Source organism: Dromiciops gliroides, chromosome 4 (genome assembly GCF_019393635.1).
Source record: "Dromiciops gliroides isolate mDroGli1 chromosome 4, mDroGli1.pri, whole genome shotgun sequence".
NCBI classification, from domain to species: domain Eukaryota; kingdom Metazoa; phylum Chordata; class Mammalia; order Microbiotheria; family Microbiotheriidae; genus Dromiciops; species Dromiciops gliroides.
In genome coordinates, this window is record NC_057864.1 from 106463509 (window position 1) to 106569866 (window position 106358).

The window sequence follows — 106358 nt, forward strand, 5'->3', positions numbered from 1 at the left end:
AGAAGCCCAAATCTGGCTCTACAACTTCATCTGTTGTACCTAGTTCTCCCCTCGAGGCCAAGCAGAATCAGGCTAATCCCTCCTCCAAATGCCAGTCTTTCAAATACATGAAGACAGCTATCAGGGTCAAACCCCACCCAGAATCTTCCTTCTCTAGGCTTTAAAAAAAAAAATCATTCCTTTCTTTACATTTCCCATGTTTCGTGTTTCATTCCTTTCCATCAGAAAACTTGCCCTAAATTCCTTTTGTTAAAAATCAAAAGTCCCAGACAAAAAGTATATGGAACAAGTTTGACTGAGAATGTAATTCTAAGCCTAAGCAACAGGAACAAGGGAATAGGAAAGAAATACCCTGGTAAATAAGAGGCCAATAACTTTAGAGAAAGTATACAAGACCGACCACATTTCCTTGCACTGTCCTAGCCTTTGAAACATCAGTAGGTAACAAAGCAAACCCTTTGCCTGTTTCACCCCATTCCTTATTTTCACTTTGCCTAGCAGACACTAATTATGTGACTCTATGTGGTTTTCCTCATCAGTGGAGCAGAAAAAATAAAAACATCTATCTCATAAGGCTGCTATCAGTACCAAAGAGAGTTAACATGCATAGAAAGCCTTTTTCAAACCTCAATAAATGTGCACTATCATCATCATTACTGTTATATAAGAGCTAATATGGCACCTTCCTGCTCAAAGGATTTCCTTTCACATAGGCAAACATTCAAGGGAACTTTGGGAGGATTAAGGTGACCTTCCCATAATATCAAGAGCTGAGAACTATAAGAGGTTAAGAGATCTGTTCAAGGGCACACAGCAACATTGGGGACAGAGGCAGGATGAGGACCCAAGAGATCTATCTAACTCCCAATTCAGTGCTTTAACTCCTGACTATAATGGGCTGGGGGACATAAAATCCCATTCCTATCATTTCTCTCTTCCTGCCACCCACCTAAATTTCCCAGAAAAATAGGCTCTCCTTGAAAGCGCAGGCCTTGGGGACTGCAGGGGATGTCTGCCAAGTTCAGTTGCCAGTGCCAAAGTCAAGTTTGGGCTAAGCGAAGTGAGTCAGCCTACAAGGCACACAGTGCAGGTAAGCACAAGGCCCCATCCCACCTGGGAGGAGGTATTCAACATTAGGTGGGGCAGGGTGGGGTGAAGAGCATTAGGCCAGACATCTCTTCTCACATGAGGTTCCTGGACCTGTCAGGGTGGGGGTATAGGGGCCCCGGGCGGGCCTCAGGTATCAACGAGAAAGTCCAAGGCCAATACTGCACTGAGGAGGAGTTGAAACTGGAGTCGGAGGTGTCAACATGGATCAAGAAAACAGTTGCTCACCACCTAGAGAATTTATCAAGTAGAAGCTGTCAGCCATGTGGTTTAGAGAAATATGAATGTGAAAGCAGCAGCAGGAGGGGATGGACTCCAGCAGGTGAGGCTGGCAACACCTTTTAGACATGAAGCTAAATAGCCCCCAACTTTTCTCCCCACACCAAGTCAGCCTTCCCCATGGAAATGATTTCAAACCCATTGCCAAAGCTGTCTGTATTCTTCTCCCTCCTCCAATGACCTTGGATGTACTTATCGGTTCACAGGGTATATACCCCCTGTAGAATATAAGCACTTTGAGGGAAAGAATTGCTTCATTTTTGTCTTTGTATCACTAGCACCGTGCTTTTCATATACATTTGTTATTGTTCAGTTGTTTCAATCATGTCCAATTTTTCATGACCCCAATTTGGGGTTCCCTTGGCAGAAATAGTGGAGTGGTTTGCCATTTCATCTCCCACTCATTTGACAGATGAAGAAGTTGAGGCAAATAGGCTTAAGTTACTTGCCCAGGGTCACACAGTTAGTGTTTGAGGCCAGATTTGAATTCCAAGTCCAGTACTCTATTATCCACTGTGCCACCTAGCTGCCCCTTCATATATATAGTAGTAGATACTTAATAACTGCAAGTTGAATTAATTTGAACAAAATCCATAATTAAATATCATGGTATTTGGAATGGACCTTAAGAGATGATCTACTTCAATCTCTTTACTCTACAAATATGGAAACTAACGTGTACTTGGAGGGGTGAATGAACTGCTCTATTCAAGATACTATAGGTAGTAAGGAGATCTGGGGTTTGAATGCCAGTCTTCTGACCCCAAATCCAGGACTCTCTTCACTACAGTATACTGTCTCTAGGACAGCACTTAGTGTGGTTAAGCACTCAGTAAATGCCTGCAGAGACAATCCCCACTGATAACCATTCTAGTGTGTCCTGGCCTGAACTGTCAAGAGATTCTTACTAGACAGAAACCTTGATCCGTTCTGCTGGCAAGCTTATTTTTCATCTTTCTTAAGTTGTTAGAATATACTATAAATAAAGGTGACTCAATAGATAGAGTGTCAAGCCTGGGGTCAGCAAGACTTTTCTCCCTGAGGTCAAATCTGGCCTCAGATACTTATAGCTGTGTGACCCTGGACAAGTCACTTAACCCAGTTTGCCTCAGTTTCCTCACCTTTCAAATGAACTGGAGAAAGAAATGGCAAACCACTCCATTTTGTTTGCCAAGAAAACCCCAAATGGGGTCATGAAGAGTCAGACATCATGGTAAACAACTGAACAACAAAACAAATAAATAAAAGAGAACTACTTTGGCTCCGTAAACTAGGTAATGAACTAGACTTGGCCTTAAATCCTCCTCTGTAAAATGATGGCAGTATAGGACACTGGAGAGAAGGCAGGGGCTAGAAGTTAAGAGAGCAGTGGTATTTCACTAACCAGCTGTGTGACCTTAGGTGAGTCTTATTTCTTCATTTTATAGATATGAAAACTGAGGCACAAAGAACTGGCCAGGCTAGATGACCTCCTAGGTCTCTTCTATTTTGACATTTAATAATTTAAGGATAGTTATTAGTGTTACACTGCATTCTTTGAATCAAGATTGAGGGTAAATCTATGATAGACCAAAAGGCCCTTTGGGGGGGGGGAGGGGCGGCATGGCACAAACCCAAACAAAGAGCCTCAGAGTGATTTGGCCTTCTCTCATCACATACAAAAAGCCCTGTCACTAGGGTTATTCAATCAATCAGTGTGCATTTATTAAGTGCTTACTATGTACTAGGAGAAGTGCTAAGTGCTGAGGTTACAAATAAAAATAATAAGGATAAAAGGCAGTCCATGCTTCAAGCATCTCAGTTTAGTGGGCAAAACAAAACGTAGACAATTATGTACAAATTGGAAATAACCATCAGAGGAAAGGGAATAGAATTATGAGGGATAGGAAAGGCTTCCTATAGAAGGTAAGATTTTAGATAAAACTTGAAGGAATGAAGGGAAGTCAGGAGACAAGAAATGAGGAGGGCATTCCAGACATTCACATTCTAGTGAAGATGCCTGGAGTGGGAGATGCAGTGTCTTATTCTGAGGAGCGGGAAGGAGGCCGGTGTCAATGGAGCTCAGAGGATGGAAGAGGATTCAGTGTTTCTCCCATTCAGTCCCCTAAAATTGAGTCAGATGGGACCTGACTTGCTACTTCCAGAGATACCTTTCTCAAAGTTGACATTTTCTCATTGCCTATTTCCTCGGTCATGCCACATCAGTGGATGTCAAAGACCCAAAGACAAAAGTTCCCCTCTGCTTTTAGTATCCCAGACATGGGAGGGACCCAGAATGCAGCCTGGTCTGGGTCCTTGCCTCAAGTCAGATTTATGCCCAAACCACAAATGGGGGTCTCAAGAAGCAAACCAGATACCAAGTAACCACCATCACTGAGGTCATATTCTTTCCCTCACTCCTCAGGTCTACACATGCCAAAGGCATGAACCTAAACCTGAATGAACTCTAAGGTATTTCTAGTCAACCTTCCCCCATCCCTCTGACTTTTAGAATGTTTTCATGAAACAGTCCCCTCTCCCTCCTCCTCCTCTGACCCACCTTGGCTCAGGTGCCACACTTCCACTGGATGGATTTACAGCCCTGAAACTAGGGTGCTGGTTCAGAGGAATTATCGAAACTGGAGGCATTCTTGCTTGATAAGGGGCCCAAGAGTCAGTCTAAACCCTTCCAGTGGAAAAAAGTTCAAGGTGAGGAAGCAAGCAGGTGGCATTTTTTAACCCCTGGCTGCCCTGGTAGACTTAGAGGGGAGAAGATCTGACTTTTTGTTTTTGTTTTTTACTTTTTGTTGTTTTGTTCTTTGCTAGTTGGGGTGGGAGACTGGGGCTGTACTGGACCTGTGATTTCATCAGTAATATGGAGGACCTAGTGAGGAACTTCCTCTACCAAAGACGGCTGGAGGATCTGTGCTTTTTCTGCAGCTTAGGACCTGACAGAGCATTGAGAGGCTGTGATTTGTGATGTGAGAGGCCTAGGGTCTTGGTCTTGAATCCTGGGACTCCTGACTCTGAGACTAGCTCTCTATTATTCCCTATGTCATGTTACTTATAGGGTTAAAAGCTCTATAGACACCCCATAGGAACATTAAATATTAACCACTGTACTTGTACCAGCCAAGGCTTAGGGGAGAGTAAATAAATATTCGGCATGTGGAGCACAGGCATCTCAAGAGGGGGAAGGGGAAATGGTGCCATCCAGTCCTGGGACTTTAGAGGGCAGAATGCTCTTGGCCCCTCTCCATCCCTTGTCTCTTGGCTTCCTTCAAGTTCCATCTAAAAGCCCACCTTCTACAGGAAACCTTTCCCAATACCTTTGCTTCCAGAAAAATCCTTTGATTCTGACTCTTCTATAATATACTATATGCCCATGGTTTTCCCTTCTTCTTCATCATCGTCATCACCACCACCACCCTATTCTAATATACTTCAAGAGACAACCGCCTTCCCCATTCACCAAGAACAGGTGCTCACCAACCAGATGCCTCTATTCCTCCATTTTCTGTTGCCCAGGAATGGGCTCCAGGCAAGAGAATTTGGGAGCAACAACCAGGGAGAGGGTGAATATGTATGTGTCTGTTTATGCATTTGAGTGTGGAGGCTTATGTGTTTAGGCAAAGTTATAACCTACTTTTTAAATCCTTGAGGTGGAGAAGAGAGGGGGAGGAAGAGTGTGGGCAGAGAGAGTAGGAGGGATCTCTTGCTAGATAGAGAGACCTTTGTCAGACACTACACATTGTTATTGTTTGTGATCAGACTCCTGCCAAGTATGAAGGGGAACTCAAGGGTGGAGCATTAGCCGGTCGGTGAATGGGGCTACCAGCCCATCGTGGTGAAAGCCACAGTCCACAAAGGAGCTGAAAGGAGGAGATGTGGTAGGACCACCTTAAGCCTGAGGCTAGTGTCCTCTACCCCTACCCCCTGGTGACAGACACATAGAGTAGCAAAGAAACTTTGGTAATGTGTGCATGCTACATAACTGGAGATGGCATCGAACCTTTAAATCCAGTTTCCTTGTCCACTAAAATCTGCTTTGCACACAGTCTCCAGCTAGACAACTAAAGATAGATAAATAGACAGGGAGACCGGCAAAAACAAAAACCAAACCTTCCTGAGCCTTTGGGGGGCGGGGTGGCTTCTACCACATACACTGCCTACTTCAGGAATCAGAGCCTGTTGTCTAAGGAGAGGAAGAGGAATGCAGCCCCTATTCAGACCAGACTTGGGTAGATTTCTCCAACGGCTGCCAGAGTGACACTTTTGTCTCCTCCCTCCATTCAAAAGAGTTGGGCCAAAGCTCTGAGTTGCACTTGAACAAGCCCCAGCAGGGGCTTTATCAAAGGTCATTATCAAAGGAGTTTTCAGAGGACCTTCTCAGGCTCCCGTTAAGCCAGCACGTGTTCACCACCCCCAGATGAAATACATACCCTCACTTCATGCCACTCACAGCACCCAGAGAGCTCCGGATTCAGAACCACACCCACTTACATGCAGACACTCATGCGCCCCTAGTTTAAATAAACAGGACCCCATTAAGTGATAAAGAGGGAAATGAGCTCAGAGTTAAATATCTACCAAGGTGTGCCCTGGTTGGGGGATGTTGTGGGGGGTACTTTTGTCTGCTAGGAGCACTCTCCAACTACCTTCTTCACTCTTAAAGATCCTGTTTTATGAGCATTGACCTATTTTAACTGCATAGAATGAACTTTCAATACCTGCTCATTGCTCCCTAACTTTTACAAAATGTTTGCTTGTTTCACCCAAGCCCTGGCAAAGGAACAATAGAAGACGTATATCCTGGCCCAGATCCCTAGAGCAAATCCTAACATCTAGAAATAATCATCCAACCCCAATTCCAGGCACCAAATTCAGAAAAATGAGGCAAAGAAATCCTTGGACTTCCCATTCTGAGTCCGGCTGTAAGAAGAGAAACACCAGGCACTTAAGAATCCAGATTTCCCACATGTGGAGCCCCTCTTCTTGCAACTGAATAAACAAGTATTCATTAGTGATAAACTCACCTTTACTGGACGGAGGAGCTGAAGCTTAGAAAAGAAGAGAAGAGCCCTTTTATCCCAAAGGGCAAAGACGGAGACAGAGAAAAACTCCCCTGCCTCCTACAGTTTCCTTCTCCTTTTGACCTCTTCCTGACTTACCTGGACAGGTAAATGCTTCATCTGTCCTGCCTCACCCCACCCTGCCTCTGACTTTCAGCCAATCCCAACCTTCCCTTCCAATTTCTCATTCCAGCTGTTTCTCTGGGGAGGGCAAGAGAAGGGTGGGGGCAGGGCGGGCCTTCATGGGATTGACCAATCATCTCATTACCAAACTCTCTTCAAAACCAATTAGGGAACTCTTTGAAGAGGAAAGGCTAGGAGGAGGAGCACCATTAGATTGATAGTTCTAGCACTGAACTGAATGGAAAGGAAATTGCCTTTATTTAAAAGGGAGCTTACTTGTTGTAATAGGTTGTTTTTTTCACCTCTTCATATGATGTAATTCACCCTATTCCACCTCCCCTTTCCTCTTCTCCCCATAAACTCCCTTTTTAACCACTTAATTTTCTTTGTATCATCACATCAAAGACAATTTATATTTATATCCTCTGTGTATAGTTCTTCTGTCTGCCCAAATACATTTACAATTCTCAAGAGTTATAAGTATTATCTTCCCGTGTAGGGATGTAAACAGTTTAACCTAATTGAGTAACTTTTTCCCCTCTGTTTACCTTTTTAAACTTCTCTCGAGTCTTGTATATTAAAATCAAATTTTCTATTCAGTTCTGGTCTTTTCATCAGGAAACCTTGAAAGTCCCCAATGTCATTGAATGTCCATCTTTTCCCCTGAAAGAAAATGAAAATTTTTGCTGGGTAACAGATTCTTGGCTGCAATCCAAGCTCCTTTGCCTTCTGGAATATCATATTCCAAGCCTTGCGATCCTTTAATGTTGAAGCTGCCAGGTCCTGAGCAATCCTGACTGTGGCTCTATGATATTTAAATTGCTTCTTTCTGGATGCTTGGAGTATATTCTCCTTCACCTGATAATTCTGGAATTTGGCTACAATATTCCTTTTCCTTTTGGGGTCTCTTTCAGGAGGTGATGATTGGTAGATTCTTTCAATGACGATTTTATCCTCTGATTCTATAATATCAGGGCAGTTCTCCTTAATAATTTACTGGAATATGGTATCTAGATTCTTTTTCTGATCATGGCTTTCAGGCAGTCCAATGATTCTCAAATTGTCTCTCCTGGATCTGTTTTCCAGATTAGGTGTCTTTCTAATGAGGTATTTCACATTTTCTTCTATTTTTTCATTCTTTTGATTCTGCTTGACTGATTCCTGGTGTCTCATGGATTCCTTATCTTCCAACTGTCCAATTTTAATTTTTAAGGCATTGTTTTCTTCAATGAGATTATGCACCTTTTTTTTCCATTTGGCCAAATGAATTTTTTAAGGCATTGTTTTCCTCAGTGAGATTATGCACCTTTTTTTTCCATTTGGCCAGATGAATGTTTTAAGGAATTGTTTTCTTTAGTCAATCTTTGTGTTTCCTTTTCCAAGCTGCTGATTATTTTTTCATAATTTTCTTGTTTGACTTTCATTTCTCTCCCCATTTTTTCTCCTACCTCTCTCAATTGACTTTGGAAATCCTTTTTGAGCTCTCTTCCCATTTTTCCTTCTACCTCTCTCAACTGATTTTTAAAATCCTTTTTGAGCTCTTCCAGGAAGGCTTTTTGTTCTTGAGACCAATTCAACTTCCCTCTTGAGGCTTCACATGTAGCAATTTGAGAGTATTGTCCTCGTCTGAGTTTGTGTTTGTCTCTTCCCTTTTGATACAGAAGCTCTTAGTGGTGAGAGCTCTTTTTTGTTTCTTACTCATACTGAAGCTTATTAATTAATTAATTAATTAGTTTTTTTAAGTTGAGGTCTGCTCTGGGGGCACCAGGGTCCCTGTTTTGAGCTTCTTGTGCTGGGGTATAGGGGCTATGTCACCAGCTTTTTACACTGAGGGTTCTATGGTATGTGGATTTCCCCCACCCTGGACTTACTGTTTCAGAGTGCTGGGATCAGTGGGCCTAGTTGCGCCTGTCCTGTGCGTGGCCCTCCAGCTGGCAACCTGCCCTCTTGGTTGGTGCAGGTGGGTTTTGCCACTGTCTTGCTGCACCACCAGATTTTTGAGTTAGGATCCAGGGGCCTCAGTTGCTCGGCTGTGGCCCACAGCTTCTTGCTGACTTGCCCTGACTCCCTCGGTGCTGCACTGCTGCCCTGCACTGTGCCTCCCTTTTGCCCGAGTCAGACCGACCCTTCCTGAAGTCTTCTAAATTATCTCTGGTTGGAAGACTGTGTCTCTCTGTCTCTTTGTAGGTTCTGTAGTTTCAGAATCCATCCAGAGGCTTGATTTAATGTTCTTTTTGAGGGAACAGAAGGAGAGCTCAGGCAGCTTGCTGATTCCTCTCCACCATCTTGGCTCCCGGGAGCTTTCTTGTTGATGTGTTATCTGTTAACTCCATACATAAAACCTCCCCATCTGGAATGGAGGAAAGGTGAAAGAGAGATTGGAAACCTCTCCTCCTACACTAAAGACTAAAATTTCATCTGCCAGAGTGGGTAAAATAGTAGCACTAATTTTCCCTAACATGTGTTTCCCCCACACCTCCAATCTCTCAGAGAAGATGCCCTGAATTCTCTTTCCATGCCCAGAACCCCAGCATCCTAATTTAATATCAAGGCTTATCTCCTTCTCTTCATTTCAAAATCCCTGCACATCAATTCCCAGGCTCTCCTCCTTTACTCCAATTTGCAATGAAGCAGCCTTTCTCACCAAGGCCAACTCCGATACTTGTGCCCTTGATGCCATTCCCTCTCCTCTCTCCAGCAGACTGTCCTCTCCCCAATTTTAAAGTTTTCCCTACTTTTCTCTGCTGCTCACAAACATGCCCAAGTCTCACCCCCATTCTTAAAATAAATAAATAAAAACAACCTCCTGTTATCTTTCTGTTTCTCCCCTCCTAGTAAAAGCTATGTAAATTCATTGCCTTTACCTTCTCTCCCTCTGCTCACTTTCCAACCCTTTACAATTTGGCTTCTGACATCATCACTCAATTGAAACAGGTGTGTTCAAAGTTATTTGCCATATTGTTATGGGATTGCCAAATTGATGGTCTTTTCTTGGCTTTCATCCTTCTTGACCTCTCTGCAGTATTTGACACTGTCGAGCATCCTTTCTCTTCCCTGGGATAGATAGATAGATAATCTCCTTCTGTTTTTTTTTAAACTTATCTGACTACTTCTCAGCCTACTTCGCTGGCTCATGATACATTTTATGCCCATCTAAAAGTGCATGTACCCCAATGCTCTGTACACAGCCTTCTTTTTTTATAGACTCTCTTAATTACCTCATCAGTTTCCATGGGTCTGATGACCACATTTGTGCAGATGACTCCCAGATCTGTAAATCCAGCCCCAGTCTCTCCCCTTAGCTCTGATCCCACAAAACCAACTGCCTATTAGACGTTTCAAGCTTAATGTCCCATAGATATGTCAAGCTTTTTATGTCTAGAACAGAACTAGTTACCTTTGCCCTACAATTCAACCTCTTTCCTGCATTTTCTTATTTCGGTTAAGGGGTCCACCATCAGTCCACTGTTCCTGGTTTGCAACCTCATTGTTATCCTTAACTCTTCACTCTCTCTTACCCCACTTGGCCAAACAGTTACCAAGTCTTTGAACTTTTTACTTCCACACCTCCTCTGGCACCTATTCCCTTCTCACTATTCACATGACCATCATAAGACCCTTATCACTTCTTGCCTGAACTATGGCAATGGCTTCTTAACTGGTTACCCAGCATCAAAGGTCTCCTACTTCATCTTCCACACAGCTACCAAAATGATTTTTCTGAAGCATAGATCTGACCAGTCTCTTCTACTTAATAAACTCCAGTTCCTTCCTCTTGCCTCTGTGGTCAATTATAAACATCTCTGTTTAGCTTTTAAAGCCCCTCAACATCTGACTCCAATGTATTTTTTTCAGCTTTGTTACACATTACCAGCCAGCCTGGCCTTGCTACTGTTCCTCACAATGCAACCTCCCATTTCTATGACTTTGTATCTCTGTCCCATTTGCAGAAGGAAGGGAGAACAAAACATGAATTTCCTCCTCATTTCGACAGCATAAAATCCTTACTTCCTTCAAGATACATCTCAAATATAGTCTTCTACATGAAGTTATTTTTGATCTACCCTCCCCCTCAACCGTTAGTGCCCTTCCTCCCCAAACTTCTTTATATTTAATTTTTTATTCTACATATATGTATGTATGTATGTATGTGTATATATATATATATATGCACATGCTGACTCCTTGGGGGAAGGTGCTATTTCATTTTGGCTTCATATCCTCATCACTTAGCACAGTTTCTAGCACATAATACAGTAGGTGACATATATACACACATATAAATCATATATATTAGATATATATATATAATGTATATGTGTGTGTGTATATATGTATATATGTATATATGTATATATGTGTATATATATATATATATATATATATATATATGCTTATTAATTGATTGAGCCCAAGGTTGGGGAGACCTTTGGATTAGACTCTCTGTCTAGCTGACAGTCATCCCTATCCTCATTTTTGTTCCTGAGAAACATGAGAGCTAAATATTCCTCCAAGAGATTCAAAGGATCATAAGATTAGAGCTACAAGAGGATCCAAAAGTGATCTAATCCAACCTGTTATTTTTCAGGCCAGTAAACCATGGTCTGTAGAAGTTAAAAATAATTTGTCCCAGGGGCAGCTAGGTGGTGCAGTGGATAAAGCACCGGCCCTGGATTCAGGAGGACCTGAGTTCAAATCCAACCTCAGACACTTGATACTTACTAGCTGTGTGATCTTTGGCAAGTCACAACCCCCACTGCCCCGCAAAAAAAAAAGAGAGAAAAGAAAAAGAAAAAAAGTGACTTGTCTAAGATTATACCTGCAGTGTCAGAAGTAAGATTTGAACCCAGCTCCTCTGATTACAGAGTGTCTGCCCTGATGGATGGGGAACCTTTATGAGACAGTGTCCAAGGCTTTGAAGCACACTGTTTATCTTCACAGCTCTCCAGACATGGGTGGCTCCAAAGGGAGAGAGCACTCCAGCACCCTATTATTTGGATCTCCTTTTGGCCTTTGTGGTATGTAGCAATGAATAGGATGGATAAAATCAAAATGGGTTGGCAACCAGTTTGACAACTCACCTGTCTCCTATTGTGGATTGATTCTTGGCATCAGAAATAAATCAACCTAGAGGGGGCCAGAGAACTTACTCATCCAGCTCTGAGTCCTGAAGTCGACTGTTCCCAGGAATGTGGGAGCCATAAAATGCTCCTTCAAGCTTGGGTCACGCTTACCAGATTATCCAAGGGATGATTCAGCCTGGCTGTGGACTAGCAGATTTAAAGCTGGTAAAGACCTTAGAGTCTTTACCCTCTATAGACAAGCTCCCTCTTTAGACAAGAAAACTAAGGTTTTTATAGATGAGGAAACTCCTAGAGAGGTGAAATGGTTTGCCCAAAGGTTACACATGTCATAAATGGCAAAGTTGCCCAAATGTTACAGATGTCATAAGTGGCAAAGCTGGGTTTCTGACTCCAAAACCATTCCTTTTCCCACTCTAACACTAAATCTCTTGCTTTTCTTCCTCCTCCTTATTTTTGTTTGTTTAGGTATTTTTTTTTTTTTGCCATTTACTCCTTGTTCCTTCATGAAAGTCCTCCTCTGCTATCTCATCATGGCATGGAGGAGACCTTTGTCTCTTGCAAAGCTTGTCTATGAACCATGAGCTCTGGCTTTGTTGATGGCCCATGGATGCTAAATGGACCTGTCTGAGTACTAGTCAAGTGAAGTTCAGAGAACCTCATTCATCACCAGGTTGGCCTAAAGGTGATTAATTTCTCAAACCCAGAAACTTTTAATACAACCTACATGGAGGGATTTCAGGTTTTGTTAGCAGAGAGAATACACATATTAATCAAATCACTGATCATTAAGAGGAAATATGATGTGCTGAGGTATCAAACTTGAAGCCACTCAGTCTCATACAGACTACAAAAACTTCCAAGTATGGCCCAAATCAAATTTAATTACAATTGGCAAACATTTAATAAAACAAATACGAATACAGTATAACATAGGTAATGTTAATTTGTGATTTTCTAAGCCAATATGTGACATGATTGAAGACTCTGGTATCATGTGCTGGACTTGGAACAAAAAAACCCCAGGTTTGAATTCTGCCTCAGATATTAAGTGTGTGACCATGAAAAAATCACTTAATTTCTCAGATTCTCAATTTTCATATCTATAAAATGAGGACAGTAATAATACTTTCACTACCTACCAGGCAAGGTTGTTGTGAGGAAAGTGCTTTGCAAACCTTAAAGGACTATATAAATGTGAATTATCAGTATACTTCACATATAGAAGTATCTCCTAGGTGTTAGCACTGGGAAGTCAGTGGAAAGGGAAAGAGAAACTCAGGCCAATATATTTTAGAGATTGTAGGTAAATAGAAACCAACAGGATCCAGAAACAACTACTAGGCTTTATTGTAGAGTCATGTTTATCTCACATCCAGTTCTTGACAAATGAGTTTCATCTCTTTTCTATGTGGTGAAGGGTCAGTGATGTGGCCAAAGCAGTTGGGGTGGATGACTACAGGGAGGAACCCTGGGTGATGCATGTACGTGCTTTCAAAAGTATCCGGATAATAAAGCTGACTGAGCATTTGAGATCTTCCTTCCTGATGAGTGTTCTTAAGACATAGTAACTGTGATGTCATAATACCAACGAAACAGGAAGGGCATCTCCTACCCAGCCACTCATTGAAACTCATGAAAGACTGTAACACCCTCAGTGCTGAAGTGGACCTAGCTTCGTTGGTGTGTGTGTGTGTGTGTGTGTGTGTGTGTGTGTGTGTGTGTGTGTGTGTGCGCGCGCGCGCGCGCATGCATGCGTGCACATGCAATAAGCAACACTTGCTAAATAATGAATTTAGTTAAGCATTAACTGAGAAGGTGATAGGAAGTCTAGTCCTTATGTATGAAGAAGACAAGTAGTCTCAAAGAGCAGATGAGGCCTTTTGGTCCCTGATAGCTGGTAACATCTTAGAAATAGCATTATGGCTCCATCTAGTGACCTAGATTTTCCATTCCTTCCCCCCATTTTGTCAACTAGATAGACTTGCTAATTTTTCTTATAATGAGTAGAACAATGAAATATTCCATTATAATATTATCTATTAAAAATAAGAAGTATGGTAGCAATGTTGCAAGAGCCCATCTACTAAACAGCAATATTCTTTCAGCAATCCTTTATGACAATTAATGACAGAAAAGCAAGGCCTTAGGAGAATTAAAATTAGAGATATCCCTAATGAATAGAGATATCCCTGGGGGCAGCCAGGTGGTCCAGGGAATAGAGCCTGGCCTGGAGTCAGGAAGACCTGAGTTCAAAGCCAACCTCAGATACTTAATAGTTGTGTAACCCTGGGCAAGTCACTTAATCTCTCTTTGCCTTAATCTACTGGAGAAGGAAATGGCAAACTACTCTACCATCTTTGCCAAGAAACTCCCAAATGAGTTTGTAAAGAATCAGACATGACTAAAAAAATAACTGAACAACAACAACAAAACGCAATGGAAAAAGGAAAGTTGATATAAGTAGGCTGCTATATGTTAAAACATTGCTAAATATGTGAAAAATGCCATAGAAACACATTAGCTATAATTTATAACCCAAAAAAGGATGATCATGGTTTGAGAATTAAAGACAATTAAAGACAAAGATAGGAAGTTTGAACACTATGCTGTTGACCCTTGAGATAATGTTCCTCAAGGGTAGGAACTATTTTTCCTTCCAAACACAGGAGGGAAGGAAGGAAGGAAGGAAGGAAGGAAGGAAGGAAGGAAGGAAGGAAGGAAGGAAGGAAGGAAGGAAGGAAGGAAGGAAGGAAGGAAGGAAGGAAGGAAGGAAGGAAGGAAGGAAGGAAGGAAGGAAGGAAGGAAAGAAGGAAGGAAGGAAGGAAGGAAAGAAGGGAGAGAGAGGGAGGGAGAGAAGGAGAGAGTGAACAATAATGTACCATAGCTGATATTTTTGTAGAAAGATAAAATTTGGGGGGGGGGCAGACATTGTTGTATTTTAACTCCTGGATGATGACTCCTTAATGTGAAATATATTTTCAGTTTGTGCTCATCTGCTGGACCTTACACCTTATCTCCACTCTTACATATTGATACTGATATCTACTCCATGATGGTCAAAACCTCCCTAATGTCATTCTCTCCCCCTTCTTTTGGTGAGGCAATTGGGGTTAAGTGACTTGTGCAAGGTCACACAGCTAGTAAATGTCAAGTGTCTGAGGCCAGATTTGAACTCAGGCCCTCCTGACTCCAGGGCCAGTACTCTAACCACTGTACCACCTAGCTGCCCCCCTAATGTCATTCTCTAAATACACACTCACAAACTACTTCATAAAATATAGTCCATATTTGAGGGTTGCCATCCCATTCTGTTTGAAGCACTTAAAAAGCTAGCTATATCTTCTTCCTGTCTTTTTCATTGCTATGACCCCCATCCACCTTCTGCTGACTCATCATTGGTAGTCACAATTCACAGTTTTAATTTCTCTTGGAGTTCAATCAAAACTTTATCTCCCAGTTCAGAGCTTCTTACTGGTTAACCCCATGACTGAAACTCTCTTCCTTATCTCTACCTCCTAAATTCCCTGGCTTTTTTCAAGTCTCAGCTACAATCCTTCAATCCACAAGAAGCCTCTCCAAGTCCTTATTTCTAATGCTTTCCCTTTGAGATTAGCTTCATTTATTCTGTATACAGCTTGTTTAGACATAGTCATTTGCATGTAGTCTCTTCTACTAGATTGAGCTCCCTGAGAGCAGGGACAGGTTTTGTTTCTGTTTTTGCCTTTCCTTATATATCAGGCACTTAGTACAGTGTCTGGATATAGTAAGTGCTTAATTAATGTTGACTTGAGGCTAATGCTCAGAAGTTCCTCCCTCTCCTCCATAAGTGTTAAACTGCTAAACTCTTATCATACCCAATATTTGGACTAACGTGTCATATACCCCCTCAAAAACACCACAAAGATATCCCTCCCTTACTCACTCAATTAACACCCCATACATCCCTGTAGTTCATCAGAGAATCCAACTATCTGTGATGAGTAAAACCTAATGTGTGGTCTCCTTATTCCTGTAACCAGTGTAGGGAAAACTAGCTAGGGTTTACTTATCAATTAGAAGCTTTAGCACCAAGATTTGGCATTAAGCATTTATTAATGAGTAAAGAGAGAACATATGGAGTTCAGAGAGATAGGAAAGCCTATCTACCCTAGAGGAAAGGTAAGAGTTCAACCTGGCCTGGTTCTTCTTCCAAATCTCCTGCCACCACCTTGGAGTCCCAGCCCCCAAAGAAGAAGTTCCTATGCCTGTGAGAACCGAAGCTCTCTGATGGTCTGGAAGAGAGGTGGTCCCCACACACCACTCCAAGCTAATTGGCTGGTAGCATTCAAGTCCATTGATTGATATAACTTGAAGGCGGTCTTGTGTTAAGTTCAAATTCCTCAGTTTCTGAGAACAATACCCTCTTGAGGCCCAACCAGGTGTGGTTTCAATTTAATTAACTTTAAGTGGGTTAATCAGTGAAGTCAATCACTCTCACTCAATTCAATCAATCTCCTCCACGTGGGGCCTTTGGGAGCTGGCAAATCCCATTATTTTCTCATATATCTCCTACGTGACAGTTCAAGAAACACTGAGAAAGGAGACACTTTGATAGTCTCAAATTATGTTGACACTTCTAAATTTATAGGCGAGGCATTTCCTTTTTTTTTTTTAAATTTATCTTCATCATTGCATAAACTTAGACTCCATATTTTACCTGGACAGTGCTACAGTATCCTTGGAACAAGACGTTACAGTCACATCTTTGTTTAGCAATTCATCTGGGCCATAAGCATATATTTGGGCCTTTAAGCACACTTGAACCCGGGCCAGAACTTCTCTTACCCCCCGTAATAGTAAGGAAGCATGGTGTGGTAGAAACAGCACTAGATTTGGACTCAGTTTCCTCATCTGTAAAATGAAGGCATTGGACTTTAAAGTCCTTTAAAATTACTCCTAGTTCTACATCAGTAATAGTAATATTTTTATATGGCTTGTAAGTCCAGTGTAGTTGAGGCTACATTAGTATAAAATTTCTGAACACAGACAAAAGCTCATGTTATAGGTGAGGCACGTAGTTGTCTGACAACTATAGGAACATGTGCAACTAGTCAGAACATGAGTAAATCATACTTGTTCAATGTTAAATAATAAAATCACATTGGGGAAGATCTTAGAGAACGTGCATCCCTTGTCACTAAGGCAGGAATTTGTTCCAGAATATTCATAACATGTTGTTATTGAGCCTGTGCTTGAATCCTTACTGTGATGGGTAACTCCCTATCTCACAAGAGAGATTGTCTATTTCATTGCTGGTAGTTCTATTTATTAGAAAGTTCTTTGTTTGGCTGAAATTTGCCTCCATGTAACTTCCAGAATAAGTTTATTTCCACATAACAGTTCTTCTGCATGGCTATGCCACTTTCACTTTGGAAAGGGAGATATTAGATTTGTTCTCTTTGAAAATTAAAATGTATATATACATATGTATACATAGAAATACACATATGTATGTATAGCTCTCTGTATATATGTGTATATATATACACACACACACACACCCCTTTGACCAGATCCAGTATAAAATGTGAGTGATAAGGATCTGGGTTCAGATCCTTTGCTGTTTACAACATATATGACCTTGGACAAAGCAATGGCCCTAGTGGCTCAGTTTCCATATCTGTAAAATGAGAGTATTGGTCTAGGTGAACTTTTACAATCCCATCCAACTTGTTATCTCTGATCCTGTGATTTATGGTCTTATTAAATTGCTTGCTTAACAAGGGGGTTCTGAAGTGGTTTATTAATCAATTGGTTTCTGGTGGCAGTGAAAGCTTAGAGAGTCTCAGATCACTTCCCTATTAGTGCCCATACCCCCCACCAAAAAAAAGTCTAAGGATATTCACTTCACTGTGAGCCCCAGAAAGTTTTGTGTAAGAACTGCCCTCACTAAAGTCACCTATCATCTACTTCTAGCCAAATCCAAAGACATTTTCTGTTTGTTTTTGTAACGTAAGGTAAAGCCACTGGCTGTTTCAGGTAGAACTCAGTTTTGTTTTGTTTTAAAAAGTTGCAAAGACTAGGTCCTCCATAATCTCCATCCAGTCCACCACAGGCAAAACTGGACCCAAGTCAAAAATTCTTAGTTCTTATTATTAGTGATTTGAATCATTTTTCCAGATAGTTGTTAGTAATAGATAGATAGTCATAGTATGCAAGAATGATGTGCTTATGGGCTTTAACCACTTATTTATTGGGGAATGGCTTTTGACCCAATATATTTCTGCTACTTGTTAATATATCTTGGATAACAAACCTTTATCTAAGAAATATGACACAACAATTTTTTTCTCAGTTATAAACTTGCCTTTTTATCCTATGTGTATTAATTTTGTGAAACTGCCTTTCATTTTCATGCAATCAAAATTATTTATTATACCTTTTTGCAATTGCCCTTACGCATTGTTTGGCTAAAACAAACTATCTCCTATACCCCCCACTCATCAGATTGGCAAAGTTGACAGAAGGGAAAACTAACAAATGTTGGAAGAGCTGAAGGAAAACAGACATGTGAATGCACTATGGGTGGAGCTGCAAACCAGTCTAAGCAATTCTGGAAAGCAATTTGGAACTGTGCCTCAAAAGTTATTAAACCATATCCTTTGGCCCAGAAATACTAGGCCCTTGCTCCAAAGAGATCAAAGAACAAAGAAAGCTTCTACATGTTTAAAAATATTTATAGCAACTCTTTTTTTTTCTGTCATGGCAAAGAACTAGAAACCAAGGGGATGCCTATTGTTTGGAGAATGTCTTAATAAATCATGGTAGATGAAAGTAATGAAATACTATTGAGTATGAGAAACAACAAAGGGGATGGTTTCAGAGAAACCTGGTAGACTTGTATGAATTTAAGTAGAATGAAATTAGCACAACCAGGAGAATGTTTTATACTGTCACAACAACATTATTGAAACAAACAACTTTAGAAAACTGAAGAACTCTGATCAATGCAATGATCAACTAGTGATGAGAAATGTTACCTACCTCCTGACAGAAAAGAGATAGATTCAAGAGTTAGAATGAGATACACATTTTTTGGACATGGTCAATATGAGAATTCATTTTTCTTGACTCTGAATACTTATTATGAGAATTTTGTTCTTGTGCTTTGGTTTTTCCCAAAGGAGGAGGGAAGGTGAAAAGAAGAAAAAAAAGCATGTTTAATTGAAAAAATTAATTTAAAATTTAAAAAAATAACTCATCTCCTACTTGTAGTTGAAAAAGGTATAAAATCTGTCTCTCTCCTAATTTTTTATGGTATGATCTTTAGTATGTGGTCATATATTAATTTTGAATTTATTATGGAATATGGTATAAAGTGTTGTCTTATGCATAATTTCTCTCTGGCTGTTTTACAGTTTTTCTTGCAATTCTTATCAAATAGAGAGTACTTTCCTAAATAATTTATGTTTTCAACTTTCTTGAACACTGGGTTATTGAAATCCATTATTTATCATTTTCCTTTATCTGATAATCTCTTCTATTATTTATCAAGTTTTCTATTTTTTAACCAGTACTAAGTGATTTTGATCATTGGTGCTTTATAATATGGTTTGTTATCTGGAAATGCTGCTCCTTTTTCTTTTCTTTCTTTCTTTTTCTTGCTGCTTCCTTTTCATTGCTGCTTTTAAAAAATTATTTCTCTTGATGTTCTAGATCTTTTCTTTTTCAAAATGAACTTTGTTATGATTTTATTGAGTTCTATAAAGTATCAGTGGTAGTTTGATAGGTATCACATAAAACTGTAAATCAACTTTGACAGTAGTCATTTTTGTTTTGTTTTGTTTTGTTTTAATTTTTGCAGGGCAATGAGGGTTAAGTGACTTGCCCAGGGTCACACAGCTAATAAGTGTCAAGTGTCTGAGGCCGAATTTGAACTCAGGTCCTCCTGAATCCAGGGCCGGTGCTTTATCTACTGCGCCACATAGCTGCCATGACAGTAGTCATTTTTATTACATTGTCACAGACCTGACATGGGCATTGAACATTCTTCCAACTGTTAAGTGGGTCTTTGCTTCTTTAGGGGCAGCTAAGTGGCTCAGCAGATAGAGTGCTGGGCCTGGAGTCAGGAAAATTCAATTTCTTGAGTTCAAATCTGGCCTCAGATACCTGATAGCTGTGGGACCCTGGGCAAGTCACTTAAACCTCTTTACCTCAGTTTTTCATCAGTAAATTGAGTTGGAGAAGGTAATGAGAAATCACGCCAGTATCTTTGCCAAGAAAACCCCAAATGGGCCATGAAGAGTCAGAAATGAGTGAAAAACAAATTGCTTCTTTAAGGATTATTTTGTAATCAAATCTACAGAAATATTGAATGTGCTTTGGTTGACTGATTCCCAAATATTTTATGCTTTTTATAGCTATCTTGATTGGAATTTCCTTTTTTATTTTGTTGTTATAGAAAAATGTTGATTTTGTGGGTTTATTTTGTAGCCTGAACTTTTCAGAAGCTCTGGCCTAAAGTTAATTGGTGGTTTGGGGTTTTGGGGGTTTTTTTTGCTGACTCCCTAGGATTTTCTAAATAAGCCATCAAGTCATCATCAAGCAAGGATAGTTTTGTCTCTTCCTTGCCTGTTTTAATACTTTTAGCATCCTTCTTTTATCTTATTGCTATGGTTAGCATTTCATGAATTAAGTAAAATACTAGCAGAGAGAGTGGGTATCCTTGTATGACTCCTACGTCTCTTGAGAAAGTTTCTAGTATATTCCCATCAGAAACATGGTGTTTACTTTTGATTTTAGATACCTTTTGTGGTGTTAAAAAATTCCTCTACATCTCTACTTTTCTTAAGCGAGTGCTGTATTTTGTCCAAGGCTTTTTTGTCATGTATTGAGATAATCATAGATCTGGATTTTGTTATTGTTGTTTTCATAATGCTTAACAACCATCCTTAAGTAATCAAATTAGACATAAGGAATGATTTGTTGTATAAATTGCCTATTGTCCATTTGATATGAAATTCTTAAAAGATATTCTGGTGCTTCTTAACTTGCTATGATCCACCCCCCCCCCCCCAACCCAGGCTTCAGTGGATGTATATGAAATGTCCCCAACCATTCTTTAGGTCAGGATAAAGTGTTCATTCACCTTTTGTTTTCTTAAGGGACAAATCTAAGAGACATCTCTTCTCCTAGATGGTACTGGACAAAGCAAGTACAGGTGATGAAAGGGCCAGAAGGGAATTAAAATACCATAGTCCAGCACCTTCATTTTACAAAGGCAAAAAATGAGGTTCAGGAAAGTGAGATTACTCATCCAAGGTGTCACAGCTTAATGGCAGAAAGTAAAGTCATACCTTGGAAGGAGAAGCAGCATAGAAGCAAGTTAGGGAAAGCTGCTATTTGCTATGGAGTAGATGTAGAAATCTCAGGGTTCAAAGAGACTTCAGAGGCCATTTGATACAACCTGTAACTGAAGAGAATTCCCTCTACAACATAGCAAATGGAGTCATATCTTCTTCAGAACTATAGTGAAAGGGAACCTACTAACTACTAAGTTTCAATCAATATTTAGATAGCTCTAATTGTTAAGACATTTTTCCTTATATCAAGTCAAAATCTGCCTCTCTTCAGTACCCACTAGTTACTTTTAGTTCTGCTTGCTGGGACCTAATGAAACAAATCTAACCTCTTCTATATAACAGACATTTAAATGCTTAAAGATACATAAAATGTTGTACTGAATTCTTTTCTTCTACAGGCTCCACATTGCCTGTTTCTTGAAAAGAAAAGTCTTCTCCTGTGCTTCCTGTGTTCCCAAATGAAATATAATACTCTAGAAGTCTTATCAGGAGAGGGTATAGCCAGACTATGACATTCCTAATTCTTTTGGATGCTAATGCTTTTACATGACTTAGCTTAAAATCACATTAGCTTTTTTTCATCCATTGCTAAATTCAGTTTATTCTGCGTTGTGTCATTCTCAGCACTCAATATACTTACTGTGCCATTTTCCTGTAAACATCCTGTTGGCTGTCTTACATTATTTATGCATGTCTTTTCAAAATAAAAGTTGAGGAATTCTTTTTTCACCCAAGAGTTTACATGTGAATCTACTGGGCATCGAAATTGTTTCCCTTTATATATTCAGAATTTCACTCCTAAGAGCTTTTCATTCCTCCTGGGCTGGATTTACCCAAAGGATTTTAGCACCTGGAATCCTACCTATAGTTGCTCTGAACTCGGTGGGGTATTTTAGACTATCTCTAGGCTCTCCTCTTCTTCATTATTGCAAATTTTAAAGATTGAATGTTCGCTTTTTCTTAAGGTTCCCATAAGTCCTATTTGTCTACATTGTTTTGGGAATCACAGGTCTATGTCCTATCCCCATCCTTATGACAATTTTATTACTACTATGTTAGAGAGAGGTGGGCTTATCTACCACTTGCAAATATAATAATCACTAAAGTGTGCCAGTTCTTTTTTTTTTCTTTTTTTTTGATGAGGCAATTGGGGTTAAGTGACTTGCCCAGGGTCACACAGCTAGTAAATGTTAAGTGTCTGAAGCAGGATTTGAACTCAGGTCCTCCTGAATCCAGGGCCGGTGCTTTATCCACTGCGCCATCTAGCTGCCCCTGTGTGCCAGTTCTTAATAAATAACAATTCTATTCCAAGTATATAGCATTCCCCAAGCTGATGATTAAGTCTAAGTCTAACGTTCAGACCCAGTGTAAAACTAATTTACCACCATTCCATGCACCAATCAAATGTCTCAGACTGATTTATGTCCTGTGCTTTCACGGCACTTGAGACCTTTATGTGTTTCTTTCTCTTTTTTTGCAGGGCAATAAGGGTTAAGTGACTTGCCCAGGGTCACACAGTAAGTGTCAAGTGTCTGAGGCTAGATTTAAACTCAGGTCCTCCTGAATCCAGGGCCAGTGCTTTATCCACTGTGCCACCTAGCTGCCCCCCTTTATGTGTTTCTTAGAGAAACAAGCCATTAGCACTCTCCCATCCCTCCAAGGCCTCTTTCAGCAGATGACAATATGTTAAGAATGACTCAAAGTGTGAAATGCCCCCTAGTGTTAAATAAAAGAGAAACAGTTCAGGAAAATAGTCATTAAGATTCTACTTGGCAAGTAAATTTTGGCAGAATACAGTTCATAGGTCAAAGCTGTGGTCTACTGACCTTTTTTGGGGGGAGGGGCAGGGCAGTGTGGGTTAACTGACTTGCCCAGGGTCACACAGCTAGTAAGTGGGTCTAATTGACTTTTTTTTTTTTTTTACTTTTGATTAAAAACAAACAAAAAGATGTTTTGGGGCAAGAGCTGATAAGTAGCAAAAAATGTTTCAAAATTGACAAACAGTTCCATTTAGATTTTTTAATTTATTCTTTCATAACAAGTCACTACATACATACATACAGCTTTCATTTATTTAAAATCATACAACTTTATAAATAAAATCAAAGCATCTTGGCAACATCACAGTTACATAAAGGATATATGATGATACAAAACATTTTCCTGGTAGCAGCATATTAAGGATCTTTGTGGGGAAAACAACCTGAATTAGCCAAGTCAAAACAAGAGGCAAAATTATCAGTCTTCTGAAGGAAAATAGTTTTAATCCAAGAAGATTAAAGCCTATGAAATTGACTCAGTTTAAATTTTTCTACTGCTCTTTTAAGTCATGTTCTAAAGCATTGTGAGAGTCTTTCCTAACCAATTCCATTCATTTTGTTTCCTAAGCCTCCACTTCTACTTGCTCTAATCTGAAAGCTATTAGACAGGAAATTTACATACTTGACTACAATTTTTTGGTAAATACTGTTTCCTAAGTTTATTTCCTAACAATAGCCAAGGCTGAATTAAGTCACTAGAAAAATTACCCTGCCCCTTCCTTCAAAGCCACCATTACACTTTTGCTAAGTACATGGGCTTTCCTATAACATATATGGCACAGAGGTAAATTGGAAAATTAACAAGAATTAGGCAACCTGAACCCTTATGGAGCTCATGAGTTACAAAATAAAATACATATGCTGTACCCACTATAACGTTTTCATATAACATTAATAGAAATCCTATGTCCCAAGATTTCCTTAAATTTAACTTGGTATTGGAAGCTATAGTCTATTATTCCTATCACTCAACTATAAGTCTTCACCACCCCATAACCTACACTTGGTATGATTTTGCTTTTTGAAAAAGGGCAGAAGTATAAAAAGGCAACATAGTAAACACTTAATGTAACTTTATGTGTTAATTGAAAAATTTTCCATATGTGAACCTTCTTTACTTAGAAACCAACCACTGAGAGAGATGGGTGGTACAACACAAAAGTTATTGCTCTCCTGATGACCTAAAATACTCATCTTTCTGAAAAGCATTATTCAGTGAGTATTAGGAATTCATCCATTCCAGACCAGATTCTCTTTTGTTTTGGTAGCAATCATCCTTCTCTTTCTTCACTGACCCCTTAAAAAAAGTTGCTAGAATAAGCTAACCTTTAAATTCACACAGCTGAAGACCTTAAGTAGCACCCACACAATCAACACAATATTTTTCAAATTGAATGCTGATGATTTGGTAAACAAAAACAATGCAACCTTGTTTATTAAGAGGGGAAAATAACAATAAATGTGTTATTGTTTAACCTACTAAAATTGGTGTGTATAGGATAGAGAGCAGTCCTCCAAGTCAGGAGGACCCGAGTTTAATTCTTTCCTGATATATATTGACTGACCTTAGACAAGTCATTAAACTTCCTAAGTGCTCCCAGGCAATGCTTTAAGACAATAAATTATAGATTTTCATTGGTAAACAAAGGCAATTCCTTACAGTGATGAAACCAAAGGTCTAGACAAAAAAAAAATTTAAATCCTGACAACTAAAACCCCCTAAATCCTACTTCATAATCAAGAGTTCTGCATACTTTGTAAACTGGATGCTTAAAAATTATTGCCAAAGTACTATTTGCAGCAATTAAATAGATAATTCATCATATCTTGTCCCATACCTTTAAAGTAACTTTCAATTCCCAAACTGATTCAAAACCTTAGTCAGGATTTTATAGCTTATTCAAATGAATATTTGCTTCACTTTTATTTATAGGTATTAAATAAAAGATATAATGTTTATAAATAAAATGAAACTTTCAAGTCTATTAATATCTGAATCCTTTCTGGCACCCCCTTCCACAAAAGACCTTTTTTACTTAATTTGAAATTTTAATAATCTATTATTAGTTTGAGATTTTAATAATCTATTCTTTTCAGAACAGTCACCTCAGCTGTCTGCACTGCAAAAATAAACTTTAATACTGTGTTGTAAAAAGATAAATGAACAATCACATTATAGTAGTGTATTAAGAAACATTTTGAATGCTAGGGCACAGCATGCTCCTAATAGCTACTGAAATGGAATGTTAACACAATAATAGGATGTTGTTACTAAAATACAATAGATATAGGTAGAAGAGCTGATCACTGGCAGCTCAACACATACATTTATTGGTCTTAGTAAGGATCTTGGAGGGTGCTATATAACATGTAAACTTTGTTTCACAAGTTTTAAAGTGCTGCAAATAATTACCAGGTGTGATTCTCAATATATGAAAACTGCTCATGAAGGCCACATGATTAGTTATAAAAAAAAGTCTCATCTCACTTCAACTTGTACCTTCCCCATTACAATTAATTAGTGCAGCCATGCAATACATTTAAGAACTTTGAAATAAACATGCTAGCCAAGTGAACTTGTCATATCCCCATATTCCAGGCTCTACAAAACATGGAGGATAGTTAGCACAGTGAGGTATACATGGACATATTGAAGGCATACAAAGTGAGATAGCTTGATAGAGTGGAAAGAACACTGAATTTGGAATCAAGATTTGGGTTTGAATCCAGTCTCTATGACTTGCTACCTGTGTGACCTTGGAAAAAATTCTCTCATGTGTAAAATGAGGGAGTTAGACTAATTAATCTCTAAGATTCCCTTTGAACATTAAATTCTATGATCTCTATGATCCTTTGAGAGAAAGTAATGCCACTTGCTCCCTAGAAAAGAGGGAGAGTGACTGCCTGTTGTTGGGGTTTGGGCCCACATGAAATAAAGAGATATACAGCTATACTAATTTTTACCAGAGCTGCCAAGCTGAAATCACTGAAAAGAGAATGATAAATCAAGGCAGCATTAGTTAAATTTCAATACTATCCTTCTAGTAACTCCAATTTTTCACTAAGGAAGAAAATTCAGATCAAGAATTAAGACTGGAAATCAGGTTCTCAAGGAATCAACTAGTACCCTAACAAAAGTTATTACTAGTGGTGTTATTACTGATTAGATTTTTAGATAATTCATCACAAAATTGTGATGTAAAGATTAATACCAAGTGTAATTATTCCATCTAGGTAGCACTGTAGTTAAATCACTGGATTCAAAAGCAAAGTACATGAAGGTAGTTATTCCTATCTAGCTTCTAATGCTAAAGGCCTTCTAATTCATCTAATTCAATCTGGAAATTAATTGAATGGGATAATCCCTGTTGAGTTCAAGTACAAACATAACAGACAAAGTTTCTTCTAAATTTCTTTGAAGTAGCTAAATCAGAAGATTTTCAAGGTTTTATAACACTCAAGTTTATTCACACTAAGAGGTCAATTTAGTCAAGTATCAGCATACTCACAAAATCTTAAATATAGAATACCTTACAAGCCTGATTTTAGAACAAAAATTTAGGGATTTAAATTCATATTAACAGAAATGGAATTAAGAAGGACTAGTACTTCATCATGAATTTTCTAGGTATATGATGCCACTTAAGTCACAATAGCATTAAATTTTGGCATATGATTAATAATGAAAACCCTAACAAGTCATAGTATCTGTTCCCAATATATATGATTAGATAGTGAAAACAAAGTTCCCTGAATAAATATTTGACACTTGGTATGAAAAAAGTAATAATTTAACATGTAAACAAAACCACTTGAATTTAATTTCTGTGCAATATCAGCATAGAGTTCTTTTGCTTTCCATTTTGTTAAAATAATCTACTGTCCTAACAATACAGGATCAAATTCAGAGTGACTGGCAGAGCACCAACCTCAGGCTAAATCTAAAGGTCTTGAGGCAAATGCATTAGGCCTGACACCTGATATAACCAGAAAGTAAAAAGTAAGTTTTCTGACAGAAAAGTAATGACCAATTGTATAAGAAACCTCGATCTAAAGAACGAATGCTGATGATACAATTCTAAATACCTTAGTTGTAACAACACTTATTACTCTAATCAGCTTTCTTAAAACTAAAATGAAATTGATAAATCATCATCAACATAGGCCAGAAGACAAACAGACGTAGATTTCACACCATATTCAGTTGTATGAACTATTACTTACAAACACTACAATAATTCACACATGTTTTTTGTTGTTAAGGCTCAGTAAAACGGAAAAAACACTTTTAAGACTTTTACTAATCTTTAGAGCAACTTATATCTTGAAAATAGCTATACAAACAAAAGGTACTCAATTTTTAAAAGTTTTCAAGCACACTTTGTTAATTATTCCTTAAAAAAAGTTAACTTTTCCTAGATTTTCCACTAAAATGTAAGCATTATTAGGAGAGGGGTGCCTAACACAGTGTCTTGCACATATTGGGTGCTTATTAACTGTTTGATGAATTGGTTGCCATGTTAACTTTAAAGTTTCAGACTAAGAACCCAAAAAGTAGTTCTCAAATTAAAAAGATCAACCAAAATAATGTGCTTATGGAAACATTTAAGTGCTTTCAGTTAAAATTTGTAATTAGTTTGCCAGACCCTTTTAATTATACCCAAACAGATCAAGAGTATTATGACAAGAACTTCAAAAATATTCAACCTCATGGGGTCGTACAATGTTATATTTGTTTTGATTTAACATCCCTGACCATAAGTAGAATTATGAAAGAGGTAGTAGACTTTCCGTAGGAGATTTTATATCAAAGCTCACTCTGTTTCTGAGAGGGTGCCTAGCTGATTTAGTCCAACAAGCAAAAGGGTACACAACTAATGTGGAGAACAAGGAAAACACTGAGATAGCTCAATAAGACAAGGTTGGTCATGTTTTTATGTTTCAGAGACAACAGTCTACTTTTTTTCCTCCAAAACAACCTAGTCGCCATCACTCTAAGTACCTCAAAAATATTCAAAGGGCAAAATGAGAAATAAAACAGAAATTTTAAAATGCTACTCTGCAGAAATTTGACCTGGTTTAAGGGCATTGTTTTTAGTGATGATAAGGCTAGCAACAATTCAACATTTATAGGCCTGTGTGTTTAACGTGAAAACTTAAGTGAGGAATAGTCATTACAATAAGAATCCAAACTTTACCAGGTCATTTCAGCTTAAAAAAAAAAATCCAAAAGATAGAGATAATATGAATAAAAAGCGGAAGAAATCAAACCCACACAAGATAAAAACCAAACATCTTTTGCAAAGTTTGAGTACTCAAATTTCAAGGAACTTCAATTAAAAGAATGTTTTTTTTAAAGCTATGCTTAATTTAAAAATCTTCAACAATAAGTTATTAGCTAATACAAATTCAGTTAAAACAAGGATGCTGGTCTTTTAAAGCTTCGGTCAGCTCCTTCACCATAGTTATGAATTTAGGCACCTTATCCTCTACATTCTACCTTTATATAGTATAAATTTTAAACAGGGCACTGTCAGATCCAGTTTTTGAGATAACACATGAAGGGTAGTTAGCATCCCTGTAGAAACTGCTTGTGTAATGTACTTATACCTTGCAAAGCATTTTCATGAAGTCTACTAGCTTTCAGCATAAAATCAGGTGGACCACCCTGCACATCATTTAAGAAACTGCTCCTTAATTGGAGTCATAATTTAGAAATGAGTTTTACATTTTCAAACTCCATGTTATTCAAAGGTCTAAGCTGCTCTAGACACTGTTGTGTGTATATGCAGTGGTGTCACATATCGCCTTCCACATTACCCCCAAATGTGCCAGGTGTGTTCTTCCATCAGTTAATGCTGCTCAGTGTTAGCTTGTATGAATAACTCTCTTCAGGATAGTGTTAGGGCACCACTCAGTATCACACCTGGCAGGAAGAGAGCACGTATCACCACTGTAGACACAGATCTGTAAACTTGCACACTAATTTTAATCTTAACAAGGAATTCTAGCGTCTTCATTGTCTTAAGTAAAAAGGGTGTTTCAAGCATTATGTCCTTTTGTCTTTTAGGTTTACAGAGAGCTTATTGGAAAACCCAGAGCCTTCTGGATGACTGAGGTAGTAGACAATGCCTCCTCCCGCACAGATCACACCTCTCCGAAGTTGGTGTGGCCAGTCTCCTTGGCATGTTCCCTTGCTTCTGCTTGTCCAGTTAAACCCTTTTGGCACACCATACATCTCAGGGTGAATCGGTTTACATCAGTAAACAGCCTCTTTCTTCTAGCTTCATCTGCCAATTCCAATGCTTGCGCAAGAACAATGTCGTCACTGGAGGAAAAGATGGTCAAAGGAGGGCTGTCTGGGTCAGGGAAGTTTCGCTGAAGTGGATCATAGTGGATGCCATCATAAATTAGTAGTACCCTTTTGGGGTAGCCAGCGTCTTCCCCAAAGCGGTCGATTCTGACTGTCTGAGTGTCCACCACACAAATTTCACATTGATAAAACTTGGACAAAATGGATATCTCAATAGCTCCTCCCCAAGTGTCATCCCTTCTAATCCAGTCGCAGTACTCTTGATTTGTTTTGCCCAATAATGCCTCACAGTAGAATTCTGGATCACTTGCTACTATCTCTGCTATAAGATTTCGCATCTCAGGGGCACAAGCTGGATCCAAAACACCCCCTTCTACTACATAGTTCACACTGGTGAAAAGGCAAGAGTTGTCTGCTGGGACCACAGTTCTGCTAAGCACAGGCAAAACTTCCCTGAATGAAGTGTGTGCACCATGCTTTGCAACTGCAGAAGATGAAGTCTTATGCTTGGTTTTGTCCTCTTCAATGATCAGGGTATCACCTGTTAAAAATAAAGCACATCCAGAACTGCAGAGGAATGTTTAGATGAAATATGGCTGACTAGCCAGTCTGGAAATTAGAAAGAGGAATGAAAGAATGTTACTGATAAAAGTTTTATAAAAAGCAACTAATAAATATTCATTCCTTTCCGTATCTTCTTAGGTTACTGTTGCTTGTTTTGTTTTGATTCATGTTGACTTCCAACTTAGCCAACAGAATCTGGCTGCACCTCTACACTATTTAAGGCTTATACTAGAAAGGATCAAAAGCAAAAATTTCTGACAGGATCTGTAACTTCATTCCTGTGTGAGACAACTAGGTTGTAGAGCATCTGACACACAGTAAAGAAAACCTGAGTTCAAATCCTGCCTCAGACACCTACTACCTGTATCACCCTGGGCAAATAACTTAACCCCTGTTTACCTCAGTTTCTTCATCTGGAACATGGGGATACCTCCCAGGGTTGTTGTGAGGATCACAGGAGATAATAATTGTAAAGCATTTAACATGGCACATAACATAAATATTAGCTATTATCATTGCTGTTATTATCATTATTGTGTATATTCACTCAACGGATGCAGATTACAACTCCTCTGAAATTAAGAAATATTCTGAGTTTCTGCAACCAAAAAATGTGTCAGCCTGAAGCCAACCTGGTGATAAGCCTCTCTGAATTTAGCTAGGCTGGTCCTCACAGCTAGAGCCAGTTAGTCTATTCCTGGGGGAATATGCAAAGCCTTTGAAGTGGGTTAAAACCTATCAGAAATTCTATTTACCAGCAGATTTTTTTTTTAAGGGTCACCTCCTCATGAGGCATTAGAGTAGGAATCCTCGAAGGTCCCTTCTAACTTAGAATGTTATTCTACAACTTATGTAAAATAAAACAAAATCGGAAACAAATGTGTGTATGTATATGTATATATATATACACATATACATATATAATTTTTAAAATATTCTTTTCTTAATCTAGGCCACTAGGGGGTGTGTTGAAAAAAGCAAGATAATTGACTACTCTGTTTATGTTTATAAAGTTTTTGACACCGAAGAGATAAGGTGCTAATTAGGGAAGTTGCTCTTCAAGTTTTAGTTGTCAACAGAAATAATTGCTACTGGTTAGAGCGGAAGAAGCCTATTAAGAAAGGCTTTACGTTAAAAGTAAACTTAAAATAACCTAGTACCCATAAGTAAGGACATAGAAAATGACTTAAACTTGGGAATTTCTGGCAAAAGAAAAGCAGAACTTCTTCCCCACCAACCCTCTACTTCGCCCGTCCCAACTCCCCGATTGTGGGGAGGGGGTGGGGAGCGAAGAGTCACAAACTGACCAAAGGAGGGCGAACTTTGGGACCCGGTCCATGAAACGAAGCTCGTAGAAGGAAAAGGGAGCAGCAGGAAGCTCCTCTCCCCTGCAAAACTCTGGGGAAGGAGATGGAATGAATGAGCTGCTGCGATTCGGCGGCTCCCAACGTTCGGGGGTGGGGGGGGTGGGGAGGCAGACCAGAGGAGATGGTCAGTCTCGTCCCGGCGTCCTTGGACCACCGGGCTGAGCCCTGTCAAATGGGGCATACGAGTCCCAGGCCCTGGCCCCCAGGGTCGTACTAGAGTCCTGGGGGAAAGTCCTCGACTCTCCCCCGAGCCCGGGGCCTGCGGCCGGGGTGTCCCCGTGACCCTGCTCGCCCGCAGGAGCGCTCCTGCCAGGGCCCGGACGCCGACCCCCAGCCCTCTTCTCCTCCTCCCCTTCGGGAGTCCCCCCACCACGGCCCGCAGCCAGGCGTCCTTACCCGACTGGATGGGCAGGTCCCCCAGCACGGTCTCCCCGTTGCTGAGGTCCAGGCACTCTGGGGGGAAGCCGACGAGGATCCGCTGCCCGCCGGGGGCGATCCCGGTGACGGCGGCTATCTGGCCCTCTAGCTCCCGCACGAGGGACCGGCTCGAGAGGCCCTGCAGGACGTGGGTGCCGTTCTTGGCCTTGCAGCGGAGCCGCCACATCGCGTCCGCCCGCCCGCCGGATACCTCCCGGGGCCTGCCTGGGACACAGCCGGACGGAGGGAGACGCCGCCGCCGGGGCAACCGGCCGGCGGATGGAAACCAAAATGGTCGCCCCCTAGCCGGGATAAACATCGCGAGAAGTCGCCACGCCCCCTTTCCCCGCCCTCCGGGGAGGGGGGGGGAATGTGTTCGCGAGACTTCCTCCGGGTCCGGTCAGAACCCTCTTAGAAGATAGGATAGTCTTAAAGGGACAACACCCCCTTTTCTCCCACGCTCCCGCTCCCCAGCCCTCCTCCATCCTAGGATGCGCCACAGGTTGGATGACCTGGGGAACCACGAACGTGTCCGGGCTGTGAGCCCACAACAAAGGCGAGCATCCCCTACGTGGGGCGGCCGGAGGACACGCTCACTCAATGGATTGGAATGTCCCTTCGCACTTGTTAAGAGGTCAGAAATGGATCATAACCACATCTGACACTTACTGGGCAGGAACAAAAAGAAGTTGCAGACAACAAAAGGAGGGCTGAACCGGCAAGGATCCTTCATTAAGGGGCTGGTGACTGTCCCAAACACTGACTCACTGACTAAAGGATTCTTTACACCTCAATGCAGAGTAAACAGCACGAGGTAACTTGTCATATCTAAAGGGAACCCGTGGGAGGTCAGCATCAGTTCCGGAAACCCAACGGTAACCTTGGGTTTCCAAACAAAAGCACACTTTTCAGAACCATTTTCACACATTGGGCATTCAATTTAAAAAAACTGATTTATGCACATTATAATAATAGCTCTATAACATATAGTGTGTATTTGTGTATATATGTGCATGTGTGTCGCTTACTTTGTGCCAGGCACTGTGATGAGTGCTTTATAATTATTATCTCATTTAATTCTCATAACCACTCTGAGAGGTAGGGGCTATTATTTCCATTTTACAGATGGGAAAACTGAGCCAGAGGTTATGTAACTTGCTCAAGGTCACATAGGTGGTAAATGTTTGAGGGTGGATTTGAACTCAGGTCTTTCTGATTTCAGGCCTTCGGTTCTATCCATTGCACTGCCTAGCTGCTTAGGTACTGCCTTGGACTAGGCAGTATATAAAATAATAATTAATTATACAAATATATTTACTATAACATTTCATATTGTATTTACCATGATATGATATATTACAATGATATAATATTAATGTAATAGCATTATATTATATTGTGTGCAAGTTTTATAATAATTTATATAATTTGAGCTCAGATGTTTCTGACTCCAGGGCCAGCACTCTATCCACTATGCTACCTAGCTACATCATCATGATGTTATAATGTCATAAATTAGTAATATATATACAACTATCTTATATAATATATATTATACATCAGGCATATATTATACAAGTATTACATAAATACATAAAATATAAACCATGAATATATTTATATAGTTATAGAAAACATAAGCAAACACATTAAAATATTGAATAATATATCTATTATGTGTTACATAATATTAATTAGTTTAATTTAATTAATAATCAATATATTCTATAATTGACATTACATATTATATAACATGTTAATATAAGTAGTATATATTATATATAATTTATTATATATTTATCAAGCGTACATATAGTAATATACATAATGTATTATTTATTACATAATATATGCTGTTAATATCGTTATCATCACCATCATGCAGCTAGATAGCATAGTGGATAGAGCATTGGACTTGAAGTTAGGAAGATCTGAGTTCAAATTCAGCCTCTGACACAAGCTATGTGAGCCCGGGGCAAATCACTTGACTTCTCTCTGCTTCATTTCTTCATCTGCAAAATGAGGATAAAAAATAGCATCTAACTCCCAGGGCCGTTGTGGCATTAGAATGAGATTACATATGTAAAAAGATTTATAAACCTTAAAAACTATGTAAATACTAATTATAATTTTAATCTCATTTCCCATATGAGAAAACTGGAGTTACATAAATAAAGTAACTTCTTTATAGTCACACAGCTACTAAGTATCAAAGGCAAAATTAAAAACCGAATCTCCCAGATTTGAAGTTCAATGTGCTGTTTACTATTAATTACATATTTTGCACTTTAATCAAACATCAAGCACTTTTTAACCTACTATATACAAGGCTCTGTATTAGGTACTAGAGACACAAAACCAACTGTGAAACAGTTCTTGCTCCCAATTATCTTATATTCTATAGAGATAAGACAAGGCTCACAGAGAAATACAATGTCCATACAGGATAAATACATAGTAATTGAGTGGGAGATACTAGTAGCTGGGGCAATGAGAAGAGGCATGTGGGATGTAGCACTGGATCTGTGTTTTGAAGGAAACTAGGAGTGAAGAGTGAAACAAAGGAGTGAAAGAGTGGAGAGAGTGTGTTCCAAGTATGGGACAGTGTGCAAAGGCAGAGTGACAAAAGTTTTATGAAGAACACCAGGCTGTTAACAAATAGTAAATCTCAGAACAAGGACTCTCATTAAAGTCTTCTGATGCCAAAGTCCAGTGCTTCCTATAGCTACTACGTAGATGTGACTTTTCATTAAAAAAAAAAAAAGGTTTTTTAAATATCTACTAGATGCAAAGACCAGGCACTAAGGATATGAAAAATGAGAAGTTACACAGTCCATGCCCTCGATGATATTAAGATTCAGTGGGGGAGAACGCAAACAAGAGGTACACAAATAAATATGATACAAGGGGAAATGTCATGAGGACAGAGAGACCCAGATAGAGTGCTCTCAGAACCCTCTTTGGATGAATTCCACAGCTCTTCCCTTGGATCTATAGGGGACCCACCGCAGCAAGTCTCTGAATTAAAGGTGGGTGTATCATGAATACTGTTTGATACAGGGTGTGCCCATGTATTGCAAATAGTGACTATACCTATAAAACATTTACAATACTAGCAATAAGCTGTTTTCTTGGAACTCACAAACGCATCCGGGTGAGAAAACCTCTCCACTTCCTAGATACCACTTCTACACTCTCCTCAGCTCTTGAGACCCTGGAAAAAATGATCCCCACCTGGATAAAATACCGGATCCAATTTCCAAAGCTTGATGCTAAGGGTTCTGAGTTTTTATTGGTTTATTGCCAGTCTGTTGTGCAAACCTGACCCTGGCACAAATCGGTGGAGAAGGTAGAAGATGGAAAGTCAAGTAGAAAACTGGATACACTAGGGGACACACGAGATCTTTGATTCTGTGATGCTGGAGGGACTAGCCAGTGAAGATCACAGTTCAACATGAAGGAACTTTTTTTGACTGAATTCCATTGGGACACAGGAACGAAAGAGTTAATATCAGACCACATCCTCAGAGGACTTCTGTTTAACTTATTTCATTGAGGAGTGGATCGGCTCTCTGTTCTCGCGAGAGTTTAAAGAAGCTCTTGCCTTTTCATTAGCCCCAGCTCCCGAGTTGCCCAGCAACAGGGTAACCAATCCTTCACCCTGCTAGGTAACCCGAGGGCATCTATCTTCCTCTCCGCATCCCCCTCCTCCTGCCTGGTGCTGGCGTCATCACTTCCAGCAAGAGCCCAGCCCCCTGAGACTCAGCGGGCTCAGATTGGCCGACTGTAGACTCCAGGTGAAGGCGCGCGCAGGGGGTGGGGTCATGGAGTGGGCAGGGCGAGACGGGCAGTTGATTTGAGTGTAATTTGCATGCCCGGCCCCTGCCCGAGGTGCCGTTGGGTTCCCGGGGGACTCTCTGGTCCTAAGCCGGGATCACAAGGTGAGCAGTTGCTGCGCAGCGCCTAGGATGCATGGGGCCTGGGGCCGGGCGGGATGAGGGGCGGTGTATGGATTGGGATAAGAACCTGGAGGATGATAAATCGAGGAGCCCTTGTGCCGGTGCATTGGAGGCTGCCGGGAATATTTAGACACCGACAACCGTGGAGATACATGGGGGTGTAGAAGGAAGGGGAGCCTTGGAGGCCGTGCGGGGACCGTGGAAGCGTCTTAAAGAAGCAAACGTCTCCTTATTCGATCCCTTTTTGGCTGTCTGGTTGGGGTGGGGGGACGCAAGTGGGGAGGAGTCTGGAGTTAGGAGGCGTCAGCACCGTGTTTCTGATGAAGGATCAACCTTTGTCCAGCAGTGTCACATTGGGAAAGTCACTTAATCTCCGCGGGCCTCAGTTTACAGTTAGAATCTAGAAATTCCTTCTTGCCCCCGGAGCATCGGTGTGGATGCATGTGTGGGTGACCTGGGTCGGGAGGGTTGTTAGGAACCCAGGAGGACGGGTGACGTGTTGAAGCCACCTTGGCTTCCTGTTAGTTACCTTCTGCTTTCTCCTTACGGACCGGCTTTCCTGCTCACAGAGACTTTCCCATCTACCATTTCTTTCAGCACTGTCCAGGGAGTATGTATTTGATGCTTTGATTTCTTACTTGTTAATTGCCTAGGTCTCTCGTTTTTCCCTTATGAGTATAGGAGTTGGGGGGGGGGACGGACGGGGAGGAGGGGCAGGGAATCGGGGTGTGTGTGTCTTGCCCCTTCTCTTACTTCACCTACCTACCTCATCTCTTGTCTCTTCCAGAAACTCCCTGGGGCCTTGAGTCACTGAACTGCCATGTCTGGGAATCCAGTGCCAACTCCAGAACAGAACAGTCATGAAAACAAGGCTACTAATCTTAGGCAGTCAGAGAAGAAGTGCTGTGAGTACCGGGGAATAATGCCATTTCACTTTACAGCTCCTTCCCCTCCCAACACCCCTGTGAGGCAGGTAGCATATTATCCTTTGCAGGAAACTGGGAATCAGAGAAGTTAAGACTCAGTTATTGTTAGTGAATAGCATACCTGAACCTCGGTTAGGTCCCCTGAGTTCAAGTCCAGTGGTCTTTCAGATGAAGACCCTCCCCCATTGGATAAAGGGGAAGGAAATGTATGTATAATGTATATAAAGATGCATGTATGTAAAATAATACATGTAAAGTCCTCTGCATATCTTAAAGTGATGTACAAATGTCAGTGATTGTGATCTTGTTGGTATACAGCCTGAGAACACCGATCTTATCCCCGGTTTGAGCTTTTTGTAGTCAAAGTGAGAATCCTTTCCCTGCTTCTGTGAAGATGTCTAGAAGTGAAGTCATTATCTCCCCTTCCTGGAAGACCCTCCCCTCTTTCAGGCACCCCTGTTAAGGGTACCACCAAAGGTTACAATCTCAGTGTCATCTTTGCCTTCTCCTTCTAACCTTACATATTTATTCAATTGCTAAATCTTGCTGTTTCAACTTGTGTAACCTCTTCCCTATACATGTTTCCCCTTTCCTTCACTCAAACAGTCTCTGCCCTTGCTCAGACTTTTCATTATCCCTCTCTCCTTGAGCTACTGCAATGGTCTTCTAACTGGCTCCTCTGCATCAAGTTTTTCATTCCAACTGATCTTCCCTAAGCCCCTAAAATCTAAATTTTCGAAATCTAAACTTCAGCATCATCTAAAGGATAGATCTGCTTATGTCACCCCCTACCCAACAAACTCCAGGGGATCTCTGTTAAGTCCAGGATCAAATTAAGTCCTCTGGCATTAAAGCTCCTTACAAATTGGCCCTTTCCTACTTTTCCTATCTTCTTGTACTTTATTCGCTTGCAAATACTCTATGAACTGGCCAACACCGGCCCACTTGCTGCTCCTTAATCACACCTACTTCTATCTGAGAATCTTTGTGCTAGCTGGCCCTCTTGCCTACATCCGCTCCCTCCTGAATTTTGTCCATCGAGGTCCATCAAGACAGCTCACATCCCAGCTCCTCCAGGAGGCCTTTCCTGATCCTTCCTCCTTCCCAGCAACTAGTGCCTTCTCCCCTGAAACTATCTTCTGTCTAGTCTGCATATAGCTTGACTGTACCTCGTTATCTAGTGATTGTCTTCCCCATTAGAATGTGAGCTTGAGGCCAGAGACTGTTTTTGCTTTTATTTGAAGCTCTAACATGTAGTACAGTGCTTTGGCACATAGTAGTTACCACTGGTCTGACTTAAAACCAAGCCTTCCACTCCTCCCAGTTTTCATGGATGAATTTTCTGTTTGTGAAACAAGGAGATTGTTTTATCCTTGGGGTTCTTCTGCCAAGGTAGGTCATAGATTCAGTATCAACCAACCTTTGAGATTTATTAGGTGGCTGACTATGGACAAGTGCCACCTGGCTGTCCTGGATCCCTTTCGAGATCATCCAATCAAATGCTCTCACTTTACAGATGAAGAAACTGACACAGAGAGAGACATCACTTGTCTAGTGATACACAGGTTTCAGAACCCCAGTTTGGACCCAGGTCTTCTGGGTCTTCCGGGTCTTCCGAGTATCTTACAATCTTTCCCTCCTTCTCTTGGTAGGGGTTCCAGGGGAGGGGATGCTTACCACTCTTTCCACTTCCTGCTTAGCAAGTTATCTATCTGAGCAAATAACAATATGTTCCCATTAAGAAGAATAGGACAGGACAAGATGGGCTGGGGAGGCAGAGCTGTTACTTTTTTCCATTTTCAGGCCTTTTCTAGGCTAAAGTTTTTCATGATTCCTCCTGTTCCTTTTCCACCTATTGGAAACATTGTAACAAGTAGGTGCCTTACTCTATTTACATCCCTTGTTCCAAACCCACATCTCTGTGGTATTAACCTTGACTCTTAACCGATGACTCTTAACCTTGACTCCTCCAGTGTGGTAGAGTGAGTAGGGCACTAAACTTGGACCTGGGTTCAAGTCTCATTAGTCATGTGATTATGAACAAGTCATTCAATCTTTTGGTGCCTCAGTGCCCTTTTTTTTTCTAAAATGAACAGATTGAACTTGATGACCTTAAAGATCCCTATAAGGCTCTAACTCTATGATCCTATAAAGGTGCTTCTCTGCTTCACCTAGCTATAGGGTCAACTCTTGTTAATTGCATATTTATGGACTGTTGGCTTTCAGAGGGACCAGTGAATCAAGCATTCTCCAGCCTTTCTGAGAAGTTGGAAATGCAAATGGTTCATGGAAAGGATGGGGAAGCAACATAGTAGCCTTCCCATTTCTTTCATCCCATGCACTCCCTGCCTACTCTCATTAATTAGCCTTGGAATTTTCATAGCCAATCCCACAAGGCTCTATCTACAATCTAGTTCCTGGTACTGCTAAGAGTGCTAGCATTTGACTGGAACCCCACTCCCCAGGGAACCCAGAGAAAGTCTGATAACTCTTACCTGTGAATTATCCCACCTCTCACTCCCCAGAAGTCTGCCAGCTCATCGCTTTCTCACTCCACTGGTTATTAATAGCGGGGAAAAAAAACCCAGGAGACAGACATGGGGGAGGGAGGGGTGCTTAACGTTCAAAGCCATTCCTGGAGCCTCAACCTTAATGTCAAGTCCTTGATGGTCTCATGATTAATGATGGTAATCTCACATCCCTGAACTCTTATGAAGCTCTTTAGAGCTGCATGGCAACAGAGACAACTAAGGTTAGCTCATCTCTCCAGGGCCCCTCTCCCCTCTCTCTTTGTCAGGACATTGAGCTGGGCACTTGACATAAAATGCCCCCATGGAAAATATGCTATCCTGCCTCTGCTTAAAACAGTGGGTACTTTTCTGAAAGGTCATACATGTAAAATGAATTTTTGTAAATATACTGTAAGTGTCCTAGAATTTACAATTTACAGGAACTCTACAGGAATTCACTTTGACAGGTAAATCGAATGTCTTTTGCAAAGTTTTCCTTTCATCCTTGGAAATCACCCTCTTGATATGTCTGTTTTTGGACAAGTAGCTGGTATATGGAAGTCAATCAATAAACACTTATTCAGTATCTACTATGTACCAAGCACTGTGCTAAGATGAAAATAAATCCGTTTCTGCCTTCAAATAGGGCTTTATATTCCATAAAAGGGGACAACATATACAAATAAGTTGAGTTTGTGAGTGAGGGCCTTGGCTTCTGGGGGATCCAGAAAGGTTCATCATGGAAAGAACATTCTGTGTGATGTTAGGCTGCTGCTGATTTCCCTTTTCTGGGTCTTGGTTCCTTCATCTGTCAAATGGGGAAGTTGGACCAGCTAACTTCTTAGATCAATTGGAAGAGTCAAATAACTAAAAGTCTGATGAATACATATTGGGCTTTCCAAAAGTTGAGATATGTACTTACACTCCTAAGAAAACGGAGTTTTTGCTGGGGTTCTCTGACTGCAGGACCATGAGGTACTAGCTCCCCCAGGAAGACTACTTTTGCTAGCTGTGGCCTCTCTTTTTTTTTTTCTTTTTTTTTTTTTGGTGAGGCAGTTGGGGTTAAGTGACTTGCCCAGGGTCACACAGCGAGTGTCAAGTGTCTGAGTCTAGATTTGAACTCAGGTCATTCTGAATCTAGGACTGGTGCTCTATCCACGGTGCCACCTAGCTGCCCCTAGCTGTGGCCTCTTTATGCTAATCTTCATCCCACTTAGATCTCTCCCTTGACCTCCCCTCCCTCCTCTATGTGCAGTGCTTGGAAGGCTTGGTTCTCTGTGTCCTTGGGGAACTTCCCCAGAGTTTTCAGTCCTAATGGGACAGAAAGACCCTGTCCTTCCTCATCTCTGGCCTTGCCTGACCTTCTCTGGTCTTGACCTCTCCCCTCCCTCTTCTTAACTTTTCATCTCCCCTCCTCCCCATGCAAGCACCTGCTGCTGGGTTGTCCCAAAGTACTGTGAGCTGTCTTGTTTCACCTGTCTTATGTCTGAGTTTCCTATCCCCCAGGACTGAAATCTGAGTCAACCACTGTGCAAGAGGAGAGAATGTTTGCAGACTCGTTTTCTTTTCCTTGCTGCCTCCCTGCATGTTGTAAAAGGGTCCCAGGACTCCTTCTTGTTCACACCCTGGGCCAGTTTATTAATAGCTCAGTTATTATCCCCTAGCTACTTAATTACCCCTGTCTAGGTCAACTTGGACTCCAGAAAGGTGACAGGGAGGGGAGGGGAGAGAAGGCCTGAGAGCAGCAAGATGGAATCCTAGAGCCTGCACTGTTGGGGAGGTCAGAATAGGGATTCTTTAAAGTTTTTTCTAGAACTCCCTTACATAACTCAGGTTGGCCCAGACAAGAACAAGGTACCATTTATTATCTGGACCTTCTCTCAGGGAAAAGATCTTCAGGGTATTGGTAGGAGCTCTGACAAGAGCTTGGGTGGTTTAGTGACTAGTGATGAATGGAGGGTCACAAGACTTGGATTCTAGTGAGAGCTCTCTCCCTGACAACTTCTCTGGGACTTGGTTTTCCCATTTATGAAACAGAAGCTGCCCTACCCCCATTTCCTATTAGGGAAGTTAGAAGAAAATGCATCTGTGATTGAGAAAGCAGCTTGAACTTGGGTGGGGGGTGTGGAGGAAAGGGAGAGAATTTTGTGAGAATTCTGCAATTTTTAGAAGTTTTAGTTAAGCATCAGGTTGGGTGAAGAGGAAACTGGAGTCATTTAATGTGATGCCCCCAGTCCCCTAGACTTTCATGTGTTAGAGATAGATCAAAGTGTTCTAAGTTGGTATTTGTGGCTGTGTACGCAAGTCAATGAAAGAGGAAGGAAGCACAGTTTATTTCTGCAGTCTGTCAGTCCTGAGTGACAAATTTTAGGTGGGAGCAAATGCTGTTTTCAACAGCCATTAGCAGGCTCAGTTTGATTTGGTAAACACGGAGCAGCTGTGTTCCCAGGAGCTTCGGAGCAACCCCCAAGCTCTGTTGATTCAAGACCCTGGAGAGGGGAACAGGACCTTTGGGGGAAATGACTAATGGACTGTGTAGTGTGGGTGATGCCGGTCTAGAAGAAAGAAGTAGCCTGGGTAATGAGCCGAGCCTCGGAGGACTTGGGGAATATGCAGGGCCCGTGAGCTGGAGAAAGTGAAGACTCAGGGCTTTAGTCACTGAAAACTGAGAATAGCCATCTGTCTGGGGCCATTGAACCGGGAACTAGCCATGCTCTGCTGAGAATAGGAGGATGGTTTACTGTAGCCAGAGATCCCAAAGAGGAATCAGACAGAAGTTAGGAGTTGGGAGTTAGGGAAAAAATAGAGTTAGGAAATAAAGTCATTTCTCCTTCCTCATGCATTTATAATCAAGGGGCTTCTCACTGTACCTTCATTCCCCTACGATTGTTTGGGGGTGGGGAGAGTGGTTTCTCTTTTTCTTTAGTTGGGAAATAGAAATAGCAAGGTGTAGTGGGTGCAGTGCTGAGCTTGGGAGTCAGAAAGACTTGGGTTTAAATCCTACACCTGCCACTTAGTAGCTTTTCGACCCTAGGCAAGTCATTTAACTTTGGGGGGGGGGAGGGGCAGGACAATGAGGGTTAAATGACTTGCCAGGGTCACACAGCTAGTAAGTGTCAAATGTCTGAGGTCAGATTTGAACTCAGGTCCTCCTGAATCCAGGACTGGTGCTTTATCCACTGCACCATTCTAGCTGCCCCCAAGTCATTCAACTTTGATTTGATTCAAGAAACCCCTAGGACCTGCCTTTCTAATCAGGTTCCATGCCTTTCACTTGGACAAGATATCTATCTTCCCGTTTCGCTCGGGACCCATCTGCTTTTCTCTTTACCAAAACACTCTTGTCATTTTTTCACCAGAGGGAAAATATTGTCATTCCAGTGGTCACAGTCATGCAGAATCAGTTTCCCCTAGTCTTCAGGATGGGAGGATTTTCATGCTGTAAGGGACCCTAGAGATCGTGGGGTATAAAATTGCTTGTTTGAAGATTTTAAAATCCAGGAAGGGAAATGCTTCACCTGAGGCTATAAACCTAGTAAATAGTAGGGTCTGATTTTGAGCCCAGGCCTTCTGACTCTCATGCTTTTCCTACTCTTGTTTCATTGTTTACAGATTTGTTATCTAGTGGGAAATTTTTTGGGGGAGGAAAAATCATTCCTCATATTTGATTATTTAAAACAGGTACTATTTTGATATCTCACCGTACCCCCTTTGAAAATCATTTACATTTTAGCTCTCTAGGCTCACCACAAACACACAAATTTAGAGAATCAAGACACATTCCATGGAGAAGTACAATTGCAAGCAGGCAGTACACCAACTCCAGGGAAGGAATATTCCTAAGGATGAGGCCAAAGGCCATTTCTTTACTAATGCTACCACTCCTTACTCCACACCTTGCTCACCTTTTGCCCTCCCCACTATCCTGGGCCTCTGCACTAAGGCAAAATATAAAATCAGCCCTTCAAAGATGACTCCAGCTTTGAGCTTTGGTCCAGGCATAGATCACTAAGGACACTGTAGGACATTGGGACACTTCAGGTGAAAGCAGAGAAGGAATTTTTCTTGTTCAAAGGTTGGAGGGATCCAGATTCCTTCCTGGTTCTTGATTTCCCTTGTGAACCTAGGTAAACAGTCATTTTAACCCCTCTGGGACTCCTTTTAATGGGAGGAGAGATTATTATCCCCCCATTACTTTGTATTCACTCCGAATATATTTTATTTTTCTTATCTTTGTGCATGATATCTCCCTGCAGTGGAATATAACCCCCTTTAAGACAGAGACTTTTTGTTTCTCCATTCCTAGTGCAAAAGTTCTTCATCTTCTTTTATGTCATGGACCCCTTTGGTATTCTAGTGAAGTTTATCCCTTCTCAGGATAATGATTTTTTTCTTTAAATTTTTTCCCAAGCGTGAGTGAATGTGTGTACACATAAAAACAATTTTTAACATTTGGGTGGATTTTTTAAGATTTGGGGTTCCAAATTCTCTCCTCTTTCCTTCCCTCTCATTGAGAATGCAATCAATTTGATATATTTTAGTTGTGTAGTCATGCAAAACTTATTTCTGTAGTAGGCATGTTGTGAAAGAAGACACACACCAAAACCCCCCCAAGAAAGATAAAGACAGTTTCAAAAGTATGTTTTAATCTGCATTCAGATTCTATCACTTCTTTCTCTGGAGGTGGATAGCATTTTTCATCTTAAATCCTTCAGAATTGTCTTATATCATTGTATTGCTGAGAATAGCTAAGCCATTCACAGTTGATCATCATTATAATATTTCTGTTACTGTGTACAATGTTCTGGTTCTGCTCATTTCACTCTGCATCAGTTTATTTAAGTCTTTCCAGGTTTTCTGAAAGTATCCTGCTCATTATTCCTTTTCTTTTCTTTTCTTTTCTTTTCTTTTTTTTTTTGAGGGGCAATGAGGGTTAAGTGACTTGCCCAGGGTCACACAGCTAGTAAGTGTCAAGTGTTTTGAGGCTGGATTTGAACTCAGGTCCTCCTAAATCCAAGGCTGGTGCTTTATCCACTGTACCACCTAGCTGCCCCCATTATTTCTCATAGGATTCAATAGTATTCCATCACAATCATATTTCCACAACTTGTTCAGCCATTCCCCAGTTTATGGGCTTCCCTCAATTTTCAATTCTTTGCCACCACAAAAAGAGCTCATATAATATTTTTGCACATATAGGTCCTTTTCCTTTTATTTTTTTTCTCATCTTCTTTGGGACACAGACCTAATAGTGGTATTGCTGGATCAAAAGGTATGCAGTTTTGTAGCCCTTTGGGCATAGTTCCAAATGGTTGTATCAGTTCACAACTCCACTAATAAATAAATCAGTGTCCCAGTTTTCCCACATCCCCTCCAACATTTGTTATTTTTGTTTTCTGTCATATTAGCCAATCTGATAGGTGTGAAGTAGTCTCTAAGAATTGTTTAAATTTGTATTTCTCTAATCAATACTTATGTAGACCATTTTTTCATATGACTATAGATAGTTTGATTTCTTCTGAAAACTGCATGTTCATATCCTTTGACCATTTATCAATTGGGGAATTACTTGTCCTCTTATGAATTTGACTCAGTTCTGTATATATTTGAGAAATGAGACCTTTATCAGAGAAATTTTCTATAAATTCTTTTTCACAGTTATGATTACAGTATATTTTCCTCCATCCTATTTTTTTTCTTGTTTATCCTTTTCTCTTTCCCCTCTCACAATGCTCCCCCCTCAAAAGTGTTTTACTTCTGACCACTGTCTCCCCCAATCCACTCTTCTTTCTATTAGCTTCCTTCCTTCTTCTATCCTCTTCCCCTCCTTCTTCCCTGTAGGGTAAGATTCTATATCCAACCGAATATGTATGTTATTTCCTCTCTGAGCTCATTTCAATGAAAGTAAGGTTCAAACATTGTCTACCACCCCACCCTCATCCTTTCTTCTACTGTAAAAGCTCTTTTGTGCTTCTTTTATGTGAGCTATTTTACCCCATTCTAGCTCTCCCTTCTCCCAGTACATCCCTCTTTCACACCCCTTAATTTTAGTTTTTTAGATATCATTCCATTATGGTCAGCTTAGACCTGTGTATGCTAACTGCTAATGATAAAATTCTTAGGAGTTATAAGTATCATCTCCCCATATATGAATGTAAACAGTTTAACCTACTGAATCCCTTACAGTTTCTCTTTCCTTTTATGCTTCTCTCGAGTCTTCCATTTGAAAATCAAAATTTCAATTCCATGTTGGTCCTTTCATTAGATATGCTCAAAAGTCTTCTATTTCATATCCATTTTCCTCCTGAAATATTATATTCAGTTTTGCTAGGTAGGTGATTCTTGGTTGTAATTCTAGCTCCTTTGCCCTCCACAATATCATATTCCAAGACCTCCAGTCCTTTAGTATACAAGCTGCTAAATCTTGTACTTTCCTGACTGTTGTTCCACTATATTTGACTTGTTTCTTTCTGGCTGCTATCAATATTTTTCTCCTTAACCTAGAAGTGCTGGATTTGGCTATGATATTCCTGGGAGTTTTCATCTTGGTATTTTTTTTTTGAGGTGGATTGTGAATTCTTTAAATTTCTAGTTTATCCTCTGGTTCTAGAGTATCAGGGCAGGTTTCCTTGATAATTTCTTGAAACGTGATGCCTAGGCTTTTTTTTTTTTTTAACATGGCTTTCAGATAGTATAGTGATTCTTAAATTATGTCTCCTGGATCTATATTCTAGGACAGTTGTTTTTCCAATGAAATATTTCACATTTCCTCTATGTTTTCATAATTTTATTTTGTTTTATTGTTTCTTGATGTCTCGTGAAGTCACTGGCTCCTGGTTGCCCAATTTTAATTTTAAGGAATTATTTTCTTCAATGAGATTTTGTATCTCCTTTGTTATTTGGTCAATTCTACTTTTTAAGGAATTCTTTTCTTCAGTGAATTTTTGTACTTCTTTTTCATATGGTCAATTCTGCTTTCTAAGTTCTTCCATTTAGTGGATCTGCATACCTTTTTTTTTACCATTTGACCTAGTCTGTTTTTTGTAAGTTGTTATTTTCTTCTGTATTTTTTGTGACTCCTTTACCAAGCTGCTGACTCTTTTTTCATGATTTCTTGTATCACTCTCATTTTTTCCCAATTTTCCCTCTACCTGTATTATTTGAGTTTTAAAATGCTTTTTGAACTCTTACAGGGATCCTTTTTGGGGGTGCTGAGATCAATTCACATTTTCTTTGAGGTTTTGGATTTAATGGTTTTGATTTCATTGCCTGAGTTTGTATTTTCATCTATATGTTTTCAATTTTTCCAAGGTCGTGTGACCAAGTGTGGTTACTGCTCTCCTCGTCTGTGCTCTTGTCTGTGAGCAACCACAAGCACTCTTTTCCACTCTGGAACTGTGCGCAGTGTACTAGTGTTCCTTCTCACCCTGATACTGCAGCCCAGAATCATGTATGGTCAATGCAACAAGGACCTACACTCAGTGCCAGCAGAGGGTCCCCTGTAATCTCCTTCTGATCATTGGGCTGACCCCCTTACCATCTGTGGGCTGAGAGCTCCAGAAACTGCTGCCAATTCAGTCACCTCCAAAGTCTGGTCTGGACTGTGCTTTACTCTTATCCCAGTGAGACAGACCTTTCCTGCCTACCTCTTAAGTTGTCATGGGCTAGAAAATTGTTTCACCCCATCCTTTTGTTAGTTCTGCTGCTCCAGAATTTGTTTTGAGATGTGATTTTAAATTTGTTTGCAGGGAAACTTGGGAGAGCTCAGGTGGGTCTCTCATCCTTTACTCTGCCATCTTGGCTTTGCCTCCAGGATAATGTTTTTAAATGCATAAAATAAAACACAGAGGATTATAAAGAAATCAATTACATTGACCTATACTTATCAACAACTTTTTTAAAGTTCATGGAACTTCTTGAAATTTGTCCCCAGATTAAAAACCCCTACCCCAGCACCTAGAAATGTGTCTGGCAGTTAATCAATAATTCTTGATAAAATGAATGAATCTGAAGTTTCAGGATGAGGATAAATGATAGAATAAACCCACAAATACTCTGAAAATCAGGAAGGAATATTACTATGACTAATAAAAATTGTGACAAGTTCCAAAGTGTCCTGCTTTGCTTTCATTCTAGCCATTAAATGAGACCAAATGGTGCTCCTGTGCCCTTTATTACATTAAGGTGACATGCAGGAGCCATCATACCTTCATCTATGTTATGTGTCACCCTGAGGACCAGACAGAAGATAATTGAGACTTTGCCACAGCCTAGATCCCCGGGGGGCTCAGAACTATTGACTTCAGAGGCCAATTTATAGACTTTAGAGCCAGAAGGGACCTTGGAGATCATCTATTCCAAGGTTTCTTTATTTCACAGATTCAACAAAACATTAGAGTTCAACATTTATTAAGCACCTACTGCATAAGGTTCTGTACTAAGCACCAGTAATACAAAGACAAAACCACAATAGTTTAAAATTGTGCAGATAAGGAAACTGCAGTCAAGAGGTCAAGTGACTTAATCAGTCATTCATGCAAGGAATGAATAATGATGGTGGTGATGGTGATGATGATGATAGCTAATATTTATATAGCTCTTGCTGTGTGCCAGGCACTGGTAGCCAAGGATAATTACCTCTTAGGCTCACCTAGTGTCAGAGGTCTTCTTCAGTTCCCTAGTTACTAGGCAGGGCATTTCAGAAGCTGCTACAACCCTTTTTTTTTCTTTCCTCTCCTTCTTCCTCTGTCTCTCATGACACTGAGCAGTTACAGATATTGAAAAGAAAGAGGCCAGGGCAGCTAGGTGGTGCAGTGGATAGAGCACCGGCCCTGGAGTCAGGAGTACCTGAGTTCAAATCTGGCCTCAGACAATTAACACTTACTAGCTGTGTGACCCTGGGCAAGTCACTTAACCCCAATTGCCTCATCAAAAAAAAAAACACAAAAAGGGGCAGGTAGGTGGCACAGTGGATAGAGCACCAGCCCTGGAGTCAGGAGTACCTGAGTTCAAATCCGGCCTCAGACAATTAACACTTACTAGCTGTGTGACCTTGGGCAAGTCACTTAACCCCATTTGCCTCACTAAAAAAAAAAAAAAAACAACAACCCACAAAGAACAAAACGAAACCAAAAAAAAAAAAAAGAAAAGAAAGATGCCTAGACTCTTAGGGTGTGGGGAACAGTGTGGTAGATTACAAAGGACATTGGATTGAGAGTCAGGAGAGATCTGTGTTCAAATCCTGCCTATGACACTTATCAGTTCTGTAACTTTGGTCAAATGATTGCTTAGACCCTCTGAGTCTCAGTTCCCTTATCTGCAAAATGAGAGCCATATTGTATGTAGTCCCTTATTTCATAGGGTTGCTGTGAGGCTCTGGTGAGACCAAACATGTAAAATGCCTTGCTTGGTCCAGTGGAATGAACACTGGCTATGGAGTCAGGGGACCTGGGTTCAAATCCTGTCCCTGACACTTACTAAATGTGATCATAAATTAATATGAAAATGTCAGCTGTTGTTAGCCCCTTGCCCCCTTGTCCCAGGCAAGTTCAGCCTTCCTACCTAACCTCTCTGATTCCTTTGGTTTCCCCTATCCTCTCCTTGCAGCATGGGCCTCCTACATGACAAACTCCCCAACACTTATTGTAATGATTGGCCTGCCAGCCCGGGGCAAGACCTATGTATCCAAGAAACTCACCCGATACCTCAACTGGATTGGGGTACCCACCAAAGGTAGGTGCTCTACCCAGGAAAGGGGGAGGAATGGAGAAGAATTAGGCTCTTGGGCACCTTAGGGCCTTTGATTAGGGAGCTCAGAGGTCTCTTGGACTGAGGAATTCATTTTCCTGTGCCCAAATTTCATAGCAGGCCACACCAGTGTTCCTGAAGTGTGGCAGCTCAATGCCCTTGCCTGCCCCTCAGCAGATTTATAGCTATTTTCTGAATTGGTTGACTAGGGCATGAGAGGGGGCTTGGAACAGACTGGGGGAGGGCAGTGCTGGGATTTAGGAGGACAGTATGGGCTAGGACAGTGTTTCTACTCCTAGTCTTCTGGAGAGATTAGCTTGGACTGGGAAATGGGGCTGTTTTGGAATTTAGGGGCTAAAGGATAGAAGTTTTTTCCACAGTTTTTAATCTCGGGGTGTATCGACGTGAAGCAGTCAAATCATATAAATCCTATGACTTCTTCCGGCATGACAATGAAGAGGCCATGAAGATCCGAAAGTAAGTCCATGAGGCACGGACATGGCTTGGGCATGGACAAGCCATGGCCACAAAGAGGAATGGGCAGGGCAGGCATTGGCTTCCCTATTAGAAGGTAGATCCTGAGGATTTCCAAGGGAAATTTACCCAACTGGGCACCCATAGACTCTGAGGACAAAGGAATGAGGCTAAAGAAGCCTCCACCATTAACATCTAATCATTCCTGCCTTCTCAATAGGTTGCCCCAAAGAGAGGTGCTAGAGCCTCATCTGGAGAGGAGGGAGCAAAGGCTCTGAGAGGGGGATCTAAGAGTGTGAGTCAGGGGACGGATTGCAAAGGGAAAGGGAACAGAGTGAACAAAGACATATCTCTAACTGATCTAGTCTTGCTGTGTCCCCTATTGTCACTGGATCATCGTCTAAGGACACCTGCCTTACCTGTTTTCTCTTCTTGCAGACAGTGTGCCCTGGTGGCCCTAGAAGATGTCAAGGCTTATTTCACTGATGAATGTGGTCAGATTGCGGTAAGCATTGCCTATTCTCTCCCACCCTCCTCCCCTACTCTGCTCCCCTACGCCCACCCACCATCAGCTCTATCTTGAGTTTCCACTCAGGTAACAGGTACACCTTTTCCTACTATCCCTTGTCCCTTCCTATCTGCCCCATGTGCTGTCTTCTCCAGGTATTTGATGCTACCAACACCACCCGGGAAAGAAGGGACCTGATCTTGAACTTTGCCAAGGAGAATGCCTTTAAGGTTGGGTCTGGCTCATGATGCCAGGGCAGTGGGGGTGGGAGTGGGTAAGGATGTTTAGGACTCTTCCCTTGGGTCTGGTCTCCCAATCTTTGAGTGCTTTTGTTTCAGATCCTTTCTCAGACTCATGGCCTATGTGCCTGAGGCCCTGGGAATCTAGTAACATAAACATATATATTTTATTGTTGTTTTGTTTTGTTTTTAACAAGGGCAATGAGGGTTAAGTGACTTGCCCAGGGTCACACAGCTAGTAAGTGTCAAGTGTCTGAGGACAGATTTGAACTCAGGTCCTCCTGAATCCATGGCCAGTGCTTTATCCACTGCGCCACCTAGCTGCCCCAAACATATATATTTTAAATGTCATTTTTGAAGGCCATTCTTCCCAAGGGCTGCATAGGAGAAGAAAATGCATTCTTAGCTAATAGTGCTTTCATGCTGTTCACCACTGCTCTATCCCCCTCCTCCTCAGGTATTCTTTGTGGAATCGGTCTGTGATGATCCTGATGTGATTGCTGCCAACATTCTGGTGGGTAACACGCCATTCCCATGGACACATCCAATCCTTTAGGGACTGTAGGAGCCTTTCTGCTTAATGATGGGAAGAAACCAAGACTTAGAACTGGAAGTAGCCACTGGTTATGAGTTTCCAGCTTTGAGGAATATCATCTCTCTCCTCCTTATTAATTTCCAGTAGGGATCAGGGGCAAGTTTGGGTAGAAGAGAGAGGAAACTGACACACAAGGCTGGAAAGAGCTGTGGCATGGGGGCCAGAGCAAGTTGGTCTCATGCTCTGAAATCCTGGCCCAAAGATTTGAGTCATCATGACTGGAGGCTCAGTCTGGCATTTCTCCCAGCAGGGACCTCATCGAGGAATGCCATCTGCCAGGTCATTATTTTGTCCCAGTATTTAGACTCTTATGATAAGCCTGATTCCTTGTGGGGTGAACTATTAATACAGTGGACTACTGAGATAGGGACATAGAGGAAAGCAGGATGTAGTGAATAGAGAGCTTGACAGGAAGACCACAGTTCAAACCCCATCCCAGAAACTTACTGGCTATGTCGTTTTGTGAAAGTCCCTTCATTTCACCTCGGTGAGCCTCAGTTTCCTTATCTGTAAAATGGAGTTAATAATAGCACCTACTTCACAAGGTGGTTGTGAGGATCAAATGAAATCTTATGTATCAAATGCTTTGTAGACTTTTAAAAGTGTCACATAGATTTAAGACACCATTATCATATTTAATTAATTATGTAATCATTAACAATAATAATCACTATTATTATTGTTAGTAGTAAATCCATGGAGTCCCTCCCTCCCCCCTTTTTTTCCCCAGCATATCTTACTCTTCCCAGGAAAAGGCAAAAGTTGCTAGGACCCAGAAAGAGCATCAACAAAGTGAAACTTCTGCTTGTCCCCAAGTTAGTGGCAGTCATATGACTCTCCCTAGTCATTGCTCTCCATTCCTGTTGCCAGAGTTAGGGGAGATGGGGTGGGGGCCGAGGTCAAGGGTTTTTCCAGTTTAAGAGAATCATTGGCCCCAATTAAAAAAGTATGGTCTTAGGGGCAGCTGGGTGGCGCAGTGGATGGAGCACCGGCCCTGGAGCCAGGAGTACCTGGGTTCAAATCCGGCCTCAGACACTTAACACTTACTAGCTGTGTGACCCTGGGCAAGTCACTTAACCCCAATTGCCTCACTAAAAAAAATAAAAAAAAATAAAAAAAAAAAAAGTATGGTCTTGGCTCACTAACAGAGGCATGTGGGGGGCTTGTGTTGTGACTGGGTCCCAGCTACTCTCCTTCTTCTAGGAAGTGAAAGTCTCAAGCCCAGACTACCCAGAGAGGAATAGGGAGAATGTGATGGAGGACTTCCTGAAGAGGATCGAGTGCTACAAAGTCACCTATCGGCCTCTTGACCCTGATAACTATGACAAGTGAGGTTTGAATCCCTGACCTTCCTTCACACGGTTGTTTGGGGGGCGGGCATAGGATCATATCCTTCTCTAGCTCTGTCACCAAATTTGAGCCTCCTCTGGTCCTGGCATCCCATAATTTCTCACCTATAATATACAGAGATATTGAGGCTCAGTGGCTTATACATGGGGTAAGTATTGAAGGATTTTTTTTGTAGCCTAATTTTCCATTCCCTAGATATTGTGTTGTCATAGCTCCTGTTTGGAACAGAATGAGGAAGTGGTGGGGGGAAGAGGAAGATTATAAGCATTTCTTACAATGTGCCAGGCACTGTGTTAAGCATTTTACAAATATTATTTAATTCTCACTACAACTCTGTAAGGTTGTAAAGTTTATATTATCACCATTATACAATTGAGGAAACTGAGGCAAACAAGGTGAAGTGACCTGCCCAGGGTCATCCAGCTAGTAAGTGTCTGAGGAGGTCACATTTGAACTCAAGTCTTCCTGACTCCAGGCCTGGCACTCTATACACTATGGTGCCACCTAGCTGCCTTTCTTTGAAAGTACAGTTTAATTCCCAACTGACAGCTGCCACTGCTGTGTCTTTGGACTGGTCACTTATGTTTTCAGGCTTCAGTTTCCTTATCAGTAAAATGTGGGAGTTGGACTTGATTTTGACCTTATGGTCCTTTTCAGCTAAATCCACATTGATCCCATGCTGTTCCATGCTGATATTACTGTGGTTACAAAACTCAGGGGGGTGCTGGTAAATGTTTAACAACCAGCTCTCAGGGGAAAACATTAATGTGCCTACAACACACTTTTACATTTAATCAGCATTATTAACTTTTTCTCCATCACTTCATTAAGTATAGACAATCAACACAAGAGTAAACCAAGCCCTAATTTGTAGCATTTGCCAATTTCTGCGATGTAAATGCTCACACGGAAAATTTAACAATTTCACAAGCTGATGTGAGCATATTCCTGGTTATCATCCTTCTTGATGTTTTAATAATAATAATAATAACAACCAAAATGTGTATAATTCATTAAGGTTATAGATATGTGATTTGATCCTCACAATAACCCTGGGAGGTAGGCGCTATATTATTTTCATTTTATAGATGAGGTAACTGAGGTATATCTCCTCATCTCCTGCTTTTAATGTTCCTTTCATGTGTTGTCTTTCCCCAGTAAGATTGTAGGCTCCCTGGGGGCAGGGAATATATACAAATACCCAATATTTGTATCCCCAGGGCTTAGCACAGGGCCTGGCACTTAATTGTGTTTTTTTGGCTGACTGACTGACTGAGGGAGACAAAGGTTAAGGGACTTGTCCAGGGTCACACAACTAGTTAGTGTTTTGAAAGAGGATTTGAACTACTCCAGGATTTCTTGACCTGAGACCCAAGACTCTACCCACCACATTGCATAGTTGATCTCTTCAAAGGCACGGACTACAGCTTCTGTGTCCCTTCCATGGTGTTCCCTTGAGTAGGCACTCAATGTTTTTAACCAAGTAAAAGTCAATTTTACTTAATCTTATTGGGAAAAATTATTTTCTTCTGGTTTGGTCAGGGGATGAGTACATGAGACAGGGTGAGGTGAGGCTGGAAGTGATGAGAGGAAGAGCAGCTTTTGAGATTTGCACTGAGGGTCCGTATTCCCCCCAGCCCTTCTCCCAGGATCTCACCTCTGTAGAGGTTCTTCTCCCATCCTTCTCCCTTCTCATGCCAGGGATCTGTCCTTCTTAAAAGTGATCAATGTGGGCAGCGATTCCTTGTGAACCGGGTACAAGACTACATCCAGAGCAAGATTGTGTACTACTCCATGAACATCCACGTCCAGCCCCGAACCATCTACCTTTGTCGCCATGGAGAGAGCGAGTTTAACCTGTTGGGCAAGATTGGGGGTGACTCTGGTCTCTCGTCCCGAGGAAAGCAGGTGAGCAGGCAGCCAGAGGACTGGGGAGGGGTGTCATGGTCATCACTGGCATTATCGTGCCCAGCTCTGGCCTCTCCTGCATTTCCATTCCTATTCTCAGTGTTGCTTAGAGGGGTTTGCAGAACAAGGATGGTGCTACCTGTCATCTTGTTGTCTTGTCCCATGTTTAAGGATGTGGGGGGCAGGTCTCACCTCCTCATCAGTTCCAGTCCTGTCTAAAGCCAGGTATCCGTTGGATGCTTTCCTGCCTTCTCAGCATGCCACCAAGTGTTCCAGTTTAAATTCATTTCCTCTTGGACGGGTTGTGGCTTTTCAGCACCTCACCGATGGTGATCTTGGCCACCTCCTCTGCCATTCCCAATTAGAGATGGTCATCTTCTGTTTCCTCCCAGTTTGCTCAAGCACTAAGGAAGTTCCTGGAGGAGCAGGAGATTGTGGACCTCAAAGTGGTGGACCAGCCAGCTAAAGAGAACCATCCAAACTGCAGAGTCCCTAGGCGTGACTTACGAGCAGTGGAAGATCCTGAATGAGATTGATGCTGTGAGTAGGAAGTTGTTAGGGCTGGTCTGGCAGCTGGGTGGCACAATGGATAGAGCTCTGGGAACTGGACGGTAGGAAGACTCCCCTTCCTGAGTTCAAATCTGGCTTCAGATACTTAGTAGCTGTATGACCCTGGGCAAGTCACTTCACCCTGTTTGCTCCGTTTTCTCATCTGTTAAAAGAGCTGGAGAAAGAAATGGCAAACCACTGCAGTATCTTTGCCAAGAAAATCCCAAATGGGTCACGAAGAGTCATACATGACTGACATGGCTCATCATCATCACCATCAACAACAAAAGGACTGGCCTTTGGCAGGGAAGTTCGTCATTTTGGTAACTACATCCAGAAAGCAGAGCAACAAAATCGCAACCCTAGGGTAGTGGAGTCTCTGGTAAAACCCCAGTAGATGCTTTCTTCCTGCCTTTTCTGCCACTGCAAAGAGCAGAACATAAGACTTTTTATCCCCCCAAATCTAGATTTGTGACTCGTGGGCTGAAGTCTAGAGGAAAACTTAGAAAGGATCTTCTGAAGTGATTTTGTTCCACTTGAGTATCCTTCTCCTGGCTATGTAAAAGGAAGTAGATGAAGTCTTGCTTCCCCCTGGGTCCTACTTTTGTCAGCTAATTATACTCCATCCCTCTTTCTGTGTTCAATGTCAGATTCCTACCCCCTTGGCACCCGGTGTCATTTCTTTCTTTCCCTCTCCCTCCACACTTTCCCTTTTGAAACATCTCTTATAAATATGTTCTAATCTCTTCTATTTCCTCTAATCCCTAATCTTTCTCATTACTGTACTCTCTTGACCCCCAATGTTCTTCCTTTAAATTAGGATCTCATCCCCCCCCCACACACACACATTAAGGATATCCTCCTGTAGTAGTTAGAGAGATAGAAGGAAAGCTGGAGATGGGATTTGAATTCAGGCCTCTCTGACCTCAATCTCTCTCTCCTGGAAGTTCCAGGTATTGTCTTAGTGCCATGGTTGTCTTCAGTCATGTCTGATTCTTCGTGACCCCATTTGGGGTTTTCTTGGCAGGGATACTGGAATGGTTTGCCATTTTCTTCTCCAGTCATTTTACAGATGAGGAAATGAGGCAAATAGGGTGAAGTGACTTGCCAAAAATCACAGAGCTAGTAAATGTCTGAGACTGGATTTGAACTCATGAAGATGAGTCTTCCTGATTCCAAACCCACCACAATAAGCACTATGCACCTAGTGGCTTGGTGGCTTTGCATAATCCTAAAAGGAATGGGCTTGTCACCAGGTCTTCTGGGACCCTCAGCAAGTTTTTGGCTTTCTACAGGGTGTGTGTGAAGAGATGACCTATGAGGAGATTGAAAAGCAATACCAGAAGAGTTTGCCCTTCGGGATCAGGATAAATATCTGTATCGTTACCCTGGAGGGGAGGTAAGACTTCATTGAAAGACTTCACTACAGGAGCTCAAATCTTGGGAGGAGCTGATCACAATTCCTCTGGTCTAGGAGGGTACCCAAGGAGCCACTTGATTCATGTTCTTGCCTCTAGTTGGACTGGGTCAGACAAATTGCATTTGGCACGAGGGGATGGGCTGGGGTGAGAGAGCTATTTGTCCTGATCTTTGGGAAAGGAGACATTTTGGCTTTTCTTGATCTCCTGTCTCAGCTATAGGACCAATACACCCTGGTAAGTAAAGAACAAATCCTCTATAAGCTTATTATTGCCCTCCATCCACTCCCACCCAGGGGTACAGTCTTAATGACCTGTATAAAATGGTTTTGGGGTCTTTTCTGCTTGCCCACCAAGGTAAGGGTTCATCTCCCTGACAACTTCAATGTCTTTTTAATCTGAATTCTGGAAACAAGTCAGCATAGACTTTTCTGGGTACCCAACGCCAAGAGAATCAAACTATAATGGAAAATGATAGCTCAGAGCTAGCATTTTTATAGCACTGAAAAATTGCAATGCACTTTAAAAATAGTCTTTCCTTTATTCTTCATAACAATCCTGGGAGGTAGGTGCTCTTTCATATTACAGATGTGAAACCATGTTTTCTGATTATAAATAACAAGATAATAATAGCTAAAATACAGACCACCTTAAGATTTTCAAAGCACTTTCTATATTATCTCATTTAACCTCACAACAACCCTTAGAGGAAAGTGCTGTTATTATCCCCCTTTACATATGGGCTACCAGGTGGCACAGTAGGTAAAGCATGGGCTGACAACCAGGAAGGACTCATCCTTCCTGAGTTCAAATGTGGCCTCACACACTTACCAGCTGTATGATCCTAAAGTCACTTAACCTTGTTGGCCCCAGTTTTCCTCACCTGTAAAATGACCAGGAGAAGGAAATGGCAAATTACTCCAGTGTCTTTGCCAAGAAAACCTGAAATAGGGTTGGACACAAATGAAATAACTGCTTGACTACAAAAAACATATGAGGAATCTAAGGCTGTGAGTAGTTAAATGACCTGCCCAGTGTCAAACAGCTAGTAAGTGTGTGAGGCAGATTTGAACTCAGGTCTTCCTTACTCCAAGCCCAACATTCTTTTTATTGCATCATCCAGCAATATCCTGGGAGACTCTGGCTTCCTTAAAAATCCCACCACCTCTTGACTGGGACAGAAAGAAACCTTAATTGCATTCCAGTCCCTCTCAGTGACTTATGTTTTTTCTCAGTCTGTACCTTGTTCTTGAAAGGTCTGAGCATTCCCAAGAGACTCAAGGCTTAAGGTTGGGGGTGAGAAGGGAAGTTAGCTGGCGACACGGAGTCTCTGTGCCAACTGGAATGAAACCAGCTGGGGAAAGAAGAAGAAAAAGAGGGATCATTTTGACTGACTCTTAGCTGCCAGCTTGATTCTGGCTTCTTCCTGCAGTCATACCAGGACCTGGTGCAGCGACTGGAGCCAGTCTCAATGGAGTTAGAGCGCCAGGGCAACGTCCTTGTCATCTCCCACCAGGCTGTCATGCGCTGCCTCCTGGCCTACTTCTTGGACAAGAGTGCAGGTGCCAGAGAAGGGTGGCGAGGTGGGGGTGGGGGGGGATGAGAGAAGGAAAGGGCTCGCTTATTGATGGTGCCAGAATCCCTTGGCACTCTGTCCCTGGTCCTGAGAGTAGGTTTTTCAGGGTGACAGAGGGATCCAGCAGCTACTGAACATGCCCCTTGACATCCCTACCCTGCTGTTACAAAAGCCCCCATCTGGAGCACCTTCCTAACTTATCAAGGCCTCATTGGCCGCAGTCAGTTGACTGTGTAGTGTGGGAGACGATGACTTCTCTCCCTATACATTATTCTGATTCCTTATTGTCCTCCTGCATCTTAAGAAGGAATATCTTCCAGCCTTTGAATTTGCATGTTTGTGTTATGAAACAAGCCAGAGATATCCATATTTTCTTTAGAGGGTGGGCAAGGTGGAGGCAGCAGGATGGTTGATGATGGAAGTGGGGAGGAGAAGGGGGTACATCTCTGTGCTTCCTTGTTCCCCTAACTTCCAGTGTGAATGACCATGTCCTAATCCACAGAAGGCATTCTTCTTGTGGGTAAGAGGCCTTTCCCATAAGGCCTGCCTAAATCCCATGGCCCAGCTCTTCTCCTTTACTTGCCCCAAGTCAGCAACTAATCTGTTGCCCACCTTGTATCTTGGGGTTCATTGTCAGCAAGACAGAATGGAAGGATTTGGTGGGAACTGCAGAAGATGAGTTCTGACACCAGAGGCAGTGGGTTGTCAGAAGATAACAAAATAATTAGAGTCCTTCAAGCCTCTCCTGTTCTAACCTGACTCCTTCACCCATACTGTGCAGAGGCAGTATTATTAGATGAATCAATCAATAAACATTCATTAAGTGCCTAGTATGTGCCAGGCACTGTGGATACAAAAAGAGGCAAAAGCCAGTCCTATTCACTATGTCTTTCTGATTTCAGACGAGCTCCCATACTTGAGATGCCCACTCCACACCATCTTCAAAACTCACTCCTGTGGCCTATGGTAATTATGAACTTAGGGGCTAGATTGGGAGGGAGGGAATTGAGAAGAATCAAGATAGGGGGTTTTTCTTAGTAGTCTGCTGAGAGGTTAATAGACATTTCCAGAGAAAGCTCCTTAGGGCCTCTTTGACAAAGTCAAGGTCAGTAACGATTGGGCTTTTCTCTTACTGTATTACCAGTGTCAGCTTGTTTGGTGCTTTTTTCTCCATGCCGAGAACTAAGGGAATCCTCTTCTGTTAACTTTTCATCTAAGAATGCTCCCATTCTTCCTTCCCTTCTTCATCAGGATGCAAGGTGGAAACAATAAAGCTCAATGTGGAAGCTGTGAAACACTCACCGAGACAAGCCTACCGTAAGTATTTCTCACGTGGAATGACCTTCTGGGCCCCCTCTCTGCCTCCCTCAGATCTCTGAGCCTCAAGTAATCAGAGAGAACTGGGTGCCAGAGGTGCCAGATGATGCTCGCTGGTATAGCCTGGTCCTCTGGCTAATGTGTTCTTTTGGTCCTGGGAATGGACATTGGATTATTATTTTTTTTTCAGTATTAGTATTGTGACATCAAAAATAGGGCCCTGAAATTCCAGTTTAAAGGTAGAAAACATTTCTATAAAGTGAAATTGAATCTTTTTTTTCTGGGAAGGTTCCCCTACTTGACAGGGTATTCCAGAGGACAATTGGGCAAAAGAGTTGGGAGGCTTTAGTTCCATTTCCAGACTACCCCTATAGCCTAAGAGACCCGAGAGAAGTCTGTCCTCCTTCCTCTCTCAGCCTGCTTCCCCCCCTGGAGATTATGATGCCAGATGAGTTATCATCTATGTCTACCAATCCGTTCAGATGCCCCAGTGGTAAGAGAAACTGGCTAGATCCTGTTTTGTTGTGAGGTCTCTGGAGGACAGAAAACCAGGAATCAGGGAAGTGGTTTAACCTTTGTGAATGAGCACTTGGCTTGGCTTTCATTCCTGTGGTATCCTCATTTCTAATCAGAACAACTTCCCCAAGAATCAAACCCCTGTAAGGATGAGAAGGCACAGCTTTCGCCCTCTGTCCAGTTCGGATACAATAAAGCGCCCGAGAAAATTACAGTGTTGGCAGCCGGCCCCTCAAGCCCCTCAGCCCTCTCCGTGCCCTGGACGCTCAAGAAGGGGCTGACCAGCCGACGACCCAACCAGTCAGCGTTCCGGTGGTGTAACTGTGTGTTTTCTTCCCCAAACCAGTCTCTTCTCCCCTTTCACTCAATCACCTAGGACTTACTTTAACTTTCACCTCATCAATTAATCCTAACCCAGAGCATGAGACTGTTCTGAACCAGCCAACTTCAATCATTCCAGATCTGGTGTGCCCACATTGCTCCCAAAGGCTTCGAACCTTGGTCAACATTCTAATGGGGTCTCTTGGGAATTGGTATCTGGGCATGAGTTTTGGAGGAAGAGAAGAGATGAAAGTTCCATGAGAGAGACAATTTGGTGGAGTCAGGTTGGAAGGGACTGAATAAGCACTTGTCAGACAGCTCTCTTTCTTTCCTCAGGCCTCTCATCATTAATGGGCTTTGTGGGTGTGTGAGGACACAGGTGCTGGGCAACCTATTTTCTTTCACCTTCTAAGTCCCTCTGTTTATTTCTGCTAAATGTATTTACCTGCTTTCTTCCCTCTCCTTCCCCTCCCCTTTATGACCTCTCATTAGAGTATCTCCTTTTGGCCATAGTGATGCATAGAACCTGTGTGGTACCTCTGGAAGGAACAGAGGGAAGATTGGGGAGGGAAACTTGGGCTCTGGTTTGTGGCCCCACAATGAGGCTTAACTTGAAGGGGCTGCTCCCTTCCCTTCCTCTTTTCCACTCAACCCACACCTGGTGGTCTTGCTGACCCATTCCTGACCAAGGGACCTTTGTTGGAATATATGAGACACAGCATCCTCTGGCTTGAGGCTCCCACTTTCTTTCTGACTCCCAGACGTTTTTCACTGTGGGAGCAGCTGGGTTTTGCTTACTTGGTTGATCCCTTCCTAGAGTTTGCTTTTGAACTCAAAAGGGCTGTTATAAAGGCTGCTGATGTGTGTTGGGTGGGGGTGGAGAGATGGTCTGTATTCTGCCCAAGGCTCTTCTAGGGGAGCACATACTGGGAAAGATCTCTCATTCCCACTGGCTCCCAGGCTTATTGCCAACAGCAACAGCTGCCCTGCCAAAGCCAGTGACCTCTCTGGGCCGATTAGAAGGACAAAGCTAGAGTCTGGAACAACCAGCGATATTGAGTGTTCTGATTCTTTGAGGCAACAATATCTGATAAAGCAGTAACTCCTTCCCCCTGTCCTGAAACAATTCTGGGATACACTTGACAATAATATTCATCAAATGGAATTGATATTTTAATACACATAATGTGTTAGGGAAATTCTCCCCTTCTCTCCCACCCCTTTCCCCCCCTCCCCACCCCCTAAAGTTACAAAGGTCTATTGAAACAGTCTGGTGGCTTTGCCAGCCTCTCCTTGGGATAGGATGTTCCCATCCACAAGCTAAAAACCACACCCATCAGGACCCAATGGGATGCCGAGAGGCATTTGGCTTCACATTTCCAGGGTTTGTCCTTAGTATCTTCTGGGGTTGGGGCCTCTCCTGTTGGCCCCAAGGAAGTTACTTCTCTACCTGTTGTGTTACATCTGCCCACATCTCAGCTTAGTGCTTGCCCCAGTCATTTCCTGATTTGGATCCTTTTGTGCTTTCTCTCTTCATAGCTTCTGTGACCCTATTTGCATAGGATCCTAGGGTCTCCAATTTCCTTTCCTCCTCATTTCCAAGCTTTTTTTTTTCTTTTGGGGAGTAGGTGATCTTCGTGTGTTTGGCAAATCTCTTGGTCTGGGGCTGGTCTAATGCAACTGTCTTCTGTAGGGAGCCAGTGAGTAGACAGCCTCTATACCTCCCAGAGCCGTTCCTGGAAGCTGCCACAAAAACCGCAGCCAAAGCATTTCTGTCCTTTCTTCGTAGGAGGTATTTGTTTGGGACTAGATTACTAGAGCAAATTATCAAAAGTCAGTTCAGTTCTGTGATGATGATAGTGGTCAGCTTTTGCATTGGTCATATGGAAAAACCATTTGGACAGTGAATGCTTGGGCTGAGCAGCCAGCTTAGGAGTCCAGGATTCCCTTTGGTAGATGTTGGTCAATCAACCAATCAACCATCATGTATTTATTAAGTTCTTGCTATTTAGCAGCCATAGTGCTAAGCTCTAGGAATAAAAAGGAAGGGGTGAAAACAGGTCCTACTCTCAAGAAGCTTATATTCTAATGTTGGTCTGAGCAGGTCAAATTGTAGACTGAACATAGACTTACAGAGGTAGCTTTTTTGATTGGATCGAGAGATCTGGAAATGGGGAGGGAAGTTAGGAGGCCTGGTTTCTAGTGCCAGTTCTAACCCATATGACTTAGAGACAACATAGCAGCACTTAGGACCTTCACTGACCCCATCCGTAAAATGAAGAGAATTCTTCATGGTCTATTATAAAGGCATTGTAAGTATTGCATTCTTTGGACATATGGATGGCGCTTTTGAGTATCAGAGGTGCTGGAGAAGGGTGGCTCATGAAGACTGTCAGGCAGAGCTGAGGTGTCGCAAGCAGGGGTTCCCCAAATTTGTGCTCTTTGCTCCTATCGTTCGGGTAGGCATAGCAGCCAATTTCTAGACTCAAGCATGTTTGTGCCCTTTTGAAACACATTCCATTCCAGGGCCAGAGTTAAGATAAGTTGGCATTGCTATTGAGCCAGCTAACAGGCCCATGAGGTCCTGAGGGCAGAGCCATGGTTTCCAGGTACTGTGTGAAGTTTAGGGATGCCCCTCTTTCTCCTGTCCATTTCCTCAAGGGTACATTAAGCAACTCTAATTAGAAATGATTGTATATTCACAAAGGGTGCTGAGGTGCAAATGAAGATAGTGCCAGTGCCAGACATGTTGTGTGTGGGGAGTGTTAAGATGTGGGGCAGATAATTCTCCTGCATGCCCCTTCTCCATCATTCCCCACCCTACCGTACCCTGAATATGTGATGACTACCATGGCTATGGTACTGAGGTAGTTAGAAGTGTCCTGGGGACAGCTGGGTTTTGTCTCATGTTACAGGGATATAGGTGATGTAGAGGTAGATTTGAGACAGTTTAACTCAAATCAAATATAGTTTGGGTTTGGCCAGTTTGACAGCTTTGGCCTGGAGAAGTATAATCCTCATGGTCCTTTTGGGGGTAAGAGAACAGAGATTGGTTCTTAATTAATGTAAGAGAATAAGACTTTTTGCCCCATTGGAGTCTTTTGATAGAAGAGGAATCTGCAAGACTTGGGCAGTTCCATGTCTTGTCCTTGTTCAGACTTAACCTTTTAGAAAGATACTGACAACCACGCTCGGACCAAGGGAGCTGAAATCTAAGTTCTCCTGGCCTTGGAGCCAAAGTTGAGCTGGATTTTTATTCCATTCTTCTAGAGTAGCCTTCCTAATGTAGCCTCTTCCATGCCGGTTAACTGGGAGTCTCATTTTCTCCTTCCTACCTCTTCCTGTATTTTCCTCTGTATAGATTCCTGAATATTCTGACTCCACTACTGGGTCTTGAGAAGCATTGAGATGGGGAACTTGTGGGACCCTTCTCTGAAAAAAAAAAAACTGCTGATATTGCCTGACAGGATTAGAAAGATTCTCTCTCTCTCTCCCCACTCTCTCCTTCCTTGACCCCCCCCTTCATCCCTCTTTTTTTCTCTCTCATCTACTGTTAAATGAGAAAGAAGAAATATTTTGTTAGGATTTCCTTTTTTCCTCCCTTTGGGAATCAAAAGACCTTCTCTTAGCACTTTCCTGTTTTCCCCTTTCCCTAAATTGGAACCTAGTTCTCAAACATTAGTCTTAAATTCTTAGATTCCATTCTTATTGGAAACAGAAAGCACAGTGAACAATTTTTCAGGGGCATACAGGAGACTTAAACCAGCTAATCTAACCAACATTCATTAAGTACCTACTATGTTCAAAACACTGTGTTGGGCTCTTGTGTTACAAAACAAAACATAAAACCAGTTCCCTGCCCTCAAGGAACTTATATTCCACTTCAGGAGTTTATGTTCCACTGCTACAATGTCATTCACTAAGTCTCCTAATTGGGAGTGGGAGCTGGGGATTGAATATCTCTGCCCCTTTCCAGATTAGAAATACTTTGCACTTTAACTGTGGTTCCAGGGCCCCATTGGTTGCCCTTATTTAGACTCTATAGATGCTGACATTTTTGAAGAGCCATGTGATCTAGATGTTTGGAGATAAATGTGCCTTGTGGCTTCTCTGAAGGTCTCCCAGTCCCAGGGAAGAGTGCCCAGATGAAAGAGAGGTATCTGGATTATGTCGCACGGGGCTTTGCCAGGACCAAGAGAAAGGTAGCAAGCTGAGTCCTCTATGTGTGTTACCAAGATGGCAGAAAACTCACCAGCTTTTCCAGTGCATCTTTTGACATGGTTGGAGTTTTTATTAAATATTTGACATTTTTTTACAGAACAACAACAACAAAAAAAAAAACAACTGAGCCATGTTACTTAAAACCATGACCTGCAAACAGTGTCTACCCCCTCTCAACTCTGGGGTAGTGATTTAGACACCAGATGTTTGTACAAGAGGAATGTAACCTAAACTCTCCTGAGCAGAGGACTGTCTAGCAAAGCAGCCTTTGTTTTTTAAAGGAAAAAATCATAATATTATCTCTGTGCCTAGCTGGCAACCCTGTCCTATCTGGTGACTTGAACAGATTGTTACTGTGTCTGGGTTGTAATGCGGCTTCCATATTGCATGTGCCCTATTGAATAGAACAGAGAACTCTCCGTTTGCTGCTGAAGGGGTGGAGGTAGAGAGTCATACACAATTTAGAAAGTGATTTTTCTTAAGGTATCAGCGGAAGCTAAATTCTCATGTATTTTAAAAAGTAAGGATTACATGTCAGTTGTATAGTTGGTGCATCCACCAAGGGATTTTTGAGACTGGCTTCAGGGGATGCACGGTGTAGGGCTGAAGTCTGTTACCTTCAAAATCCAAGGGTGGAAAGGTACCTTGAGAGGGTCATCTAATTTAATTCCTTGTATTTGGGCAGGACCACAGGTCAGCATTGAATTCTGACCCTAACTTGTACTCCAAAGCCTAAGTCACATAAAGAAATCATCCATTATTTTTAAACTAGCTATGGTGAGCCATTCAGTTCTCCTGTACAGAATGTCTGTCTGTGGATGAATATAAATGCCTATCTATATAGGAGACTTCGAATTTTCAAGTAGATGTCATTAAATGGTAGAACCTTCCAAAGTGTTGAATAGGCTCTAGTGATCTATATCCACTGTCTACTGACTTGTTAATAGTTCTGTATTTGTAAGATTTTCAGTTGTTAATTGTACCACATCAAGTCAGGGTACTGGGCCATCCATCCCCAGAGCCTAAGGTTTTCCGGCTGTGTATGGGCACTTGCCCTGTTCTTAATTCCTTCTCAATCTCTAAGGATTATCTATCCAAATCCTGCTGTTTGGTATCGATTTTTAGGGAATTTTAGCACTAATTCTATGTTCTGTGGAAAACATAGGTGGGCAGAGGGTGTGCCGAAACAAGTGAGGGTTTCATCGCTATCGAGGGTCGGGGAAGGTGGGACAAGTCTCTGTGTGGCCAGTTCCATGGTAGCCCAGCTAGGAATGCTCTGCATTGGGAAGGCTCTCCAGTCTTGCTATGAATTCAAGAATGCTTCAGCATAGCCCTCTTGCAAAGAAGCAACATTACCTCAAATAGCATGATGTCTGCTCTGGTGACTGACTTCTTGATGTGGCACTTAGATTCACATGAGGTGTGTAGAACTGTATTTGAACCATGTGCATGTATATTTTGTTCTTTTGTTTGTCAAATAGGTAAATAAAACTGTTGAGTACCTCAAAACTCTGAAGGCTCCTGTTTTCTTTGTGTTCTGACTTTGCTCTCCTCTGCCAAGACTGAATTTCTCCATTTGAATAGGGCTCAAAGTATGTCAGACACAACTCTCACACACCACCTCCTGGGGATGATGAGAAGGTCACCATGGAGGATTCTTAGAGAAGCACCTAGCTGTCCAGGGGCTTGGCGTGTGCTCAGTGTGCCGAAGGCACTTCTATCCCCACCCCCCAGAAAGAAGCAGTGGTAACAAGAACAGAGGGGAACATGAGGTCTTGAGCAAAATCTCCCCATGAAGCTTAGTAGCCATGTATAGCCCTCATTATTTGTATAATTTGGAGTAATGGATGGAATCATTCTAACATACAGTCTCCTTTCCTAGGAGATAGAGGACAATGGCATTAGACTTCATTTTTGTCTCGTTGACCTCTCTTGGGGCAGGCAGTGCCAGGAGAGATGATTGCTCTGTGCTGCTGGTCAGATGTATAAATGCAAGCAATAAGAACCCTTCAGAGCCAGAGGGAGCATCTTTTTTCTTCTTTTTTTTTTTTTCCAGGGCAATGGGGGTTAAGTGACTTGCCCAGGGTCACACAGCTAGTAAGTGTCAAGTGTCTGAGATCGAATTTGAACTCAGGTCCTCCTGAATTCAGGGCCGGTGCTTTATCCAGAGGAAGCATCTTGAGTGATGCTTCATTACTAATCCTGCCTACAAGGTCTTAGAGAGGGCCAGACCTTACGGGTAGTGGGCTACCAATAGGGAGCTCTCTGACTGACTGTCCTGATGTGGTTTTCCCCTGCTCCTGAGGTCTGGTCACTTTTACTGAGATCCCTAAACCTCATTCCATAGTGCGTCACAAACTAAGGAAGGTATCAGAGAAGGGGGAAAACAATAGGTTTATTACTATTTCCCTGCTCTTGTTAAAAGGCCATAACTTTGCTATTTGGGGTTGAATCTGGCTCCAGAGAACAAGAGACAGAAAGACAGAGAGTGAATATGTGTATATGTGAGGAGGAGAGAGTGATGGTGGGTGATGGATCTCCTTTTCCCTTCTGCCATGGTAGTAACACCTTTTTTTCTCTCTCTCTTGCTCTCTGATCTCCTAGGCAAAAGTGGGGCTGGCCATGTGAAGGGATTCTACCCCAGATCCCCTCAAGATGCCCAGCTCTGGATAAAGAGGCCAGGGCCCCACCTCTCCAGGAGACTCAGCCAGACCTACTGTTCACTGCCAAGCTTGGGACCTCGGCGCTGCAGGGGATAGAGCAGGAAGCTAAGTGGGGGCAGCCGGGCTTTGGGAACCATTCAGAAGAGGCCTGGAAAACAAATGACAAACATAAGCACCTTTTCTCTCCAATGAATATCGTGAACATCAGCCAGGCAGGGAAGCTCCGAGCCTGCGTGTATCCCAGGCTCCTTGATGGCCTGGACCAACTTCTCTGAATGGAAGCTTCGCTTTGTTTTGAATTCTCTCTTCGCTGGACTTAGCCTGCATGGATTACTTTGGCTTGTTATTTAGGCCTTCCATGCCCCACCCGTGGCTGCCTGCATCTTTAGACGACCGCTTTATCTCTGGGCACTGAAATGAGTTGTTGCCTGGTGAGGGGACTGATCTTTACAAAGACTAGAGCTCAGCCCTGGCCACTTGTCACCGTCCCCTTCAGGCCCACGTCAGCCCTCTTGAGAATCAAAGAAAAGAGGGCTGGGGATGAGACTCGATTTCCTTGGACGGACTGGCTGCCACCATTTCAGAGGACGGCCTTTGTTTGAAAACCATTTTACTTAATTTCAGGTTCTTGGCCCAGACTCCACAAGGGAAGAATTATCTGAAAGGCCCTCCAAGATAAGTCATGCTTGCTCTTGATTTCTTCCTTGTAGTTACTATCCTTTCCAATACTGGATTTTATTTTTCTAACTAGTGCTGTGTGCCTCTCGTAGTTGGAGAAGACTACAGTTCCAGTTGGGAAGAAGATTAACATCTTACTTCCTTTTGGCACTGGAAAAAAAGGGATTTTTAGGAAATAACTTTACCTGCAATTCAATCTATCAGGCCCTCAATGGCAGGGTCTGTCTCAGGGCCTTATGGTCTCTAAGGAGGCTGTGACTAACTAAGAAAGCTGTCTCCAAGGCGCCAAGACAGCAGCTTGGCCTGCCAAGCCTCTCACAGTTGGCCTGTCCCCCAGCACCAGGGGCCCATCCAGCTCCTTTGCCAGAGCTTCCAGGGGCAAGGGAGAGCAGATGCACTCAGGGCTTGGGAGCTGGCTCCCTTTGCTTTCCCTTAAAGGCTATAGGGCTCTTGCTCTACTTCTCTGCATTTGACTGTACCAGAAAAAGGGGGTACAGGTTATCCCCACAGGGCAATCAGAACTTCTAAGGCAAACCGGGCTGGTCTTGTAAGGATAATGAGCTTTTACAATTTTTGTCTTTGTTTATAATTTTTTTAAAAAATCACTGAGACGAGCATGCCATGGGGATGGAGGTGAGTGAAGGAAAGGGGGCATGGAGGGAAGAGAGACAAATAAGAAAGTAAATTTTCCCATGTGATCCTACTATCACACGGGGGAGATACAGGGTTCTTAATTACTCAATATGTGAAGAGCTGAGCTGCAGGCAGTTCAGCCTCCAGGGATTAGGGGCTACATATATACCCTTACATCCAGGTAGCTCCTCTATCTCCCCTTGAACAAGTGATTTTCTTTAACCTGACTCCTGGGAGCCAGTTCTTTGAAACTGCTCTCATACCTTTGAAATGTTGATCTCCTTCTGCATCTTTGTATGCCTTCTGCTGTTGTCTTCATTTTTGATTCATAGCTTTGTTCTATACTTGCAGGGCATTTGGGTTTTGGCGCCCAAAGAATGTGTTCCTCTTTATTAGATGTCTTCAAGCAAGCCACTTGTGGCATGTTTTTTTACCTTGTTTGGGTATGGTGTAGACCAGAAGGCCTCTGAGTTTCTTTCCAACTTTGATATTCCATAGGTGTCTGTTTTTCCAGCAAAGATTTTTTTTTTGTAAAGTGAATTTATCTTATGTAAATCCCTTTTTCCTCCATGAGTTCCTTTCATAAATCATTTTCTGAGGAAGAAAGTTTTAGCTCCCAGATGTTATAAAATGCCTCAGAATGTAACAAATCCTTTTAATGGTGCACTCAGGAGAAAATGACAAAATTCCAGACAAGATCGTAAGCTACAAAACACTTACTAATTACTGTTCAAAGATTAGTCATTTAAAACTGCCAATTTTGTGAACAATGAATTAGTAGCCTATGCTTGTGTTTCTAGTCCAACCAACTCATTAAGGACCAGTGCCTAACATAGGGCCTTGCACATGAATAGTGAGAAGATTTAAAAAAGGTTGTTAGCTTGAATCAATTGCACTTCAAAAATGGTATTTATATCTGTGTGACCTTGGTACAGTCCACTCTTCTGGCTAAGTTTCCTCATCTGTAAAATGTGGGGATTGGACTAATTGACTGGGGGACCTTTCCAGCTTTAAATGGATTACCTGGTAAACCTACAGTTGTTCAAAGCTTTAGAGTGATGCTCTATGAGCCTAAGTTTGCTAAATCGTTTGCTAAACATGAATCTGCTGCTATTGAGCCTCGGTTAGAAGGTACAAATACCGATGACATCGCAGATCCAGACCAAAAAAAAAAATCAGTGGGTCCATTTGAACTTCACTGTGTGCATTAAACAGTTCCTGGGCCCCTTTAACTGGATGTGGTCATAGAAACAACAAGAGGTAGCTTTTATCTTCTTGTTAGAGATTCAGTGAATGAAGCCATAAAGTCGTGCATTGTTAGGTTAAGTGGATTCCTACAGTGAGTAAGGAACATGTGCTTAAGTCCTGGCATTTTTTTTTTTTGGTCATCAATATCAAGATTGCTGTTGTGAGGATCTGAGAGCTTATGGAAATTTCACGTTGCTTTGTGGTGTATTTTTGCATTCAATCTCTTGACTAGAGAGGAAGCAAGGACTAAATAGGATCATTCTTCCTTCCCATTTTGCTTCCTGAAAGCAGAGCATGCTTCATTTTGTCTTTGTATTTCCAGCCCCTAGAATGTAATAGATACTCAGATGTTGAATGTATGGAGTTTAAATGGCTGAGACCTTTAGAGATTGTGACATGCCCAGTGTCACAGAGAAATCCTTGATAGAGCTGGAATGAAAGTCTCTACCACGTTGCAGAGTGTATACTAAGGACTGTGATTGTAAGCACCCTTCCTAACACAGCTAATAGCTTTATTTGGATCCGGGCTAGAAGCTGGTGGTCCAAGGCATTCTTCAGTCTTAGATAGAGGTCATAATTGCCTCTTTAGCCATTCTATCCTAACAATTCTAACTCACAATTGACTTTGGGGTGAGATCAGCATTTTTTTTCCTTACCAGGTATCCCCCATGGGTGGCCCAAACTTCACTCACCATGGTAATCTTCAGCTTGTGCCCAGGCCAACCCACTCCACCCCAACACACATTTGGGGGAGGGGGTGTTTGCTTGTCGTCCTGCTAGAATATTTTCTTATTGAGCTAGAAGGGACTTTAGAGATCATCTGGTCCATTATCCTCCCACTTAATACAAGAGGAAAGCATGGCCCCAAAATGTGAAATGACTTGGAATAGATTGTAATTATTTGTAATATAAAGGAAAAAAAGAAACATGTGATCCACTTAATATTGTGGTTTTTTTTTTAATAGAAGAGGCACATATTTTGATGATCTATCTTTTTTTGGTGGGGCAATGAGGGTTAAGTGACTTGCCCAGGGTCACACAGCTAATAAATGTCAAGTGTCTGAGGCTGGATTTGAACTCAGGTCTTCCTGAATCCAGAACTGGGAAGAGGCACATATTTTAATGTTAACTGTTAAAATGTTCAGTTTTGTTTGGAGATAATCTAGAAGATGGGAATGGGGGGGGGAGAAGAAGGGAGCAGGTCCTTTAAAGGTAACTGCATTATCACAAAGAATAGAGCTTCCTTTTTCTATCATCTAGGTCTGTCTTTTAAAAAATGTTCAAGGCCTTTTTCCCCCCTCGCCCCATTTCCCTTATTTTTTCTTCCATCCGTCATCCCATTTTCCCGAAGGAGCACACAAGAAACTCTTCTCCTGCAGCCCTGGAAGCACTTTATATACGAAGAATGAACAAGTACTTCGCAATGTGATTTTCCCCCCTTTTTGTCTATGTTTTGTTTCCGTTCAAACAATCAATGAAAAACACAGCTCAGACGTAAGCTGGAGGTCGGCTGGAGGTGTAGTAACTCTATTCAGCCTCTAGGAGGAATCAGTGTTTTCTCCATCTGGAGACTAGCGGTCCAGGTCTGGCACTGGCCGGGTCTGAAAGAGCCTCCTCCTAATCTACTTCCAAATTCCAAAGAGCAGAATATTCCCCTAGAGGAGCCATCTACAGTTAGCTTCACTTCCCGGGGTCTCCGTCCTTTGCCACTGCCATTTTATAATCCCCATACAACGAAAGGAAAGGAAGCTGGACGGACATTACTGAGGCATTATTGAATACGATTTGTTAAACATTATTTTATAAATGTGCATACCAGAATCACTTGTGGCGCTGGTTAATCGCTTATTTCTCACTGATTTCCGAGTGGACTCCAGACCCTGGAGAGATCTGTAATATGGTGAATGTGATGGGGAGCTGGGGAAGGGGAGCGGAGTTGTCTTTGTATGGAAAGAAAGCACTTTCAGCTATAGAGTCTGAGTGTCTTGTTTTGGAGTGGGGTGGGGCATCTGATGGAGAAGTGGCATCTGTTTTGAGTTACTACCCAAGAGAAGTTTGTGTTAGGAAGAACGGTTTGGATTTTCTCATTTGTGTTTATACCTGAGAAGAGTATATAAGCAAACTCATCTCTTTTTTTCTGATTGTACCAAACACAAACCATTGCGATGAGGCTTATTTGCAATAAAGCATTTTCTGAAATTCTTTCCTGTCTTTGTGTCTTTTCTATATGGGGGGTGAAGTTTTAACTGAACTCTATTCTCTTAATTCATTTGACAGGTATTGAGCATCTACTTAGCCCATCCCCCCATGCTGGATAAGAACAAGAGACACACAGAAGTGTAATTGAGAAACTTTAAATGATTAGGAAGTTGAGACATACACACTAAAAAGTTAAATACTCTTAACAGTATAAAGGTTTTATGAGACATTGTACATATTTAAGAGCCACAGAGGTCATTGCATACATTGGCTGTTTCTCTGCCAATTTTTACTAAATACACTCTTTTTTAAAGGTACTCTTCTTTCCCTAAGATAAGGTGATCAAAGATTTCCACCAAGTCTGTTAAAGGTAAGTGCTGCCTTTGACTCAGGATCTTTTCAGCAATGGACCAAAGGATAACTTTGAATACTCAGATTATTTTGCTTAGAAGTATTAAATGGAGTCTTGCAAGCACATGAACTTTGAGGAAAATCTCCTAGGTCAATGTTAACACACAGTTCTATCATAATGGCCTTTGCAAAATGAGGACAGTTTTTGAAATAATATTTTATTTCCCCCAATATATGTAAAAACAATTTTAACCGTTTTAAAAAGTTTTGAGTTTTAAATTCTATCCCTCCTTCCTTCCCCTCTCCCTGAAATGGTAATTAACCTGATATAAGTTATGCATGTACAATATGTAAAATATTTTCCACATTAGTCATTTTGTGCAAGGAGATGAGAGAAAGAAAAAAGAAAGAAAAGGAAGGAAAAGAAATCAAGGGAAAGAGAAAATAGTATGCTTCAGCCTCTATTCAGATGACATCAGTTCCTTCTTTGGAGGGCAAATATTTTTCATGATGAGTCCTTTGGGATTGTCTTGGATCATTGTATTGCTGAGAATAGCTAAGTCATTCACAGGAAAAGATAATTTTTAACAGTTACTTTAAATGTCAGCATTCCTGTAAGCAGGATAAAATTCAATGATTTCTGCTGGTGCTGATTGGAACTACCTATTGGGGGCAGCCAGGATCTGAGTTCAAATCTCACCTCAGACACATACTAGCTATGTGACCCTGGGCAAGTCACTTAACCCCAACTGCTTTAAAACGTCTGGGGCCATCTCCAGTCATCCTGATAAATATCTTGCCACTGGACCCAGATGGCTCTGGAGGAGATAGTGAGGTTGATGACTTTGCACAGCCCTCCCTCACTTAAATCCAATTCGTTGCAAGTGATGAATTCACCCTGATGTCATGGTCCTCTTTGAGAATGAAGGACAAACAACAATTGGGTCTCCTTAGACATGAGGCCATGATGACTTACCAAATTCTAATAGAGACCCTTCCTTGGTCCTTTGCCAGGAAGGGCCCAAAGGGAGTGAAGAATAGGCTGTTTGTCTGCCAATGTGCTGCCAGGGAGGGTCCCCCTCAATGAGAAGATGAAGAGTGATACTGATTCTTGATTCTCTGCCCTCTTGGAGAAGGTAAAGAGAAAGCAGAGCTCTTAGAGAATGTCAGTGCTATTGAGTCCATGATCAATATTTAATAATCATCAGCAACTCACAATGTACAACCACACAAATAATACAAAGTAAGTTACCAATAATCTATCCTTTGGCCACTTATGTAATTCTATCACACATGAGAGTGGGTTAGTTGGGTATTTGATGTAAATATCGTAAGGACTCAAGGGGAGACAATGCTTTATTTCAACCTTCAACACGCATATTATCTCATGTATGTTTTCCACAATCTTTGCCTTTATTAATAGCAGTATAAAAATTAATCAAATGTGATCTGACATCAAACAAGGAACTGATGGTATCCGAAGGTATTATCTAGGTTTTTTTTTATTATGTTCCATAGAGAAATCAAGTGTCCCAAAGAGAACCTACTTTGTTTGATCCTGGGTATAGGTCAGGCATTCATTTGGAATAACCAATTGATTATTCAAAACTCCAGGTACACAGGACTATGCAAAGGCACAAAGGCAGGATTTGGAATGCAAACTCCAGGGAACAGGAAGTAGGATGGCTTGGCCAGAAGTGAGATTATATGAAGGGAAATAATGTGAAATAAGGCTGAAAAAGTTGATTGGAGCCAGAATGTAAAGAATTTAGAATGCCAAGCTTTGGAATTTGTATTTTATAGGCATTAGGGAGTCACCAAAGATTCTTTAGCAGGTGACATGGTAAGATCTGAGCTCTAGGGAAATTTTTTTTAGCAACTGTGTGGAATAGTAGTTCTCAAAGTGGCATCCATGTGACTAAAACTTTTTTGAAAAGATGTTTTCGTTGTTCACTCACATCCAACTTTTCATGATCCCGTTTGGGGTTTTCTTGGCAAAGATACTAGAATGGTTTGCCATTTCCTTCTCTAGCTCATTGTACAGATGAGGAAACAGACAAACAGGGTGAAGTTACTTGCCCAGCTAGTGAGTATCTGAAGCCAAATTTGAACCAGGTCTTCTTGACTCCAGGCCCAGCTGCTCTAAGCAATGTGCCAACCAGCTGCCCCTATCTGCAAAGATACTCCTTCCCTTTTTTACTACATATATTTGTGAAGCCAGATACTCTTCATATATTTGGACCAAATATCACATCTGAATAGACTGAGAGAGAATCCAGCTGTCTTTTATTAAGCCAAACATTAAACAAATTTGCAAAAATATTTAAAACAATGCCACTCTTCTGACTAATAGTTTTTGTTTTGAACAATATAGTTTTTAAAAAATAAAATATGTTATGTTAACATGATAGGACTTTTTTTTTGGTGGGGCAATGGGGATTAAGTGACTTGCCCAGGGTCACACAGCTAGTAAGTGTCAAGTGTCTGAGGCCAGATTTGAACTCAGGTCCTCCTGAATCCAGGGCCGGTGCTTTATCCAGTTCGCCACCTAGCCGCCCTCACTTTATTGTTATTTTTAACAAATATTTTTAAAATTATCAGTTTTAATTTCTAATGCAGTAAGTGTTGATAGACTTTACATAAACAAAAACCCTATGGTGTCCTCAGAAATTTTTAAGAGTGTAAGGGGTGGGGCAGCTAGGTGCGCAGTGAATAAAGCACCAGCCTGGATTCAGGAGGACCTGAGTTCAAATTCAGCCTCAGACACTTGACATGTACTAGCTGTGTGACCCTGGGCAAGTCACTTAATCCCCATTGCCCCACCAAAAAAAAAGAAAAAAGAAAAAAGAAAAAAAAGAGCGTAAGGGCTCCTGAGATCAAAAAATTTGAGAACTGTTCATGTGGAAAGAAACAGAAAGACCAAGTTGTGTATAATAGAGAGCTGCATTTTAGTGGAGTGTTGTGACAAAGCAGATGATAATACATCTCCTTTAATGCCATTATCATTAATAAAACCATGTTTTTCCTTTTTTTGGTTGCCATTTTACACATAGTAAATGATTATTTTCTTCCTGAACTTTAAAAACACCAAATAAAACGAGCATTTTCCATACACATAGTAGAACTTAAAAGAGGAACAGTCCACTAAAATGTAGCTCTGTATTACACACAACTTGTTTTTCTTTTTAAGCATATAAATTCAACCTATATCTTTCATAGCCATCCTACTTATCTATGTGCCTTTTTGGCGATCCTCTGTTCTCTTTCTGCAATCTTTGTAAAAAAAAATGCTTCAATTACTTCTTTTCTTTATTTCTTTATTTTTCTTTTCTTTGTTTTCTTACTCTATCCCTAGTTCTCCTATCTCTTCTACATCTCCCCATTGGAAAAGAAAGAAAAGCCTTTATAATAATGGACACAAACAAGACAATTCTCACATAGGTTGTGTTAAAAATATATGTCGTGTTCACCATCTGATCTCATCTCTTTTCTCTCAAGAGGTGGGCAGCAAGCTTCCTCCTTGGTCTGCAGGAATTGTGGTTGATCATTGCATCAATCAGAGTTTGTCAGGTATTTCAAGGGTTTTTTTCTCTATACTGTTGTTGGTGTTCTATAAATTATCCTATTTCTGTTCCATTCACTACATCATTCATGCAGGTCTTCCCAGGTTTCTCTGCAACCATCTCCTTTGTTATTTCTTACATATAAATATTCTATTTATAAATTCCATTATAATATTCTATTAGATAAAAATATTCTATTATAGTCACATATCATAATTTATTTCACTTTCTTCCCAGCAGATGGGCTCCTATGGGGTGGGAACTGACAAAACTGATAATGAGTCAGATATGGTAGGAGTTGGGGAGGAGGGGAGAAAAAAACCTCCAAGTTTGCAGACTGGGTGATCAGAAAAACAGTGGTGCCCTCAACAGAAATGGGAAAGTTTTGAGAAGGAGTGGGTTGGCGGGGGGGAGGGGGGAGTGAGTTTTATTTTGGATGTATTAAGTAAAAGCTGTCTATCAGATACAGAGAGTCAGTTGGAGATGTCCAGCACCCAGTTGATAATATACAACTGAAGCTCAGGAAAGAACTTAGGACAGGATATATAATTTGGAATCATCTGCCTAGAAACAATTATTGAATCCAAGGGAACTGTCAAGATCATGAAGAGGAGGATGTAGACCAGCAGTTCTTAACTTTTTTTTTAATCATAGACTCCTTTGGCAGTCTGATGAAGCCTATGTCAGAATGTTTTTAAATGTACAAAATGAAACACAAAGAAAGCCAAAATTATATTGAAATATATTAAAGTCAAATTAACAATACAACCAAGTTTTTGGACTCTATATTAAAATCTCTTGGTATACGGGGCAGCTAGGTGGCACAGTATATAAAGCACCAGCCCTGGATTCAGGAGGACCTGAGTTCATATCCAGCCTCAGACACTTGACACTTACTGGTGTGTGACCCTAGGCAAGTCACTTAACCCTCATTGCACCCCACCCCAATCTCTTGGTATAGACAGAGCATAGAAGAAGACCCAGGACAGAACTTTGGGGAACACATGTGGTTAGAGGGAAGGATGATTCAGCAAAGAAGACTAAGACAGAGTGGTCAGGCAGGCAGGAGGAAATGTCCAAAAAGACACTCCTTATATTATCCACCCCATTCCACCCCCAAACCAAAGCTTCTCCAAGCTTTCCCCATTTTTATTGATGGAACCATGATCCTGTCTTTGTAGTCATCTAGTTTCATAATGTTGGAACCATCATGGCTCTTTCTCTCCTTAAACCCTCCTCTCCAATAAATTTCCAAGTTTTGCTGGTTTTCCAAGGTTTACATCCACAACTTTAGGATCCTTCCTATTTTCTCCACTCAATGAGCCCATATTCAGGCCCTCATCACCTCTCTCTTAGATTATCACAAGAGCCTTCTAACTGGTCTTCTTTTTTTTAAAATAAACATTTTTATTTAAAGTTCTGAATTCCAAATTTTATCCTTCCTTCCTTTCCTCCCCTTCCCCCTTCCTAAGGCAACAATCAATCAGATATTATTTATACATTACCATATTAGCCATTTTGTATAAGAAAACTTGAATAAAAGTGAAAAATTGCATGCTTCAGTTTGTGTTCCATCAATATCAGTTGTTTCTTTGGAGGTGGATAATATGCTTCATCCATCATTAGTCCTTTGGGATTGTCTTGGATCATCGTGTAGCTGAGAATAGTTGTCACAGTTCTTCATCAAACAATATTGCTATCACTGTGCACACCGCTCTCCTGGGTCTTCTCACTTCACTATACATCAGTTCATACAAGTCTTTCTAGGCCTTTCTGAAATCATCCTGCTTGTCATTTCTTATAGCACAATAATATTCCATCACAATCACATAGCACAGCTTGTTTAGCCATTCCCCAATTGATGGACATTCCTTTGATTTCCAATTCTTAGCCACCACAAAAAGGGCTGCCTTAAATATTTTTGTACAAATAGGCCCGTTTCTCTTTTGGGGGATGACTTTGGGATAAGTGTGCACAGTTCTATAACCTTTTGAGCATAGTTCCAAATTGCTCTCCAGAATGGTTGGATCACTAACTGGTCTTTCTGTTTTAAACTTGAAGAAACAAGACAAAAGAATGTTTCCATATACAGAGAAGAACAAAAAAAAGGGGGGGGGCAGTATGTATGAAAATAAGCAGCTGTTAGATGCAGCTTATTTTTTAAAAAGTATACCAGATATCCCCAAAGTCTTAGTGCAGGTGTAAGCTATTTAAGCTATTGTAGCTTAAGACTGAACTAAGACTTAGCACATGTCTTCAAAGTCATCCTGCTTGTCTATTTCCTCTGAAATTTTATGTGCTCTTCTGTATATATTTTTAAAAGCTTCAATGATTCCCTTCTGTCTTTTCTTCCTTTAAAAAAATCAACCTTATTGCTAGTTCCCATCTCTGCTCAAAGTAAAAAAAAAACAAACCATAATTACTATAATAATAAATGTAGTCAAGTAAAGCAAATCCCTATATTTGCAATGTCCCAAATATATCTCATCCTGCATCTTGAGTGCATCAGTCCTTTGTCAGAAGGTGTTTCCTCCTCAGCTCTCTGCAGTCTTGGTTGGAGTCAGATTTCTTAAGTCATTCAAAATTGATTTTCATTACAATGTTATTGTTAGTGGTTCTGATCACTTCATTCTGCATGAGTTGACACAAGTCTTCACAGGTTAATTTGAGACCATTTCTTTTGTCATCCCTTATAATGCACTGATATTCTATTCCACTAATATACAATAATTTGTTTAGTCATTCATCACTGATGGACATCTCTTTAGTTTCCATTTCTTTGTTACAATAAAAAAAGAACTGTTATAAATATTTTCTCTTTAAAAATAATATTAACTAGTGGTTTGTTTACTTTATCCATTTTTAAAAGTTTCTAGTCTTATTTATTCATTCAATAGGTATTTTGTTTTCAACTTTGTTAATAACTTCTTTGAATTATATAATTTGTACTTTGGTGCTGAGTTGATGTTTCTTAATTTGTTTGTTTTGTAAAACGGTGCACACTCAATTCCATGCTTTGTTCTTTCTCTTTTTGTTGAAGAAATTGTTTAGAAAACAAATTTTCTGTTCAGGATTGCTTGAGAGAAATTCTAAAAATGTTGTCATATCATCTTGTTATTTTCTTTGATGAAATTCTCTGTTGTTTCTAAGAACAATTCTTAGGGGCAGCTAGATGGCGCAGTGGTTAAAGCACCGGCCCTGGACTCAGGAGTACCTGAGTTCAAATCCGGCCTCAGACACTTGACATTTACTAGCTGTGTGACCGTGGGCAAGTCACTTAACCCCCGTTGCCTAAAAAAAAAAAAAAAAGACAAAAAAAACAAAGAACAATTCTTTATGATTATTTAGTGTACCACTAATTTTTAACCTTTTCAAAGGTCCTTCACAGAATATAATTCTTATTGCATAGTGGTTGGAAAAATTGTGTTTAATGCCTTTTATTTTCTGCATTTTGTGAGTTTTTTATGCCCTAATATATGGTTGATATTTGCCCACAGATTTCTGGATATTTATCTGTGCATATCTGGACAGGCAAAATGCATTTTCTCTGTTATTTTGCCTTGGATTTCCAAATCATTTATCACTTTGATGCCTTTTTTTACTCTTGTGGTAACAGCTGAGAGATAGCTGGATAGTTCTTCCACTCACTGTACCATCTTGAGAACAGTAGTCACAGCTGCCAAATTGATATTCCCAAAGCTCAGATCTGATCAATTCACCCTCACTCTCAAAATGCTTTGTAAAATATTTCTTTCATATTATGAAATTAACAGACATCAATAAACATGGACATATCAATTTACAAAGAAAAACAGAAGATGATTGTGTGTGATACTGAACTTTTATTATGTACTGTTTTTGAAAAAATATATAATAAATTTAAAACAATAGTACTAGTACTGTCCATGTCTCTGTCCCATTTTGAATTTCCTTCTCTTTTCTGTACATTTTAAAAATGTTTCGTTAATGCTTTTTTCCTTCTTTTTTTGACATCACTATCAAACTTATCCATTCCCTGTCCCCACCACCTCTTTCCTACCCCTCAAAAAATCATTTGTAGCAAATAAGTACAGTTAGGCAAAACAAATCCATATATTCACTGTTTCTAAAAACATCTCATTCTCCACCTCTAATATTTAGTATTATCTTATTAGAAGTAGCAGACATAATTCATAATCATTGTTTTGGGGGTAATGATTGGTCATAGTGTTGAATAGATTTCCAAATTTTTTTCCAAATTGTTTTCATTTGCATTATTTTAGTCATTATATAATTTTCCCTTGGTTCTGCTTACTTTACTCTTCATCAGTTCATATAAGTCTTCCAAGTTTTCTCTGAAACTATCCCTTTTGCATTTCTTCTGATACAATAATATTCCAGCATATTCATATACCATTCCTTATTCATCTATTCTCCAATTGATTCAAAGATACTTTGATTCCAGTTCTTTGCTATAACAAATAGGGCTGCTGTAAATATTTTTTATATAAGAACCCTTTCTTTATGTCATTGACCTCTTTGAGTTATAGGTATAGTAGGAGTATTACTGGATGAAAGAGTATACAGTTTAGTGACTTTTGGGGTACGTTTTCAAATTACTTTCTATGATGGTTGAACCAATTCATAGCTCCACCAATAATATATTAGTGTTTATATTCTCCCACAGCTCTTCTAACAACTGTAATTTCCCACCTCTTCTTTGCCCATTCTAATAATATGAGTTCTTTAAATTTGCATTTATTTTATTAGTGATTTGAAGCATTTCATATGATTGTTTATAGCTTACATTTCTTTTTATATCTGTATCCTGATACATACATACATACATATATATATATATATATATATATATATATAGTTTTTTTTGTTGTTGTTGTTTTTTGTTGTTTTTGTTTTTGCTGGGCAATGGGGGTTAAGTGACTTGCCCGGGGTCACACAGCTAGTAAGTGTCAAGTGTCTGAGGCCAGGTTTGAACTCAGGTACTCCTGAATCCAAGGCCAATGCTTTTATCCACTGCGCCACCTAGCTGCCCCTATAAAGTTTTAATAATATTTTATTCCCTTCATTACATGTAAAATAATTTTAACATTTGGATTTTTTCCTAAGTTTTGAGTTCCAAATTCTATCCATTCTTCCCACCCCTCTCCACTCTCTGAGACAGTAAGAAATCTGATATGTTATGCATCTAAAATCATGTAAAACATTTCCATATTAGTCATTTTGTGGAAGAGAACTTGAAAAAGGAAAGACAAAAGGAAAGAAGGAAGGAAGAAAAGAAGGAAAAATAAGTGGGAGGGAGTGAAAAATAGTATGCTTCAGTCTGTATTCAGATGCCATCAGTTCCTTCTTTGGAGCCAGATAACATTTTTCATCATAAGTCCTTTGGGATTGTCTTGGATTATTGTATAGCTGAAAATAGTTAAGTCATTCAAAATGTCTTGTATCTTTTTACCACGTGTTGGAGAATGGCTCTTATTCATGTATATAATGTATATGCATATGTATTCCCAATATATTTTAAATATCATGCCTTTGTAGAAATTTCCTGCAAAGACTTTTCCCCAGTAAATTGTACTTCTAATTCTAATTGCATTGATTTTGCCCGTATAATAGTTTTTCAATTTTATATAAAGAAAATTGTCCATTTTATCTTTTACAAACATTTCTCTATTTTGTTTGATCAAAAAATTTTCCCCTATCCATAGTTGTAAAAGTTGTCTTTTGTTCTCTTTTACTCTAATTTGCTTACAACTTGACTTTTTGTATTTAGGTTGTATATCTATTTTAAGCTATTTGTGATATATGGCACGAGGTATTATTTTTGGTTTTTTCTTTTGTTTTGTTTTGTTTTTTTGGTGAGGCAATGAGGGTTAAGTTACTTGCCCAGGGTCACACAGCTAGTAACTGTCAAGTGTCTGAGGTAAGATTTGAACTCAGGTCCTCCTGATTCCAGGGCCAGTGCTTTATCCAATGTGCCACCTAGCTGCCCCCATGAGATGTTATTCTAAACTTAATTTCTGCCTGATTGCTTTCTAGGTTTCCCAGGACTGTCAAAGAATGAATTTTTAGTTATGTTCTTGTTGTCTTTGGGTTCATTGCACACTATACTCAGCTGATTCTAGATCTTGTTTACCTAATCTATTCCATTGATAAACTTTTTATTTTAACCTAGTACCAAACAGTTTTGATGATGACTGCTTTATAGAATACCTTGATATTTGGTACTGATAGATCCCTTTCCTTGCCAGTTTTTAATATTTCCCCTGATATTCTTGACCTTCTGCCAGATGCCCTTAAATATCTGCTTCCCACTTATATTTCTAGGAATATTTCATATGTCTCCCCTTTATACATTCTCTGTTCTGGTTAAATTGTTCTCCTGTTTACACAGAACATTCCAACTACTACCTCCTTATACTTCACCAGGATTACCTCATGTCTGGAATATACCTGCTCTTCACCTCTTGCCTTATAAAATCCATTGATTTTCCTCTGAGCACAGTTCAGGTGCCATCTTCTTACATGAGGCTGCTTTTTTTCTTCAGGGCAATGAGGGTTAAGTGACTTGCCCAGGGTCACCCAGCTAGTAAGTGTCAAGTGTCTGAGGCTGGATTTGAACTCAGGTCCTCCTGAATCCAGGGCCAGTGCTTTATCCATTGTACCACTGAGCTGCCCCTCAGGCCTTTCTTTTTTCTCCCAGTTAATAGCACTCTCTTCCTCTAAAATTATTTGAATTACCTTCCCTTTATTAACTTTTGCACATGTGTCGCCACTCCCCAGAATTTAAATTCTATGAGAGCAGGGACTTATTTGGTCTTTGCCCACGTGTCCCCATCTTATAGCTCAGGGCCTTGCACATAATAGAAAATGAATAAATAAATGCTTATTGATGTGAGGTTGTTTAATTTAAAGTTTTCATTCCACTTCTACTTCCTTGCAAAACCCTTAACTGCCCTGTTGTGTTGCCAGAAACTGAGAACTCTTTCTAAAACACTCAGGCTTCCTGTTCCTGAGGCTAAGGCAGAGTTTCCTTTTCTATCCAGAACATTCACATGTTTTCAGTTCTAGCCTAGAGCTGTTCTCTCCACTCACCTCCCATTGAGGTTTTGTTGTCTGTAACTGGACTATAGAATAGTTTCTTCCGAAGAATCCATCTACGCTCAGTCTTGGAAAATCAGGACAATAGTTCATTGTAGGATTTTGGAACTCTCATTCTTTTAAACTTCCCTGCTTCCTCTTTTGGAATAAAATGAATAAGAATCAACAGGATGCAGAGATATGACCCTTTGCTGGAAGGTTGCAGATTTCCACCAAATTTGGGTCACTCTCCTTGCTAAAGAATATCTTCTTTTCAGTAGAATCCAGCCTTTCCAGAAAGTTGTGGTGATAATTGGGGGAAGACCAGGAGGCAATACCCATAGGGTACCACCCAGGAAAGAGACAGAGATAGCACACACTTTGCTTCTCCACCCTTCCCCTTTTCGCCCCTCTCATGCCAACTTCAGCTTCTTTATTCCTGACCTTTCATCAGATAGGGGTAGAACACAGCTATTGGCAAATATTGACAGAGGTCAATAGCTAGCCCAAGGACTAGGTCTATGAAATGAGTCTAAGCCCAGGGTACAAAGGTGATGGTCAGTCATTGGTTCAGTGTTCCCAGAAACCAGGTATTTCCACAAACTAGGTTTTGTTTTGTTTTGTTTTGTTTTCTTCAGTGAACTTGGCTGCTTTTCTATTCCTTCATATTTTTGCAAGGCTACCTTTCGCTTCAGGTCTTGTATCTGGTATTTGCTCATTTTCTTCTTAGCAGGACATTTTCTTGGAATAAGTGATCTTTAGATTTCTCCTCTAGTAAACTCACAGGAAAACAGAGATCTGGTCTGGTCCCATATAGGAATAGACCATCTGCATCTATTGCAAGTAAGTGCCTTGGCCAGGATCCCAATCCTGAAACGACCAGATGAAGCTTTGGCTTATGCCCTGGATGCTGGCAGCATGGGTTCTCCCTGCCTCAGTAGGTAAGTGTATTTCTTCTCAACCTGTGCTGATGGAATATGTTAAACCAGACTTGGGTATCGAAGGACCTTCCCAAGGGCTTCTTGCCTTGCAACATCACAGCACGTAGAACCTCTGTTCTTGTAGGCATGTGGTAACTATTATAAAGCTCTATCTGAAGAGGCAATTCCAGATCATTTATCCTCATTCCCTGAGATGGGGTTGGGGAGGGAAGAGAGGGAGTGGGATTAAAATGCTACACTGCAAGATCCTGATGACTAACTGATTTCAATTAGGCTGGGAGGACCTTGAAGCTGAGTTCAGTGAAAACTTGATGCTCTTTTGATACACATGAAAGTAGAAGATTGCCCTGGATTTGGAGACCCATTATAGAAAGGAGGGCTAGGGGTTGGGGGTGAAACAGATTGAACGGATGAAGATTTGAACCAGCATCCAAAACCTCTGTCAAGTGGGAAGCTGGATGCACCAGAGTGTAAAAACCCGGTGAGGGTGTCACTTCTTCCTGAGTCAGGAGAGAGTGAATCTTGAGTGATGTCTTTTCCCTTTCTCTCCCACAGATCATTGTCTTGATCCTCCTCCAGTCAACTATAGCATTCTTGTAGCAACAGCTATAGAAGGAAGGTTGCTGGTGACCTACAACTGTATAAGGGGCTACCATCTGGTAGGGAAGAAAGAGCTTTTCTGCAATAAAACCTCTTGGAATGGGACTCCCCAAAACCCATCTGTCTCTGTGAGTTTGCTTCTCCTGTCTCCATACTCAGACTTATATGGAAACGCTAACAGAGAAAATTACTCTAGCTAGAAGAGACCTTAAGAAATCATCGAGTACAACTCTTAGACAAACTGTACCCAAACTATACAAGAAAATGTTATATTTATATTTCATATGTATATGTCTCTTTTTAAAGATTTCTAGAGGTGAAAATTCATTAATTAGACACAAAGCAGATAGTCAATAGCTAGTCAGTGAATCAAATTAAGTATAAATTTTGATTATAAATTCTTCATTACATTGAATGGAATGTGTTTTTCTAATTTAAGCCCATTCCTTTTTGGAGGGAGGGGGTTCATTGTAGAGATAATAAACAATTACTCTTTGCCTTTTCCCTTTATCAACCATTTAATTAAGCACATACTATGTAGTGACAATTATGTTGGACCTTAAGGAGACAAAGTACCGCCACCATACACACACAAAGAGCCCCTGTTCTCAGGGAGATTACATTCCACTGGCAAGGGGTGGGGGGTAGGGAGGGAGACATATACAGTGTTCACAGGTAAAGTAATACAAATATATACTAGTCAAATCATAGTAATTTGGGTAGGGGAGGACTATTTGGGGGAGGGATCAAGAATGACCTCATGTAGGGAGATTCCTTAAATTGAGTTCTGATGTGAATTAGAGGGTCTAAAAAGTGGGAATGAGGAAGGAGTGCACTCCAGGTATGGGGGAACATCTGGGTCAAGGTATGGAGATGAAATGGAATGTTGTATGTAAGAAACATCAAGGTGGGCCCATTTGGCTCGAATATAACTAATATGAAGGGGAGTCATATAATTAGCTTATAAAGATAAGTTAGAGGCAGATTATGAAGGGCTTTAAGTGCCAAACAAAGAACTTTTATGGCAAATTGTGCTTGTGCATGCTCTTAAGTAGGGAACAGGCATTTTCATTACACATCCTCACAGATTTCTGGAAGCAGGCTCACCAAATCTCTATATGGGTTGATAGCAGGCAGAACATATTTTACATGCACTAAAAACTGGCTGTTCATTGGCGAGTCTTCCTTTTCCCCATGTATTTGATCCTAAAGACCATGGAGGAGCTTCTGGGTATCTTTGAACCAGGAGATGACATGTTCAGACCTCACTTTAGGAATATCTTTCTGGTCACTGTGTAGAGGATGGATTGGGGTGGGGGGAAGGAGATTTGGGGCAGGAGGATTAATGAGGAGGTTGCTGCAAAAGTTCAGGTGAGGAGTGATGAAGATCTGGTTGATGGAGGTTGTTGCTCATATGAGTAGAAATAAAGGGACAGATGTTAGAGATATTATAGAGGCAGAATAGCCAAACTTGCCAGCTGAATGGATATCAGTTGTGGGACAGGGCTGGAGAGAGTGAAGATTTGTAGATGTTTCTAAGGATTTTGAACTTGGATGACTGAAAGGATGGTGGATCCCAAACTAATAAGCTAGTCTCAAACATACCAACTTCATAAGAACATAAGATCATAGATTGAAATCTGGAAGAGGTCTTTGAAGTCTCCTTAACCTTTCCTCCTGTGACCTTGTTTAGACCTAGTAGTCATTTGTTATTCTTATTGGCACCCTTTTCAGTTTTTCTATACTCAAGGACCTGTGATTTTCATCAGCTTAGGAGCTCTTTTCACCAATGAAGACTCAATGTAGATAACATTCTCAGTGACTTAGGAAATACATTTTAGGGAATTGCCTGAAGCCCAATGAGGTTAAGAGATTTGTCTAGGCTTTCATAGCTAGTAAGCATCAAAGACAGAACTTGAATTCATGTCTTCCTGATTCCAAGCTCTTCCTATTACACCATATTGATTCTATGCTTACACAGATAACAAAAATAACAGAATGAATGACAGAGCAGAAAAATCATTGAACATGGAGTCACAAGCCCTGGGTTTGAGTCTGAGCTATGACATGCTACTAGATGGATCAACAAGAACTTATTAAGTACTTACTGTGTTTTCAAGGGGCATACAAATGCCAGACACACAAAGAAAGACAGACAAAAATCTAATCCCTTTCACCTCCATCAAGGAGCCTACATCCTAATGGTAAGCACCACATGTAAATAACTAGACATCCATCTATCCATCTCTCTATCTCTCTATGTATCTATCTATCTCAGATGAAAGGTAATCTAAAAGCAGAAGGCATTAGCAGAGAAAGGGTCCTAGGAAAACCCTCCTTCAGAAGGTGGACTTTGAGCAGTCCAGAAGGAATACAAGATCAAGATGAAGGGGTGGAGTAGTCTAGGCATGGCAGACAGCCAATGAAGGCCCCTGGGAGCCAATGGGAGACAGTGTTGTGTTCTAGGAACTACACGGAGGACAGTGACACTAGCGTAAAATCAGCGGAGGGAGTAAAGCATTTAAAAACCAGAAAAACCCAAAGCACCCAGGTTATGAAGGTTTTTTAATGCAAAAAGGAGGACTTCATATTTTATTCTGATGGCAAAGGGGAGCTGCTAGAGCTCACTGAGAAGGGATGCTATGACCTACACATTGGGAAAATCTTTTTGACTGAAGAGTGAAGGATGGATTGGAGTAGGGAAAGACTTGAGGCAGGTCACTGTAGGTAATGAACACACAAGGTGATGAAGGTATGAACAAGGGTTTGGGCTATAGACAGAGATGTTGGTGAAGGTAGAGACAATAAGATTTGACAATGGGCAAGATATATGGAGTGAGCATAGCAAAGAGCAAGCATGACACTGAGTGTTTGGTCGTTAGTGACTGAGTATGGTAGTGCTTCATCAGTAATAGGGAAAGACAGAAGGGGAAAAGTTTTGGGGTTAAGGAAACAAATATATATATGTAATTGACATTTTTATTTATAGTTTTGGGTTCCAATTTCTTCTTCCCTCCCTCCCCTCCCCCTCCAAGAGGTGGCAAACAATCAGATATGGGTTATACATGTATAATTATGAAAAAACATACCATATTAAGACAACCAATATTTATTTTTTTAATTTTTTTGACATTTTACAATTTTATTTAAATGCAAGTTCAATTTAGTTTTCATCCACATTGACTGTCTGTAAGCTTTTGAAGTGGTGACAGGCACATAAGTAACCAAGGCATACAGTTTGTTTGGTGAATCTTCATCCTCATTGCATTTCCTGGACAAATGCACTTGGATACATTCCTTATTCCTTTGGCCCAAACAGCTTTGTTGAGTCTGGTGTCAATGTGTACATCTGGAGTTCCCATTTCTTTCATGGCAAATTTTCAGATTTCCTTGAGAGCACGAGGAGCTTGCTTTTTTGAAGCCTACTCCATGAATCCGCTTGTGAATGTTGATGGTGTATTCTCTGGTCACCACCTCATTGATGGCAGAGCGTCCCTTCTTTTTCTCTCCACCTTTCTTTGCGGGAGCCATCTTGCCTGGGACCTGGTTGGAAAGGAAGCGCAACCAATATTTATTAAATATTTACTATGTGTCAGGTACAATGCTAAACACTAGTCATACAAATACAGGCAAAAAAAATACCTACCCTCAAGGAGCTTACAGTCTAATACAGAAAAATAAAACTCAAAAGGGAGCAGAAAAATAGGGGGACAGGAAATTATCTATGCAGGGGTACTATGTCTTGGTCTAGAGAGTCTATAGCAGAGCTGGGAAGGGAATGAAGGATGGTTGGCCTGAGCCCTTCCCCAAAATGGAAGCCCAGAGAGGAAGTCACCATTGGGAGAGAAAAGTGCTGGAAGAGCAGAGGAAGTACCAGAGGTAGAAGGTAGCTAAGGCATGGTGGCGAAACATAGAGAGTCAGATAACAAATTCTGTTTTGAACATGTTGAGTTTGAGGTGTCTATCTATGGAGCATTTAATTCTAGATATACAAGAGAATAGGTCACTGAACCTTTCTGAAGCTCAGTTTACACTTACTAGCTGTGTAAAGCTGACAAATCACTTAACCTCTATTTGCCAGTTTCCTCACTGGTAAAATGGGAGTCATAATAGCACCTACTTTCCAGGGTTGTTGTGAGGATCCAATGGGATAATAATTGAAAAGCATTTAGCATAGTGTCTGACACATACTAGGTGCTATATAATGTTAGCTATTAGTTACTGTTATTTCCTCATCTGTAATAATGGGTACATATTTGCACTATTTCATGAGGTTATTGTGAAGAAGCTTTTTTAGCTTTATGAACTGCTATATTGATGTTGCTAAGTATTCATGTTGCTATCAGTTCTGCTCTGGTCAGTGTTAGAATACTGGAAAATATTTTGTTCAGTTTCTTTTAATTATAGCTATAATTACTGATTGATATTCATCATGTGGTCCACTACGACTAGCAGGTCCTTTTCTGTCTTATTTTTGCTAAGCAAGATTTTCCTTCCTTCTATTTCTCTGCTGCTTGCTTTTTGACTCTAAGCACTCTTGCTCTTGTTCATTGCTTTCTATCTTTCCCCCAAAGATGCTAGATACCTTGACCTTAGTCTCTTCTCCCTCCCTTGGTATAACAATTTCAGAGTCCCTGTCTATTTCCTCTTTTAGTGGGTCACTGTCCTAAACCTGTGTTGGTTAATGGTCAACTGAATTCCTCAAAGCTGGAGCCTGTTTCTGAGGAAGAAGTGGTCACCTTTAAATGTAACACTGACTATATCCTGAAGGGCAGTAATTGGAGTCAATGCCAGATGAACCACACCTGGACACCTTCCCTTCCCATTTGTGTAACAAGTAAGTTCAAGGGAGACAACATTGAGTCATAACAACATTGCTATTAGGTTGGTGGAATCTATCTGGGCATTTGCTAAGGACTGGATACCTGACCATGTGCCATGACACCTCTTCTACCTTATATCTGGGAAGGTGAACTATAATTGTCTAAGGAGCTAAGCAGGCATCAGTCTCAGAGTAATCAGAGGGTGGGTGCTATGTGATAAGAAGTTTCCAAACAGGCTCTCTTGGCTGAGTGTCCATCACTCCTTCTCTTGGATAATTTCCTACTGTCCCATCATAGGGGCCAAGAAAATGACAATTTCTCCTGCAAAGACTACACTCTTTGGATTGATAGTTTGTCTTTTCTATGGGGTTGTCTGTCCCTTTCCCACATATGCTTCATACTTACTACATACAATAGATACCCAAGAAGTTTGAAACAAATTATTTTTTATTACAGTGTAAGAGCATCTTCAGGCACAAACAGTATTAATGTTCAGTGTACACAGTCCAATTAACTTGCACCCACCCCAAAGAATTACTCCACCTCTTTCAGACTCTAAATTCTCCATTCCTACTTAGGTTAGCAGCAGAATCTGACTCTAACCTAAACATTTCAGGTCTTTTTCTTACTAATTCAACCCTTTACTTAATCCCATACCAAAGTAGAGTTCTTTTGCTCAACTCTATAGATCCTTAGAGAAGTGAGAGCCTTTTTGTCTGGGTCCCAGTTTCCTCCCCCTCGGTTTCATGTCAGTCAAAATAAATTTCCTTGAAATGACCTGAACCCCTAATTAAGTTAGAGACCCCTGACGTTTTCCAGTAATTCCTTAACTTTTCCTTTATTTGGTAATGCATATAGCATACTACTTACTTCATTTAGCTGAATTTCTAAGCTTTTAAAAACTTATTGTATGTTTGGTTGTTATATCATCTTCACTTCCAAATATATCCCTTCATTTCAACTATTCAGAGGACCAGCCCCTGTTGGATCCACCAAAAAAGAATTTTAAAAAATTATGACAAATATGACAAAGTATGCAATGTTAGACACCCATTGTCTTTCACCTCTGTAAAGAAGCAAAGAGGGGAGGCAGATGGTATTTTTTCATTTCTTCATTGAGACTGAATTTGGTTATCATAATTACATAGTGTTAACTTGTTTCCATTTTCATGGTTGTATTCATTGTGTAGATGGTTTTCCTGCTTCCCCTTTCTTTACATCTCAGCATCTGTTCATATGCTTTTCTGTATTAATCATTTTCTATGGAACAGAAATATCCCAAAATGAGAATGATAGAAGAGATAGGTTCCATCCTCCTTTAAGCAAAAGTGGATGACCCCTTGCTGGGTATGCTACAGTTGGGATTTCTTTCGTGTATGGGATGGACTGGATGTCCCTGAAGTATCATCCAAAAATCAAAATCTGTGAACCAGCATTTCTATATGTTTCTGAATCACAATCTTTTTAGCCAATCCAGCCCCACTACCAATCAATAGTGAACCTGCAATCCTGACCAGCACATGGAATCACAAGTTTGAAAACTCTTGAAATAGTCTTGGACATCATCTAGTTCACCCTCTCCCTGGACTCACCACTTTCACTTGTACAGATGAGGAAACTGAGGCTCAATATTTCTCAAGATCACATAGCTAATAAGTGGCATAACTGTAACCAAGGGTCTCTTGATTCCTACCCCTATTTTAAGGCATCTCTCACCCCACATTCTTACTGCAACTTCCTCTTTCAAAGGATTACATCTATCATAATCTCCAGTCCCAAGTCATTACTTCTGAAGTATATGTGCTCAATAAATGTTCGGTAAAGGAATACACTAATGAATGAATAACTATTAATTGCCTCTGTATTGGGTTTCTGCTTCTCTTTTGCTGGCACTAGCCAGGTTAGATATAGTTCCAAATTTACCCAATGAGTTTTTGGGAAGTAGTTCTGATTCATGAAAAATTGAGACTTGGATTAAAGGGGAAACAACAAAGAACACCTTTTGTACACATATGAAGATTTAGGAAAGCAAAAGGTGATGAGGCCAGGTAGCCCCAGTGCCTAGGATTGGCTTTTGTAGCTTGCTGTAATGTTCACTCTGGCATGCTCTTCTTCTTTTTTAAGGACAATGCAAACCTCCCCAAAGCCAGGGCACGGCCACTTTAAAGGAAAAAACTTCAATTCAGAGTCAAACATTACTTTCTACTGTGATGATGGGTAAGTCAGACATCAGGCTCCTAGCCCATTATGGCTGATAATAGTATTAATAAACTTGCATTTCTATAGCACCTTAAGAGTTTGTGGTTTGCTTGTTTGTTTGTTTCATAGAGATCCGTCTTCATAAAAATATTTTGGGTTGGGTAATGTGAATACAATTATCTCTATTTTATAAATAAGGAAACTGAGCCCCAGAGAGGTTCTGTGACTTTCACATGGTCAGTCACATGGCCCTTAAGTGTAAGAGCCAGGACTGCTATCCAGGTCTTCTCTTGACTCCTAAAGAGATTTGCTTTCTCCTATTCCATGCTGGATCTCTCAGGTTATAGGAACATCAGGCCCCCAGGCATTATTTATCTGCATCCTGTCAAGATTCATTCACCTGGAGCTTGTGAAGAAATGGCCCAAGGAGAAACATAAAGTCCATACCTGGGCTCAACTTTATCCCTTTGGACTCTTACTTTCTCTACCTCAATTCTCCCTGCTCTTTCTTGGCTCTGGAACTGATCTGTTCCAGTAGAATCACTATCTAGATCTCTCCATACTTAGTGGAACAGAAATCTGATTATCTGTTCCAATTAAGGCATAGAAGAAGGGGGTAGCTAGGTGGCACAGTGGATAAAGCACTGGCCCTGGATTCAGAAGGACTTGAGTTAAAATCTGGCCTCAGACACTTGACACTTACTAGCTGTGTGACCCTGAGCAAGTCACTTAACCCTCATTGCCCCACAAAAAATTAAATTAAATTAAAAAAGACATGGAAGACATCTAATCCCCTCTATATTCCACTAAGACAAACTCTTTTACTTGTTTTAATTAAATTTTATTTCCTTAATTAACAAGTTCAATTTTCTTTTCCTTCCACCATCCCCCCCACCATTAAAAAAGTGAAAACCCCAAACCCTGGTAACAAATATTGTCAAACAAAAATTTCTTGCACCAACCATTTCTTTTTTTTTTTTTTTTGGTGGGGCAATGAGGGTTAAGTGACTTGCCCAGGGCACACAGCTAGTAAGTGTTAAGCATCTGAGGCCAGATTTTAACTCAGGTCCTTCTGAATCCAGGGCTGGGTGCTTTTATTCACTGTGCTACCTAGCTGCCCCACACCAACCATTTCTAAACCATGTCTCAATCTGCTCCCTGAGCCCATCACTTCTACGATAGGAGGTAGTGAACATACTTTATCATGAGTCCTCTGGAATCATGGATGGTCATGTTATTGATCAGCAGTTTATTTTGTAGTGTTGTTGCTATTGTATAAATCATTTCCTTTGTTTTGCTCACTTCACTATGCATCATTCTAGACAAGTCTTCTGAGGTTTCTCTGAGACTTTTTCATAATTTCTTATGGCAAAATAGCATCCCATTTTATTGACATGATTTGTTTCACAATTCCCCATTTGATGGGCATTGTTCCTTCCTTTGTCACTACAAAAATAATTGATATAAATATCTTTATACATGTGGATCCTTTCCATTTTTCTCTAATGTATTTGGGATAGAGGCCAAGTAGCAGTATCACTGGATCAATGGGTATATATGTTTAGTGTAGTACTTTTGAAGGTATTGTTCCAAATTGTTTTCTAGAATGGTCAGGTCAATTCATAGCTTTACCAAGAATGGATCAATGTTACCTATTTCCCCATACCCACTCCAATATTTGTCATTTTCCCTTTTTGTCAACCTTGCCAACTGGACAGACATGGTATAGAATCTTAGAGTTACTTTCATTCCCATTTCTGTGATTAAAAGTGATTTGGATCATTTAAAATACGACTATTGAAAGCTTTGATTTCTTTTTTTGAGAACTGACTATTCAAGTCCTTTGTACATTTTTCAGTTGGGAAATAGCTCTTATTGTTATAAATTTGAATCCGTTCCTTATAAATGTTGGAAAGGAAACCCCTATAAATGAAACTCACTGAAACGATTCTTTTGCCAAAAATTTTTACCTGCTTCCTTTCTAATTTTAACTGCATTTTTAGTTTGTGCAAAAGCTTTAATTTTTTTTATGAAATCAAAATTCTATATTTTACCTTATGTAATTTTCTGTAACCCTTGCTAGACCATGAACTTTTCCCCTATCCATGGATCTGAAATGTAATGTCTTTTGTTAAGGGCTAAAATTCTAGCTAGTCTGTCTAAAATATCTAATGAGTGGTCGCCAATAAATTATAAGCTTTAGCAAGAGTTAGGCTTTTAAGCATTTATTAAGGAAAACAAGAATTTGGTAAAGAGAGAGAGAAAAGCCTAGATTCCTATCTATTAAAGGGAGAGCACATTTCTAGCTCCGCTCTCCACCAGAGTCCAAAGGAAAGAGAGCGAGACTGAGCGCCAGTCTCTTCCTTCCTCCTCCCACTCGCCCGCGTCACTTCCTTTTCCCAAGAAAAGACTCCTGGTCTTGCCCTCAAAGACCTTCACTTCATGGGTGGAACTCTTCTACAGTAAGTCTCCAGCAGGTGGCGTCATTCCAATCGTTACACTTTCTTTTCTTTCTTTCTTTCTTTCTTTTTTTTTTTGGTGAGGCAATTGGGGTTAAGTGACTTGCCCAGGGTCACACAGCTAGTAAGTGTCAAGTGTCTGAGGCTGGATTTGGACTCAGGTCTGCCTGACTCCAAGGCTGGTGCTCTATCCACTGTGCCAACCTAACTGCCCCCCAGTAATGTCTTTCTAATTAGTTTATGATATTACCCTGTATGTCTAGTCTGGTATCCGTTTAGATCATATATGAATATATTGTATGAGATAAAGTTCTATACCTAGTTTCTGCTAGACCACTTTCTAGGTTTTCCATCAGTTTTTGCCTAATAGGAAGTTCTTACACCAGTAGTTTGGATCTTTGAATTTATCAAACACAGACTACTAGGTTCATTTGCTTCAATATGTTGGATACCTACTTGTTCCACCTATGACTTTTTCTCTTTCTTAACCATTTCAAAATGATAAAACTATGTTAAATAAACTATTTTTTTGCAGGGCAATGAGGGTTAAATGACTTGCCCTGGGTCACACAGCTAGCAAGTGTCATGTGTCTGAGATTGGATTTGAACTCAGGTCTCCCTGAATCCAGGGCCGGTGCTTTATCCACTGTGCCACCTAGCTACCCCAACTATGTTAAACATAAAGTGTTTTACTAAGAACAAGGGAAGAATAAAGAAATAATATATAATCAAAGAACACAGACAAGCTTAGGGAGAGGTTTGTGATCTTCATTGGGCTCATATTTCAGATTTACTGCTATAACCGTGCACCAATAACCTGGGCACGATTTCTCCCTTGTCTATGACATGTCTTCTTAGTGTCCATGTGGCCTTATTGGCATCGAGAATACTGGGGAGAAATAATGGGCTTGGAATCAAGGGAAACCTGGCTCCAAATCCTTCCTCCATCATTTACTAGCCCTATGACAAGTGGACAAGCCACTTCATCAATCAATCATCAAGTATTTATTAATTACCTACTATACACCCAACAAACATGATTTTGAGGATTGTAAGGGATTTCAGAGATCAGTTAGTTCTGTTACTCATATGCAAAAACACTAGCATAACTGACTATGGTCAGCCAGACTCTGCCTGAAGACCTCTAAGAAGGGAAAAACTACCATCTCTCAAAAGATAACTAGATGGCGCAGTGGATAAAGTGCTGTGCCTGCAATCAGGAAGATCTGAATTCAAATCTGGATGCAGACACTTACTAGCTGTTTGACCCTGGGCAATTTTTTTTTCTTTTTGCTGGGCAATGAGGGTTAAGTGACTTGCCAGGGTCACACAGCTAGTAACTGTCAAGTATCTGAGGCTGGATTTGAACTCAGGTCCTCCTGAATCCAGGGCTGGTGCTTTATCCACTGCACCACCTAGCTGCCCCCTGGGCAAATCTTTTAACCTTAGTTTCTTCCTCTATAAAATGAGGATAGAGAGCCCTAATACAGAATTATTGTGAGAATCAAATAAGAGAACTGATCATTGTAAAGTGCTTAGCCACAGTACCTGGTACCTAGTAGGCACTATATAAATGTTTATGTATTATTATTATTATTATCATTTAGGTATATTATTAAGCACTATCAGGCAGCTGGGTGGTGCAGAGGATACAGTGCCAGGCCTGGGGTCAGGAAAACCTGAGTTTAAATCTGGCCTCAGACGCTTACTAGCTGCCTGACCCTGGGCAAGTCACTGAACCCTGTTTGCCTCAATTTCCTCATCTAGAATGAGCTGGAGAAGGAGATGAAAAACCATTCCAATATCTTTGTTAAGAAAACTCCAAATGGGATCGTGATGAGTCAGACATAGTTGGAATGACCAAAAGACAACAAATTAGTCACTAGGGATAAAGAAGATGAACAAATACAAAGAATAAAATATGCCCTTCTCTTACATTTCAGCATAAGAGAACTTGCATTCCAATGGAGGAGGAAAAGTACAAATAAAACTTACACAGCACTAAAGTTAATGAAAAGAACAGCAACAAAGCTGTTAACTATCAGATCATTCAGGGAGGCACTAGCCATTGTGGGAATGGGGAGAGGCTTCTTGCTTGTCTGAACACCATGTTGAAGGAAGAGAGGATCTAGGAGGGAGTGTATTCTAGGCATAGCAGATAGCCAGCGCAAAGGATGGGTGATGGAGTGTTGTGTGCCAGGATCATAGAGAAGGCCAGTTTGACTGGACTGCAGAGTGTAGGAGAAGGAGTAATGTTCAATGAGAGAAATTGTTGGAGTAGAGAAACAGCAAGATGTGTCAATTGATTGTATATCTGGGGTGAGAGAGAATGAGGAGTTCAGGATCTTGCCCAAGAATTGAACCTGGGGGACTAGAGAGACGGGAATAGAATTTCAATTTCCTTATCTATAAAATGGGGATAATAACACTGTAGTGCAAGAGTTCCAAATCTTTTTTGTGTGTGTGTTTCTTGACTAAACTTGAACCCAGGTCTTCCCAACTCCAGGCCTAGTACCCTAGGTCTTGTACCACCTTGCTGTCTCTCATCTGCATTTTATTTAATGCATATTTAAGGCATTTAGAAGAGATCCCTTAGTCTGAGGCACTGGAGTTATAGGGCTGAGAACCCTCAGAAAGTTTATTCAGTTTGCAGCTGAGTTAAGATAAATAGGCTTAACTCACTCGAGACACAATGGTCATCTCTCCTCTGGAAATAAATAGGTTCATAGTGTCGTGTGGCTCAAATCTGGGGTGCGTGTGTGTGTGTGCATGAAGCACTTTCTAAACCTTCAGGTGCCATATAAATGCCAGTTCTTTTAATAGTGGACTGATTGCATTAGGTCAGCTCCACTGAGGAGACAGAAACAGATTTTTTTCTCTTCCCATTTCAAAGGGTCCCATTTCATAAGTTCCCATTTCTTGACTAAAAAAACTTCCAAATCTTACTTTATTTCCAGAGGAGAGATGACCATTGTGTCTCGAGTGAGTTAAGCCTATTTATCTTAACTCAGCTGCAAAATGAATAAACTTTCTGAGGGTTTCTCAGCCCTATAACTCCAGTGCCTCAGACTAAGGATCTCTTCTAAATGCCTTAAATATGCATTAAATAAAATGCAGATGAGAGACAGCAAGGTGGTACAAGACCTAGGGTACTAGGCCTGGAGTTGGGAAGACCTGGGTTCAAGTTTCACCAAGTACATGACTTGGGTTTAAACTTCCATTTGAAAAGCCCACAAAAAGAACCCCTAGCTCTATGGAAGATAAAAAGGGTTTCCATATGCACAAGAATATTTATAGAATCTCTTTTTTGTGGCCGAGAATTAGAAATTGAAGAGTTACCAATCAATTGGGTAATGGCTGAGCAAGTTATGGTATACAAATGTGATAGAATACTATTGTGCTGTAAGGAATGATGAAGGGAATGATTTCAGAAAAACCTGAGAAGACCTGTATGAACTGATGCAAACTGAAATGAGCAGAACCAGGAGAGCAATCTAAAAACAGTAACAGCAAAATTGCAAAACTGGGCAGGTCCTTAACCTCTGTTTTCTTAACTGTAAAATGAGGATAATAACACCTACCTCCCAGTGTTGTCATGAAGATCAAATGAGAAATATATGTAAAGTGCCTAGGACAGTACCTAGCACATAATAGGTGTTATATAAATGCTTATACCTTCCCCAAAACATTTATGGTTGTGTAGTGTCCAAGTGTGCATTGGGGTACAGGGGGATTTCCTACAGACCTTGCAGGATACAGAGGCCTCCACTGTCACTAAGCATGGCTGTCATTTCATTTTTGGTTCAGATACCAGTTAAAAGGGGCCAAGAACCTGCAGTGCATGGATGGGGAATGGAGTGATGAGCCCCCGATTTGTGAAAAGATCATGGAAGCCACTACAGAGGCCCCAGTAAAAGTTGAGAAGGAATCAGTAAGTAATAGCTCAACCTCATCTTTGGGCATAGTGGAGCTTGCAGATATACAGGCTCGTACAAAGAGCAATCCCTGCAACCCAGGGTTTCTAGGTGTCCCTGTTCATGAGTATCCTCACCACCAAGGCAGAACAAGATGCTGGCTGGTGTTCTTATGGTGACCAGGGCTTGAGGTGTCATGGTTTTCCTATCCCTAATTGCAAAGTCATGAGACCAAATTTGAAATGAAAACCCAACTTCCATGGGTTCTATGAAATTTCCATCTATCAAATGGTCTGAAAGAGCCTAATGTTTCTTGCTTCTGAGTTGTTTCTGTCCTTCCTGGCATTTCTGTGGACATTTGCACCATCTTAAATATATGTAGGCAGTGTTGTCCCTAACAACAACTTCTAAATCCCCCTCAAGCTTGGAATCTAAATGACACAGTAGATAGATGGATCATAAGATCATCAATTTAGAGCTGGAAGGGAACTTAGAGGTCATCTCCTCCAACCCTGTCATTTTACACATGAGCAAACTATGTTCCAGAGAAGTCCAGTGCTTTGCTTAGATCATACTGGCAATAAGTAGCAGGATTCAAACCTCTGTCTTCTGATCCCAAATTTTACATTCTTTCTACCATACCACACTTCCACAAACATCCACTGCAGGAATTCTAAATGAAAGGCATTTTATTTTAATGGAGACTTGCGGTTAAAAAAATTTTTTTAAGACCAGTGCAATTTCCCTTACAGATTTTTAAAAATTACCTTCCCTTCTCTTTGAGGTTCATTTTCCTGATCTAAAATAAAAGGAATGGACTGATGATCTCCAAGGTCCCTTACAACTCTATTATTACATGACAATAGCAAAAATCCCCTTGAGAGTTTCTGAACTTCTGAGGCACTATTCAAGGAAGTTTCCATTTACTAATGATTGTGTTGTTGTCCAGTCATTTTTCAGTCATGTCCAACTCTTCATGATCCCATTTAGAATTTTCTTGTCCAAGTACTGGAGTGGTTTGCCATTTCCTTCTCTAGCTCATTTTACAAATGAGGAAACTGAGGCAAACAGGGTCAAGTGACTTGCCTGGGGTCACCCAGCTAGTAAGTGTCTGAAGCTGAATTTGAAATATGACGATGAGTCTTCCTGACTCCAGACCCAGTGCCCAATCCACTGCCCTACCTAGTTATCCTAATGATTAGCTGCTCCATTTGAGTAATGAACCCCCTAGGACTCTCCCAGCATTGTAATGTTACCTTCTTTCCCAAGTGTGCATTTCAGGAAAGCAACAACATTTGTGAAACTGTACAGAGGTTGATGCAGTGTCAAAAAGGAAGTGGAAAGACACTAGAAGAACTGAAATACTCCCTGGAAATCAAGAAATTCCAGCTGGAAAAAATAAAAGCTGTAATAAGCACAGAAATAAATGAGAGAAGCTTTTGAATACACTTTCTTTTTTATTCTGAAATTCATTTATAATTTATCTGAACTTTTTTGGTGTCAGCATAATTATTACTTTTTTAAAGCATAGAGACTTTCATTCCCCAAATGATAAATGGTCAAAGGACATGAACAGGCAATTTTCAGAAAAGAAACAAAAGCTATCTATAGTCATATGGAAAAATGTTCTAAATCACTATTGAGTGAAGAAATACAAATGAAAACAACTCTAAGGTGCCACCTCACATCTATCAGATTGGCTAATATGACAGAAAAGGAAAATGACAAATGTGAGAGGGGTTGTGAAAAATTGGGACACTAATACACTATTGGTGGAGTTGTGAACTGATCCAGCCATTCTCAAAACAATTTGTAGCCCCAAAGGGCTACAAAACTGTGCATACCATTTGAACCAACAATATAATTACTAGGTCTGTATCCCAAAGATATAGAAAAAGGAAAAGGACATATATGTACAAAAATATTTGTAGTATCTTATTTTGTGGTGGCAAAGAATTGGAAATTGAGGAAATGCTTATCCATTGGGGAATGGCAGAACAAGTAGTGGTATATGATTGTACTATAAGAAATGATGAGCAGAATGCTTTCAGAATTACCTTTCTAGATGTACATGAACTGATGCAAAGTGAAGTAAGCAGAACCAGAAGAACACTGTACATAGGAACAGCAATATTGTATGATGATCTGTTGTGAATAACTTAGCTATTCTCAGCAGTACAATGATTCAAGGACAATTCTGAAAGGACTCATGTTGAAAAGTGCTATCCACCTCCAGGGAAAGAACTGATGGAGTCTGAATTAATATTGAAGCATACTTTTAAATTTTTTCTTTATTTTTCTTTATTTTTTTAAATTGGGGCATGTCTGTGTTTTCTTTTACAACATGACCAATAAGTAAATATGTTTTGTATGACTGCACATGTATAACCTATATCAAATTGCTTGCTTTCTCAATGAGGGGGAAGGGAAGGTTGGGTGGGAGATTGGAACTCAAAACTTTTTTTAAAAGAATGTTAAAGATGGGGCAGCTAGGTGGCACAGTGGATAAAGCACTGGCCCTGGATTCAGGAGTACCTGAGTTCAAATCTGGCCTCAGACACTTGACACTTACTAGCTGTGTGACCCTGGGCAAGTCACTTAACCCCCATTGCTCCGCAAAAAAAAAAAAAAGAATGTTAAATATTATTTTTGCATGTAACTGTAAAAATTAAAGATGAGGGGCAGCTAGGTGGCACAGTGGATAAAGCACTGGCCATGGATGCAGAAGGATCTGAGTTCAAATCCAGCCTCAGACACTTGACACTTACTAGCTGTGTGACCTTGAGCAAGTCATTTAACCCTCATTGCCACATAAAAACCAAAAAATTAAAGATCAGCCTTTTAAAAAGCACAGAAACTTTTGATTCCTTTTTTTTTTTTGTTCCAAAATCTCTTCCTTCCCTTCCACCTGCCCCATCCATTGAGAAGGCAAGAAAAATAAAACCCATTACAAATATAAAGTCATGCAAAACATTTTTTTCCAAGAAGAATGAGAAAAATATTCTACACTCTGAGTCTATCAGTTCTCTATTTAGAGGTTGATATCATGTTTCATCATGAGTCCTTTGGAATTACAGTTGGTTGTTTTGTTGATCAGAGTTACTAAGTCTTTCAAAGTTGATCATCTTTAGAATATTGCTTTTACTATTTAGGTTGTTCTCTTGGTTCTGCTAGTTTCACTTTGTATCAATTCATACAGGTCTTTCTAGTTTTTTTCTGAAACCATCCCCTTCAACACTCCTTACAGCACAATAGTATTCTATCACATTCATATACCAACTTCCTGAGCCATTACCCAGGTGATTGGCAACTCCTCAGTTTCCAATTCTTGGTCACCAAAAAAAACCACCCTTCTATAAATATCCTTGTGGAAACCCTTTGCTCTTCTATAGAGCTAGGGGGTCCTTTTGTGGTGTTTTCAAATGAAAACTTAAACCCAAGTTATATTCTTGAGTTTTGTTTTCTTTTGTGTTTTTTTAACTGAATATTCAGAAGAAAATAGGAGGGTGTCATTACATAGCAATCTATGTGGAAAAAATTACAGACTTTAATGGATTATAATTTCAGGATGAGCCAACAGTATGAAATGGAGTCACAAAAACTAATACTATCTTGGTATCTTGGCCAGTATTGCTAGAGGTGCCATGTCCCAAAATAAAGAGGGGGTGATCCTCATATCCTTCCCTAATCACTGTACATATGAAGTATTGTGTTCAATTCTGGAGATTTCATTTTTATTTATTTTTTTTATGGGGCAATAGAGATTAAGTGACTTGCCCAAGGTCACATAGCTAGTAAGTGTCAAGTGTCTGAGGCTGGATTTGAACTCAGGTACTCATGAATCCAAGGGCGGTGCTTTATCCACTGCACCACCTAGCTGCCCCTGGAGATTTCATTTTAATGAGGATATTGACAAGATAAAGTCCATCCAGAAAAGGTATGATGGGAGAGCTGCAGACTATATTTATATGAATTGATTGGAAGCTCTGGAACTATTTGGCCCAAAGAAAAGATTTAGGGGGAACAGTATAACTATCTTCCAGTTTGTGAAGGGCATTCATGGAAAAGGGATTAGCCTTGTTCTACTTTGCTCCATAACACAAAAACGGGAGCAATGGGTAGAAGTTGTAGAGAGGCAGGTTTCAGTTCAATGAAAGGATAATAAAAATGATAGTAATAATAATAAGCATTTATATATGACTTAAAGGTCTGCAAAGCCCTTTACTGTTCCTAAAGTGTAGACCCAACCATGTCACCTCTCCTACTCAATAAACTCCAGGGGCTCCCTATTGCCTTCAGGATTAAATACAAAAAGCTTTGTTTGACATTCAAAGCCCTTCATAATTCAGCCCCATCCTACCCTTGCAATCTTCTTACACTCCCCAACATGGACTGTTTGATTCAGTGACACTGGTCACCTGGTTGTTCGGTGAACAAGATACTCTTCTCTGCTCCAGGCATTTTCTCTGGCTGTCCCCCATGCCTGGAATGTTCTCCCTCTTCACCTCTGGCTATTGACCTCCTTTAAATCCCAACTAAAACCCCTTCTTTTACTGGAAGCCTTCCCAACCCCCTCTTAATTCTTAATTCTAGTGCCCTCCCTCTGTTAATTATTTCCTATTTATCCCACATATAGCTTGTTTTGTATATTTATTTCTTTGCACATTATCTCTTCCATTAGATTGTAAGCTCATTGAGGGCAGGGATTGTCTTTTGCCTCTTTTTGTATACCTAGCAATGGCACAATGCTGACATATAGTAGGCACTTAATAAATATTGTTTGACTGGCTATCTCATTTGACCCCCAGAACAACCCTGGAGACCCCTCCTAAATCATAAGTCTAGAACTGCAGGAGGCCATCTTATCTAACCCCTTCATTTTCCAGATGAGGTCCAGGAAGATTGCATTATTCACTGAAGGTCACACAAGTAGTAAATATTAGAGGTGAGATTTGAGTTCAGGTCCTCTGATATCAGTTAGTGTTCACCTCTCTGTACCAGGCAGGGGCAAGGAATGTTGAAAAAGGAACAAAGTTGGGGCCAGCATTTTGATTCTCTTCTATTTAGTCAGTGACTGCCCCCTGCATCCTCTTCCACAGGAAAGGGAATCTGTGGTTTATGGATTAAATCCCAGCTGGACCAAGTGAGAGGAGAATCCTAGAGACTTCACAGTAGACCTTAGGGAAATAATGGGGCAAAAGGGAGGTTGGAAATAGTTTAGAGGAAGTCTTGAATGCCAGACATTAAGAAATTTGAATTTGATTCAGTAGGTAATGACCACTAGAAATTCTTGAGCAGGTAGAATATTATGATTAGGCATGTGCTATAGGAGGATTAATTTTGTATGAGAGGCAGCATTTACTAGCTGCTGGGTTAGAAAATAGAGAGCTGGCTTCAGAACTGGGAAGACAGATTCAGGTCTTACAAATATTGGCTGTGTGACCCTGGGCAAGTCACTTAAACTCTCAGTGCTCTAGGCAACTCTAATTTGCAGAGAAGGAGTAAACCTGCTTTGGGAGAGAGAATTTCCTCACCTAGGGAGTTCTCCACACCCATAAATCACAAGTCCAGTCCCTACCCTTATCCCTAATTTGGAATCCCAGCAAAGGCAGGGTAACTGGTTAGGAAGCCACTAGAATAATCCAAAGGATAGACCATGAGGGTCTAGAGTGGAGCAATGACAACAAAACTAGTGACATTAGTCTATTATGATCTGCTCTTTTTCTTTTCTTCCTAAAGTTTTCTTTTTAACATCACAGTCATTTCTTGATGTACTTCCCAACTCCCCACCCAGTGAACCCTTCTTTTTAACAAAGAAAACAAACCAAGAAAAATCCCAAACCGACAAAATAACTATATCTTATGGTGTGCTATAGTCCTCTACCTTTCTACTTAGAGGAGGGAAGTATGCCTTGTCCTTTATTTGGGGTAGAAAAAAATTATTAACAATGAATTTTGGGGGCAGCTAGGTAGCACAGTGGATAAAGCATTGTACCTGGATTCAAGAGGACCTGAGTTCAAAACCGGTCTCAGACATTTGACACTTACTAGCTGTGTGACCCTGGGTAAGTCATTTAACCCTCATTGACCCCCCAAAACAAAACAATGAATTTCTTGGGGGATCCAGAGATCAGTTGGTCCTCCCCTCCCCCCCACTCCAAAAAGTTCAGCTCTTGTCTGGGACAAGCCCAAAGGAGCAGGAGTAATGGAGATTTCTAGGTGAAGAACCACACCTAATCACTGGAATTTGCCCTTTTGCATACTCTCTAGACCACCCTCAAGTCCTGTCAATCATTGGAACTGAATAATGCTATAACCAATTGGCTTAGATGAATGTGTAGTGACCTGCCTCTATCTAAAGAGGATAAAACCCTAGGCCACACTAGGGTCAGTCTCTTTTTGCCTTCTCTCCCTCTCTCTGGCCTCACTCTTGCTTGGTGCATACTCTTCCTCTTAGGACTGTAGGTATGAAGGCCTGAGACTATGAGAAGTTAGGGAGACACACAGTCAATACTTCACTGGTATATATGATATTAATGAATAATAAATGCTTACTGTCAAAACAGGTACAATAGCCATTAATATATAAATAGCAATTAATTTATAAAGTATAGTAGCTGGGGCAGCTAGGTGGCGCAGTAGATAGAGCACCGGCCCTGGAGTCAGGAGGACCTGAGTTCAAATCCGGCCTCAGACACTTAACACTTACTAGCTGTGTGACCTTGGGCAAGTCACTTAACCCCAATTGCCTCACTTAAAAATAAATAAATAAAGTATAGTAGCCACAATAATTTTTAAAAAACACATTTTCCAGGAACAATTCATGGCTTAGTGGATAGATTACTAGGTCTGGAGTCAGGAAGACCTGAGTTCACTGGCCTGAGGCACTTATTAGCTATATGACCCTGGGCAAGTCACTTAACCCTGTTTGCCTCAGTTTCCTCAACTGTAAAATGGGCTGGAAAAGGAAATGGCAAATCATTGCAATATCTTTGCTAAAAACAAAAAACTTCCAAATGAGGCCACAATGACAATCTAAGTTTCTGAATTCAATTGCTTTTTGTGTACATTGACAGTAATGTAGTCATTAATGTGGACTTTTCTCTTGACTTGGCTCACTTGGCTTTGCACCAGTTGATATGAGACTTCAAGTGCCTTAATAATTTTTGTATTTAAACCATGACCCAACACCAAGATTCGGGCTTATACAGTACAAATCAGTCACAGAAGTAGTTCTAAAAACCAGATCTCTCTTGGATTCATTTGCCGTTATCTAGAATTTTCTCTGGGAAATCCTAGAATATAATTTATGACCAGGTTCTCATTGATATGAATCAAGGGTCCCCACGTCTTATGAAAGTGTTCAAGATTATGATGCTTACTGACCATGATAACCTTTATTTTGTAATGGTGGAAATGGGGTATGGGTTGTGTTAGGGATTGGGGTTCTTAGGAATTCCTCTTTAAAGAATCACACCCTCTTGCACACAAAACTTAGTTAGAACAAGGTGATAGTTTATTTAGGAGCAAGGGAAGGGAAGGGTGGGGGGAGGGAAACCATGAAAGAAATCCTTGGACTTTTCATGGGGAGATTTGGCATAAAGCACATGGCTCAGAGGTACCAAATCTCCTCGAACAGGAGACTGGAAGGTACTTTTATAGAGGCCTGATGGGGGTGGACCATCTGCCTGTGGAAAGCTCCTTTAGTGAAGGTGGACCATCCCCCACTGGTGGTAACTGGGGGAATTGGGTGAGGAGTGGAGGACCATCCCCCACTGGTAGTGACTAGAGGAATTGGGTGAGGGGTGGCTACAGATCCCTCTTCAGAACACAAAGGCCGCAGCCACACACAAATTTATCTCCCCAGGGTAAGGGAGACCAGAATGAAGGGTAGGAATCCCAAGCTAGCTCAGTCCAATTTGGTTCAGTTCATCTCTGTAGGCGTTATCTGTCCTCTGGTTTAGTTTCTCAAGGAGAAGATTCCTCGGTGTGCCCCAGAGAAATTCTGGGGTGCTCTGCGCCCCATGACATTCCCCACTTCTCTATATATAAGGAAAGGGGACGAAGATTCTTCTGAAACTGCTTCATGCTGACCCGGGGTTGAAGAAATCACAGCATAAGGGAGGGGGAGGGGAGAGAAGTGGAGAAGGCCTGGAATGCGTGGAGTTGTGAGGGGCCCAGAGAGTCCAGAGGCAACACGTAGGCACAGTATCATGAATCCTTGAGCCTAGATGGAACAGACTTAAACAAAAAAATTAAAACTGACCAGAACAAAAGGGAAAAGGGACTTTATCAGATCAGGAGTCAAGTGGGACCTTTTTTGCAGGACAGGGTGTGGCCTGCTTTACTAGAGTTAAGTAATCAAATCAAGCCTAATTCTGTGATAGGCAGTGTCTGTCTACATTTAGGGTCCTTTTATCCCATCCCCATTTTGTGCCTTGATTGCAAGCTAGGACCTGAACCAGAGAGTAAGACAGAGGTCGCCCCAAAACCATTCCTAGACTTGCCTCCTATGTCCAGCTTGGCCATGGGCCTGACAAGGTGCTAACCAGGAGAGCAAGCTGCAGAGCCCTGGATTTTTGCTAAGCCGATCTCTTGGGTGCTGCCCTGGGGACAAAGAGGCAGGAGGGCAGGCCTTACTTTCGTTCAGCGTCCCCCACTTCCTGCAGATAATCCAGAAAACACCCAAAGGGTAACAGTGGTCTATAAACAGATAAAACCCAGCTCCTTTTCAGGGAGTCCCATCTCTCCCAACACCCCTCTTTAAAGATGCATGTAGGTCTCCAAATTCTTGGTGCCCTCCTATGGCTTAAACTCCACTAGAAGGTAAACTAAATTTAGTATTGTTTAAGAGATAATCCACTAACATTTTGTGGAGTTTCTTTTTTATCCCAGGGTATTAAGATTCTTTGGGGAAGCTAGATGGCACAATAAATAGAACACCAAACCTGGAGTCAGAAAGACCTGAGTTTAAATCTAGCCTCAGACACTTATTAGCTGTGTGACCCTGGACAAATCACTTAAGCCTGTTTGGCTGTTTCCTCATCGGTAAAATGAGCTGGAGAAGGAAATGGCAAACCAGTCCAGTATCTTTGCCAAGACAATTTCCAAATGGGGTCACAAAGAATTGGACACAACTGAAAATGACTGACCAACAAAACAACATCGAGATTCTTTATGATATTAATCCAAAGGTTTGACTACCTTCAAAATCAAAATGAACTTGGGGTTGCTAGAAAGGCAAAACTCTTCCCATTGGATTTATACCATCAAAATACTCATAATAGTAGTAGAATGCAGTGCGCATCTTTTGCTCTCCTCGATTACAGCTGAAGTCCTTGCTACTCTTCCAGTTGCAGGGCCATGTGCGCAATCTAATTCTCTTCAATATGTTGCCCAAGAATTACCCC

The 106358-nt window shown here is 40.9% G+C and overlaps 3 protein-coding genes across 3 annotated transcripts; 2 read left to right on the plus strand and 1 right to left on the minus strand.

Annotated features, from left to right (window-relative positions):
- Nucleotides 1-22989: 22989 nt before the first annotated feature.
- YOD1 (YOD1 deubiquitinase) lies at nt 22990-31785 on the minus strand. The gene is given in 4 exon segments (XM_044004658.1): nt 22990-29659; nt 31446-31655; nt 31658-31760; nt 31762-31785. Coding segments are annotated over 4 exon segments (1044 nt in total). The 3' UTR covers nt 22990-28952.
- A 3491-nt stretch (nt 31786-35276) lies between these two features.
- On the plus strand, nt 35277-66508 carry PFKFB2 (6-phosphofructo-2-kinase/fructose-2,6-biphosphatase 2). The gene is given in 20 exon segments (XM_044000851.1): nt 35277-35407; nt 36213-36330; nt 48468-48593; nt 48989-49085; nt 49521-49587; nt 49746-49820; nt 50287-50343; nt 51628-51752; nt 53476-53507; nt 53510-53682; nt 54075-54131; nt 54133-54222; nt 55527-55560; nt 55563-55630; nt 57082-57211; nt 58128-58168; nt 58170-58191; nt 58477-58542; nt 59175-59381; nt 66205-66508. Coding segments are annotated over 19 exon segments (1707 nt in total). The 5' UTR covers nt 35277-35407; nt 36213-36245; the 3' UTR covers nt 66360-66508.
- A 16064-nt stretch (nt 66509-82572) lies between these two features.
- C4BPB (complement component 4 binding protein beta) lies at nt 82573-98396 on the plus strand. Its single transcript, XM_044000112.1, is given in 8 exon segments — nt 82573-82953; nt 83509-83643; nt 83646-83681; nt 88208-88390; nt 90501-90515; nt 90518-90593; nt 96842-96965; nt 98218-98396. Coding segments are annotated over 8 exon segments (801 nt in total). The 5' UTR covers nt 82573-82895; the 3' UTR covers nt 98392-98396.
- The last annotated feature ends 7962 nt before the right edge of the window (nt 98397-106358 follow it).